This window comes from Columba livia, chromosome 2 (genome assembly GCF_036013475.1).
Source record: "Columba livia isolate bColLiv1 breed racing homer chromosome 2, bColLiv1.pat.W.v2, whole genome shotgun sequence".
Classification (NCBI taxonomy): domain Eukaryota; kingdom Metazoa; phylum Chordata; class Aves; order Columbiformes; family Columbidae; genus Columba; species Columba livia.
Window position 1 is genome coordinate 30099800 of NC_088603.1, and position 144179 is coordinate 30243978.

At 38.7% G+C, this 144179-nt stretch overlaps 2 long non-coding RNA genes across 2 annotated transcripts; both read left to right on the plus strand.

Moving 5' to 3' along the window:
• Positions 1 to 694: 694 nt before the first annotated feature.
• On the plus strand, positions 695 to 28080 carry LOC135578446 (uncharacterized). Its single transcript, XR_010470051.1, has 3 exons — positions 695 to 1399; positions 22126 to 22210; positions 27911 to 28080. It is a non-coding gene; the product is annotated as an uncharacterized LOC135578446 (long non-coding RNA).
• Positions 28081 to 28177: 97 nt separating this feature from the next.
• LOC135578447 (uncharacterized) lies at positions 28178 to 82528 on the plus strand. Its single transcript, XR_010470052.1, has 6 exons — positions 28178 to 28341; positions 36345 to 36699; positions 36966 to 37113; positions 50861 to 50997; positions 51686 to 51846; positions 52618 to 82528. It is a non-coding gene; the product is annotated as an uncharacterized LOC135578447 (long non-coding RNA).
• Positions 82529 to 144179: the final 61651 nt, after the last annotated feature.

Below are 144179 nucleotides of genomic sequence, written 5' to 3' on the forward strand. Positions count from 1 at the left end.
GCAATGTTTTATCTTCCCTTTGCATTAATTTTAGCTGCACGAACATGCCTGCACAAAGCAGCTCTTGCACTTCCTTACCAGGGAGTGTTAATCTACTCAGAAGGCTACACATGCTCTTCACTCTTACTTTGACCAGACAATTTTACACAGAGTACAAACCTTATGTAGTCCAAAAAAAAAAAACAAACCCAAAAAGTTCATTTGTTCCTTCCTTCTTCTCCCACTTTCAGTGCAATGGCCACAATTATCTATTTTATGTTGGAAAATCTTTACTCACTTCAAGCGCTTTGGGTCAAGTTTAGAGTACCCTTCCACCCAACCTGATTTCCTTCTCTTATTTACCTCCCCTAAAGAAAGTTTACCATGTCTATAATGCCCTCCCAGGAGCAGTACTGTGAGCTCTCAGTATAATACAGGCATAACAGTCAGGATTTATTTTACCTAATAATAGATCTCTAAAAACTAAGCATTCTACTCTGATGTAGATCTTTTTACACTTCACGAAAAGACATGCATTTGTCTAGGCCATGACTCATCTTAGTTCAGGAGTGTTATCTAAGACAGGTCAGATAAATTGCCCTGTGGTGTGGCTTGTTTCTTTTAGCTCTGCAGAAAACATAAGCTGATTAACTCAAATATAGACACCTGCCTTTTGCACCAACTGCCTGTACTTATATCCTAAATGATAGGCCAATGTCTGTGCCAGCTACTCTGCTGGAAAATGCAGGTGTCTGGCATTGGAAATCTGTGTCAATCTACAGCAGCTGGGAGCCTCTTGCAGTGTTTTTGCTTAGCAAAGCCACCCCAGTGCTTCTGGGTGCTGGCCAATGACTACGCTGCTCGTAGAAGGAAAATATAAAGTATATTAAATAATATATATTAAGAAAAAAGGAAGTGTAAGCTTTTACTTAGAGTAAACACTACATTACACAGTCCAGATATTCTTGATGGAGAAATCAGTAAACCAAATTACTTCCTCTTATAGTGTTTTATGGCTCACACTGCTTGTGTATGCAAAGGTAGTTTTTTCATTGACTTCAGTGAGAGCAAGATAAGGCTGGAGAATTGTGCAACAAAACTGTCATCTATAAAAGCTTTTACATAGTAAACTTTTATGTTTCTTCTTTGACAACACAAGTAAATCCCCACTTATTTGTTGATACTGTAATTGAGTCTAGCAACACCTGTGCCTGCTTCTACATGTGTTGGGAGTTGCAATCACTTTCCTGTGACTACAGAAAGGCTACCAGGAAGCAGGCTGTAATTGTTAGAAGATGAACAAGATTTGTTAAAAGAAAGTTTGTTAGCTGGTATTTAGGGGTGAACTGAGTGTAGAAACAAGATGTGACTGAGGAACTCTACAAGCAATGGAAATGATGAACTGCTCTGGTATCCCCAGGTATTCTATCTAACAAAGTATGAATAACTGATAGTCTTTCTAATAAGAAAACGCAAACTTAGAAGGGGGTATGGGAAGAGGTATATTGTGTCTGTGTGTTGTGGAAATTGTAATAATTTCATACTTTCTTAAACCTACTACAATTAATGCTCTGAAATTGTGTGTAGTTTATTTTCTTAGGAAACCAAATTGCAATGCTGGGAGGTGTAGATGAGGAAGAAAGAGACCTAGCAACTAGAGGCTTTGGGGTATGGTGATATGAGCTTTGGTGTTTGGTGAATGTCTAAACTGAGCATATCACACACTTCTGCAGTCTTGTGGAAAATTGTTGGACTTTGTTTTGTTGAGGTATTGTTTGATCTTAAAAAGAAAGCTGATGTGCAGACTTACTGAGAGATCTACGTCCCTGAAATCACCATATCATCATATGAAAGCACAGCAAGGGTGTATCTCCTGAAGGCTTGTTATCTCTGATGAGAGACCAGGTGCTATGATGTCCTATCAGTTATCTCTGGTGAGAAAATAACTGTACATAGATTCCAAAGCAGATATTATCTGCTTCTGTAAACATCCTGTTCACTCTGTGTGTTGTGTGGATTAAACCTGGGTTGTGAAGATATCAAAGCTGGAACTGAAACTGCAGCTGAAAAGCTGCACTGTGCATATTAGCTTGCTTTCTCTCTTCCACTGCAGTTATGCGTAGAAAGCATTTACCTGTTGCTTCTCAGGCCTGTGGCAGTGAATTAATAATGCATAACATAATGCAGCCACTCACTAGTGTTGAATTTGTTGGGATTCTGAGAATTTTTAGTTCTGAAGGAGAGTGGTGCAGGGGTATGCTCCTGCAGAGGACTGGAGTACCAGCAGAGCTACATTTGGATGTTTGGGAAAGAATGATTAAGAGTTTGTGTTCCTTTGACAGGAACCTGGCAAGTTTTCATCTCCTTTTTAAAATGTGTAGTAATGTTGTTTGTTGGGCCTTTTTTTTTTGTTTTCTGAGCCTGCTGTGATTGTTATTACTCATTAAAATGCGGAGATGTATCAACCAAGACTTAAACAAAAAACTGTCCTGGTTTCATCTGGGATAGAGTAATTTTCTTCCTAGTAGCTGGTATAGTGCCGTGTTTTGGATTTAGGATGAGAAGAATGCTGATAGTGCACTGATGTTTTAGTTGTTGTTAAGTAGCCAAGGACTTTGCAGTTTCTCACGCTGTGCCAGGTGCACAAGAAGCTGAGAGGGACAGAGCCAGGAGAGCTGACCCACACTGGCCAAAGGGATATTCCATACCATAGGATGTCTTGCTCAGTATATGAACCTGGGAGCAGAAGGAGGAAGGGGAGCATGTTCAGAGCGATGGCATTTGTCTTCCTAAGTAACCATTACATGTGATGGAGCCCTGTGTTCCTGGAGATGGCTGAGCACCTGCCTGCTGAGGGGAATGAGTGATTGAATTCCTCGGTTTGCTTTGCTTGTGTGTTTGGCTTTTGCTTCAGTTATTAAATTGTCTTTATCTCAACTCATGAGTTTTCTCACTTTTGCTCTTCTGATTCTGTCCTGTAGCTCACTGAAGGGGACTGAGTGAGCATCTGTGTGGGGCTTAGTTGCTGTCTGTGCCCCTTCCCAGCAGTCTGCAAGAAAATCCAGCAGCGTGGAAGATAATAAAAAAGAAAAAAAGCGCTATTGAATATAGTTGTAAACACTAGTTGAAAAGTGAACTGCATGGGTACTCCTCCTTTCAAGCTGTTCAGTTCAGTTGCCTGCAGCAGTAAGCCCCTGGGATGCCTTCTGGAGCAGGGCTGGTGAACTAGGCAGCAAACATGGAAGAGCTCCTTTTATCTAGTGTGCTGAGTGGGTGTAGGTGTTGCATTACTTTTGCCACGAAGCCAGGGTTTATGTGCTAGCAGCTGAGAACCCTCCTTTCAATAATCTTTAGTAGCTCTAAGCTTACTTGGGCTCTGGTAGTCCTGCCTTACCCAGCTCAGCAGTGGAAATCCCCCAAACTGTTTTTTCTGGCCACTAAAGAGACCCTACAGTGTCAATAGTAGTTCAGTGTGAATAAGCATCCAGTTTGTGTATTTATTACTTATACTCTGGACCCCTGTCCCTGCAGCAATGGTGTTGGACTCAAGCATGCTTCTGCCTGTGTACTCTACTGTAATTCTGAAAAGCTTCTTTTAAATCCTGATGCAGCTCAAATAATCCTGTATCTAAGCAGACTGCTGGATTTTCTCCCTATTTCTTGCTTTTAGAAGAGCTCAAAGAGGACACTGAGGCTATTGCAATAACCTTGCTTTTCTTCCATAAGAAATGTGAAAACAGGGTAGGATCTCTGCAGAAATATTTTGATAGGGAGACTAATGGCTAGTTTGTTGTTACTGTGTTTGAAGAGCCCTTTGCTGCATTTTTTTGGTCAGTTGTCAGTGGTGTCTAGATCTAGAAACTGTCACTGTTGGCATCTGGGCCTGCAGAGCAATGCCATCCACATCACCCTCCTCTGTATGACCAGCCAGAGGCTTTGTCTGACCTCTGCGGGCTCTGAAATGCACTGTGCTGCTTGTAACATCTCTCCTGGGGAAAGCAATTGAAGTCACTCTGACCTAGGCTATTGCATTATGGTAAGAATTGAATGGAGCAATATTTTGTCTTTCCAAAGGAGTGGTGGTGAGCTGGTTATTGTTGCCAGTGGTAGGTGCAGATGCTTACCTTTCTGTGCACCCATGGTGCTCTGTTCCAGTTTGTGCTGGTTTGGTGAAATGACCTCTCTTTAGCTGAAGCTGGCATGGGAAAAAACAGTGAACATTTCTTATATTTTCTATTTGAGTACTTTCATTGGTGACTCACGGGCAGCTACATGTTTGGAGAGGCTCTTGATTACAGGTGGGCGTATGCTCTCCTCCAGGGAAAAGGAGTTCAGAGTGTGGTGAGAAGGGACCCTCAGGAAGGCCCTGCCTCTGGGTGACTGGACTGGAGATGCAGCCCAGAGTATATCCCAGTAACAACAGTGTCACTAAGCTCTTCTGCCTTCTCTCTCCTCAGCAGGGCCTCAGTTCTCCTGGCAGTCCCATGCCAACACACCCAGCATTAGGTCTCTGTACACTGTGACAGGCAACTGCAGCCTGGGGAGGTGACCCTGCTGTTCAAAGTTCTTGGCTCCTGCAGAGCAGTTATGTCATGGGAGGGCTGGGAGAGGCCAGCCTGTGTACTCAGCCCTCAGCAGTTTTATCTCGAGAGCCTGATAAGTGTGAGGGGCTGCACCAAGCTGGGGATGAGTCAGATGTCTTGGTAGGCAGAGCTGGAGACCAGCTCCATGCCAGTCTTACTCTGGGGATATTTGCGAACTAGAATAAATTGTTTTCACTTTGGTAAGCATTCAGATGGAGATACCAGGCAGGGGCCATCAGTTTTTTATTTTCCTTCTGATAATCAATAGGGAGTACAACACTTTCTTCTGTGGAAGTGCAGATATGGGCCAGGCCTGAGCCTGACTCTGAAGAGTGGGGTCCCACTTCAGCTCATGGCTGCATAACATTTCCATGGTGCAGCCCCATGGGGGGCTGTTGCCTCCTCTTATGCAAACCCTAGACACCCATAGCTGATGTGTTGTTGCCTCAGGATCTTCTGGAAGAAAGAGTGAGATGGGTCTGCTTTTCCTCACCACTGATCCAGGATGTTGTGGGGAGGATCTGGCCCAGGCAGCATGCACCAACACTGCAAATATAGCGCTATTTCTCTGGTTTGTGATATGTGCCTGGTCTTGCTATGACAAACTCCTTCAGTGTCTCCTCTTAGAAACTTTTCCATGGTGTCCAGCTATTAGCAACTTCTAAATTTCTTCACTGTGATGAAGTGAAAGGGATATACTCCAGTGGAGTGCTGCTTCTCCCAGGGGGATGTTGTCTGTATAAAGGCTTTCCTGTAGGCAGAATTTGCACTCTTTAAAGAATGTTATATCCAGTATTAACATTTCTTTACAAGTGTGTGTGTGGGGTTTGTTTGTTTGTTTGTTTTTTCCTCTCCAATTATCTTCAAAAGTATCTTGGGGTTTTTATTCAACCTTTTGGATTATGGTCTATTTATCAAGCTCTCAAGGCTGGAATTTTTTGTTAAAGTGGAATCTCAAACTCTCAAATATTCCTAGGATGTGGCAGAAGACTTTAAAAAAAATACAATTAAAAAGAAATTAAAGTGCAAGATTCTTTGTCTGTATTTTTATGGTACAAAATATTCAGTAAAAATGTTGCCCTGCATTCTGTACTCTGCTGGCAGACTTGCTTGTGCAGCTGTATTATGGTCCCTACAGTGAGCTGGTCTGGCTTCACTGAAACTTCTCGGTTATCTTCCAGCATATCAGTTCTGACTGCAGCTGTCTGGATTTATATGCCAGCACAACTGGAGGGGGCTGTCCAGAGATTGAAAAGATGGGGCTGAATGGTGGTAATACTTTCAGCTAGTGCTGTTGCTGATGATGGATTCTGGATTGTGAAATCAGAGCCATGGCATTTGCTGAGTGCTAAAATCATACACAAAACATGATAAAATGGTACTTTTTTGGTCTGTTTTGAAAAGTTGAAAAAAAAAATTAGATTGGGGAAGATTCCTAGATAAGTGTCGTTGGTCTCACTGGCCACCATCACCAAAGTAAAGAGCTGAAATTGCTTTAAGCAGACAAGCTGAGATTCATCTCTTAATAGTGTCTGCCTTAATCTGCAAAGGTTTCTTAAATTGCTGTTTTGGTATTTTCCTAATACACTTGCATTTGTTACATCGATATGGAGTGTACTGATGGCATCTTTTGCTCTCTCAAAGCAAGGCATCTTAGTTTCTGATAATTTTTAAGTGTGCAGTTGCTGTACTTATTTATGGTGATTCACTCTCTGCTTCATTGATCCAACTACAAGCTTGTTTCTACAGAACAGTGAAATGTTGTGGGCTATGTTATGAGCCTGCTTTAAGCTTCAAAACAGCTGTTTTAAGAGCAAAAAGAATGAAATCAGAGGATGAAACCCCTTGTTGCATTTGATTATTTCTTGGACGCCAAGTTTTTTCCTAACTTACAAGGGCAGAAGGATGAAAAAACTCAATTGTCCCCTGAAGGCTGGTGAATAAAGCCTGGAGACCTCACGGTGGCTGAGGACAAAAAATTGTCTGTTCTGAGGGTACTTGACTATTTCTTGATGTGGTGCGTAAGAATGGCAGGCCTTGAACTCAACAGTATGTACACCTTCTTCCTTTCCCTCTTATTGTTCCTCTGACCAATGTGGTAGGGGAAAAAATGATGCCTCAGAAATGTCATGCTTGCCAAAGTAATTGCTTATCTTTAACCTTTGTTTCCTCAATTAATGTGGGCTTGTTCAACATGTGCAATGCCTGGCTTAAGTATTAAGCAATATTGTGTCTTAAATTCTGATGTGGAGTTCTTTGTCTTTAAATTTCATATTCAGATTCTCGAGTGTTATTGTCTGCTGACAGCTTCTCAAATCACCTTGGTCAACTCAGTTCTTGGCTAAAGAATTTTAGACATTTATGAAAGCTTGTGATGATAATGAAGCAAATGCCACTTTTACTTCCAATTCCATTATGTTTTTGAATTGAATGTCTGAAGTGAGACATTATTTGGTTGGCTCAGACAGTGTTTATTTTCCTTTCAGAAGGAGGTGAGCTATGGCTTCTGTTGAGATGGATATAAATAACTCTTTAAAAGATGCAATAATGTCTGAGTTGGCTATTATCAGTCTGTTAGATTCTTAGATTAGTAATTAGATTACCCAATAGCACTAGGGAGGAGGATGCAATTGATCTCTCTGGGATCACCAGCCTTGCCATTCCCTCTGTAACCCTGCCTGCCAAGCAGCCCTTGAGGCAAGGGGCAGCAGCGGCTGCTCCTGGGGCTGGGAAATACCTGTGCACTGGAAGGCTGCTGCTTCTGGACAAGCCAAATAGCTGCCTGTCAGGTGCTGCACACTGCAGGGTGTCTTGAAAGGCTTGGGTGCCCTCCCTGCAGCATGAGGAGGTGCTCTGGCCAAGAGCATCTGTCTGTCTTGTTGGTCACCTCTGACCCATGGGAACTGATGACTTGCTGCTGAGGAATCTCCAACTCTGGTGACTGTGTAAACTGGAGCTTAAGTAAATGAGCTACCTCTTTCATGGTAAACCATCCTCTCACTTCCTGTGTGTGGATTTATTATGGTCTAAAGGGTGGTGTGTGGGTACTTAAGGAAGTTTCAGCCTCCTCTTCACTCCCTTCTAAATTAATAACTTGTTGCGACAGCACTAGGATCTTGGGTTGTCCCTGCCAGATGCTGCAGGTTCTCCAGCCTCTCTGGCAGTGCTGCCAGCCAGGGGAGCTGACTGTGGCACACAGCATCTGCCTTGGCCCTGCCCAGCCAGACCCTAGTCTGGGGCTCACCCCCTTGCATCCTGTGGCACTGCTCATATCAGGCTGGAAACCTGCGCTTATATGGAAAATATAAGAATGTATTTGTTGTTTAAGAAATTGAAACAATCACAATTCATGTTTGGTCCCCCACAGCCTCTTGTCCAGCCTTGCTTTTAGTGTATTTATATTGTCAAAAATAGATAATTAGGACGTTCTGCTGCATTATCTAAAGTGAAAGGAGTTTGACTTACCTTTAGATCTGGCCAGCTTTACTGTGTTCTCTGTGTCTCTTTGGGTAGTGAAATGACAAAAGATCTTGAAACGACTGAAAACAAGCCTGTTGAGACTTAAATTATGATAATAAAAACTGGTATGTTTCTCTTTATTATCCTAATTGCCTATCTTGTGATGTATAGGCAAGTATCTTACAGTTCAGTTGAGCTACATTCTGCTTAGTCTGCTATTATATTAGGTGGTAGTTTTTTTTTTTTTCTGTCACACTTTATAAATTGGGAATTTATCCTCAATAGAATTGATTAATAGATGCTGTAGTCTTGTTACACATGTGAGTACTATGCCTCAAGCCCATCAATAGAAGGCTTTACCATCTTTATTTACGCCATTATAAAAAATTGAACCTATCATAGTGTAACACTGTCTGTTAATTATTTGGTAACTCCTTAGCATAAAGAGATGTCCATATATACTGTGTGAAACATAACCATTTTTTCAAAGCACTCAACTTTCTAAAGCAAAATTTACTAAAGGTAAAACACACATAAATAGGATTTCTAGGAACATTCCAGTTGCTGACAATTATATTCAGGTTTATCGTGCTTAGGTACTTTCTTGGTGCCTACTCAGACCATATTCAGAAATAAAAAAGATGTAGTACCTGCTTTAGGGTTTACAGACTGCTTTACTAGACTTGAAATTAGTGGGAGGGCATTGAGGAAAAACTGGGATAGCTGGAAGAAAGAACAAAGGCTACACTTGCGTGGTTGAGTGCCTTACGTCACTTCGTTAAGCAAACAGGGTGGTTCTGCTAAGCTTTCTGACTTTGTAATTGTAAGGATACGTGCCTCTTGTACCATGCCAAACCGTCCCACTGATAGAGAAGTTAACTTGTTCTCCATCTACCTGTCATCTTGCCAAAAAACGACGTGTAGATTGTGATGGGGGGGATAAGATCAAATGTAAGGGATCAGTACTGCCTTTGGGAATATTTCCCTCACTCCTTCTCGTGGGAGACTTCTCTATTTGCTGTCCCCAGCTGTTAGTCTTACTGTTGCACTGTTAATATTTCATACAGCTGCTCTTTCTGTGATCTTTTCTGCAGCAATCATTCTTTGGCGAGGGATAGAGGGTGTTAAAAAGGTAGATCCAACAAGGATGTAGTTGTATTTTTGTATCTATTGTTTTTACTCCTTATGTGCTGGGCTTTGTGCTTATGTCTTAGAAACTTTTCATAGCAAACCATTGATTCAGGATAACACTTTGGCAATGTTTTTACACGTACTGATGTTGTGGACTTGATCACAACAGAATAAGTGCTTGTGCTAGTATAATTATGCTGGTGAGGTAAGTGAAGTTAAAGCATTATACCACAACAAATGCTTTTGCTCATAATGTGAAGTTGCAGATAAGGAAGGACCTTCCAGTTTTACTGGTCTATCTTGGGTATGTCTGTGATCTCAGTGGGTCTTTTTCATCCTACCTAATCCGAATCTCATATAAACTAATGGTGATAAACAGTTAGAAAAGATTAATTTCAAAGGAAAGATTGCCACTTCTGCTTGAAATAAAATGCTTATCTGGAAGTCTCTTTCCTTCTACAGTTTGTGAAGGCATATAGGACCAATGCTGGTGTATCTGTTAGCACAGCTATAGCCACTAGCATGTATGGAGAAGTCTTTGTCACTGCCTAAGCAGTTGGCTCTTTTCCTTCCAACAACCTTAACCTGTCACCTGCCATGGTGACTACAATGATTTTCTCCCTTGAGCTGTTGCTGTCTTGATATTACTGCTCAGCTGTGACCACTTGCCTCCCCATCTGTGTGTGGTAGACTTGAGTCTTGTCTCCAAGCCTCATTTGTTGGCCAAGTCTGTTATCACCCCCTAGAATGCTCTTGAGGTGACTCTGGCACACATGGGAGCAAAGGGTGGCCGCCTCCCTTCATACCATATACTTCATGACACACGTCACGGTACTATAGAGGCAAAGTTCTTCCAGCAATATCCGGAACCAGGTCAGGCAGCTGTAACAGCCCAGCTCTTCTCTATAAAAGCCAAGTATTGCATGTTTCAAAGACAAGTGGGGCCAGTAAGGAGCCTGAATTAAACTAGGTAATGCAGCTGAATTTTAGAAAAACTTTGGGCTTTGCACTCTTCCTTGGTCAGTGTACTCTAAAATATTAATTTTTTTTTTACTGTATTCTCCAAATGGACAGGTGAAAGTGTGTCATCTATTTGCTGCTGAACTTGATTGACTTCTGAGACAGTCTGTCTTTTCTCTACATCTCAAAGGGCAATAGGCTCTGGACTGATGCCTTAGACTCTTACATGCTCTTCCTGATGCAAGTGTCCAGCACTGTGTGCATGGGCAGCTTTACACTGAGGAAATTATTCTGCAGTGGCTTAGCTGGATAAACCTGATGCTGAATTATATGAATCAGCATTCCTTGCTTAATGAAAACTGAAGTGAGTTATTGAAATATCAGTCACACTACCTGATGCCACCTCAGCTGATCTGACTACTTCTCTTTGGATGTGATTTGAGGACTTTGCTTCAGCACCTGCCTGACAGTCAGCCTCTGCTTTTTTTTTTTCTTAGCTGTGATGAAGTACACACTACTGTTACTCCAGTAACATTGTAACTGAATGTTCTTGTAAGAATGTGTTTATCTTAAACTATATTTATCTCTTTGTGAACAGTCTCAATTTAGCTTTAAAAGTGAAAGTTTTAATTTACTGCACTGGAAGAAGTTTTCTTGCAACAAACTGGAAAATATATTATGAACAAATTGTGTGTGTAGGGGGGTGTTTGAAGAATGGTTTTTAAAAATTAACTGTGTGCCTGAAATATCGTCATACAGCAGGGAATAAAAGCTACTAAATTCCTTGTTGTCTTGCTCTGATGGGGAAAACAAGATGAACTAAACTGAATAAGCCAAAACTGAAGTTCTCTGTCTGATTCAATGCATGCACCAAAAGCAAAATATGTCTTTAGTTATTTGCATACTCTTGGATCAAGCCTTGAATTTGAAAGGGGAGGAGGAAGTGGGTAGAAGAAGATGGGAGACTTTCCATTGATTTCAGTGGATGTTGACTCAGATTCTTGTTCTCTTCCCTCTTAGCAGAAAGACTCTAATGTAAGCTAAGGAGGACCAGATCCTATCTTCTTCCTTTCCACCAGTACAATCTGGGGCCTGCTACAGCATGAGCAGAAATAAGTAATCCCACTGTAGCCTTTGGGATATCTCCTTGTTAAGTAAATGCTACCTATCACAGATGGAGCTCTAGGCTATTGACCAAACTTGCCAAGCACTGGGAATACTTAATGAGCAACCATGGGTGACACCGTTGGAGACAGTTAAAAAGCAGGACTCTCAGGTTAGCAAAGGCTAATGTTAGCTCTCTTTGGAAGGGATTTTTGAGTCTGGTTGCCTGCTGACTTAATTGCCTTTTTTTTTTTTTTTTAAAGTCTCCAAGCCAGCCTGTTTACTATTTACCTCTTCTGGTGAGAGGAGTTTGGCTGTAGAGTGTGGGAATATTGTTTATTGCAAATTCATTTTTTATTGCTAGTGACTTTATTCTTAGAATTGGGACAGCACTTGGTTTAGCCTTTCTATACAATAAGTTAGAGTGACTGAAGCACCGAGGAAAGTATGTTAGAACTTGGAACAGAAATAGTGCTCCCCTGCTTAGTAGATCTAACTGATCTAATTTGTATGAATGTTGTGTTTTAGACCTACTTCTGGACCTGCACATCATGCAAAGGGCTGTGCAAACATAGACCTAAATGTCAATACTCAGCTGTATAATTTAAATGAGATAAATGGGAAAGAGAAGAATTGAGGATGATGGAAAGTTGGAGGAGCCTAAGAGTAGTGGCCAGATGCTAGTGTGTTATGTGGCCTTGTGTAAGACCAGCATCCTTCAGAACTGGTATGTGACTATAGGATACTGGCAATGAAACAAAACATGGGAGCAACTCTGGCTTCTGAGGCTTCCTTGTGCTATCATCGAAATTAGACCTATTCTAATAGGAATACTGTGCTTTCAATATTATAGTGATTTATTTTTTTAAACTATAAAATTATAATGCTTAGAAAAACATGATGTGGTCTCTCTTAGTTTTTTGTCTGAGACTGGAATGGGTAATACAGTTTCAGAGGACATACTGGAAGGAAGTAGGGGATTATTCTCACTTCTATTAGCTGAATGCTAGTGCCGCTGACTTTGGAAAGAGGTGTTAGTAGACTGTGAGAATTAACGCAGGTGCGATAGCTGCACTGTCTCTCCTGGGAGATGATTTATCATCAGCTTAAAACAATAGCTAACTACAGCAGCCACCTGCCTTGTGGCACAGCAGTTGGTAATAATGTTACTGTGTGAAGATTGCTATAGCCATGGTTTCTTTCTGTCCTAAGCAGGGAAGAACTGCTTTGAAAGCAGAAAGTCTGTTTACCGCTCCTTGAAACTTTTTTTTTTTTTTTTTTCCTTAAGTTGAGGGTTTGTTTGACTGGCCGGCTTGCATGTAAATTGTTTGGAGACCATTGCGAGGTGTTCTTATTGAAATGACAGGGCAGGAGGGCTCTTACCTCTTCTGCTATTATTGTTTAGGTGTGTAGGTATTTCCTGCAAAGCTGGCTCAACAGAGCTAATAGAGCCTGGCCATACAGACATCTGTAATGCAGGAAAGCTAAAAGTTCAAGCTGTTCTGCAGTTCACATAGTTTACTCTTTTAAACTTGGCAGTTTACAATATCTTCTGCCTGTTTGTGGATTCTGCTCAGAATTTCCAGGAGACTGGAATTTTCCATCTTAAAAATAAATGGAAAGCAGGGGGAAATAAGTGCATCTGAAAATCCTACTTCAGTCTATTTCTTCACTCTTTTAGGTGAAAGGAACTTTATGTGAGGCTGTACTTGAGCATCTTCTTGTTCCCTGGACAAGAGCAGCATGGGTCTTGGCACTCAAGATTGTTGAATTGAAGCCTTGCAGGATGCCTGGTCCAACTGTCTCCTCAAAGCAGGGCTAGCTCTGAAGTTGGGTGCAGTTGTTCAGAGCCTTGCTCAGTTGAATTTTGAGTATCTTAAAGGATGAGGATTCTGCAACTTCCATGGGCAGCCTGGTCTAGTATTTGGTCATCCTTATTTTGATCCCCCTCCTCCAAGGGAGCCCAAGGGCTTTTGATGATTGACCCTTCCAGCCTAATGGTCTAGACGGTTCTTACTTCTCTTATAAGCCACCCATGTAGCCCATATCTTTGTGACTTGGTTGATCTGGGTGCTGAGGGAGACTGTTGAAATCTTTGCTAGAGTCAAGGTAAATTATATGCGCCTCTCTTCCTTTGGTCAAAGACATCCTTCTCCTCATAGAAGAAGGTCAGGTCAGTCAAGCACTATTTCCTTTTGGTAACTCCCTGTTGCCAGTTCCCTATGACCTTCTCATCTTTACTGTGCTTAAGAATGGCTTTGAAGACTTGCTCCACAGTCTTTCCAGTGACTGTGATTAAGGCTGTGGCTTCCCAAGATCATCCTTCTTGAAGATGAATGTGACATTTTTGCCTTTCTATAGTTATTGAGGCCCTCCTGAAATTGCCATGACCTTTTTAAGTAATTGAGAGTGGTGTCTCAATGGTGCTGACCAGCAGTGTCTTGCCCTCATTTGTCACATGAGCCAATAGGACCAGGCAGATATTCACTCTGCTCCCGCAGACTCTGACATTAGGCAGAGGAACCAAAAGGTCCCAAGAACAAACCCTATCAGTGAAGATCTTCTCTGCTTCTGTTACCACCAAATTCCCCAATCTGTTCAGCAGCAGAAACATGTTTTCTTTTAAATTGCTGTTGCTGATTCTGTATTAGGAGAAGCCTTTGCTGCCTCTTGCATTTTTTATTAATTTTGGTTCCAGGGGAGCTTTAACCTCCCTAAGACCATACCTATATATACATTAGCAATGTCCATGTTTCCCTTCATCCTTCTATTTTCTGCATGCTTCCATGTGACCTCATCAACTCACTCAGGACCATCATGTCTTTTTTTTTTTTTTTTAAAAAAAAAAAAAAATCAAAGTAAAATTCCCAAGCAAAATCCAATTGGAAGTAAGGCAGTATTTTCAAGACTTAAAAAAAAAAATACCTTACTAACATATATGAATACCCACAGTTGAGGTAACATGCAGAGCTTGAGACTGAAGTCTTGTGTGGGCTGATAAAGTACTTGCAAATATGAAAAGGAACTACTAAAGGTGATCTTAATTTTGATGAGAACTTATAAATATTCACTCACTTCCTTCTCAATTTTAGTAGCTCCTTCCCATTGCAGCCTGTTGTGTATTGAATTCTTGGGGACATATTCTACTCCCACTCTTCAGGCGTTGCCAATTCTCACAAGCGATCTCATTCTGATTAAAGGAATTGCCTGGCTACATGACCTGAATTCTTTTCGCCTTATTCATACTAGCCTGAAGAAGGGAAAAGAAAAAAAAACGTAAACTTCAAGTGCTCCAAGAGAAAAGCCACAGCACAGGCAGCTCATACCAGTGTGGTACAGGACAGGTAGGTGTTCTAGCCAAGCTCTGGGTGACCATTTACAAGTCCAGTCACTTACTGCTCATGCTTCCCCCAGCACTCATGAGGAGGGTTTTAGCCTGTGCACTCCTTAACCAAATAACTTAATTTCAGTCTCTGTATAGCTTGCTGAAACACTTGTGGGTGCAGAATCTCCCACGAGTAGGATATGACAGAAATTTAAAATTTCTCTGAGCCAGAATGAACATCAAACTAAGCTGTGTGTTACTTGACAGCCCTGGTGGAGTTGAAAGGCTGAATGAGAGTTTGGAACTGTAATGAGGCTCCTAATGTCTTGACATGTTTCACTGGCACTGATGACTTTTGCTTTATTTAGCTTGGGAAAAGACTACTCTGTGATGTCCATTTCATAAAGCTATTACTAAAACTATGATTATTTTTTCAGCTGCTACTGCCTTCAAGGCTGCTAGAAATCCACAGGATGAAGCCCAAAAGAACGTAATCTGTTAAGTGTGATGCTGAAGCAGATTTGCAAACATCAGAAGTGAAGAACATATTCTGCTTATAAAACATAAATCATTGCAATCTCTGAAATAACCTGCTATGATAAAATGGCAATGATTTTTTCATGAAGTACAGCAATAGCACCAGATGGCTACTGGGCCTGTGGGAGAATCTTCCCATTTCACATTAATTCTGAAAAACAATGAACTATATATTGCATTTAATAATGAATGGGTCACCCACAATGTAGTGACCACTGTTAGTTTGGACTTTAAATAAGTGTATGGAGTCAAACTTGTTCTAAACTGGCACATTTTCCTGGACTTCTCTCTGAGGTTTGACTCCATGAGTTCTTGTCTACACAGGTCTCTGCAATGTGTAGGTGGGTGGTGTTTGGCTTAAGTTGCTTTGTGCTCACACAGTTGTCTTCTGTCCTTTGTTTACCTTGTCACATCCTCCTATAATTAATCTACCTTGAAAGTGATATTGCTCCAATGTGGAATGGATAAGACCACTGTAAAGTTTCATGTGAACTTTACCTGTGCTATATGAGCCAGGCTCTATGCTATGCGTGGCTTTGCTTGTTGTTAGGAAGTCCTGTTTAGCTTTGTACTTTCCACTGTTGAAATAATACCTTTGTTGAATGCTGGTGTGTGCCCAGCTGTACTTATTACTTCAATTAGTAAACTGAAGCTGGGACTGTACTATGTCTAACATACTCTGTGCTGCTTTTAGTCATGGCTGGTGACCTGGTTTGTCATGCCTAGTTGGGATGATAAACTAGAAACTCTAGAGTAAGAGTACAAATTTCTGTTGGTGCGATAAACAGGAAGGGAGTAATTCAAGGCTTAACCTTGTGAACTGTCAAAACTGAAGAGGAATGCTTGGTTAAAGATTCTTCAAACAGAAAAATTAATTTACCAGTACTTTTTTTTTTTTTTTGCAAACTTTGTTTTTTGTTTATTCCTTTTTTACCTTTTCATAGTGTCATCTAAGCTAGTTTAGCAAAGCCGAAACATGATCTCCTCTATCATTGTAGTTTTGAATAGTGGGAAATGTGTTTGAATAAGAGGCTGGGGGTTTTGTGGGTGTGTATGTACAAACCCTGCCTTAAGGCACTGCAGATTAAGATTTAATGCGCACTAATCCATCTGAGTACATATGTGGTTCAAGTTTGGGTGTTGGTTTTTTTTTTTTAAGTAATTTTTATTTTACTTGTTTTATTAAGTACCCTGTACAATTTACAACGCTGGTGGAAAAGCTTGTTGGATTCCAAAGCCTTTCTGTAGTGAATTTAACTACCTGCATGTACTTTGCCCTCATCAATCTGCAAACAGCAATTCTGTGCAAACCTATGGGTGTATCCACTCTTTGGAGTGAAGCTCAGAGTCTTATTTGGCTTTGAGGTGACTGATATATCCACATGGCACAGAACAAGCCATGTTGGCTTCAGTGAGAAACAACAGAGCTACACTAGCCTGGTGTGATCCCTCAACTAATGTGCCTTGTCTCCCTGCAAATCTAACTGGGCTGACCATGGTGAAGTTGGCTAACATAGCTCTCTACCTAGCAGTGCTCTAATTAATCAAGATATATATTCTTGAATATGTATTTCAAACATTGTAGACATCCATGAGTACAAAGATATAATGGCAAGGCAGAGCTTATACTCTTGTTCTTCAAAGGGGCACTATCTTGGAAAGTTAAGTGCATGTATATATCATGTGTGTATATATGTGGGGTTTGTTTGTTGGTTGGTTGGTTTTGCTTTCCTCCCCCTCTTCTGTCTTGGTGGAACCCCTCTGAATTAGATGGCTTGAAGGCACTGTGTCTAAACATCAATTTATAGTTTTGGAGCTAATCTGAAGCATTATGTTAGTCAGATGACACTGTACTTTGCTGGAGTAGGAAATCAGTATGTGTGGCTTGGTGGGTGAAAGGGAAGGGGGGTAGAGGGCACCTGATCTCCTAGACTGAATCTGTAGCACGTGCCTGGGGCTGGGCAGGAGGTTTGCAAAGCCTGTGAGCTCAACTAATGCCCTGTGGGGTACAGGGGCATGGCACTGGAGAGCAGATACTATCTTGCAACACCAGCAGCTGAGAGGGGGAATTATTGCACTGTATTTCATTATGGGCTGTTTCTGGCCACAGAATTCTTGTTAGCTTCATGTCAGGGGGGTTGGTAGTGTGTTTCATGCCTTTTCCTAGAGTATTGTACTACAATATTATCACAAATGTTCTTTATAGGCCACTAAATATGCCACATGCAGCAGAGTTAGCAAGGCTGAATCTCTAAGCTGGGACTATGGTGAGAAGCGCTGAAGTTTAAGCGAGAGCACTGCCCATCCCCTTCCTTTTGGAAAGGTGGAACAGTTCATGTGGTGACACACACTGTTAGCTGAACTGTAACTCCTTGCTGCTGACTTTGTGAAGTCTTATCTGAGTACAACTGACCTGTAACTGCTGGGTTTTCTTTTCTTTAAATTAAACTGCAGCAAATATGAACCTGAAACAAAGTGAACCAGAAGATTTAGAAGTGGGCTTGACAAACTCTATTTCGTGTCCCCCCAAAAAAAAAATAAAAAAAAGAGAGAGAATGGGGAGGAGAATTGAAACTGTGCCAAGCAGTTGTGGATGGGTAAATGGATGAAAACAAGCGAGCAGTTTGGAGGAGAGGAAGCGGGGTGCTATGCAGAAGCAGACTTCTGAAGTAGGTAATGTTGCTGTAGTGCAAATACGTGCAACATGCAGCTCCAACCCAGCTCTGCAAGATTCTTGCATGAATACAAGGTTCAGAGTACTACTGTACAGTGGTGTGCCCCTGCAAAAACAAATAATTAAAAGCCTTTTGTCACACTCGCTCTGAGTCTTTCTACATTTGTGCTGAAGACTACATATACAAGCCCTTTCTCAGATAGCTTTAAGTCATGTTGTAACTGTTTGAAATGTACACTTAAGATTCTATTGTTGTGTTTAGCTCTACAAAAATTAGTAACAATGGAACTGTTCTAAGCCAATGTTGTTCCACCTTAAACAAAAGAAACCATTACCTTCCTCTGTGTACATTCTCTGGGTATAAACACAGGACTGCCTTTACTGGCCAGAGAACCTTTCTGACTATTCATAGCATTACAAAAATCTTTCCAGATTCTCTAGATACCTATTAACAGGCCTTTCTTTTTGATATGGGACAAAAGGACCACAAACATCTAGAATGATACAGATAGGGAAAGACTAGAGGCTCCTGAGAGATGTAGCATTTCTATAGTCCTTTCAGTTTTTCAACAATCACTCTGAAGTCGTGCTGCTGATCTACAAGATACTCATGAAGAATCCTCTTGTCTTGTGAAAATACCCACTGAAAAGCTTCACGATTCAGAGAAGAGGAAGATAAATACCTCTAGGGCTCTTGCTGCTCCCTGATATCTTGTTTTGCTGATGAATGCTGATTAGCTAGGCCTGAGAAGTGGTGTTCTGCTGAGCAAAATGAACGCAAGCAGAAGGAAATGTGTGGTTTCATTGCTCTGTTTCATTGCTCTCTTATTTTGTGATCCTGTTCTTTTTTTTTTTCATCCTCTGCAAAATCATGCCTCTGTGTCTACTTGCATAACATATATCATAAATTCTATTTCAGTGCAGCGAAAACATAGCTGAACATCTGAAAATGTCTAAAACTGAAATGATGCTTCCTAGAATAACATGAGAGTGCAAAAATTTTGACCTCATATTCCTGAACTCTGACAACAGTTTCAACCCTACTGCAGGAAGGAGCCCATCGTGCTGGAGGCTCAGAGCTCTTCAAAAGCAGTTTTCTAATGGTGGTGTGTATACATGCACATGCAAATACACACATGCGTATTTGGTTTTTGATCTGTGTTAGGAGGCTGCTCCTCACCCCCCTTAAACTTTAGTGTCCTACAGCTCTCAAGAGCACCAAAGCAGTGCAGTTGCTGGTGCCAGCACTGGGTTGCTGTGGCCCTGATGAGGGAAGGTATGTAGCTCTGTTCACGCCTCCTGAATTGTACCGGACAAACGTCAGCATGAGGTCAAAGAGAAAGAGTCAAGTGTGTTGATGCCATACAGTTTTTTTTCTTCCAAGTGGCTTTTTTGTCCTCAATCTTGTCTAAACTTTTTTTTTTTCCTCTTTTTTACTGGTGGAGCCCCTTTCCTCTTTTGCTATGACAGCATCAAGGAGGGGAGAGCATTGCTTTGGTGGGGTTTGGCAATCTAAGAATGCGTTTCCTTTCCCACTGCTTTCCGCTGACTCAGAGCAGTGGAGGGGTGTTCCTGGCAGCTGCCCTCTCTGCCGTACATCGTGCCCGGACCGCACCCGCCTGCCAGATAAACAGAACACTCTGTCTGCTTATGAATTCTGTACTTTGGCCAGTTCGGGGAGGCCTTTTTCAAAGCTGTGCTATTGTCACTTTTCCTTTGATGTGCAAAGCTGAGCGGGAGTAGGACCTGACTGTTTCTACAGCCAAGAGCCGGGGAGATAATGTTATCAGAGCTTGAGATGAATATCCATGTAATGTTGTTAATATTCAGATAGCGCTGACTTTCAAGAGATAATGGAAGATGTTCAGCCAGGCACTCCTGTTTATAACACGTAGGCTGGGCTAACCCACTGAGAAAAAGGGGTATATGTGAAATTTCTGATATTTATTCAGGATACTTAACAAACAAAAAGCCCAGACCCAGCTGTAGCTGCAGGAATTGTTGTGTGTAGCAGCAGGAATTTAGCCAGTGCTCTCCTGAGAAGATTTATTCCTCGTTAACTGAGAAGCTGAGGAAACTGTGACAAAGTAAAAAAGCTTTAGAAGAGTAAATGGCAATAACGTTATTTTTGTTACAGAGAGGGCAAGAAGGTATTTGCAGGCTTTTTTTTGACCAACAGGATTGGGGTGGGTGTGCAAGCACATTCCTAGGTGGGAATAGGAGCAGCTTACTAAACTTTAAGAATAAAATACACAGCCTCTTGTTTCTTGGGTGGACCCAGCCGTTGAGAGGGTCATGCTTAAAGCCAGTGGGAGGTAGGGGCGAAAATCAGATTATATGTTCAGAGAAAGTTCTTTCTTGGTACAAAGAATGTAAAGCTTTACAGCTGTATGCAGTCTGTGCTGCTGGAAACCACCAACTGTTCTGGAGGGAATCTTCAGACTGATCTATTGCTTTATTTAGTTATTTATTTGTTGTACCTAGCCAACTTGTGTCCAATACACTGAAGGCTGCCTCCCATGTAGTCTCCTTTACGGTCTATTAATGTTACTCTTCAGTTCTGTATACAATTTGAGAGCTAGGCAAACACTTTCTGGGTGTTCTACATATAAAAGATTTTTCTCTACAACCTGCAAGGCAACTGTAGGGCAAACTGAAGCAATAGACTTGCATTGAGTGTACATACTAGATGATTTATAAGGCCACTGGTGCCTTTGTTCCCATGTTTTTTGGCTCGTAGAGCAGAGGAGTGAACTGGAGACCTGAACTACACTTTCCTGTGCAGACACAAGTAAATGCTGAGACACTTGAGTCTATTGTGAGTCTTTTGTGATCCTGAAAAACCTAATGTAAACCTGCAGGATATTATTGTGTTAAATGCACATAACAGTCTTGGTTAGATTTCTGATAGGAAAAGGAGGTGTTAGAACTATGCAGTCAGTCTGTAACAGCCATTATCATTAATAATGTATAAAAAAAAAAAAAAAAAAAAAGGTTTATAGCCTTGAGGCTATCATCTCAATGATGCATAATCTCAGAAATGTCAAGGTGACTCAGGGTGACGTGACGGACCATGGCACCTCTGAACTGCTCCGAAATGTGCCATTCCAAATAGCACATGTCCTGAAATGTGCTTGGTGTTCAGACATGAAGGCTTTGTTACCCTCTGAATCACAACTACTCTCCTTGTTAGGGATACAGAGCAGCAGTAGCATGCATTGTCTTTACCCCCTAAAAATGTGGGTTTGTTTTTACAGTCTGTAGCTAATTTGGGGGATGAAGGATTCTGTAGGTAAAAAAAACTAATTCCCCCCTTTATTGTGATAGAAATACTTGTTGCTCATGTTTGTAATGGGGGAAGCTAAGTGTGACTCAAAAATATTGTGGATCCAGCAAAGACATATTTGTCATGTTGCTGCAGTTTAGCTGGAAGTTCTTGCACTTAACAGTGTGTGCCTGTGTGTGTTTTGTGCTGTGTCACCACACTTGTCTCTCTGAGATAACATTGTTCTTTTTATGAGCTCAACCTCTTTTTACACAGCAGGCTAACCAGCACCGTAGTCTTGTTTACAAATTGCTTTAGGGCAGCTTTGAGCTCTTCTGTGGGGTCAGTACAAATCAAAGTCAAGCACTGATGCCAAAACCTTATGTACAGCTACTCTTTGACCAGTTGTTTGTTGATTTTTATTTTATTTTATATACTTTTTTTAAATAATGGGCTGGGATTCCTGACCAGCAGAACATCTACCTCCCTTGATAATTACCCAGGAGCTTCTCTTAGGAAGCTTTTCTCTTCGAGTATGTTCTGTTTACTCGAACTTGCTCTGAACTTGGCATACTGAGTGGGTTTTCCTATTTTAGCACCAATTGTCTTTCTAAATTAAAATTGCCTATCTGGTATGACAGTACAGGTGCAAATTAGTTGGGTCTTGAACAAAACTGAGATGGACCATTGCCACTTCAAATTTTTTATGCCAGAGGCCTGACAAGTTACTCTTGGGCTCTGGTACACTGGGAAATTTGCCTCTGTCTGTTGCACCCTATACCACAAAGTGACATTGGGTAATGCTAAAGAAATTGAGAGCTCTGTCATAAACACCTGGCTTTAGTTGAGTTAGTAGCCAAGCTCTCGTTAATTTCTATAGAGTCAGGTTTGTAAATCTTTTTTTTTCTTTTTTTTTTCTGTCTAATCTCTGACACAGAGGCAGATACAAGCACATATCTGCCTATACATTTTGCTTTAAAACAAGGTGACTGTGATAGCTGAGGTAGTGCCATGCCTGAGGCTACCAAGTCATCATGAAAGGCTTTCTCTGAAGCAGGGCTTGGTGCTGTCCTAACACGTGCTCACACAGACACTTTTTTTTTTCCAGCATGGCACATGAATTGGAAAAACTTTCATCTGCTTGGCAGAAGCCCGCAGCATGCAGTGCAAACAGATCCCTGTCTGACATCCCAGTGAGTTATACCAAGTGTGCATTCCTCAGTCCTTTTCTTTAAAATGAGGGTAATTATTTCTTCCTTTTGTAAGATGCTTTGGATAAAAGGCGTTTAATTGATGTAAAGTGTTATTGTCAGGAATGTACCTTGTCGTTTCCAGCTGCTCATGCTGCTGACATACAACCCAATTCTTTTCCTCTTGGGCATTATTCCAGTGAGAGAGAACAAGTCTTGACTGGTCTTCATACAATGATATCCCTGAGTTCATGGTATTGTTGCCGTTCTGCTATCCGAATGATCGACCTTGATTGTACTAGTGCTTCTCCTAGTCCTGGAAAGAAAAGTAACTTTTGGTTCTGTCCAGCAACTCTAAACATGTTTGACTAACTTCCTATAAAACTAAGACTTTGCCTTTAGTTTAGGAGGTTTACTTAGGAAGGAGCAGAACTGTTTGTTGTATCTGAAACATTGTCAGGTTTCTCTGCCTGGGGACTTTATCTCATTGAGGCAGTGCTCACTAAGGTTGAGATTGGCATCTTGTTCTAAAGGCCATCGTAGTCCTTTTTTCCTTGTTAGTATGTTGAGAGGGTATGAATGCAGTTTTAAGTGTCTATCAGGTTTAATTAGCTACTTTTACTGTGTGGCACAGATAGCTTGAAGATTCTATTTCCTACACATTCCTTTTTCATAAAGGCATTGATGGTAAAGTTGGAGGTCTTGGGAGTGGTAAGGAGTTCGGAGTGTTACATTCTTCTGGAGAAGGCAGAGAGGAAAACAAAACAAAACCAAACACCCAAAGCATAACCAAACCCAACCAAAACACTTAATAAATAGTCCTTTCTAGTTCTGTTTTCCTTTCTTCCCTAGTCCTGGGGCTGTATCCTGCTGTTGTGAGGGGCCTGTTAGGATTGCAAAGGTAGCAGTTCACTCTTGGCACGTCCTAGAAGAGTCTGAGGAGTTTTATCTAGTATCTGCCAGCAGCTCTGGGAAGAAAGAAATGGAATTTAGGTCTCCCTGAAGGTGTCTGAATTAAGAGAAATGCAGCCTTCAGGTGCTTATTATATATGATTGTATAGTTAATTAGGAAAGCCCCTGTGTTATTTCAAATGTTTGAGGATCTCTTAAAGTTGAGAAAACCAGATTTTGGGATGGACACTGAAGTCTTAACAAGTAGTCCCGTGGGACTTTCGCAACTCTGTGTGACTCTCACTTTCTCTGGGTCAGCTTGGTATTTTACAAGCTGTGACGCAGATGTTAAAGCAAGAATAAGGAAGTATTAACGCCTGATAAGCACTGCAGCAATTTGCAAAGTCGTCAAGTAATTGAATTTGAAGTTGACTAGCATATTCATGGTCTGAATGCTAGAACATATACTGGCACATACACAATCTTGTATAAATAACCACGATAGTAGCTAATTTCCTACATATTCAGCAGAGGATGTGTATTGTTTCCTCACCAATGCAAACTGCAGGGTAGCTCTAACAGCATAGGGTGTGTTTAAAAAAATGGCTGAGGCTATGAAAGTTAGAGATATGAAAAGTTTAGGTACCAATATCACAACTGCTCTCCTTGTTAGGGATACAGAGCAGCAGTAGCATGCATTGTCTTTACCACCTAAAATATGATATGGTTTGTGTGTGGTTTTTGTTTTTTTTTTTTTTTTTTTGAGCAACGGGTTGATAGACTCACAAATCTCAACTACATCCTTGAAAGCAGCTGTGAAAGAATAAAATCTATATAAAAAGAAATAGTCCATTTTGTAGGAGTATACTTCATCCAGTTGTGGAACTACCAAGGAAAGAAACTGCAAGGCTCTTGCAGAAAAGTAGTTAGGTGATGGTGTGTGGTTGTGGTGCAATTTTGGTGCTGGTTGTGTGGTGTGTGTTTCCTCCCCCTCACACCTTCTCTTCAGATAATATTTCCAGAAAGTCCTTTGTTCATTTGTCTAATAACATAATTGAAACAGCACCAGGCACTTTGCTTATTCCTGCCTCACCTCTAGCTGCTATTCCAGGAGGGTACAGGTCCCATGAAGTCTGTTTAAATATGCAGCCTTAGGCAGGTGTCTTGGGTGATGAAATGAACTGAGTCCAAAGACTTCTAAAAAAAATCTATGGCATTTGGGAACCAATTTCCTGTATTAATACACTACTGTGGAAAATTATAGATTAAACCCCACAATTTTAGTTTCCTAAAATACAAGTTTTTCTAACCTCTGATCTGCTTGAACAGCTGACAATTATATTCACTAATAGCATAATGGCTCCAAAGTTGGGAAATGCTTTGCTTGGTGTTGTGTTTTTTTTTTTTTTTTTTTCTTCAATATCTGATACTTTCCAGCACCTCCAATTATTAATTTCAAACTGTCTAGTATCTGATATTTAAACCAACCAAACAACGAAACCCCAAACCTAATAATTTAGTTTGATCTCATAATTTGTTTTCTAAGTTCTATTCAGTAACCAAACCAGTTCATTTTGTTTCAGTCAATTCTTGTTTCAGATCTGTGTGTTGATAAAACTCTACATCAAGTTGCAGCACTGGCCCCCTTCCAGCAGTATGTTATGCAAGACAGCAGCAGTAAGTCGTGCTCTGGAAAGCCTGTCTGAGAGCACGTAGTTGGAAGCAAGGGGTTGTGCTTCCTTCTGCATTTCACTGCTCTGCAGATCACAGCAAGACTCCAGCATCTCCAGCAACTGCAAATCTGGGCAGATGTTCTTTAACAACTGTTTTGATGTGTAGTGTTTATGACAAGAAAACTTATTTAAGCTTGTGTTTAAAGTCAGTTGAACTTAGATTATATATTTAAACCCCCACCATGCTCTGGTTAGTCTCCTTACTGTCTTTGTAGTAGGAACTATTTCTGAAGTGACTGGTATAAGCAAGGGTCTTCCCCATGACTTTAAGGTCTGGACAAGACACCATTATTTATATGATCTGTTAGTGCAGAGGCAAGATTATCTTCAGAACTGTATCAGTTTTGACCAAGTAAGGATCTAACTTTTATCTCTTTATGTTGAATACAATAAAGTTACATCCAGGTTGCCACAAAAGCAAAATATATCTGTTTGAGGTGTAGGCACAAAAATTGAAGTGTTAATCCCTATTTTGGCTATTTTGTCATAAACATACTTTGCTCTTGAACCAGTCCCTGGCAGCTACTAATATGCAGGGAAGTTGTGCAGCCAAATACTCAAACCTGTCCTTGCTGGGGCACGATGAGGAAGAGAAGGGTGGAAAGGAAAGACTGGAGTTCAAACTGAGCAAATTTTTCCATCTTTAAAAAGTGAATTGTGGAGATGGACTGATACATATTTTTAGATTAAATTTTTCATCAAGACAAAATCAAGGAATAGCTATTTACAGTCAGATGCCTATGAGCAGGATTTAGTTCAAGAGAAATGATTCTTAGTCAGTGTAACTCTGCTTTCCTGCAGCTGTTACGATGTTCCAGTTCAGTTACTTATCCTCACAAATTTGAAACTACAGCCAGTTATACTGTCATAAATCCAACAGGAACTTCTTGTTGCTTGGTGCACTGTAAACAGCACAGTATACAACAGGAGTGTGATATCCATCTTTTTTTCTTAAAAAAAAAACCAACAAACAAACAAAAAACAAACAACAAAAAAACAAACCACAAAAAAACCCAAAAACCTAAAATGACGAAATAAGTGGGTATGAAGAGCATAGGTCTAACTCTGTATCTGTCTGTTGTGACAACATACTGTTGTCAGTTATTCCAACATACTTTAGCAACAGAATATATGTGTCCAGTGGTGGGAAGTCTGCCCCAAAGGGAGGTCACAGCATTGCAAAAGAAGTGGCCCATGGAGTTATGGATATAGCAAAAAAAAAAAAAATCTCAATTTCATTGCAGTGAAGAGTAAAGATAGAGCCAAAAAAATGGTGATGAGGTTCCATAAAGCAGGCAGTGAGTATTTTTGAAGAAAGTGATGCATGCTTTTCTCCCAAAGACTGTGTGTGGTCTAGTGCCACAGGTTGAGGGTGATGATCAAGCCAAAGCTCTTCCCAATGGAAACTGTTGCCATCAAACCTTTCTGTTTTGATAATGACTTGCAAGCAGAGAAGGGACTCCAAACATCTCCATCAGTGTGCAAGTACGTGGTCACATCTCATATCCACTGGCTCAGGGAGCACTTGTCACTCTTGGGGAGAGCTCAAGGTCCCCTGAACGCCTTTAGAAACCATTGGCTGATGTTTAATGCTATTGAATAATTATCAGATATTTTCTTCCTTCTAAAGCTGCTGCCTCCAAAAGATGTGACCCTCAGCCCTTCCACCCTACGCACCATCTGTTTTTCCCTGTGTTTGATCCCTGCTGCCAAGGTGTGCCTCTGTTTTGGGTGAGGACTTACAAGGATATGTGTGCTTGCCTTTCTCTTAGATGTTTTCAAGATGAAGAGTAGCTCATGGCAGATAACTAAAGCAAAAATGAAAATACTATTGTAATGCTCCCTGCAGTTCTGGAAGAAAAAAATCATTGCTCTTAATGTAGACCTCTGCTCATTAGTTCCTTTTTCACCTTCCCCTGTGGCCCAGTTTGCTCTCCCAAGGGCACTGCCTCCCACTGGATGCAGGTGTGAGGCAGGTGTTCCTTATGACTGAGGATGCTTTATTTGGGGTAAGCACGGGGTAAGCACGTGTCAGCCAAAGTCCCCACCTGCTTGCAGAGTGTTCTTCAATGTCAGATTCAAAGGATGGCTTCAAGGTCAAAGGAGCTTTCGTGTCTGTGCTGTTTTGTTTTGTTACATGTCTGCCTCCTTGGTATAGTAACTATCAAATTAGGGGAAGTACAGATAGCTGAATTCTTGGCAGTTGATATAATGTTAATGTTGACTACCTTTGTGCATTTATATATACGTGCAGGTGAAGGCAGTTTAATGAAAAATGAAAGAATTAGTCTATGAGGTGAGATATATAGAAATTGCCCTTGAGACCCAGCTGTAGCTGTATTAGTTAATATTGGATAGCTGGATCTAGTGGTTTCACATTTGCTTATAGTGGATACCTTTTATTCAACAGGCCTGGATTTTCCTAAATGTTGGGGGGCGGTTGTTTGGTGTTTTGTTTACTTTTTTTTTTTTTTTGGGGGGGGAGGGGGTGTAATTTCTTTTTGTGAATGCCAATGACAGGGTTTGTAGCCTCTGAAAGATTAGCTTGGGGAGATATTTCAGTGAGAAAAATGAGCAGACATAGCAATTTAGAGAGTGTATAAAATTGTACTGTAGCAAACTTCTTATCCTGCCACTCTGTTTGTCTCACACTAACTGCAACACAGAAACACAGAGATCCTCTCGACTTTTTCTAAACTCATTGGTTCCTACTTTTTTCAGGATCTCAGCATGATTTCACATATATATAAGTGTGTGTATATATATATATATATATATATATATATGTATGTATAAATGTGCTACCAATGTATGAATGCGCAGCACCTCATGCTTAATTTTTGATGGAAAGTCAAGGTCTCTGAAGATAATTTATTAATAGAGCTGAATGGAATTAGAAGCTGAAATGCAGCAGTACTACAATGAGGATAAATTTATACCAAGGGCAGCTCCAGAATGATTTGCGTAGCTTCAGTAGTTTTCCACTATCTGAAAACCTCAAGAGGCTGAATAATATTCTTACCTACTTGCAATTTATAATGGCTATAGATATCTCTAATCCACAGTTTTCTCTTCATAGAGCTACATTTTCTATTTCTGAGTTCGGCTTCCTGCAATATTTGTAGAGGTAAGTAGGGTTTGTCTGCAGTGTCTTCGGGCGTGCCTGAAAAATGTTTTCTTTTGATAAAGAATTCATTTTTTTCAGAGTAGTCCTCACCATAGAAACTTGTTTTCAATTTATACTGATAGGAGGCTGCTTATTTAAAAAAAAAAAAAAATGTTACAAACATGTGGTACTTTTTTTTTTTTTTTTTTTTTTTGAGAGCAAGCCACAATCTTTATGTGGCTAATTTGTACAAGTAAGACCGTAGGGTCAGGGTGGAAGTACTGAAAGTTTAGAGGTCATCGTGCTCCCTTTGTGTGGCCCTTGCTGATAGTGTCACTCCAGGGGGACTTTTGCTGAAAGCCTGTCCCTGTGTTTTGGCAGATATCTTAGTGGTGTTGTTGGTGGTAAGTGCTGGTGTGACTGAGGTGTTCTGTGGATGGCACCTCTTGGGCAGTGAGGTTGTGTGAGATTCCTGATGTGGCTCTGGTATCTTGTCCGTTTTCTGTCTGCCCTGTGCTGCAGCTGCCAATGGTGTGCTGCCTCTTGTAGCCATCCCTGCAGTGAGGAGACAGTTCACTTGCCTAATTCTCCCTTCTGTTTCTTATGCAGCAAAAGGACATGGGAAGGGATATACAGATAAAAATCCTGGCTGGAAGATCTCAGTAGGGTTGGGCTGCAGCAGTTTTTCAATTTCTTTCTTGTGTCTTTCTTGTCTGGTCCTTAAAAGTGTTCCTGTGGGTGGCCCAGCCCCAGACAACAGTAACCATTGCTTCCAAGAGTCCTGTTGGTGTTACTGGTTTTGATCTGCTTCTGGCTCCATAGAGCCCTGGCTGTAAGCCTCAAAGTGTGGGCTTCCTTTTTTCAGATAGCTCCCTGAGCAACTTTGCAGAAAAAGATCATCTATTCTCAAAGGTATTTTCTCTGACTTTATAGAAAAGGTCTTGGTCTGCTGCCGCTTCACTAGGAATGAGCAGAAAGCCTTTGATATTTGAAAGCTGAGCTGTTATCATCAGATACATTAATCACATGGTAGCTGGTCAAAAGTGTCCGGTGTTAGATAATATCGCTGAAAAATGCTTCACTTTCTTGCATTGTCCTTTCCAGCAGGGCTGTTTGTGCAGTCTGTGCCTTCAGTTTTGGATTAGGTAACTATAAGAAATCCTAGACACATATTAGGTTTACTGTATCAAAATGTGTTTCTCATGAATGATTTTCAGTGTTTACTTTTAATTTACTCCACATTGGTAAACTTATTCTGCCAACTATTTATAAAATATGAATGCAAACAAACCCCTGAGGTTCAAACTGAAAAGTTTTTACAGACTTCATTATGTTTACTTTCTATTAGTCTTATACTCATTTATTCCTTTTTATTAAGGTGCTGTGGCAGTAGCTTGAAGCGTGTTGGTTTTTTTTCCTTGCTCCTCTGCAGCTCAAGAACATGAGGAAAACATAGAACTGTGACCAAAGAAATAAATTTCATTTTTCTTGTGTCCAAAGAAACCAAGTTGTAGATTTCATGAAAACATGCAGTCTGAGTTGCCCTGTGCTTTCACCCATTCCAAGTATTGATATGGGATCTATGGACTCTGTACCTGACCATGCTGTCCAGGTTGCTGTCTTGAGATACTTGATACTTAACTAATTAAGACCTCAAGATCTTTTATGAAAAGAAGATCAAGACAGGTGTAATAACTAGAAAGCTGCAAACAAATAACCTCACTTCTTAGTCTCTATGGTTGAATAATTCTGTATGCATTAGCAAAATAAATTACAAAGCAAGTGTGCTTAGGCACTACATCCAGAGGGACTCCATTTTGCAGCTAATTTATTACTTGGTTTCATGTTAGTTGGCCTGTCAGAGGAGCTACTTGTCTCCTGTGTGAGGTGTTATTCTTACTAGATGCTGTTCTCTGCTAACAGAAATAAAGTTTTCCAAGTTTAACAATGAGGTACTGTAAAGCCCATAGAAGTGAACAGCCTAGCATGGGGCAAACATCATTTGTGTAGCAAAAAAAAATGTGCCTTTTCATTTTTGTGTTACTGGCTTAGGTTAAGTTTTCCTCTTATGGTTCATGGAAGGACTGGAACAACCAAAGCACAGAGTGCTAACAAATGCTGGCTTTTGCACTGGGCAGGAGGCAGATACTTGTGCTGCTGAGTCATGGGCAGTTTGGGTTTTGTCCTTAAAGCTCCAGCTTCCTGGGTCAGGTGAACATATAATTAGTACAAGGCTTGGCTTTTGTCTTGTAATTGTACTGTTGGAGTCCCAAGAGCTTTGCATTGTTTCAGTGTACGTCCCCAACCTGAACTCTGGGCAGTAAAACTGAAATATGGTGTCAGAGGGTTGGTTGGTGGGGTTTTTTGCCTGCCGTGTGTAGCAGCTGGGGCTTAAAGGAAAATACTGTACATTCCTCAACTTGCTGCAAAATCATCAAAGCTGGCATGCTGGGTGTAAACAACCCCGCACAAAATGCAGCAGGGTGTGCTGGGAGCTGCCTGGTGCACCCAGCCTCGCGGCGGCACCACAGCTGGGACCAAAGCAGAAGCCCATGGCTTGTTGCCGTTCCTGATGCCAGAAATGCAATAGAGCTTTATGTCAGAGACAGGGTTTAAGCTTTGCCCTTGGCAGCTCTGTTCAAAAGGCACTTTCTTTTAAATGATCAGGAGCAATGTTTTGGCCACACTAGCTCATTCAGGCATCTGAATTGCTGCTAGAAGTGTCAAGCGTGAGGGGCTGTGGAGCTGAGGTCTCATGTCAGACCCATGTGTGAAATTGAGTGTAGTTTGCATTGCGACTGGGTGAAACTCTGCCAAATAATTCAAAATGTAGTAACTGGCAGCAGTTCAGACACAGATCATCATCTAACTGTTATTCTGTGTGGTGTGGTGTTTGTTGGGTGTTTTCGGTGTGTGTGTGTGTTTTTTTGTTTGGTTGTTTTTTTTTTTTTTTTTGGTCTTTATTTGTAATAATTGCTGGCACAGTAGAGGAATGTGGATTCTTTTATTTTTGCTGTGTAGCCTTGCAAGCCTTGTTGCATAAAGAGGGCCTGCTGATTTCAAGTGAAGCAGTGTTCACTGAAGTGGTAATCTTTTATTTGCTTCCAGAGAGGTGTAGATGTAAATAAATTAATCCTGAATTGCCAGCTCACTGTTGGCAACCCTCTGTTCGAGTTCAGGCACGCTCTTCACAGTCATACCTGTGTGCCGAGTTGCTCCTGGCTAATACTTGTCTACCGAAAACCTTGCTCAGTGCAGGCATTGTGAGTTACCAGTTCCTAGATTGGCTCAGATGGAAGAAATAGTCTTCCACCTATTTTACCTATTAATTACAGGGCCAGGTACTGAATGATCCAGAGCCCTGTTAGGAGAGGTGGATGCTCCCCTAAGAATGGAATGCTGTTTGCCCATCGCTCTGAACACATCCCTCACCACCTCAGGTTTGTGGTTAAAAACAAAACCCTTATACATCCTGAGTATTGACAACAGAGAGAGACGAGAGAGAGATGTGCAGAAATAAAACGAAGTAATCTTTTCTCTATTTCTAATGGGTAATTTTTTGTTTGGTTGTTTTTTATTTTACTCTCTCCTCTCTCCCCTTTAATTGAGCCACAAATTTTTTGAGGATACTTGTGAGAAGTACAAATAATTCATCCTGAAACTTGTCTTTGTTAAACGATGCTCTTGATTAAGAGGTTGCATGTCCTCATTCTCATGGAAACTGGATATTTTAAGTGTCTGGTCAACATTTTTCATTCCCCTGCTGTAAATTTATTGATCAATTAATTTTTCATGACATTTGTTTTAGCACTCTTTCTACCAGGCCTACTACTTTTTAAAGCTAGAAGAGCTGATGCCATTTTGGTCAAGGTAGAGCTGGCCCTGTCAGAGTGATGGCATCCCTGGTGCTTATCAAACTGCAAACAAATCACAGAGTGTATCTTCTGCCTAGCAGGGCTGTGTTTACATCAGTATAGAAGTCTATTTTGCTACAGAAGCTGGTTTACCATGTAAACCTATAAAACAAATGTTTCAGTATTATAGTACGTTTAGGTGATTTAACTCAGCTATGAAACATCTCCAATGTTAATAAATTTCTTCAGACAGAAAAACTGGAAGTCAGGAATCTTGGAGGTGGATGTTTTTTTTGTGGTGTGGTGTTTTTGTTGGTTTGTTTGTGTTTTTAAAACAAACCAACCCCTCTTATTGCAGAGGGGATTCTAAAAATATTACTTAAATGACTAGAAACCAAGGAAAATAAGTTAAACTGTAAAATTCACTTTTTTTTTCAGTGCTTGTAAATGAGACAGGCCTTACTTAAGACAAACTGCTTGGTGCCTTTTCAGGGTTTCTCTGCCAGGTTTTGTGGAAGAAGAATTGAAGTTTACAGTATAAGTGTGCGCTGAACCTCGTACTTAGATTATTTAGAAGTGTCTGGTAGAGAATATTATTTCAAATCATAGCAGAAATTTCCATTCCATTATTCAGCAACAATGTTGGAAATAGTAATAGTTTGGTGACTGTTTTTAAAAGATATCTTGACTGCAGAGACAGATATATTGTGTTTCCTTTGAAAAAAGGGAAGAACAGAAACTTGTTTTCTTTTTCAGATAAGACAGTTTCTATTGTCTGTCCTTGTACAAAGCCTGGAGCTGTGAGCTGGGAGGAATCCCAGGGACCAGTTAATCTGTGCCTATGTGCTGATGTGAGGTCAAGTGTATTCAGCCCTCCCTAACAAATGTTCTGCTAGTGTCTGCTCTTAAAAACCTTCAGGGATGATTTTCCAGTCTCTCCAGCTACTCTAACTTGATGTTTCATCTGTTTCTCAGTGCCTTTAGAATTTCCTAGAGTATTTGAGTGTAAATTATTGCAAACTAGGCTAAAGTTCTTGTTTTCCTGTTCCTAGCAGGCATGAAAAATAATTGCTTGCAGTCACCTTTTAGTTTGAAAACTGATATTATATCTGCCTTTGACTTACTGCAGTTGGAGCTTTCCATCACTTCTGTTACTCTATTCTGAATTTCCTATGTGAAATTTTGATGCAGTAGAAATGGGGTCTAACTGATAAGACAGAGTTTTGATGAAGCTTTATTAGAGCTGTAAACTGGAGATGCACACTTAGAGTGTAATTACAATATACTTACGGGTTCCATTCTGGATATCCAAATGCTATTTAATTTCACTCTGTCCTTTCCAGAGCCCTCTTGCATACTTCTCACTGGGTTTTTCTGCACCCCTTCCAAAGCTGAATTTACTGTAGTGTTACTCTGGTTTAACATGAGCAGCTGCTCAATCAAGAAGGCAGAGGGAGAGGCTGCAAAATGATTAAGGGAAACTAAATTCCTTACAGCTTTTAACTTTTGCATAAAGATAAACAAGAGTACACTAGACTTTCTTATGGGGATGCAGGAGAGGCTTGGAGGTGTGAACACTACTCAGACCATTATGATAATCTAGAAAATGTCACCCTGAATTTCCTGCAGTCATCTTTGTTCTCCTGGCTGAGATAAGGCAGGAATGTTTTACTTAACACTAGATGATATTATCAAACATTTGAAGTCTTTAGAAAGAGACGTGTTACCTGTGCGGATTATTTAATCAAATACTGCTGTGAAAAAAAGTGCGAATGTTATCTCTAATTTAAGATCCCCCACCAGTCCTTGCCTTTTATTCAGCTACTTTACCCACTCTTTCCATCCAATGTCCTGTGCTCCTTATGGGCATTTGGCAGCAAACTAGTTTGCTTTTTCCCACCACAGGTATTCATTAAATCGGCCAAAAGGCCAGGAAATCCCCCACCACATCTGTGATCAAGGGTTATCACAGAGTTTTAGCATTTGTTAACAGTACACCTCAACAGATTCCAAGAGATGTCTGTTGTAAGCAAATTGACTGAATTAATGTTCTTTAAGTGGCTGTCTCTTCAAAATATAATTTCTTGCTTGTTCATCCTTGTGTCACTGTAGCTGCGAACAGCAGCTGTAGTGAGAGTAGAATAATTTAAGAATTTAGGCTGAACTCCTAAGTGTTGAAATGAAGCAAATATTTCATTTATGCTGTGTGAGTGGAACAGCCAGTTTCTCTCCCAAGGAGAATAAGCACAAAGCTGAACTGAAATTACTCATTGTTTGTTGCATTTGCATTCAGCAGGAGAGCCTGTGCATAGAGAGCCAGCATTGCTGAATCACTGATTGTGATTTGCTTTCCTACAATAGTGAGAGGTGATGGGTATGAATAATGCTGAGGTCTAAATGTGTATAATTCTTATGCTGCCTTTATTCTCATGGATATGTGGGATCTTGCCATGTCAACAGCAATTCCTCCCTCCCCCTTCATCTTCATCAGTCATTTCTAAAGCTATTTGCATGTGAATCCCTATGGGCACCCCTTGCAACACTGTAACTGACCTGCTAAAAGTAGGTCTCCTAGGCTTTCAATCATCTTGCTGCACATAATAGCTAAATAATCCTGCTTGCCTGCAAGAAAATGACCTGTACATTGAAGGAAAGGGCAGATGAAGGTTTTTATACTAACTGCCTCAGATAGGCACTATAGTGTGGAGCAAATATCACAGAAAAGCTCTGAAAGTGCTCCCAGCTTCTTGATGTGCAGACACCACCCAGTAAAGTGCTCAAGGTATTGACTGCACTCATTGTGTTAGGAAAGGGTCCACAGTGTCTGCTCCTCTGGAGACTCCTCTGGGTTGTCCTGCTTCCTGACATGTATCTCTGCTGGCAGGCACAACTGGTTACTAATTAAGATAATTAATCATATTAAGTTAGATGTGTTCCTAGGTCTTGGACATTAGATAACAGCACCTGACACCTATTGTAAAGTATGACTGCTGAAACCTTGTCCGAAGGCTCAGTTGGCAGCACAGCGTACTGTAGTACAGAAGATGCAGTTCTCAGATGGGTAACATCTGACAGTGTCATGCTAAACACTGCCAGGGATTTGGAGCTCTTATTTCTGCAGAAAGTGGAGCTTTGCCCTTAGTCTATCAGGAGAAAGCAGCATTGAGGTTTTGTAAAGCTGCTTTTGCTTGGAGGATGGTGCTGTGGGTGCAGCTGTTGCTGGTAACTGGAATGGTTTGGCATTACATTAGGCAAAATGGCATCACATAGGTAGTAGGGAGAAAAAACTTATGAAAAGCAGTTGTAGGAAATACTGTTTGGAAAAGCATATTCTTAGTCATTAACATACAACATAATTAATACTCTCCTGAAGAATTTACTTGTGGTGTTGTAATAAATATAGGCTTACTTGAACAATATGTAGAGCTATCTCAGCAAAATGATAACTCTTAATATGGAGCGAAGAAGTGGAGAATGAGCTGATAGTTTTACATACTGCCAATACCAAACATTCTAGGCACTGCACAGGGCAACCCACTAAATAGCATAAGAAGTTAAGAGCCATATCAATTGTATTTTTTCATTTTCCTTTTAATTATAGGGTTAATGACTTCTTAAAAGTTTTAGTCAGTGCGATATACTCCTGATCATTTTCCAGTTGAGCAGTGACAGTCAACAAAGCTTCTTTTTCAAGGTGTTCACACAAATAAATCCTTGGTATTGTTTGAAATATCAAGAGAGGGTGCTCCTGAACATCACCTGGATGAAAATGATCATATGATGCATAGATAAAAAGAAGGGGGAAAATAACCCACCTTTTTCTAGACACATTTACTCTTTCTCTTCTCATGAAGGAGCTTGTACAATTACAAAACTGTCTGTGTGGGGAAAGGGCAAGTACCTAATCTTTGAGGTTATTGAACCTGCTATCACCACACCTCCTGATATTAAGTTTTCCCATATCCTGAATGTTGACCCCTTCCTTCTGACACTCTCTTTACTTGTGGGACTTCCAGAGATTTTTCTTTTCGTGTCACAATTTTGGTCAGATCTACTTACTGAAATAATTGAGGATAGGTTTTTCATCTTGTTCTCCCAGCTCACCTACCCATTTTAAAATATTTTCAGAGAATCTTAACTGTGTTAGAAACCAGAGAATTTTTTCTAAAGAATCCTTATGCTGGTTGTAGAGATCATTTTGCTTCTGTAATTTGAGAGTTATTTGATGAATTGCTTATTCATGTCAGCTTAGGCTCTGGAAGCGTTCTTATGATGTTTTTGGCTTCAGCACTAAAAACGTTGTTGCTTTCTTGTAAATGAATATTTTCTTCCTGAAACAATTTCCTCAGTATTTTTGAGTGTATTTTCCCTGTGTTTTATTTTTTTTCCGTTATCACTGGGGGATAAAGCTAGCTGTTCTGCTCTTCTTGAAAGTGGGACTCGTGAAAAAATAAAGTAAAATAAATAGGAATTATTAATAAAAAAGTTGTTGATTTTTTTTTTTTTTTTCCCTCTCCTCTTCTGCTAAAACAAATTATAAAATATAATGTAAGTACATGGTCACAATTTTGTTTTGTGGTGTGGTGGTGATTTTTTTGTGTGTGTGTTGTGTTTTTGTTTTGTTTTTGTTTTTTTTTTTTTTGTGTTTGAAGTAATTTTGACTGCTGATTTTCTATTTTTCCTGCTTTGAGTGTGGCTTGGGAGAAAGGAGACTGACTTAAGGTTACTTAAACTTTCATGTGCAAATGTCCTCATTTACTTCAAAGAAAGTAATAACGTGTGAAAGTTATAGATCTGTTTAAGTCTCCACAGAGTCATTGTTTTTGTTTGTGTTCTTTCAGAGCTTGGAGGATATAAATTCCATATCCTTTCTGGGCAAACTATTCTGAAGCTGTTCTATACTTGCAGGTAGATGTCAAAGCTTGTGTGTTTTGTTTTGTTGTGGTTGGTTGGTTTATTTTTTGCAGCCATGTTAGTCCCTTCTTTTTCTATTCGCATCAGAAATAGCAAATGGATTGCAGTGAACAATATACATCAAAAAGATGGACGTAGTTTCAAAGCAAAGTGATTTCAAATGGATCTTTTTGAAACATTCTGTATTTTAAGACTGTTACATTTTTTTTTTTTCCCAGTTCTCCATTCACCTCCTTGTTTTCTGCTGTTCAATCCCACAGCCTTTTTTAAAATAAAAAAATAGGTGTCTGCCAGGCCTCATGAGCTTTATCCTACTTGGGACAGGAAGACGCGCTGGGTGTTAGCTGGTGTCTATTAGCATCTCTTTCATGGTGGTCAGAAACAGTAAACTTCATTTCTCAGATTCAGGTATGGGTTTTGTTGGTTTTGTTTGTATGTTTAGAAGCTATTTTTTAGCCAACAGGGAACAGAACAGAGTATAATTGTTAATTATTTCTAGGAGTAGCTGATAAAAATGAGAATGAACTAACAATGTATTCCAACAACCAAGACTCAGTCCTCAGAGTATCCTTATTAAAATACTTCTGAGGACTTAAATCTATGGAGGAAAATAATGGGAGAGTTATATGTATTATAAATAATTTTATAAACAAGAAAACAGTTCCTAAATTGTACTTGTTATGGTAAAAGTGGAAAAAAAACAGTCTGAGAGAGAAAGAATAAGTAATGAATGGTAAAACCTGATATTCTTTAACAGCCACAAAATAATTTTCCTTCTTGTCTTTAAGGAAGACAACGTTGCTCTAAATATACTGGAAAGGTGCTCCACCATTGTTTGTCCTGTTAAAGGAGGTTATGGAAAAAGGATAAATAAAAGAAGCTTGTTTCTGTTTCATGGATATTCTACCACTTAACATATAATGTCAATCTGCAAGAAAATGCCTAGACAGTATGAAAAGACTATTAGAAAGCATGAAGGACCCTTTAAGCTTGCCTGCTTTGAGAATCTTTAACAAAATAAGATAAAAATTGATGGATTGTTCTTTATTTCCTGGTGGGGAAAAGAAGTTTTTATAACATCAAAGACAACAGGAAAAAAAAAAAAAATCTACTGTTCCAGTAATAGTGTTTGTGGCCCAAAGGAACTACATTGAGTATAGTGTCTCTTGTGGGCTGTGATTTTCTTTGTATATAGTGCCTGAAATCTGTTCTACAGAGGTAGAATTCATTCTTCAGGTTGTATGGTAGAAATGGTGCACACATTTTTACAGTCTAAGCCTGGATGTATGTTTTTGCAAATATGGTATAATTGTGTAGATGCTTTTCATTACATAAATTATCCCAATAAATTACTGAACAAAAGGAAACCTAGTGAGAACTTTCCAGGCTTTGCATTTCTTTGGCCAATAACTAATTTCCTTTCACCAGAAAGACCTGATCTGTGCAAAGATCCTGTGAGGACTCTGTGCTTTCTTCCAGAAGAAATGGGTCTGAGTGTTGGGAGAGACTGGGGAGACAGTGCAACACAGGATCTCCTCTGGGAGAAAGCACAACCTCCCTTTGTGATTAAAGGAAGTGGTTCTGGTCTCTTTCATGATTTGATGTACTGTGATAAGATTACTTGAGGTTTTGTTACATAGTGAAAGCTTGAGTTCTGCAGATGTAATTTGCCTCTAGTAGAGGAGTGGTATTCTTTAAAAAACAAGCATGTGGTACGTTCATGTAGCATGGGATTGAAACTGTTGGAGGGTGGACATAGCTGGTCTGTTATTGCTAAAGAGCAATGGAAAGCTCATGCTTTCACTCCTCATACACTTGATGAGAAAATAAAGGAATTTGAAATTGTGAAATGAATTTAAAAAATGTGTAAATTATATTTCTAAAATCAGCTCAGGCAGCAAATTAGATATACGGAAAACTGGTTTCTAGAGTAGTCTCTCCAAAAGAAGAATAAATCACAGCTTAGGAAACCTGTAGAAGCTTGCATTGCTGCCATCCATGTTGAAGTTGTTCTTCAGTTAAAGAAAATGCTCTACTATGCATAGATTTTTTTTTTATATTTTTTTTTTAACTCAAAGCCTTTTGCCAGAACAAAAATAGAATTACTTGCAAAACTAAAAATACAAGCATAGCTTTATTTTTCACATAATTTATTGCTGTTTTTTTCTGAAGATCTCTCTAGTTCATTCAGTATGTACATACCTTATCTCCTCCATTGACAAGATGTTACTTTTTTTTGCCTTTCAAGAGCATAATTATATCTGACATACAGTAAATGCAGAAAAAATATTAAATTAGGCTAAGTGATTTGAAAGAAAATGCCAATGAGGCATTATATTTAGCATTTGAAAGCATCTATCCAGAGCTTTTGGATGCAGATGTTAATATATGTGGAAACTTACATACCTCAAGACTCCTCTTGAAATCTTTTCTCAGATTTTACTTGTAAAAGGCCTTATTGTTGATAAAGATATTAATTTGTTGTACTTGAGACTAAAGAGTGAGAACACTGTTATCAACCAGGCCGTGCTCTCTGGAAGTCCAATAAAAAACTTCTTAACTTTTTTTTTTAAAGAAGTGGAATGTTTGTTTGATTTTAAGACCGTGTGTACTCAGTCTTAGGATGCTTTTGTTTTTCTGAAAAATCTACCCTTGCCAGTAAATGTTCTCATTTTGCTAAGCGTTATCTTTAACTGTTTCCTAGCTTTCAATTATGTGTAAGTTGTCAGGAGTGATACAAGTTGAAATGATGTCCAAATTAGGATTTATTTGGTAAATGTGGACATTTAGAATCTAGGTAGAAACTGGTACTCTACATTCTTTATAATGCAGGAGATGAGACTGCCACTGTTTCCCTTTTTCTCCATAGAGCTAGTTGGTGTTTGTCATCTTCTAGAAGAGTCTTTTAAGTTCTCTTTTATTTCTACTGAATTTTCTGATCCTTAAAGTGATAGTAAGTTACAGAAATGTTTAAAGCATTATCCTCTTTATGAATGAAATACCATTTATGCAGACTGTCCTTGAAAATTTGTGGACTAAAATAACATGTTCTTTGTCTATTTATCTCTGACTTTGAACATGCTTTGCCACTATTGAACTTGTATTCACAACCACAAAGTAATAAAGCTAGAAGTGATTATTTTTAAATCAAAGCTAAAAAGGAAGCTGAAATGTTCTTGTAGATATTCTGAAAATAAATTTTCCCTCCCCAACAAACTCCCAGATATCATAGGATTCATAATAAAATGTTATCAAGATGACATTTAAGAAGTAATTCAAGGGACTGTTCATGAGTTGGCTTCCAACAGAAGTTACTCTAGAGCATTCCTCTGATGGATTTCTATAATAAATATACTGCAAATACAGTGGATAACCCTAACTTATTTTAAGATAATATTTGATCTGTCTATATGGTGTGTATGTCTCTGACAATAAGAGACAGGGTGACAGGGCTCAATGACCTAGTCTTACTTTTTTTTAAAATTATTGCCAGCAGTATTCTTTCAGCACCTCTTGTATGGTTCCACTGCAAACCCCTGGTGCTTCATGTAAGTGTATAGCTCAGTAGCAACTTTGGCCATATCCTAGAGGACTGTTTTATCTCAGTAATGCTTTGGAACCATGGTAAAGATGGATCCTTTTGAAAAGCAACACCTGAAAGGGAAATGCCTAGCATATTTCTTATAGTTAGACTATCTATCATAGGTAATGTATGCTAAGTATTGTAAATTCTAGGCAAAAGCTTCATGCCAGAGGACCATGCTTATAGGGAGGAGTAAGGGATCAGATCTTAGAAGGAGAATGAGTAGAAGAATAATAATTTGCTATTGTTGTTGAAAACTTTTTTTTATCTTCCTTTGAATTATTAGAATCTCTTCAATATCAGTGTTTTGCATCTGAAGCCCAACTCCAGCCTTGCATGCCCTTTCCCAAGCCTGCTGGAGGACAAGGATGTTTGTTTTGAAATACAATAATCTTGCCCCTAGTTGAAAAATCATTTTCATTCAACTTGAGCTGCTGAGGTTATGTGCAGTTTTTATCTACCTTACTATAATGACATCTCATCAGTCTCTTGATGCAGGAAAATTGGAGGTCAGGCTAGGTCTCTCTCTTACTTGGTGTTCAATCATCTAGTTGATACGGATTCATTATTAAATTGCTTTATGTAAGAAAAGTTGAAACCAAATACATAAAATATGATTAAAACTATTACCCCTAAGACAGTGTGTGTGCATTTTCCCCTCCACCTTCATATTGTAATGTGAAAGTATGCTTGGAAACCACAGTGATGGGACGCGACAATAAACAAACAAAAAAACCCCACAAACAAACAAAAATTCACCACAACTCAGGGTAACAAAAATCAGTTCTCCTATTCCAAACTAACAAAAACAGAGAAAAGTCTGCTAAAGCAAATATCTTAGATTGTGGCAACAGAACTTAAAAGACTGGATCTGCCTAAAGACAGTCTGCAAGTCCTTGCTGAATGAATTTGTACAAAGAGCTAATGAAGACAAACAGGTCTATTTAGCATTGCTGGAAAGCTCCCATTCAGTTTGCAGCTGGCATGAATGTTGTCAGTCAGAAGACATAAGCAAATGACAAATAACTGAACATGTGGAAAAAATGAGATGACAATGAGCTGATTTCTCATTAGCACTTCTTTTCTTCTTCTTTAGGTATTATAAACATATTATTCAGGGTTGGTTGTTCTGACCTCAGCCAGTCATGTCAGTAAGTCACACTGAAGCAGTGTGCAGATTGGAAGCTGCTGCCAGGGTGGGAGGGCAGACCCCCTCCATGGAACCTGGGCACTTTGCATCCTGAGGTATTTGCAATTCTCTGTGCTCCCAAAACAACTTCCATGGGGCACAAGAAAAGAAAATCCTCTGAAGGGGGTTTCTGTGAAGTGCTAAAACAGTTTTCTTGATCTGATTACAAAGCAAGCCATTTTTATGAAAACTAGAGGAAGGATTACTGTCAACAGTAGGGCTTGACAATAGTTTAAAGTGTATTATCAAACCTATTTATTTTTCTTTTTTTCAGCATTCACACATTTTTCTGTTTTTTTTCTTCAGATAATTGAAGTTATTAAATAACTCTCAATTAGAAGCAATTACAAATGTTAAAGGATTGCCTAGAGAGGCCTTCTGCTGTAGACCAGATCTCTCAGCGGTATAAAAGGCCATGGACTACAGTGCTTCAGATTTGGCTTCACATCCAGTATGAAAAATGGGACTATTTGGGTACAATGGATAATTTTGCATTCTAGAAACTGGAATTCAACAGAAATGGGATATTTTCAGCCAATCTGTGATATCTTCAAACATCTGAAAGCTGTCTAAGATTTGGTGTCTGGTTCTGTTGTCCTACCTTGCTTCTTCCCCCTGATCAGATCAAAGCAAGAAATTGGATTGGGCTACACATGCCTGTGATATCCATATATGATGTTTCATTTTAATGAGAGTTTAAATCCTAAAGCTGGAAAATGGAAGTTTTTGTTTTCTAAACCCAAGTGGTCAGTCCAGCTGAATGTGCCATCTTTTTCAATTTTTAGTAATTAAATATTTGTGGGTTCGTTTGGGTCTTCTGTTTCTCTTCCACTCTCCCAAATCACTGGACAACTAGTTTCAAAGTGTTTTTCATGTTATATTGTAGGTTGTCCAGTTTAATACTACTGAAAGGTGTGTATTTGTCTGTTTATATGTATAGAAAGATACTGATATGATCAAAATGTTGCTTCTGCTCCCTGAGGAGAAGATTACAATGGTCAGCTGGTAGATCTGTTTCTTCCACATGCTTCAGGTCCACCACAAACTATTCTAATTATTAGTCATCCAGAATTTATAGTGCTATTTTCTTTTCTTGCTTCCCCTTTCCACATAATCATCAGTAATCTTAAGTACCTACAGGCATTTGGAAATCCCACTTGGTGTTATTTACTTTTTTGAAATCATGTTGAAAATATATCCCTTAGCCTTTCTACATATGTGAAGGATGATACTTCCTTACCTTTAACAGATGAATTTTGCATATTTGGGGGAACCTGGGCTGCCCCAGTAATACCCAACATGTGGTTAAAAACCAACCAAACAAAAGATCTGTTTACTGGGGCTCCTTTTAGTGCACTCAGCTGTGCTTGGGGGATAAATCTTTTCCTCCATGGGATGGGAGGCACCTGCTTTTGCTGTCTAGTCATGCTGTGGAGGTGTTAATATTTCTCTGACTCTAAAGATAAATTCAAATTTTACAATACAATAGAGATTGTGTAACTTCAGGCTGCTGCCAAAAGGCTCCTTTTGTGTGTCTTCTTCCCAGTCTTTGTGGTGTGGCTTGTTTGTTTGTCTGTTGATTGTTTTTGTTGTTTGTTTGTTTGTTTGTTTGTTTTTCCTCTGAGCCAACTGTGCTTTGGCTGTGGCTTGGGACTCTACTCCCAGGGGCTGCCTTTCTTCTGCCCCTCTCTGCACTCCCACCACTGCTTGTCCTATTTCCACCTACCTGCACAGAAGCTAGTGATGGCAGAGAGGAATTCAGGAATACCTATCTTCACTACCTCATTGGCAGGGTCCTCTGCCAGGCTCCTCTTCCATTAGGATGAGTGTTGGTGCTGCCAGACCTGGTCGTTGCAACTTCCCTTTCTTCTTTTCAAGTTTATTTTTGTGGCCTTAGGGAGACCCTGGATGGTCAGTGATATATAAGGAAAAAAAAAAAAAAAAAGTTGCTCAAAACCCCCAAAACATCCTCAGAGATAATGGTCTTTTTGTGCTAATAAGGCCAGTGTTCCTGAGAGATACTCTCTGTGCTATTATGTGCTGGATTATGTGTGAATTTGGGTCTCTGCATATTTTAGCAGCGTATGTATCCATGAAAGCACAGTGAATCAGTCCCTTTCTCCTCTGAGTCAAAATACATGGTCATAGTCTGTGGGGAAAAAAAAAATCTGCCAACAAGAAGTACGCTGGGCAGGAAAAGAAGAGCTACACTGAAAGCACTGACCTGGGTCTGCTCGAGCCTTTTGGTGCTTTCCAGTGTGGCATGGAATCATATAGGCTTTTGTACAGTGGATGTGTAACATACATTCAGAATTAGTAATGGCAGTTGCAGTGTTACCTTTCTTAAGGTTTCCAAGGCTAGTTGTGTGTAATTTTTAATAAAACAGATGCATATCTTTACAACCTGTGTTGTTTAACACACCTCACTTTGCCTTTGTTACTTTTTTATTGATCATAAAAATTAATTATTGTTCAGTATTTGAGTACCTTAATCAAAGCCATACGGGCACTGTAAAAACTAAGTTTGAAGTTATATCCCATCCTCAGATAACTTGTACCCCATTCTGCAAAGATTGTAGGCTTCTTCTACTTAAGTGATCACATTCCCATTGATTTAGTGTTACTTTTAACAGGAATTAGGTGGTTAAATAAGTATATTGGAATGAGTCTTCTGATATTAATCAAGAAAATAAACAAATGACAGAAATAACAAGCGAAGAGGGATAAAGATAGCAAAGGATGCATAGGGTTAAATTCCTGCTTAGGATCAGCTTTCTTTGCTTCCTGACCCTGCCATAGACTGCTTGTGTGTCCACCTTTTTAGCAAAATGAATGGATAAAGTAGGGATTTCCTCCCCTGCCCCCATGTGTGTGGTGTGTGTTTGTGAGGAGTGTTGTGTGTTTTCTGTTTTGCTTGTTTGTGTGTTGTGTTTTTTTTTTATTTTCCTCATTTAGATTAAAATGTTCTTCAGCTACAGTATTTTACTATTAGTATATATGCCAGGCAGTACATCCTGGGGTCCTAATTTGGTTACAGACTCAAAATAGCACTGTAATAGTGTTTAATGATGATCATGATGGGAAGATACATGTTTAACACTACACATCTCAGATAAATTTTGGGAATGTTTCTTCTTTTGTGGTGTGGGTGATGTCGATGGGATCCCATTATTCTGGCTGACCATAGCCACTTTTGTTGTCATTTTGTTTTGAGGCATGCTTTTTACATTCAGTTTTCACTGCAGGAAATCTGATTGTGTAGTCTTGGAGAATTACACTGAGGGGAAACGGTCTGAGGCTGGTCTTACCTGAAACATGCCTGCAGCATCTTGAATTCTGTAGACTGTGTCAATGCGTGGTTGAGACTACTAGGAACTTCCCAGGTTAAAGTTGTGATTTGCAAGCAGCTTGAGTGATGATCCAGAAGATTTAAATATTGCTAGGGTACGAGCACTGGAATACTATAAAATTATTGCTATAAGTGTGAGGGTGAAAAGAGTACATGAAAAGAAGACAAAAAGAGAATCTATGAAGTGACTGATTTTTGGGGTAGAGGAATAGAAAACATGCACATAAGCCTTTTATTGTAAATAAAACAGAAGCAGCAAACTTGAATTATCAAGTTATAAACTCATATACCCTATCAACAGGTTAGTGCAGTAGAGAATTTAAAAAAAAGTTCTACTGCAAGAACTCTGTCTTTCTGTGGTGCATGCTGTGTGATAAAGGATTTTCTTTTCTCTGTGTGGTCCCATTTGATTACAATGCTAGGAGTGCCTGGCCACATTCCATATATAATTAATTGCAGCTTTGGTTTCGTGTTGCATCGGGGCCAGGTTGCCTCTGCCCCGGCACTTGTTCACATCTTCAGACAGCTTTCCACCACGCCAGCTGGGGAGTGAATGGAGCCTTTCACAGCAAGCCTAATAAGCATGAATGGTTGAGTCATTGTCCTTGTTGGCTCTCTAGTTAATCTAGTGACAAACAAGGTTGGAACTGCTGCAGTTGACATTCTCTTTATTGCCTGTGTTTTCAGCGTAAACACTGTGTGTAAAGGGATTTCATCTTTTTGCCAGCTCATTTCTATTTCTTGCTGGTTTTGGAAGGAGTGTACTCTTTATGAAGAGGTACCGGTAAAAGCTGCTGTGTGTTATGTTCATTTGTTTACTTTTAGTTTCCAGCAAAGCAGACAGTTTAATACCTCAGGTTGTGTGTTCAGATTCCAAGTGTTATAATTTTTTCATTCCTTCTGAGGTTTAGTTCTCTCCGCTCACATAAATGACTTCTGCATTGCATGGGAAGTTAAGTTACACTTTAGTTCTTGATTGCTTATATAGGGATGTGTTTCTGAACATTTTTTTTCTTTTTTTTTTTTTTTAAAGGAGGTCTCTTTCCTTACAGGGAAAATGTCATAGATGTGAAAAGAAATATTTATTTTCAGTACTTTTTGGTAGATGCAAAAAGTAGCAGAAAAAATATTCAAACACAGAAATTCTATAACAATAGATAATGACCCTTCTATGAGTAATTTTCAATTCCATATGTATAAAACAGTTTTTTTTGCAGAAATGCAAATAAGTTCAGTGTAGTGTTTGAAAACCATATGTGTTTTCATAAATACTCTTGTTCAGTGATGGTATCTTAAAAGGGTTTTTTCAAGCCTTTTTTGAGCTCAAAAGGAAGAACAGGTGCTAACTTTTCATTTCCTTATTTTCCAGTTCTTTCAAAATAAAAAAAAGGAAAAGTGAGGCTAAAGGGCAAAAACAACATCCAGCAAAACTCCTCACTGACAATCTCGTCATTTATGGAGCCAGGATAAACGCAATTCTGGCAGTTGCTTTTCTTCTATAGTGAATCATGTGTAGTACAAAATAAAGTACAACTCAATGACCACTTCCCAGTCTTCCTACAGCAGAAAACTCTTTTACCATGAGACATGTGGGTATTGTGGTCACCTCCTTCTACATAAGGCTGGTGTGACAGAGACATGCTGTGGTGAGCCCTGGGCTCTAATGAAGGGCTCTAATGTCCTCGAGTTAATCGGTGCCACCACCGGTGTTGCTGGAGGGTGATTTCACGCTCTGCCTGGAGGAGCTCTGGAGGGAGCGGGTGCCCTGGGTAGCAGCACAGTGATGTCTGGTCTCCCAGGGGGGCAGAATGACCTTGCTGAGACCTTCAGATGGGAACCCATGCTGTTTGTATATCTGTGCTTTATTCTGGGCCATCCTGCTCATCTGGCAATTGTAAAGTTTTGTAGAAGAAGAAATTACTTTTTAACATCGAAATAATGTTCTTCCGTATACCAAAGAAAAATGATAATAACTTCAATAGCAGCTCATGTACACTGTCTGCTTCCTTGTTTTCACAATAAAACATTTTTCTGGAATCTCCCTGGGCCTCTGCCCATGTCCGCAGTTATAAATGAGCAATCTGAACATTTCACAGTGCTTAACAGCCTCAACCTAAACTTGCATGAAGAAATGTTGGAGGCTGTAGGGGTTGGCTGGAGCAGGGGCTGTTGTAACTGTAACACAGAGGAACTGGAAGCAAAGCTCTTGTTAATGCTAAAGGAGAAGTTTGCCTAATTCCCTGTTAACCATGCTGAAAATCTTTTCCAAGAGACACAGTTTAATAGTCATAACTTGATTTCTGCTACTGTTCTTTACCTAATTAAACGTGTGTAAAAAAGCAGAAGACAGGGAGAAAATAACTATTAAACTCTTCAGTATTTGGGGTCACTGTGATATTTCACCAGTGCGGTAAGAGCAGGAAGAAAACAGCCTCATCCTTTTGTATTTCTGACACGTCTTGGGACACTTGCCTGACTACAGTGGTGATTGACGGACACCCAGTGCTGACTTTCCTATTTGTTAAACTGAACAATATACTACTTGTTTGCAAGGGTAGTAAGAGAAAAAAAATCTAACTACAGCACAGGTATAAAGCTTACTCAAATTAGAGTAAACTAATTATTTTCTTCCCTTATTTCTAGATATTGTTTATGGTTACCTTTAAATGGAAATATTTTCTTACCGTAATAACTCACAATGAAATTCTCTCTTTCTCTCCTTTATTCTCTTCTAGTATGTAAGTTTGTTCTGTAGTCTTACTTACCTAAATAATCCTACAGATTAGGTTTATTAAAGGGAGCAAACACAGACACATTTGACCAATTCATTATGGCCTTCAGACTTTTCACCTTTTCTGCATAGCGCTTTCCAAATTTAGAACAAATTAAAATATTGTGTCTGATGATCCTTTATGTGTGTTTGGTGTTTTAGAGGGTTGGTTGGTTTCTTTGTTTTAAAAAAGGGTTTATTTGAAGTTTGGTGTTTCAGAGTAAAAAAAAAAAAAAAAAGGGTGGTGGGTGGAATTTGTTCATTGCTTCATTGTGTGTGTGGGAGCTTCCTCGAGAGCTGCACAAGTGAGGTAGTCAGTGTGCTTCAATCTTGCTGTGCAACACTGATATTATGCTGACTGTTCCAGGAGTCCCTGTGGCTGAAGGTCACAGGCTAAATGTGACTTCGTTTTGTATTGGGAAAATACAATTTGGAAAATACAAACTAAAAGAAAAAAATGAAATGCAAAATTGAATGATGCTTATAGAGATTACGCAAAGAGATGATAAAAATCTCATTGTATGAAAGAAGCAAATTTTTTGTCTTTTTTTTTCAGTTCTGCGTTTTCTGTGATAAATAGCTACTTGAACAGGCAGTGAGTTCTGCATAGGAGTTTCTTACAGAGGGTTCTCTGCAGATTTGTTAGCTTTAAGGAATACCTTGGAAGGATTAGGGTAAGACTCTTAGCAGACTAAGTCTCTGGAGAACATTCTTGATAACATGTGACTGGCTTCTGACTTTTGACCTTCCCCTTTAAGATGTTGGTATCAGAATAATTATCACAAGGTACTATAGAAAATTAATTTTTTAAATTATTGCCTCCAATTAAGAAGGTTTTTTTAATGTGCAAATGAAATGCTATGTATGTAGAAGTCCTTATTGGTGGTGGCTCTTCATGATAAAGACATAAAACCAGTCTTTTTCAAATCTGACAAACTGATTTGATTCTCACTAAAAAGGGAATCTAAAACATGGTTGCCTTGCCTTCATGCTGCAAGACATCCTTTTTCCTTCATTGTCAGCACTAATGCATCGCCACTATTGCTAGCATAGCATCTTACTGCCATTTTGTGAAGATGAGCCAAGAAGGTTTACACAAGGTTTGAGGTTAAAGTCTTGCAGACACTTGACATTCTCCCACTTTTTTCACTCCTTGAGCTGTTCCTGAGGTAGCAACACAGGAGACCATTTCAGGATAAAGAAAATGCTGGTCACACTGCAAGTACCCTTATAAATAGATCTTCAGAAGTGAACGCAGAGCACTTCTACATTTAGTGTTCCCACTGCTGTTTCAAAAAGAACTAATAAGTTTTTGCTTGACTTCAATCTTTTTATTATCTTTCCTCCCTCCCCTGCCCTATGGAAAACAATAATATTTGTTCTGCCTAAAGAGAAGGTTTTTATTAAATCCTCTTGCAAATGGTCTCTGATCTCTGTTTGTATTTCCAAATCTTTCTTTCTTCCTTCCCAGCAGTGTCAGTTTGAAGGAGGAGCAAAATCTCTATGGCAGCAGGTTGCTTCCCAGATGTGTCAAAGAAACCTGCCAAGTTTTGTAGGTTTATTGTGTGTGATGCTGAGATTCTCTTTTGTGTTTGTCACATAATCAGTTGAAAATAGCAGTATTGGAACTAGGATTTCACACTCCTTTATTCTGTCCCTGGCAGGGTCACTGTGTGTTTCCTCGTCCATGTCAGTCTTGCGCTTGTTCCTGAGAGGGAGGAAACAGTGGGGTAAAAGCTGCCTCAATTTGCTTTTGAAGACAAAGGTCTCATTATGCCTATTGTACTGGAGCACTGGTACAAATCAAAAAAAGCAGCCCCCTGAGAGTGCTCAAATGAGGTTTTCTGGGGCTGTGTTGCATTTGTTTTCTCACTGGAAGGTCAGAAAGGCTCAGTAAAGTCAGTAACAGCAGATCAGTCTCATCTACACTGCAAAACAGAGCCATTTATTTTAATTGTGTCAAGGGGCAGGTTTCTCAGCAGAACAGCTATCAAGGTTCAGCCAGCCAGTCCTGCTGGGAGCACAGAAACTCCAAGTGATAGATGCTCCTCTTGTAGGATGTGTTATTGCCGTTGGGAAGACACTTCCACAGCTTTGGCATGTGCTTACTTCAATCTGCCAAATTAATTTCCTAGCTCTGATTTGGACTCAGTTCTTTCAAATAGCATCTGAGAGATGCTGGGATGCCATACCTGGCTGCAGTTTGGTTATGTACTCTTCAGTGCTGAGTGCTGCAGGAGTCTGATAACGCTGTTGAAATACCTGCACCGCACATCCCTAAGGAGAGCACCCTTGTCTGACTTTTGTGACGTACCCACAGTTGCTCAGTTGTGCAGTGCAGAAAAGCCCTGAGCTCCAGCTGTGTCAGCTGCTTGTTGTGATAATGACATCAGGTGAACAGGATGACCTAGCATCTTTTCTCATAAGCATGTTGCGCTTCTTTTCTTGGGACATCCGTTGGAGAATATAGGTGGTCCTCTGTGTCTATAGACTGGGTTTTGATGTGTTCCCGTGTTTTGATTACTTAATATAAGTTACAGGCTACTCTATTGATTCCCTATCAAATATCCTAGTTTAATTTCACTTGTGTTTGGAGCCAAAGCTGCATCAGTTAAATGCTTAGAACTGTTCTTCAGAAACATCCATTTCTTTCTATTGACTGTAGGGGAAACAGAAATTCCTAGCTTAAGTTCTTTGAGTCACTCTGTTGGTCTGTTTACCTTTGCAGTGCTGAAATAAGTTATGTGAATCCAGCCCATACCCTTTGAAGTGCCTGATTTAGAGCCTTTTGTTGCATTGCTCTTTTGTTACTGGCTGGTTTTCTCCCTTTTGCATCAACAGCAACAAAAAAAACCTTATTTCAGTGAAATTCCATCAGTCATGTATAGAAATAGAGGAAATACCTAAGAAATCAGAATGGATCCCAGAAGGGCCTCATGGCAATTTCTGTTCCAACTTCAAAAGGCACCATTTACATAATGCAACATCTTCTCTAGAGTGAATAAAATGAGATTTGCAAGAGCTTTTGTCTTTTATACCTTACATTTCAATGATAGACTCATAAAAATACCTGATTACATTTCAATGATAGACTCATAAAAATACCTGAAAGAGAGATGTTTGGTTAATGAAGCTGTGAAATTAAAGTTTGTTTCTGATGCACGGTAACAAAAAGGGCTTTCACTCTTATTTTAGCAAGCAGTAAGAGGCAGGTTCATAATAGCTGATCTAATCCAGTCCGACTTTGTTTTGTCTTAATCTCAGCTGCTCCCCATGCTCAGTTTCAATTTATTTATTACTGGGCTTCCTCTGGTCTCCTCTCATGCTTCCCTCTGGCTGTTCAAGATTGTAGACAGATCAGAAAGAATCACTCTCTTCTAGGACAAACATGGATACGCAAGGTAAGTGTCTGTTCATCCTTGACTTAGACTGGTACCCCTGTCTTGTAAGGACCTCTTTAACATCTCTACCTCTTACAAGAAAACAGTACTTTATTCCCATTAAAGAGTGCTTTCCATACTTGGGTAATTCTATGGAAGTGCAGAGTGCTCTAACCAAAGACTTTAACCACACTGCAGGTGCTTTTCTACATAGAATTTCTAAAGCTTGCAACCACCTTCAGGCTCCTCTCTTTATATAGGTTTCCCATTGAGTTATTCTTGCTTTTATTCATGGCTGTGGGGTTGTTGGTTTCCCACCCTTCCCCCCTCCCCCGAAGCTTTTACGACAACTACTTGCATTAGCTTCAACCCCTGGATCCCCCTGTTCTCAGTTCCCTCTTAAGCCTTCCACAGTGGCAGTGTTTTCTTTATGAGCTCTGAGAAGCCCAGAAAGGCACCCTTGCAGCTTTTACTCACTACAACTGCTGCACATACCTCCATGAGCAGCTAGCTTAAAGGAAACCAATTTTCAAAATGCTAAATGTTAGCAAGGATCACCCAGCACAAGCTTGATATGCCATCTGTTACAAGCAGGAACGAGGCTGCAGTGAAGAAAGAACACACTGAGAAGGAGAATAAATCCTTTTTCTTCATTTCTGTCACTCTGTGCTCTGCATATACTACCACATAATTTTTTTAACTACTTCAGGTTCCCTTTGCAGATTTGACTTTCAACCATTTCCTAACACATGTGAACAGACTTTAAAGTTGCTTCTATACTGCAAGTCGTCTATACTGGCCATCTATAGCACCCTTCTAACTGGAAGCATGATGCTAAGCAAATCCCAGCTGCTCTTGGAACAGATGATGGTAAGACTGCCATAAGAAGCAGCATATAAATCTCTTCTACCTTTCCAATGCTCATTGTATCCTGGCCTTCAGATATGTCTTTCCAGTTCTGAACTGGTCCCCTAGTTATTTTCTTTTGGTCTTATTTTTCTTATTCAGATGATGGAGGACAGCCAAGGCTTGCCACTAATGCTACTTACTATATCTTATGTGCCCCAATTGCAAGCAATCTCAGGCTACGTTTTTCTTTGGCAGCTAAGCGTATTGTGTTGATGCTATGAAAAAGGCCAAAAAAACCCCGTAAGAAGTCTAAACCAGTTCCTTCCAGGACATTCAGTTGCTATCAAATGGGTAGCTGCAGTCTGAACTCCTGTTTTCAGGGGTTCTTTTTTTAGGTGTTGTTTTTGGGCTTGTGGTGTTTTGTCTGTGTTTTGTTTGTTTGTTTGTTTGTTTGTTTGTTTGTTTGTTTGCTTTGTTTGTGTGTGTTTGTTTGTTTTTGTGAGCGCATGCATAACAGAGGTGAATATGGCCAGCTTTCACACAGGAAGCAGATTCTGGATGCTGTTCCAGCCCATGTTTGTCTCTTAAAACACAGCATCCCAAAGACTAAGCTGTAAGCTTGAATGGGACAGGATCCTGCTCCCCTACTTTTAAGGTTGGGAATGGTGGAGAACAATTGATACAACATTCTCTAGGACCAGTGATTATTTATTTAATTATTTATTTATTTTCTCAGCTACCCCACAAGTGTCAAGGTGAGGATTTTCAATACGTTCCTTTTCTTTGTTACAGACTGTATTTTACATCCTTTAAAGATACTTGCCACAAAGTAAGCACTTCACAAGAAAAGCCCTTTCAATCAAGGACTCTTCCCATCTCTCTGTGCCCCCTGCTCCATAAGCATGAGGAATGGTAACTAAAGGAATGGTCACAAAAAGACCAACTACACTATGTATGACATCACTAAATCCTGATAGTGCAGGCCCACTTCACACAGAGAGCCTGTGCTCTGCATTAGCAGTAACCCAAGAACTTTGCTATGGCTAAATGGCTTTCAGAGAGGTTAGACACACTTTTAAAAGTTGTAAATGTGGAATAAAATATTTGGTTTTGGGGAGTGTGGTTTTTTGTTTATTTATTTATTTATTTTGGGTGTGTGTATGGGTGTTGTGTGTAGGGATGTGGATTTTTTTCAGGTCAGCTACTTAGGATGTGTGCTGAAAATGAAGAGGCTACTGAAGCATGATAGCAGTGTTTATGATGACATCAAACCCTGATAATAGACAGCCTTCAGACTGGTTCAGCTCTCAGAAATACCATATATTCATATGAAATGAATACAAATATTTGTGACTAGAACACAAGTACTTGCCATTTCCATATTTATATAATAAGAGATTTATGGTAATTCTTGGTAGTGAATCTGCCTTTCTTTGGATTCAGAATTATACTTTGCTGTAGTTTGGGGAGCCTGTAGGCATGCTCTCACAAAAGCATTACCCTAGTTTTACCAAGTTTACCGCAATGAACAAGTGAGATGTAAATGAGATCAGAATCCAGGTCGTGGTATATACTGCACATTACTGTGTACATATGGGAAATTATTCTTCTTTCCGGTCTGGTTACAGTAAAAGTAGTACGTCATTAGGAATTTTGCCAGGGGAAATCCTTCTATCCAACACTTGAGAGATCAGGGCTACGTTAGAAACTCTTCAGTGACTAAAATGTTTTTGAATCTTATTGACGCAAATATAGGCAGAAAAGATTTTGATAGCACAACTGCATGTACTTCTGAAGGTTAGAAATGTGCAGCGCTGCAGTTCAATACACCTGCAGAATCCCTGGAGCTTTCAACCCTTCAGAGTTTTCCGTAAGAAATAAATTACAGAGCACCTCCAAATAAGGGAGAACTGCAAGAATCTTGTTTCCTTTGTTCAGAACAGTGTCAAAGCAGACTGTAAAAGGGAAGAATAGTTCATACCTCTTATTCTGAATTCACAGCTCTCTTGTCTCTTTCTACTATGTAGTGGAAGATGAAGGATTAAGTTGTTTTTAACTGGCCTTATTCTTTTTTAATATTTCTTATAAATGTAGATTGTCTATCTTGGAAGGGAATACTGCAGAACTGGAGAGTATGTTCCAGAGGACAAAAATTCAGCAAGGAAAAAGGATATTTCATCATGATGTTAAAATATTATAATGAATTAATTGGTCATTTACTTGGCAGGTAAAAGGCTTGGAGAAGGTGAGAGATGCTGGGTCAGCAACAAATCAAAAACAAAACAAACAAAAAAGAATTATGGGAAGGAGAACTGTATCAATTTGGCTCTTTTCTGTATGATTGCTGCTCCCAAGTGGATTAGAGGAATTCTGCTGGAGGGTAGGGAGAGACGGAATCACCCACTGGAGAGATTTTCAATCTTGTTTATAAACTGGATTGATAACAAAGCCATCCTGAACCAGGGAAATGCTGAAGTGTGTGGGGTTGGTTTTTTTGTTTGTTTGTTTTGTTCTGGCCTTCTCATCTTCTTATCTGCTGTTTGGATACTCACATATTTCACTTTAATGTTTAAAATAATGCTTACTTCACTATTTCAGTGAAACTTCAAACTTGGTTACTGGAAAGGGCTGGTGGAAAAAAAAAATGTGTTTGCACCTCTTAAAGGGATCAGACGTGGCAGCCAAAGTACCATCACTGTTTCAATATTAAAAGACTACCAACGTCTTGTCCCTGGCTTTGGAAGTTCAGATGTGATGTGGCTGGTACTGTGATAATAAAGAATAATGAAAAATGTGAAGAAAGTGACACATTTTCACACAGCACTTGAAACTGTTGTAGGGAGCAATTATTACTTGTGTTAACGTTTGGTTTTGATAAAAATGACAGGCATATCTAGACAGATGTGTTGAGTGAGTCACAAAATGGCAGATTCTGATGTAACGGTTCTGAAAGTGAATGCTTCACAAATACCTGAAGAGACCATGTATGGTATTTCTACTTTTACAAGAGGTTAAGCAGCACACCACTATGCAGTCCTTCCTAAAGCTGGAAAATCCTTTCTGTAAGGAGGGAAAAAAAACAACCAACCAACAAAACCCCCCACAAACAAACAAAAAAAACCCAACACAACCAAACAAAATGAAACTGTTGTTAAGCCAAGTAGTTCTGTTGGACAAAGAACCTGGCCGTTGAAAAATGGCTTCCTAAGGTTTGTGTCTCTTGATGGATTTTCTTGAAGTGGTTTGAGTTCAAAGGGAATCTTTTTCTGTCTTTCGGATGTCTGTTGTCCTCCTATGAGGGTTTCTGGGTTGTACTTGTACAGCCCCCTACATTTAAGGGCTAATCAGTTTTTCCTTTTTTTTTTTTTTTTCTTCAAACGTGTAGGAACTAAATGCCTTTCTCCCCTTCTGGCATGTTTGGTTGAAACTGGCCAACGTGTCCCGAGACTTGAACATACATGGAAAACAAGACAGGCTGGAAATATGTAAATCTTCCAGGCCAGGGACATAGAACAGGAACACTTGCTTTGCATTTCATTTTGCCAGGCTAGGAAAAAACATTGTCAAGATTAGCTAGTAGTTTTAGCACTCCTTGAGGCAGCTGAGCCTCTATGTCTGAACCAATTACTATGGTTTTAGTAGGCAAAAAGGCACAGCGATTTTGGCATGACTAGAGTTGCAAGCCTTGCCAAAAGGCATGGCGCCCCTAGGGATTTGGAGATTCAACGTGTCAAAATGAGTTTGGTCTTAAAATAAGTGCCAGTCAATATTTTATTCCACAATGATTAGCACTGGAGAAGTTTTTGATCTCTGTTCCTACTCTTAGAGGTTTGGACAAATGGTCTTGGTAATGTCTGTGTAACACTGCGTCAACTATGCAGATGAGGAATAAGGGAAAGCTTGATTATTTTCATCTAAAAACTGTCAAGGGCTCAACAATAAGACTCTTTCCAGTATCTAGAGAGAGTATAGAAAACAGAATTCAGCTTTAGGACACAAAGCACAAATTTCCCAACAAGATCTAAAACTGAAAGAAAGGTGAAGTCCTTGCAAACAGTCTGTTAATTTGCAAGTAATTGCTGTAATAGAAAAGTGCTCAGCTGAGATCTTTGGTTACTATTTAGAATGACAATGCAAAGAGTTAAATCCTATTTTCTTTCAATCCAATATTAAAACAACATCAAACAATGCCCCGGAAAATGTATGTAAATTATAAACAGGCTGTTTTGTACTTCTCAGTCTAGTGCTGTGTACTGCAAAATGTTAAGCTGATAAAGAGTAAAGGGCTGCACTATTTTAAGCTCTCTTATCCAGTTAGCTGACTAAAACTGTTTTATAGCTAGAACAGAGCATCTGGGCTGGTACACATAGCATTCATCAGTGACTGTAAATCTGTGAAAAAGAGCAGAGAAACAAGCAGCTTGGAATTGATTCTGTCAAGCCCACAACATCTGAACAATTTGTAGCTAGAAAACCCCACTGATGCTCAGAAATCACAAGTATCTGCCAGTCCTTCATGATTTTTCTCTGCGAGCATGTGCTGTTTTTCTGAAGTTCCTATGTGCCTTCTAAAAAAAAAAAAAAGTGGAAGATGGAACATACTGTACTAAACAGCAAAGGAACGAAGCCAGGTTTGAAAGGAGAAAAACAATTCAGACTGGGACACTCACTCTATCTCCCAATTTATCGTAGTTTGCATATTAAAAGGTTGCTAAATTCGCTTGTTTTCTTCCTTTGTCTTGCAAGTCAATACCAGGTGACTGATTAGTGCCCTATTTCTCCCACCTAAAACCTCCAAAGAGGTCATGGAGTTTATAAAGGATTGTCTGCCCTAGGCAGGTCATCTACTAACAGATGTCGCTCTCAATCTTGTTCGTGACTTTTAACCTGACCTATGCCTTTCAGTCACTGTAAGAGGCTCAGTAGTGCAATAACATGTGCCTCAGCTTCCAGATTATTAATTGAGAAAGTAAAAATCCAGCCATTTACCACTTCAACATACTTTCTTGCGAAGAGCCCTTATGTAGCATTTAAATTGCTGCTTTTGGTCTTAACAGAGGAATTTTGACTACATTGGATTGAGTAATCCTGAAACCAGATCTGCATTCACAGAGTAGGAAGCTGAGTTATAACAGACCTAATATTAACTAAAAATACTTTTTTTTTTTTAACCCCGTAAGTGCAATAAAATAAAATAAAATCCTTTTTCATTTTCAACAGGAAAATTTATTCTGAACTGTTTAGTTATATTCATTAGAAAAGTTAAGAAAAGTATCAAGAAAGAAATATTAATCTCTGTTTTGGGGTGGCTGTGTGACTTTGGATCCTAACTGTATGGGTTTTATTTTCATATTTTAAGTACTTTTGCAACTGAACTTGAATAGAATATATATATATATATATACTCTTGAGGCAGTATAGATTTTCAGAGAAAGCACTATCCACTGGAGGATGTTGAAATAAAAAGGTGCTGTAAGGGATAATGCTGTGGGCTGATGGCACTGTGAAATTTCTGCTTTTGGTCTCGAAAGCAATAGCACTTAAGTGGAGGTTAAACACAGTGATAGAAAGTGTTAAAGCCACCTTTGTTTTGTGTGGGGTTTTTTGTTTGTTTTGTTTTTTACCTCATTTGTAGATGCCTCCATGTAGATATTTGTTCTAGCCTCTGCATTCAGTGTATGAAACTTTTGTGAAAACTCTTGGTTTAAGGAAATACCAGTGTTCCACTCATCAGGTCTCTTCCCATGGCCTTGCTGCGGTAGTGGGATGGGGAGAGGCTGCAGAGCTTTGGTTTTGCATAACTCTGAGCTCATGATCAGGTTTGACCAGATGCTATATCTCGACTGGACTAGTGCATTTCCACGAACTTCTGTAACTTGTGGCTGGGGCTGACCCAGCTCCTCAGAGCAGCCTGCCTGTCAGAGGTACATCTAACCCTGACTCTCCAGGGAACATGGCTGAGGGCTGCTCCTCTGAAGGTTTGCTGCCTCTGTTTCCTAATCTGTCCCCAGTCAGAGCTGACCTCTGAGTTGTTCCTCACGTGCATGTGAATATAAACACGTTAGATTGTCTCCCACTCACCGCCCTGCATGTGTTGTGTAGGTTGGACAGTGAACTGTTGTGAAAGGGTGACTGTTTTCTTCCAAACATACACCATGTACCAAGTTCCTAGCAGTTTCCAGGTCTACTTTTTGTTAGTAAGAATACCACCAACAGCAAGATCAGGCTGCGGAAGATCACCTTGATCTCTGTGGAGAAGGGTGCAGAAAGTCCATCACTCTGGATGCTGAGCCTGTCAGGAATGGTATAATGGTGGTAGAAGATGTCCCCTTGGACATGGCAGTGGTGATTCTACCTCAGCTTAATGAGCTACTGAGACAGGTATTCTCTGTATCTGGGAGTATTTCTGATTTTGCTGCTTTCTGCTGTGACAATTCAGCTCTGCTGCTTTTCCTGGTGCAGGCTGGTACCAAGTGATCCATCCAGGCTCTGCTTCTCCTCCATTTCCAACAGTGATGCTGCTGTCAGATGGGTGCCCTGCTGCACTCCCACCCATACTGGCTGCAGCAGGGAGGCACCTGCGGCTGAGTCTTAGATGTGAGAGCACTAGGGTGACCTTAAAACTGAGTGTCCCACAGCCCATGTGGGATGGTGGCTCTGAGCTGTCAGCTGTTAGTGTGCATGGGCTGGCTTTCCAGCTTGGTGTGGGGGGGGGGAAGGTATAGCAACAAAACTTCTCTCAGGCCTGAGAACTCAGCTCTAGCATGAGGCTTTCCCCTCTCCTATTATCTGTATGCATGCTCTGGGTCTGGAGAGATAATTAGTCTTTTTTGGGAAATTTTCTTCTTATCTAAGTGCTATGATAAGGAGTTACAGGCAGTGCCCTTCATAAAAATGTGGCTGGTGTAGCAATGCACCACTAAGCAATGTGTTTTAGCCAGCTGTAGCTGGAAGGTGTCCCTCAGCACTGTCAACACAGCACTACCAGCATGAGAGAGAGAGAGGAGGTGCAGGCAAATGGAGATGGGCGGAAGGAGCTGGCTGTCCTGCTGGGATGAAAATCGGTGGCTAAGCAAAATGAAAAGAGGCTCCTTATCTGAATAGTTACCTTTTCCCCACTCTATTGTGGGCAGTCACTCCTATCTTTGCGCTGCTGTGGAGTGGGAGCACAGACTCCCACTGTGTCTGATCTGGCTAGTTGCCAATCCTGCCTCTTGCCTGATCCCTGCTTGTTACACAAGTATCAGAGGCTGGGAGACCTTTTATAGAAATGGCTTTTAATTCTTTTTGAATGTGAGACTAAGTATTGCAAGTGAGGCAACTGCAGGTGCATGGGAGAGATTGAGGATGGGTTTTATTAGGCAAAAGGGAAACTATTTATGGAATTGAGTTATGTATGAAACACTTTGCTCTTATGGCTGAAACAGGGGTGCGTGACCTCACCCTGTTCCTGCCAGCTAGGGAGTTTGCTCTTCATGTATAATCCTGTTCAGATTTCATATCTGCCCTGTTGTGGACCTGAAAAAGGCTATTCTTTGCTCACTTTATACAGATTCGCAGGCTTGTTTAATGTTGGACATGGGAAGAATTTTTACTTTCTGCAGCTCTCCAGGAGCTTTTCTTACACAACCATCCCCAACCTCTGGTCATTGTCTAAAGTGGGATGGAAAAATGAACTTGGGAACTGTGGGTTGAATGTAAACTGCAAGCTGGGCTGGAGAGTCTTGGGGGATATCTTTTCCATTAAAGCTTCAAGCTGATGCTGTTGTATGGGCCTTATCATGAACATCAGATGCAAAACACAGAGTGCTACTTTTGTTTTTTTCTTGTTTGTGCATGATGAGTAGGAATAAGACAGAGGGAATTATAAGAAGACTGAACCAATAGTTACTTGGTCAAGGGATGTACTTGGGTATTTTTGGTTTTGCTTTCTGCTCTAACACACCATGCATTGTAGCATTGTTGTCCAGAATAACATGCCATGGGATGAGATCAACTTGCCTTTGCTATGTGGAAATCATGATGTGACTTCTATTTTGTTTGCAGGAAGGAGAATAAGCTGCTTGTGACATGGCTGTTAAATTTTATTTTTGCCACTTGTGTCCTTTTCTTATGCTTTAATTGCACCTGGCATCAACACAGCTTGCTGAGGGTTATGGAAAGCTGAGATTTTATAACTGGAAATATCCAAAGATATTTTATTAAAGCAAGTCTTGGCAGCCAAAGTCCATGTGAACTTGGCTTTGTGTAGTTTTGTTCTTAAATAACTGAGACCTTGGAGTCAATGTAATTCATTGTGCTCTATGTAAATGAGGCTGTACTAAATGTCTAACGCATGTTATTCCCCCCAGATCGTAGATGAGGTGTCTGGGGGAAAATGACAGTACCCGACTGATAACAGCTACCCACCAGGGAAGTTCCTGGCCTTCAATTGTATAAAGATATGAGCACAAACGTATTATTACACTACTAGAGAGCCAGAGGAAGGAATTCTTCCTGTCCTTTTTAGGGGGCACGCAGGTCTTTATCCTTCCAGCCAAGAGCAATTTTTGCAACAATCTGTCTTCTTGAGGGATTAAGCCAGTGTCAAAGACAGGGAGGCAGAACTGTTAATTGCAGGCAAATCAGTTGGGGTAAAAATGCAATTAGAAAAGACATTGTGGAAACTGGCAAATCCCAGGCACAGTTTCTTCATACCAAGATTTTCTATGCTTTACTTCATGTGTTTAGACTTGCCAAGCTACCCCCTTGGTAAAGCCTGTAACAAAAGGGAATTTATCAGCAATTTATGACGAAGACCTCTATGGAAGACCTCTCGGGCATCTCATGTCAAATTGCACATTTTTCATCTGCTAGTGCACTTGTTTAAGGTTGTGTAGGCCTACCTATGCCTGGATTATTTTTAAAGGTATACACTTTCAAGCAGTCGACAAGAGCTGCTGTCTGAAAAAGATTACATGAAAACAAACTTTCAGCTAAAGATACTTCAGGAAACACAGATGACTAAATGGGATTAATCACTTATTCCCCTATAAGAAAATATAAAGCCTGAAAAGTGTTTTGTAAGCAACGTTCCTGCACAAAGAACTTGATGCAGGAAGCTTTCTATGTAACTCCGTTTGAATTAGGCTTTGTGTAGTTTCTGTGAGTTGCAGTAGTTTCTGCATAGTTCGTGTGAGTTTCTCCTCAGATCTGGACTGGTGCTTCTCATTACTATGGACATCTTCTAGAAATCATCTAATGCAAAATTAAAAAAGACAAACTAACAAAAAAACCAAAGCCATTAACATTTGTAGAGACAGAACTCTGTGAAATAAAATGTATGTAAAGAAAGATCTCTTAGATAGACAAAAATTAACTTACACAGATGTAGTGAATCTCCCTTGTATCTTAGACCCTTTGTCTCCCTTTCCAGTATTCACAAAGGTATTAACTTTTTTTTTTTTTTTTTTTCCCACCTTGATGTGGAGGTTGAATACAGGATTTTTGTTATGAAGAAAATAATGAAAGAAAAATTGCCTGTACAGAGACTCCTTTCCAAGCTCTTGGAAATCTGGCTCCTGGAAATTCAAATACCTTAGAATTCAAGCTGCGTTACATGAAGTTTTGATGTTGAGTATCTATGTGATTAGAGCTCTAGGTCTGGTCTGAAGAGATGCTAAAGTGTTCACGAGCTGTTCGTACTTTGTTAATGCTTCCTGGGATAAAACAGGTAAATGCCATGGCATTTTCAATCCATCTACCAGCTCCAGGCATTCTGTTTAGGACTGTAAAAAAACCCCAGACAAACCTGGGGAGGGGAGAATAGTTGAGAGCTGATCTCTGACTGAAGATGAAAAATGTAATTTGGCTAGAATGCAATTAATATCATGTTATGTGGAGAAGATTCACCAAACAGGAGTGTCATTTCTGATTTCCACTCCCTGTCTGATTCCTGGTAAAGCCTGAACAGAGCACTAATATGATGTCTGTCTTCTTCTGTACTAAATGGCAGAGTATAATGAGGAGATTTGTAAAGAAAAAACAAAACCTAAACAAAACACAAACCCCCAGCAACCCACAGCAACAACAAAGAACCACCAAAACCACGAAACCCAACCAAACAAAAAACAACCAATGAAAAAAGCCACACAACAACAACAAACTACCACCAATAAAAAAAACCCACCAATCAATCCTTGGGAATGAAAATGACTTCTGAACTGTACCTGCCCCGAACTCTAGAAGAGGGATTGGTGTTTTTTGTTGTTGTTTTTGGTTGGTTTGGTTGGTTGATTGTTTGTGTGTGTGTTGTGTTGCTGTTGTGTGTTTTTTTTTTTTTTTTTTTTTTGCTTTTATACCCTAGATATTATTGCAGGTGGTGTAGCATCTCTAACCTGGGTTGTGGCACTTGAACTCCATCTAGTCCACCATGCCTTTTTCTCACACTTTTGCAACCCATACTGTAGTCAGAAGAGTGGTTGCAGCTTGTTCAGGAACACGTAAGCTAATCTAGAAGTAGCCAAACTAGCTTCAAAAATGGGGTTGTGGCAACACAAAGTAACTTTATCTTCCATAAAGATTTTTATCCAGGTTTCTACATGTATGTTTCTATAGCTGAAACCTTGCTGGTGCTGCTTGGTATGATTCTGTGCTTGGCTAACACTGATGGAAGTCAGTACTTCTGGGCATCAGAAGTCCATTCTGCTGCCAGGGAGAATTTAAGCCAGACTCATCCTTTGTTTTTTTTTTTTTTTTTGAGCCAGTAGTGGTGATTGGACAGATGACTGCTGGGTGGTTTGCTCCTTCTCACAGTGATGTGGTCTTAAAGCATCAATGCAACAGTGCCCTGAGCTGGTTTCAAGCTGACTCAGGCAAGCCGACACAGGGAGGAGGGTGTAGTAACAACTTTGGTCTCTGAGTGTGCAAACCTGAAATGTTATGGGTGTCATGGCACAGCACACAGCAAGAATAACAGTCCAACTCCAGTAGTATTGATGGTGCTAGATCCTGGACTGTGTTGCTTCCACAATCAGCTTGGCTTAAGTTGAAAATAAAAAATGTGTTTCTGTGCTGCTATAGTAATTGAATTTTAGATGTGTCTTCTCCTGAATGCAATCCAGAGCATTATGTATCATGTGACTATGGTTGATATATGGGAGACAAAGGATGGTACAGAAGAACGTGCTGCAGCAGTTTAAGAAGTTATTACCTGCAACTCTCCGTTCCACCCTTCTTCAGGAGTTTCTAGTCTCCTTATCAGAGCTGGCAAAGACAATGTGTACCAACAGCAAAGTTAGCTCAGATCATAACCTGGTGTAACTTAGATTCATAATGACTCTGGCACATGTTTTCAGAGAGGTTTAGCTGCTGCTTCTGAACAGTGTCTCCCCTGTCCCTATACAAAAAGTTGGAAGAGAGCGCTGGACAGGACATTTAGTTGCTTCTGAACTCTCCCAGTGCACACTGATAACATCTGCAAACTCTGGCAGCTGAGGTGTGGATACACACCCTGTGCAGCTGCCCTTGTTACAGGGCAACAGCTGCAGGAGAGGGAAGTGCTGGGCAATGGGAGACGATGTCCCTGTTATCAGGCCCAGTGAAACCTGCCCAGTAAAGGAGCTGGAACCATGCTGTGTCAGACCATGAAGTGTTGTGCTATGGTGCTGGCACACATTTCTGTTTGTCATTGTTGCTTTGGGAAGGCCACCTTTTGGCAGAGGTATAGAATAAACAGGGTGTGTATGTGGAAATGCAAGAGGCAAATTATTTAACTGTGACAACAAGGTTCAGCAAGGGTCTGATTGTGGCATCTCTAGATGTCTCAGAAGGCCACAAGTAACTGGTGTGTACAGCAAGCAGTTGTTTAAAGTTGCCAGTGTTGAACTACTTAAAACTCATCAACTTGTAATGCTGAGGAAGATGGAATTCTGAATGCAGCCAGTCACGTCTGCTCAGACTAAGTGATTTGAAGGTGACAGTCTGGGACCCTACAATTTTGGTTCTGCCCAGGTCCTTCAATATGGAGTTGTTCTTTTCCTTCGAGGCCTCAGAAATAGATTAGCTGCTTGAGTAATCCACTTGGATGCTCATGAATAATGTGATTAGACTCTTAGGATCACACCAAAGCAACAGGGGTTGGTTCTGTCTGGCAAAATGTGTGTGGAAAACTTGATACTTCGCTTTATTCTCATTGTCATGGTACTCAAAAGTCTACTAACTCTTTGCATTTGTTCACACTGTTTATGTTGGGATATGTGGTGTATAGACTCTTATTAAGCAACAACAGAAAAATCTTTGGTTTGCATGTGTGAGAATGAAAGGGTTTCTGTGGTCAAGATTAAGAAATACAGTGGCAGTATTTCTATACCTTTCTGTTTTAATGGTATGGTTCTTTTGGTTAGTACTTATTTTTGCATCAAAACCTGACAAAATTTATTTCATGATTTAAAAAAGGACCAAGAAAGATTTTATATTTGGAAAAACCCTCTGAGCTGAAGGTCTAACAAATGGCTTAGGATGAATTCTTAACCCTGTGGTCTTATATCTACCAGTGGAATTAAGTCCCAAATGTAGGTTTTGCAGGAAAAAGAAAGTACTAAATCGAATTTGTTTTAGAAGTAACTATAAAGATCACACTGTTCTGAAGAGAAACCACTTTGACAAAAATAACTTCTACTTTTCCCAGCATGCATAAATATTTTAATTTTCTTACATGAAAGATTAACAATAGGAGGAAAAAAATATACTGTCTCAGTTTTGGTTTATTTGGCATAAATATGAAGCAAAAAAGAGACCTAAAATAATTCAAGTCATTCTATTAAAACAATTACAACTGTGTCTTTGTGCCTAATAAATATTGTATGTATCCTTGTGTATCATACGTTAGGAATAAGGACTGTAAACTGAGCAGGCTTCATTCTACCTTGTTGGAAATATTTATGATCAAGGATTGCTGAACAGCTTGGCAAGGGTCACTACATGACTGATTGCTAGATCTGAGAGTCCTTAGAGATATGTTATGTATTGGTTTCGGTTTAATATTTTTCCATTAGCATTCCTTATACAACGATTGGATGATGATGACTGTGTCAGGTTGATGGGAATAAATGCCCAGAAACTGAAGGACACTACAGTCCCCTTAGTCTCTCCTCCCTGGTAATCCAAAAGAGGAACACATTTCTGGCTGATCTTGACCTGAAAAGTAAGAAATTAATTTTTCAGGGATGGCTCAGACATTTTATCCAATGACTGAAAAAAGCATATAAAATTCATATGCTTTTTAGGTAAAAAGGTTGGCTAGAAGCCTTCCTTATTCTGAATGAGTGTCTTATGACAATTTATAGAATTGTTCTGCTCCTCTTGCTCCCATGAACCTTGAACTTTTTTTTTTTTCTTTTTTTTTTTTTTTTCCCCTTGAATGAGAGGATAGCTTCACCAGGCCTGTTAGAAAATGGTCTTTTTTATCTGAGTAATACATACATGGGTGTTAGCTCCTGTCATTTTCTTTCAGTTAACATGCTAGATCCCGACTTACGGTGTCAAAAAAAACCAGAACCTCAAGATTCCCTAAATAAAACATTCACAACTTTATTTTTTTGAGGGAAACTTGAATCTGTTAAAAAGAGGTAAATGTGCTTTCAGAGTTACCTACTAGGCGAAGTGGTTTCAGAGGTTATGGGAAGGAGTTGTAGACCCCTGTGCAGCCTGGGTAGTAGCCTGGGACTTGGAGGCTCAGCCCAGAACTGTCCTGCACCTGGTCAGGAGCTGCATGTGGTGCCACCCGGTGAGGTCAGGTAGTGACCAGGTGGGGTTATGGTCTGGTGTTTACAGCTTTGGATTTTAGGGGTTTCCTTTCCACCTGGATTCTTTACTCTATTTAGCCAAATAACTCTAAAGGCCTTTTTAGAAGTATTTTGCAAATCAAGGAGACAGATGTATATCTAGCTTAGTTTAAACAAATTTATTTATTAATTTGGTATGCTACAAGTCTTTCTCACATATTTCAGTTCAAAATTCAGACTGGTGTTTCTAAAATCTTTATTCTTATTTTCTTAATATGTTTACTTGAACCTTCTAAACCACTGAAATTCCTTTTTTCTTTGTTCCCTTGATAATACACCTAGAATTGTACTTTTTCCAAATTTCCTGTAGAAATCCTGTACTTACACAGATGAATTTTAGAAGTTCCCCAAGATAAGGTTTGTTTTTTTTTTTTTAAATATAATATTCTTTTTATAAACTAGATTTATTTTCTTCCTCAAGTAATTTCATGCTTCTGTTCCCTATCTGCTAAAGACTACAGCTAGCTAGAGGGAAATCAGACACAGTTTTAAATCCCTTCACAAATTATTTTGTCACGTCAGTGACAAGAATAACCTGATAAATAGTGTCAGTTTGTTTGTCAATTGAAATCCAGAATGAGACTTCCTAAATAAACACAATGAACACTTGAAGACTGAATACTTGACGATAAAGATCCTCTGTTTTTACAATATACAGGTCTAATATCAATCCCTAAGCTTTTCAATGCGGTGTGTGCTGAGACAGACTTTTAGCAGGGTCTGTTGTGATAGGACAAGGGGTAGTAGTTTTAAACTAAAGGAGGGGAGATTCAGGCTAGACATGAGAAATAAATTTTTTACAATGAAGGTGATAAAACACAGGCACAGGTTGCCCAGAGAAGTGGAAGGTGCTCCATTCCTGGAGACATGGGGGAAGAACTATAATATTAAACCCTATCTATAAACTTTAAATAATGCAGACAATTGTTTTCCTCATTATAAGGAGGGAGAACCAGGGATTGTGTTATAAGAAAGTACTTCAGACTGCATTGTTATGAAGTGCTTAAGAACAGATCTCTCCTGATGTGATCAGAGCTAAGGAATTTGTTTGTGGTACTCTCAGGATGAATTGTAGCTCTATTTAACTGGAGCAGGGTGGAGTTATTTTAATGAAACCGGGAGCAATCTATAGTGGTGTAATACCCAGGGACTACGTGCTGTGCCTCAGATGCTCTCAGGCTCCACGTGTGCTAGAGGAAAAAACTCCAAGTGTAATCTCACCGGAAAACATTGAAGTTGACCTCTCCTACCAGCCCCTGGAGAAGACCAGAATCCATTTAGGAAAGAAACTCTGGCTGGCACTTCATTATCATGGGAGCTCCATGGGAAACACTGCCAGATCAATAAGATTAAAAAGAATAAGAAAGCCAAATTTTCCCTAAAATATTTCACCCATGTCTTACAGGTGTAAAAATGAAGATGCAAATATTTGAAAAGAAATCTGATTTTTTTGTTCTGAAAAATATGTCCTCTGAGACACTTTTTGTGAGATCATCTGGAAGTTTTGTGAAATGCTTTTGTGAGAAAGCAGAAGAAAATTTAAAACTTATTGCACACCAGGGCCATTCTCATGTTGGTTGTAACAGTAACATATTACAACAGCTTTGTGCAAGCCTAAGACATTAAAAAAGGTTTATGCCAGTAGAGATTGACATCCTCTGTGTAGGCTACGATTTCATGTAACAGCTTAGATGACAAAAATAGTTTAAGCAAGTTCCTGGCTAATTCTGCCTGTCAGAGAAATGCGGTTTGGGGTTAGGAAACGATCAGTTGCACCAATACAATTGGTTGTGAATCAATAAACATCAGCCGGTGTATAGCCTCACAAGTGGTTCTGCCAGAGGTTCAAGGTGGGGAAGCACTGTGGAATGTTCTGGGGAGGAGCAGAAGGGGCATCTGTGTTCTCAGCTGGACCACTGACCCTGACATTGCATGTAAAACTGTTGCTGTGTGGACCAGCAAAATTTGAATCTCAGCTGAGGTAAATCACATGGTGAAGCCAAAAATGGCAAAGCTATGTAGACTTGGGTTGTTGAGAGTTTGTCTCATTGATTCCTCTCCTCTCATTTGACTCCTTTGGCTGTTTATCTTCTATAGAAATAGTGCATGCTGGACTTACATGAGTGGCTTGTACCCCTCTTTTAAGTGATTTACTGCTTCACAGGGCAAATTTAAGAAGAAAAAAAAAAGTCATCTGCTTTTCTGTCTTCTACCCTTCCACGCTGCACTCAATCTGCTCCTCAGTTTTGTGCCCTCTGGACAATTTGAGCACTGAGGATTTTTATATCAAAAGGCTTTTCAGGTGCAACAGAGTGATTCTAAGTAAATGTGACTCTGAGTGAAGGGAGCCTAGTTTTGCTCTGCTTGAAAACAAGAAAAGCAATGTTGCTTTGACAAATGTTTCTCTTGGCTGTTAAAGCAGGGAAATGTGAAAAATACTTGGCTAGTTTAGGTAACATGCCTGTATTATAGCTGTTGATGTATAGAGGGATCTTGCATATACTCATATACTAAAGTGGCTGTAGAAACATTGAAGCATAACTAATTTTAACTGAAAGAGGAAGTCTTATTTCCAGTATAATTTGTACTCTAGTAGATTACATTCCCACCTGTCATGCGAACAGGACACCATACTACAAGCTTTTGTTGGATGAGAAGCATGGGTGCCTCTCTAAATATTTTAGAAGTATCTCTCCTGGAAACATCTTGTAAATGAGCAGCTATTTAATATTTGCTAGGGAGACTATGCTGCAGGTGCATGCACCACAGCTCCTGATGGTGTATGCGTAACCAAAAAGACTAAACTCCTTTCTAACAGAATGAGGGGAGATAATATGCATGTCAAGCCATTCAGTGGCTGTCACTAAAAGGTTTTCCTTGCATCTTCCCCTTTTTTCTGCCTGTCCACTACTCCCAGTCTCAAGGACCTGTCTTCTTGCTCTGGGGCTCACCAGACTGGTTGGTGCTTAAAGTCAGTATCCCAACAAAAAGCCATCCATGTGGCTTTTAAAATGATTTTTTTTTTTTTTTTTTCCCATTCCCCCCCAACCCCTCATCGCCCCAGACTAGTGAATTGAAACAGTTTGTTATTTGGCTAGGCGTATTTATTCCAGAGCAGGCACAAAGGAGACCACAGGAATATGTATCTGGAAGTGAGGGGAAGGTGGTGTGGAGGGAGGACATTCTCCCTCCTGCAGCCTCGAGACAGCATTGTGTAATTGCCATATGATGCCCTAGGACAAAAATAACTGACTAATGCAGAATAAAATATCATAGAAGGATCACTTATTATCTCTTGCTTCATGAGTTTTATTTCTTTCCTGCCTATAATTCAGACTCTCTCTTATAAATAGCATCTGGTAGTTTCTGCAGAAAGTATTAGCAAATATGTTTCATGTAAATTGAATTTGTTCCAGGAGTAATCACAGTGATCAGATTAGCTTTCAGTAGATTTTTTTTTTTATTTAATAAAGCTTTGTGAATAAAAATTGTTGTGAAAATTCTTGTCAATATACCTCAGCATGCAAGTGTTCGCAGAAACCTAAACATGCACAACTGCTTGGACTAAAATTGTTCACGTCACATTCCTGAAAGCTTTTTGAACTTGAAAGACATCTCACTGGGAAACAGAACAAAACTGCTTCTCTCTTGTGGTCATTCAGTAGCTAACATGTAAAATAATATAAATGGTGATTATTTAGTGAATAATCTACCAGTTGAAACATGTTTGTAATTATTAAGAGACTGGCTTAAGGAAAAAGATAGAAACAGCAGAATGCTTGTAAATAAGTCTGAACTCTACAAAGATTCCTGGCTTGGATAAAAGTGTCACTTCATGTGTTTGAAGGGAGCTAAGCCAGTTTTCATCAAGTGAATGTCTTCCGTTTTCACTGAGGAGTAATATTTGACCAGCTGTAGCTCTAATAATTGTATAACTCATTAACATTTTCCAAAATGATGTGTTCAGATGGTGTCTGACCAGTTTGGTAAATAGCAAATTAATGTCAGCAATTCAAAGTGTGTTTGCAGAATTCACATACATTAAGGAAAAAGAAGGCACTTTCTACTGAGTTTGGGTTTTAAGTCTTACTTGGCAATATTACGTAGTCTGCTTTTTACTGACCTGTACAAACTTGCTTAGCCTTCAGGTTTAACTGTTCAAATGCAGTCTTTGGGGTTTCCCAGTGAATTACTGCAATATTTTCTCCCCTTATCCCCTGTCTCAGTCTTGTCAGAGATTGCTTACAGGTTCTTTAGCTGTCCCTTGTTCCCATTGCAAAAGTAAAAGCCGGTTAAAGTTTTGGCCAGATGATGGCTATGAAAACATTTAGACTGACATGGAGCTTTGTTAGTTGACATGTGTGAGGAAAGTCACTCTTAGGTAGTGGAGGGTGGGGAGGGAGTTTCCTTGATCAGCTTGGTTTCATCTGAAGTCTACGGAGAAGTAATAAACAGTGGTTAGTCCTAACTTAATCTCTGATAGTTTCAGCCTTTGCATCAGTTGCTTCATAACATGACATGATTATCTTAGTAGGAGTCTCTGAGCCTCTGTCTCTGATGGGTTTACCTGTAGCAGTGGAAGATGTTACTCCTGCCTCCAGGAAGGATTAACAGAGGGGGAAGAAGAACATGTGCATGGCTTCTGCAGTGCCAGAGGTGACAGCCTGGCTGAGATTTGTGGACTGCCAGTGAAGATGGCATTGCAGCAAGTGACAAATTGTAAACACAGATCCAAGCACGTGTCCTTTTTTGCCTACTCCCCCAGCAAGTGATACACTCTGGAGAAAGTCCCAGGTCACTCTTCACCACATTTATCTTCCCCTCTAGTTGCTTCTTCAGGTTACAATTATCAACTTGAGTTCTAACAGAATGGAGCTTAAGCAGCATTTGATAACTCTGGGCATCCCAAATTTAACACAAAATAAAAATGAAACGTAACTTGAGATGTACTCTCACCAAGTAGTGTTATATTAGACAACCCTCAGGCAAAACCCTACTATTTCTTCTTGGCATATTTTTTTCTTTTCCTTCACTGGCAGCATTCTTGCAGGTTCTGTGGTGGAGAGGATTTAAAATATAGTTCATGTGTGATTAAAGGTTTATTGGTTTTGAGTTTTATTGTTGTTGTTGTTGTGTGGTTTTTTTTTTGTTGTTTTTTTTTTTTTCCCTCAGTTAATCCTCTTCCTTTCCATGGAGAAGAAAGAGCTAGAAAGTTTCAAATACTGTTTAAATTCAAGCACTGAATTATTTTTGTTGTCTGAATGTGTAGTGTAAATTTTGTGGGTGTTTGAGAAGATCAGTGCATAACTCACCTAGGCCTTTTTTTGCTACAAGAATATATTGCAAGCAGAGTGTATATACATTTATACATATTTATTTTTTTTAAAAAAACAACACTTTAATGTAAAATACAAGTATGTGCTCTTATAGCCATTGGGCAAAATGAAAAAGGCTGTGAACTCAGCTTTGGAGGCAGAAAGTTTCTAGTGAGATTTGAAGTAAGTTTAATGCTGTTGATGAGGCACTTGAATGTACTTGGCCCTTTGAGGCAGTTAAATTAAGTAGTGCTGGTACAGGAGAGCATCTTAAACTGGCTCTTCCTCATGCTTCGTTTCCTCCAGTTCCTCGTCAGCAGCACAGCCTGATTTGCAGTCCTGGCTGGTTTCTCATACCGTACTCATGTGTTCGCTGTGCCTGTTCCTCTGGCTATCAGTACTTCAGTGCTGCTGGAGGCATACTAATCTCTCCCTACCAATAATAACTCTGCTTGTAAGATTGCATTCTAGTGGAAATAGTAGCCCTTGGGTTTCTGCGGAAGAAATCTTACGATGTACTTCATTGGATTCTGTTAATTATTGTGGCTTAGGAGAAAAAAAAAAGCCCCAAACATTTCAGTAATAAAAATGAATGATGCACTGCTGTGAGGGCTGGGACTGATAAGGATATGATTGGTGTGTTTGCTCTGCATTTCCACTGGTACAAATGGCTTTGAGCTGGAAAGGCTGAGTTCAGGAGCAGCTGGCTGTGTGTAAACCCAGACCTTCTGAAGTTAAGAGAATGCATTAAACCCTCTGGTAAGCTAGTTGTGTGTGTGAAATAGGCACCCTTAGAAAAAGCTTAGAAAAACCCAACCAACCTTGTCTTCCTCCCCACTGGAGCATATCCACAGATAAGAACCTCACTTTTCTCAAAAAGCAGGGTTAATAGCCAGTCTGAGGGATGGGTAATATTCTAAATTGTCTGTTTTCCTGAAAACAAAAGCATATAATGTACTTAGAATCATAGAATCATTTTGGTTGGAAGAGACTTTAGGATCATCAAGTCCAACCATAACCTAAATCTAGCACTTAGCCATGTGCCCAAGAACCTTGTCTATATACCTTTTAAACACCTTCAGGGATGGTAACTCCACCACTTCCTTGGGCAGCCTGTTCCATGAAGAATTTTTTCCTAATATCCAATCTGAACCTTCCCTGGTGCAACTTGGGGCTATTTCCTCTTGTCCTGTCACTTGCCTTGTGGTTTAGTCTCTGTGAATACTCAAGTTCAACCTGTTTTTCAGGAAAAGTACATTATTTTCAACATGTGCTTTTGAGTAGTGGAGTCACAAGTTATGCCTTATGTGTTGTGAAAGCACTTGATGAAGTAGAAAGGTTCGTTGGAAATATTTTCTAGACATTCAATAAAAATCTTTTAAATGATCCAAAAAATTTATATCTCCACTAAGGCTGGCCATGGGAAGAAGCTTATTTAAACTTTGCACTTGGATGGTGGACTTTCCAGAAAAATAAACTTCCTAGAATTCTCTTTTCCCATCATGTTGTCCTACTACTTTCCTTTAGCTGATCTTGCCTAATCTCTAAGGAGCAGCTACAGCCTGTGAATGTAAACAGAGAAAAGAACTACATGAGTTATTGTTTTATGTGTTTTTTTAGTGAAATGAGTGACATCTGTGCAATATAAATGAATTGCCATTCATATTGAACATTCTTTGCTACTCTGTTTCAGGACAAATGTCTAAATGGGTATAAAATGTCAACCCTGTCTAATCAAACTCTTGCTATCACCTTCAGAATGATTACTTAGGTCCTGCACCTGGGTCAGGGTAACCCCTCATATCAATACAGGCTGGTGGATGAAGGGATTGAGAGCAGCCCTGCCAAGAAGAACGTGGGGTACTGACGGACAGAAGATTGGACATGAGCTGGTGATATGTACTTGCAGCCCAGAAGGCTAGTTGTATCTTGGGCTGCATCAAAAAGCGTGGCCAGCAGGGTCAGAGAGGTGTTTCTGCCCCTCTACTGTGCTCTGTTAAGGCCTTAGTTGGAGTACTACATCCAGCTCTGGAGTCCTTAGTACAGAAAAGACATGGACCTCTGTTGGAGTGGGGCCGGAGGAGGCTACCAAGATGATCAGAGGGCTGGAACACTTCTCCTATGAGGAAAGGCTGAGAGAATTGTGGTTGTTCAGCCTAGAGAAGAGAAGGCTTCAGGGAGACCTTATTGCAACCTTTCAGGACTTAAAAGGGGCCAATAAGAAAGGTGGGGACAGACCTTTTACCAGGGCCTGTTACCACAGGACAAGGGGTAATGGTTTTAAACAAAAAGCGGAGAGATTCAGGCAAGACATGAGGAAGAAATTTTTTACAATGAGAGTGATAAGATACTGGAAGAGGTTGTTCAGAAAGGCGGTAGATGCCTCATCCCTGGAAAAATTCAAGGCCAGGCTGGACAGGGCTCTGAGCAACCTGGTCTAGTTGAAGATGTCCCTGCTTATTGCAGGGGGATTGGACTACATGACCTTTGAAGGCCCCTTTCAATCCAAAGTATTCTATGGCTCTACTTGGGGAACAATTGCAGTTCTTCCCCTTTCCTTTCTTCTTCTGCCTATTTCCCTCTGAGTTTTAGGTGAAGTATTGATAAAAATGAAGGACTAAACCACCCGCGGGTTAAAGGTGGTTTTGAGGGGCTTAGGGATGGATTGCCCAAACTCATGGTGGTGCTGGTCTGGAAGCTACAATGAATTTGGCTCCTACTGTGCTATGGAACATGAATCATTAAGTGGAGAGCTGATGCAGTCTGCTCAGTGACTGTGGGAGACCAAGCTACACTTGCCCTGCTGAAATATCCTTTCCTTAGACTAAGAGATTAATCTACCTCCACTTAATCATTTTGTGAGACAACCCCAAATGTTTTAGCAGTGATGGTTTTTAGTGACACTTTTTTCCTACAGCTGCATTCAGGTTGCAGCAGCCCTGCTCTTGCATGAAGTTGGGTGTTCTGAACTTTAATTGACATTAGCAGTGATTTCAAGTGTCTGCAGGCATTTGGTGAGATAAACTTACCAATTCCTATCAGCTTTTCTAAAAGTGATCAGACTGTGCTTGAAGCTATGAATATTCACTAGTGAAGCACTGAGTATATTCTAAAAAATGCACATCTCTTCTTTGCAAGAAAAAGCAATAACATCACTTTGTGAAATGTCCTGAGTTATCTGAAAAAATATTTCTATTATTTCTGTCTTTGTAAAGATGTTTTTAACCAGAGGAAAGAAAACCAAACCAAAAAACCAAAACAAAACCAAACAAACAAACACAAACAAAACCAAAAAACCCCACCAAAATGTAACCAAATCCAAGAGTGAGTTTCCAAATGTGGCTCATTGTATGGCTGCGTGAATACTGGTGCTGGCAGGAGGGTGAAGCAAAGGTGTGAACAGCCAAGACAGCAAGGGTGAGACCACTGTTTTTGACATCAACCTACAAACCCCCACAACCCGCTCATTTAAAATAGTTATGAAACTTGAAGATACAGCTTTAGGATAGCACTAAGGAGACATAACCACAGGCTGAAAGAGGCAGTTCTGCTTTGCTGCTCATTCCTGCAATGCCATGTGCTCTACTGCATCCTGTGTTCCAACATGAGCACTTAGATGACCCCACTGGGCACCTGTTCAGGCACCTCACTCAGCAAGGACACAGAACACCTACAAGAAAATGAATAATCTGCTTTGATTTCCTGAGGCAGAGTGTTATGGGTGCAGAGCAAAGCAAGGGAGTATGAACATGCAGCATGGAACACATGAATTAATTTATGGACAGCGGAAAACTGTGACAGATTTAGCTGTAGAGTAAAATGCAGGCTGACGGGCTATCTCTGGATTTGAATTAAAGAAAGAGATTGAATTTGTGTGTCCCACTTGCCATTAATAAATGCAGTTACCTAATTATTGGCTAATCTGAAGAACTAATTGGTATGCATGTGAGTGACAACTAGGAAAAAAACAGTTTGGTTTTAACTGTGCTATATTTTTGACAGATTGAATGTCATAGTTAAGTGGTTGTGGTTTTTTATTGTTCATATCCCTCCTTCTTGAATACATATATTCTTTTTATGGACTTGCATTTATGCACACCACATGTGTGGGACTTGGAAGATGCTCACATGCGTTATTTCAGTACACACTCTAGTTTTAGGTTGACTTATATTTTTAAGAGTTTCCTACTTATCCCTAGCTACTACAGTTAAAATGGAAAAGATGTTAGACTTGAGGACTAAATTCTGTAGTTCACAGTGGATCTGAACTATTTGTCTATTTTTATTGTTACTAAAGATGAAAACATGAGGGAATTCTTCATATTAGTGCTGTGCTAGAATTCCTTTGTACAGACTTATTGCTTGGGCTTTTTTTGTACAGGAGAGGCTTTTGCTGGACATTTGGTCTTCAGTGTGTAGTGTAAGGTTTTCTCTTTAGAGATTATTAGCACCTTTTTACACTCTGTCTATATAAACCATACAAGCAGATGGACAGTTTTGTCTGCTTTAATTGTCTTTAATTTAGCCTAAGTTTGATTGCTAGCCAAGTAGTCATCACCTGTGGATCAGACTTGGCAGCCCTTTTGTTTCTCAGCCAGATATTTTGTTCACAGGATTATTTCCTTTTGAAAGGCCACACCAAAGTACAGCTGAAAAGCAAATAAAACACACTACTGGATTTCAAATAATAAAGAACTGCTGAACATGTAATTTCTCCTGTTTTGGTCTTTTTAGGATTGTTATTCAGTGCTTTTATTGGCATAGCTGCCAAAGACTAGGACATAAACAATTAGCTGGAAATCATCCCTTTTTTTTTCCCCTTTCCCTGCGCACAGGAAGTTTAACACAGTACATCCCGTTCTGTTAGGATGAACCTCTGCCTTCCTTATTGTTCTTCATTTTCTTAAATAATAATAATTAGTGTGTCATAGGCTAGTAACAGTTATATGACACAAAAACATTGATGTAATAAAAAAAATAAGCTTGTAGTATCGACTGTAAAGTACCCTGGATTGGATCCAGCTCCTCTGTGACTTACAGCAGTCTAATTTTGTTGGAGTGACATGTCCTGTCACTTGTTTACAATCACTGAAGCTGAGTGAGAGGTCTCATATTTTCACTGTACAGTTGTCCCTGAGGGCGTTTTGCTCTCCCTGCCCATTGTAGGGCAGTTAGGAGTGTGTCTGAAAGAGATGGTCAGGAAATATGGACAACCTAATGAAGCATTCGCTCATCTAAATCAGAGCTATTCTGTCTGATGTGGCTGTTTTGTGTCATCAGAAGATCACTCAGTGTTGGACTGAATCTCAAAGGTCCTGTCACACTTGTGTTAGATCACTCAGTCTGGGTGACATAGTGTAAACTGATTGAAATAAAGAAAGGGATCTGGGCTTAACACTGAAACAGTGGGTTAAACGTGATATCTCCATGATATGCAGCAAGACAGGGACAGAGAACTAACCCCAAGAAGACCTGACTTCACTCAAGGAAATTACTATTTTAGATGCCTATCATTATTAATTTTATTGCTTGAAACAGGCCTTGTGTAGGAACAGCTTAAACAATAAAAGTTTTTCTCCTTTTTTTTTTTTTTTTTTTATATTCCTAGCTTATAACTTAGAATATTAAAAATAGAATAAGTCCCCCTGAATGTGACTCAAATCTACCATAGTGGTGGTATTGAACTCATAAAATATTTTACTTTTTTGTCTTGGGCAATCTTCACAGAATCACTGAATGTTAGGGATTGGAAGGGACCTCAAAAGATCATCTAGTCCAATCCTCCACTAAAGCCACAGCTCTGGAAAGCAAGATGTCATGTATAGCTGTTCTAGGCAACAGGTCCTACAGATAGTACTAAACAAATCTTCCATCCAGGAACAGATTTTATAAGGCAGCTTTTATACTGGTCAGTATGCTGTACCTCAGTAACAGCTTTGTGTGTTTCACTCCTTTTTCAAGTAGGCTTGTAAAGATTCATTATGATCCTTGTCTTACTAACCATAACCTTTTCTACCTGTGTTGGTCTTACATTTTGTTCCACTAGTCCAGATGTCACCATCCCTCTTTTATTACACTCCTGTGACCCACTGTAGCTCCCTGGAGTCCACCTTTCCTGGCCTGGCAGAAGCACTGCCATTGCCTGTCCGACTTGGGGATGACTTGCTCCTCCTTGCTTTGCCTCACTTTGACAGCAGGTTAATAAAGCTTCTTAACCGTCTCTCAACCAGGGTACTCAGAACTCTGTTTTCCTAGAATAACAGCAAAGGTGGTTAGAAGGGACCTCTTGAAGCCCAGCCTTTCCCTGAAAGGGGGATTATTACCACTACTAGATCTGATTTGTGAAAACTGTCAAGGATGAAGATTTCACAGTCCCTCTGAATACTATGGGTAACCTTCTCCATCACTTCATGGATCTCTTAGGAGTTTTGGTGTTTTTTCAAGTGGTGACTTTTTTTTTTTTTTTTTTTTTTTTTGAGGGGGGAAGCAGGGGTGGAGGGCTGGTTTCTGTGTGTGTGTTTTAAGTTTTCCTACCTTCTCAATGGGCAGCTTGTGGTTCTGGTCCATGTTTAGCTTGATTACCACTACTCAGAAGAGTTTCACTTTGTTGTCATATGTAACTGCCCATCAGGCAGTAGTAGAAGCTCAATATGGAGCCATTGACAATGGATCATCATGGAACATGCAAAGGTGTACCTAAATTAATTTATTTGGTTTATGTATTTTGGCTGAGACAAGTTTATGTTTCTACTCCAGGGTGTCTTGTCTATGTAGTACAAACAATTCTTAAAAATGTTTTATTTCTCTAGCTTACTTGCAGCCCGACGGTGCCCTTGAACCATTCAAACCCTGTTTCTGCTACAGAAAACAAAGATTTTTGGCTAAGGGAGTGTTAGTAAGGAATGTTTAAGAACAAAATCTCTGATAAATATGGTTTCTTCAGAGGAAAGAACCTGGTAAAACTATTTTGTCTAAACTATTGTTTTGTGGGTGTGGTTTCTTGCCCAGGAATGGAACTTTAAAAGGCAGAATTGGCTACAAGAACAACCTAAGGCAGGTGGAAGATTTCTGTTATTAGCTGCATTCACACTGAGATACTTGGACTTACACAACAATTTTAGAGTGTCTCTGCTATAGTTCTGGTCTCAAGGTTTATAAACCCTTCCTTTCACTAACTTGTGCATTTGCTCTTACCAACAAAGGGCCACTTCTTGGAAGAGTGTGCCTTGCTTTACTATAGTTCCTCTGCCAGCGGGGTCAATGAGTTAAATCATCTGGGAAAGAAGCAAAGATCTTTCAGTGCTGTCCTGAACTCCTTCCATTGCAGAAGCACCAATACATGGTAACTGTCATAAAAGCCCATTGTAACTTAAAAAGCTTCTCGAATTAGTCAGTCTTTTCTCCATTTATCCCAGAAGATGGAATTGGCCACAATGGAAGAGAAAGCCTTAAATGGGTCAGTTATTTACAGTGCATTTGGCTTTCTTTTGTGTCTGAAAAAAATTTGTATTTAGTTTTTATATGATTAAAATAAAAGACAGAAGAATCTGTCAGGGAAAAGAACCCAGGATTTTAGGTAACTGCTTTTAGCAACATAAAAATGGTATAGAAGCAAAGCTACCAGATATTTAAGTCTTGCTGGAACAAACACAATTTTAAAAGTAATTTCTAAGCTGTTTAGTGGTCTGTTCTTTCCCCAGATTCCTGTTTTCACACCTCGTTATTGACATAAGGATGTGGCTGGGGTCAGTAGCAATTTGGGAAAGAAAGCAGAACAAATTTCCTGATCGCCATGTGATAGTACATCTGTCACTTCAGTTTAAGCCAGCATCTAAAGCTACTGCATTTGTAGGCATTTGGCCAGATTCTGATATAACTGGCATCAGTTTTAGTCTTGTGTGACTATTCTGTAAATCAGGGTATTTCCAGTCTAGTCAGCCATGTAAGAGGAGAATAAGGCTTGTTTTTACTAGGTCAGCCTTTTTGTATAATGTTTGTAGAGCCTTGGCACTTCAGCTTAGTCTCATAGTTGCTTCTTATCTGTTGCAATTAACCTCCTTGAACTCTTTCTCTGTAGTGTCCCAGTTTGCTCAAATGTTGGGTGTAGTAGATGTGACTCTATCACTTGTGATCTGTATCTTGAGGCACCATCATAATCTGCTATTTTGAAGGTTGTCTTTATGGGCTTCAAGCAAAATTTTAATATAAGGAGGCTTTATTACAAGTGATTAAAAGTTATAGATAAAATGTTCATATGCAGTAAGAGAAGTGTTCTAATAAACAGCCTAATAATGAGTTTAATTCAAACAAGTAGTTACGGTGCATAATCCCCATAGGTTTGCCAACTGTCTGTGAACCAGGATGTCTGTCCTGACTAGGACTGAATTTGTTGGGGAGTTGTGGGCAGATAGCAAAAAAAAAAAATCACTGTTGTGATATCTGTTAACACGAAACTGTGTGTTGTAACATACTTTAACTGGGTACAACCCCATCAGGAAACCAAGTCCAAGAATCAGGTTTTCCATATTGGAAATCAAGTCAGTCTAATTGGACAGGTGAAATCTACATGCCAGAAATAAACTAGATTATCTCTGAAAAACCCAGGTGGGATAATTCAACTAATTCCAAACAATTTGGTTCAATAGATTTGATTAATGCAATAAATTAGAAAGTATAACTCCTTTGGAAGTGAAATAGTTGAGAATAAACAGAGTTATAATGCCATAAAATATCCCAAAGTGGTTAGTGCTCCTGTTAATTAGATTTCCAGGGGAAAATTTGGACCAATAGCCCTTGTAGAGCTACTGGCCAAGTCAGTAACATTGCTTGTGCTGATCAATAAAGTATGAACATTTATAACAGTCAGTCCTTATGTGGCATAGCTGTCTGAATTTTAAATATTAAATGATAAAGAATGGCAAAATGTGATGATAGGAATGTTTCTAAAGGCGTAAAACTGCACATGACAGAAACTGTCATGTCAGAAGGCAATAAATCACAGAGTGGTCTGTTGTCACCTTTCAGTGTGATGTCCTTTTAGTTCAATCATAAATTAGGTCATTTTTATTTTTTCTCAATGTATGTTTTTACTTATTCTGTAGCTAAAATAGACCAATGCAAATCTCTGAGAGTTTTGCTATGGCTCTGTGCAGGTGCAGCTGTTTTTCATGTGTTGCAGTGAGAGACAGAGATAACAGCAACTATTTCACTGATCATCATGTTATCTTCGCACTGTGTATTTCATACTTACTTGTTTTATCATTCCTAAGAAGTAATTTTATAGGTTCTTAGGGTAAGCAACATAGCTATTGAGACATTCAGTTAATTCAGAGATTTTTCTTCCAAGTTATTTTGTGTGCTATTCTATGTGTTATTAGTGCTATGATACTGTATGTATTTTGCATAGTCTTCTATATGGAGATAACCATAGCCCTACTTGTAGTTTTTTGGTGAACAGGAAAGCCACATGATCATCTTCATTCTCATTGATACTACATATTAAAAAGTCTTGAGATCGTTGCCAAAGGGTGAAGCTACTTGTTTCTCTCTTTTGTTTTTTGTTTTGTTTTGTTTTGTTACTGCTGGTTTCAGATTTCTTATTCAATTTCTATATTCTGAGCAATTAATGGTTCAAATCCTTAGTCTTTTCACTGCAATCAAGTAACTGTGTATCTCTTACAAACAAAAGCTAAGCTTTTTGTATCCCCTCATCTGTTCAGGAGCCGGCACTCTAAGGAAAAGTGCAGTCAAAAGTCTCAATATTTGACATTCATATTTGTTTGTAGCCAGTATCACCTTTTTTTTTTTTTCTTAAAGTATGTATTGATTTTCATTTAAACATGAACACATTAAGTCTACTCACAGGAAAACTATGTTTTATTTAGAATGTAATTTTGACAATTGAAAATGCTTTGAGTGCTGTATTCAGGACTCAAACTGTTCTCTGTCCATTTAAAGTATATTTTTTCTCTGCCTGTTGTCTTTCAACTTTCCCATCAGCAATCACTGTTGGTAGCTGTGGGCCAAATGGTCCAAAGCTAATCCTGTAAGGAATCAGAGGCTGAATCTCTATCAAATATTAATCTGGATGTGCTTTCCCCATATGCAGTGTCCTAGGTACATTGCATGCAGATCAATTTGGAATTCAGGGCATTTCAGCAGGTTTTCTAAGTGTCTTTAGGGTGCAGCTAACTTGTGACATCTTTGGACACCTACAACGGGAGGATGGAAATTTTTGGATGGATTCTAGGAGGTGAGTTTACTGTCTTGGCAGAGCAAGATCAAAGGGATGAGAACTGATATGCCCTTGTCCTTCTGGTGACTCTGAGGATGACAATAAGACTACACATCCAGGGTTTAGTACAGATCTGAAGAGGAAGGAAGAGGAAATCACCAGGGAGCATAACAAATATAGTTCATTTTCACATGATCAGGAAAGCTTTTTCATGTGATTACTACCATCACTTGGAGTCTGGGCTATCTGCCATCAAAAAACATAATTTGTACTCCAGTAATCTTATTTTTTTATATATATGCAAGGAACCCTGGCAGGTTTCCCATAGAGTAGTTCTGAGGAAATATGAAGGAATTTGAGTTAGAACAACTGAACTTGGATAAGCTCACAGCTTTTCCAGAGGAAAAAGAAAGGGGGAGAAAAACTTGCTAAAACAAATGAAAAAATGGTGCAAAGTCATAGATAAACAGTGAAAACAGGTATTTAAGGAGCAATGAGGTTGTAAGCCTCAGTAAACAATTATAGAACCCTGATTTTGTCTTTTTGTGTTCAGAGGAAAAGAATTTGTAGTAGCAGGAAGATTATAAATGAAAAGATCACTGAAATAGGAAAAAAAAAAGTTTAAATTTTTGTTCATGGCATTCACAAAAAAAATTATTTCAGCTAGCCTCACAGAAATATTTTGGTGCCCTCATTTTCCAGCTCTGTGATGTGTGACTGAGACATAAAACTTCATTAAAACTACAAAAAAAAAAAGATGAAACACAAAACCTGCTACTTGTGATTGGAAAAGTATTTGTCTCAACATGTGAAGTTGATAGTGGAAGACTATTTTTGGTAAAAATCAGTGGAGAACAAGCAATTTTTCCTCCTCTAGTTCTTCGATATCTTTCTTTTTGCCAACTTAAAATTAATTTTTCTTTAATGTTCTTGATCAAATCACTTCTATATGAACAGTAGTGAAAATGGTTTAGGTTTGCTAAGTTGAGAAAGTTAACAGTACCTCAGCCTATAGCATATATACATAATTTGTTATTTTAGGATTCTGGCTAAAGTGATTGTGAGGTTCAGTGCCTTCTTTTTATAAATGTACTCAATAGTCATAATGCAACTTAAAGGAGAGGAGTCTTTCATCAGTGCGTCAATAATTCCTCATGGTCCTGCACATTTATGAGTTTGTCCATATATCTGGATTCCACACAGATACAACCCAAAGACTTTTGAAGTGAGTAGAAGTCTTGTTAGTGGCGAAATCGCAATCCCAGTCTTGGAAAAGGTTGAATGAATGAAGAACATTGTTAAATGTTTAACTTGGTGTATAAAGATTTAGTCTCAGGGAGGATATTACCATTTCAGTTCTTATTGAGAATGAACACTGAAAATAACAAGAAATATTCTTTCAAATATTTTAGTATTTCAAAAAGTTTCAAAGGAATGACAGATATTTTGTCTTGCTTAAAATGATTTTCTGTTTTTACAAATTGGTTTCAGGAGAAACTAGACTGGACGTTAAGGTTTCCATTCTTTGGAAAATGTCAGCTTTGGTCCAAATCAGAACTGAATTCTGAAGTTTCAGATTTGCATTAGAAGGAAGAAATACTAATTTAGAACAATTAAAAAATCCTTTCAAGAAGTAGAAAGTTTTATCTTTATCATGTTCATAGATAAAACCTAATCTTAAAATATTTAGGTGTTGTATACAGAAGTCACAGTAAAAGCTAATTGTAAACACAACCCAAACTCATTTTATAGATATCAAAGCTGATAATGTGTTTTTTTTTTTTTTTTTTTTTTTTTTGCTAAGCTGTTAGTTTTAAGACTAACCATGTGTTTGTTTTACTAACCTGATTAGGCCCAATCAATCCCATTCTCTCTATTATTTTTCCTGAAACAGGTATTGTCTTAGACTACTTTTGTAACATCTCATTTAACTGGCAATAGGCTGATTTTCCATTATCTGAGTATTTCCATCCTCTGAACTCGTCCTCTTGATTATTCACAACTTACTTGCCTTCATTAGTGATCAAAAACTAACCAACCAGACAAACAAAAACTAGTCTCCCTTATTTACATTTGTGCTCTGGTTTCAACTAACCTTAGTTTTCAAATATATTTTGTAACCCTATTATCCTCTGGAGAACAAATAGATGTTTTACATGGAACTTTGATTTGTCACTTCTTTTTTTTCTCCTGCATGTCCCGATTCTTGCTCAAGACTTCATGGTTTTGTTATTGTTAGGACCCCTTGTGCATCTGCTTAAGCACAGAATGAAACCCACCTCTATTAGACAAAATAATTTACTCCACTGCATTTGTCAAGTCCCAATACTAAATTACTCATAATCACATATTATGTGTTTCTTATAGGGTTAGAACTTATTGGTGTGTCTGATTTTTGCATGAAGCACATTGCATTCCTTGTGTTTAGGCATTTAAATTGTTTTTTGATACCTGTGTTTTTAGAAGACAGACAGAAAGCAACTCATCTCCAGTTATGTCTAGCTGTGGAGAAGTGCAATTCTTTCAGGATTTTTCCATGCTTTTTGTAGTCACTTATTCAGGCTGTGAATGAAGGCATGTGAAGTACAAAGTTAAAAGAAAAGTGCTATATGGCAGTATACTGACACTTTACAGAGAACAGATAAAATATAGTAATTTCTGAGCACTTGCCCAAAGGTAAAACTCACAGCTCAGAGAAATATGAGGTGAGGTTTTCCTTTTAAGTATTGTGAATACTAGAATAAAATACAGTGGGAAGAAAGATTCTCAGGCTATCTCTGCTTAGTAAATGTAAACAGCATTTTATCTGTATATGGAAATTTTTGGAAAGTGCACTTTTAAACAGAATAAAACTTAATTTCTGACATTTTCAGTTACTGAAAGTACATCTCAGACTTAGGAAAACAGAGAAAATACTAACGAATTGTGTAAAATTATACAGGGGGTTATCCAGGAGCTATCCAGGGATACCGTCTGGAGACCCAGAATTATCCAGAATTTCCCTCTGAGAGATGTAGTGCTGTATTTGGATATAAGTTTTACAGTCAGGTTTTGATTGTGGCCTTGTCCCATTTCCTGGTACTTAACTAAATGAATCTGGAAGTGTTTTGAATATTTAAGTTCTTCTGGATTTGCAGTCAAAACCTTAGGAATTGCTGAGTTTTATGTTTTCCACTTAGATATTGTACATAACCAAGGCTCATGTGCAAGTCCAGATGCAGGTAATGGCTATTTCAAAAACCTAGCTGAGCTATAAGGAAGCGAAACCTCCAAGAAATCATTATACTGATTTTAGTAATTATGAACGTTTTCATCCCAGTTATGCATCACTTGAAATAGTACCATAAGACTCATATACCTCCACTTTTTCCGTGAAAAAGGTAGTAGAGAATATTTTATTTAAAGCTTTTAGCTAATTTTTCAGAGATTTCCCATTACATGACATTCCTTCCATTCTTCTCCCTAATTCTCAGCTCTGTTGATACCACTAATTTGTCTCCCCAAAGATTTCCACATACTTCTTTGGTCTGCTTTAACTCAGCAAAAGAGCATAAAAATTCCCAGTCATTTGGTGGATTTTTTTTGACTTTTTTTGCCCTTGTTTGTTTGGGTTTTTTTTGCCTATGGGGTTTTCTATGTTTTTAACAAAGGCAGCAAACAACCTGGTTCTCAATGGTTGCCTGATGAGCTGATACAAAGCAAGCAGTGGAGGAGAGAAAAGGTGAGAAGAGGCAGGAGGAACTGTACCTTTCAACAGTGGTGTCGAGCTCTTGCACCATAGTGTGACCACAGACTTCTGCTTCCTTTACATTAGGGGCATATTTATGGCAGCAAAAGCATTGCTGTGTGCTATGCAGGGCCACCAGGACCCTGGCTATGAATGCAAACAATGCACAGTGAAGTCTGTGGTCTAGTACTGGTTCTAGTCAAACTAAACTCTCTATCTTTTTGCTCCAGTCACACTTGGGGCTAAAGTGAAACACATAATTTTTGTTTGGTGTTCTGCAAAGACTTCTTAAACGATGGTGTGTATGTGCAGCTGCTGATCTAAGATAAGCATATAGGAATGCATTTGTTACAGTATGCACCTCTATGCAATAGTATCTAAAGAGAGGTTAATAACAAAGCTGGAATTTGGCTGAAGGGTTTTGATAATATTAAAAACATTGAGAGGAATATGCACAGTAAGATATCTTTAGATCGTAGTATGACTGAATTGCAGCATTAGTGATCAATCATTCTTGCAGCCTAGTCAGACCTATATCCATTAGTAGCTGGAAAAGCAAGGAGAGTGCCTGCATCCTGAGAAGTACTCCCAGGGCCTTTGTTTAAAAGAAAAGAAAAAAAGGAAATCTGACAAGAAAGGGAAAATATGTAAATACAAATATTTTTGAGTATGCAAATGATGTCATGTTGATTCTAATAGGGATGTTTTTCTTCGTTATCTCTTAAAATATCTTATTTTCCATATCTGATAATTAAAGGGACTGTTTTATTTTCCGGTGAATTTTCTGGTATGTTGCAATGTCATCTTGCAAAAATCAACCATAACTCTAATGAATTTATTTTAATTAGTGCTTTAATATAAATATTTTTACAGGAAAACTGCAGACCTTTCTCAGCTCCTGCTCCAAAGAACCAATGTTAGGTCTAAGGTTTATTCTCAGACCAGGCTGGATTATTTTCCATGTATTCATTTTACCACTGACGTTGTATGCAAGCACATTGGCTAGCCCTTGACTTCATAATTTTAACCAGAACAGTGTAGAAACAAAGCAAATATATTATTATGAATTGTTGTTTGTAAAGTACATTGGCATATGCTATATTTGGATAGAAGCCAAGCACGTGTCTATTGATAGGAGGAGATTAAATATCTTCATCTTTTTCTGCTTTCAGCTAGAGAAATAATTTGAAGAGAATCTCAAAAGATACCGCATATTATTGTTCAGATAAGCAAAAAAATGTTTGGATTGCTATCCACAGCTTAGATGAACTAACCAAAGTTAGTTGAAAATTGGCTACAAAACTCACAGGAGTTGGAATCCCATTGTGGCTTCTGGTATTCTATCTTGGCGGGAAGATGAAAATAATAATAATAAAAAAAGGCTTACCCAAAAATGTCTGTCTTCCGAAATATTTCTGTTTGGTTCTGCAAACTGTTCTTGATTTTGAACATGCAAATTTCTGTCAATCATAGTCTTGCCTAACAAGACCATTGCTGGACTATGAGTTGTCACACTGATTTTTAATAGGTAGACTCCCCAGCAAGGGGAGGCTGATAAAATAACATCTATTTTCTAAAGGTAACTTGCCAAGAATTCCAGATCATGACGTATCCTGCAATACTGTTGGCTTATTGAAACCACAGCATTGAGTGAGAAGGGTAACTATGCCTATTGTGTGATACGGCATTTACACCACATTGGGTTTTGCCAGTAAAGGAGAGGTTCGGTAGAGCCATTTATAAATTAGATAAGTTATTTTGTAACATTAGCATCTTCTTCTCTAGCTCAGAAGTAGTCCACATATTGATTCTAATTGGTTTTAGGCTTCAAACAGTTTTCCTTTTCTTTGTAGATGAGAAACTCTTAAAAATTATTTTGAAAGATTTGACACTAGTGAGGCTAATCTTCTTGCCAAGATGTACCAGAAACTTTATTTGAATAATTTCAAAATTGAAAACAAAAGAAGCAGATGAGAGTGCATTTTAATTTATTTACCTCAAAAAATAAATCCGAAAATGGTAAAACACCAATGTTTAGACAGGATTTTATTTTCTAAGGCCACAGGTTATTAGAGTGAAGCACATCTAAAGCACATGATGTCCTCTCAGAGGTGCCAGCATCCTTTGGCTCCACTTTTGATGAAGATCTTCTGTTGCCTAAGAGAACTCCTGAAGTGATGCTTTGTTTATTGTCCTTACAACAAGAGGGCAGACATTGGTGAATCAGGACCATCTTCTGTTTATGCCTTAGTGCTCATGAAATTGTGTGTATTTAACAGTGTTTTTATTACCTGTGTATAATGCCAAGACATCATTCAGCAGGCAGTAGTCTAGGGAATCATTGTGTTATATCACTGCCCTAATTTATATAGGTCAAGATCTTGTGCTATCTGTCCCCAGAACAAGTAATTGTCACACAAACTGGCACAGATTGAGTGAGCTGAACTTCAGACAGCATCATTAATTTAGGTAAGCAGTACTCATCAAATTAATTAAGTATAATTGCCTTTTCTTTTTTTCTTCCTTTGAGCATGGAACACTGGCCATTATTCCTATACTAACCTTTAAAGAGTCTTTATTCTTTATAGAAATATGCAAGCTATTTTTTCAAATAAATTTTTATCATACTGCTGATGAAGGACTGGTCAAAATATAATTTTGTACCTTTCTCAGTTGGAAATAAAGATTATTATGGCCAAATGTATCAAAAAAATAATGACAGCTCATTTTGTACATCATGAAAGGCACTTCTTAACTTGATGGCTCCTTAGTGAGGCTGCTTGACCTTATAAAAATAATCAGGTAGTTAATGTACCAGCACTGTCTCAATTTCAGGACATGAAGCTATTACTGTCAATACTGCTTGAAACAGGACATCTTCACTTGGAGCTTCTAACTAATACTGGAGACTCAAGCCTGGAAACTAGATTTCTTTAGGGTTAAGAGTATATCTAGGTAATGTGAAGCACCATTTGACCAAAAACCCCACTCCTGAGGTCTGCATCCCAGTCCTTTTTTACACTAGAGGCCAGAAGGCAAGATATGCATAGTTTATCATATCCCTTGTGTCAGTTGTTTGCATAGACATTCACACTGACAGCAAATTACTTGATATAGTGTACAGGATTTCTTTAAGGATTCTTAAAAGAAGAATTCTTAAGGATGGAGTGTTTCAGCTCAAATTTAGAGACAATACTAAAATATGCTGAGTTTTCTACAAGGATGTTACTTCATTCACAAATGGTTTTGTTTCCCCAGATTCCTAAGTTCAAAACACATTCCATGAAGCAAAACAAAGCTTAGACACTGATCTTATTACAGAATTTTCCTCGAGAATGTAGTACAGCATTCACAAGATCTTCTTCATTTCTCACATATCCCTACATCTTTACAGCAACCTAACATGATGTCAACTGCCTTGGGCTGCAGATGGAAATATCGCTTAAAATTTATATGAAATCACGTTTGTCTGAATTTGGCCTGGGATTCAATGCCTGAAGAGCTGGGGATTGGTGTATAATGGAACTGAGAGGGGGAAAAAAAGGGAAACAAAGTGTCTGATAGCTTATAATTTTTTACTCGCTTTGTTCTTTTGAAACCTCGAATTAACAGCCTGGAGGTCATGTGATCTTTTTTGTTTCATAGAGATGCTTCTCCAGCACAGAAAAAAAATATTGTGCCAAAGTAGTGAGGAAATCATAAATTATTAATTTTCTGTCCTCGGTGGATAAGTGGAACATGCAGGTTATCAAATCTTCACTCTAAGAGTATTTAATTTATTTAAAATTTAGAGATGATTAAAAAAAAATACTAAATGAACTTTAAAGGTCCCTTCCAACCCCAAACTATTCTATGATTCTAATTATAAAAAGGTATCTCTTTAGCAATTGGGAAAAGTTTGTAGTTGTAGCAATTGGACACGGTTTGTAGTGTTTTCTGGGTGTAATCTTGTATTTCAACTGTTTGGTGCACTGAGATTCTCCTATATGTATACTGACAACAGTGGGTGAAAAAGTAACGTTTTACTGAAAACTGATGTTTTCAATAGCTTTTGCAAATTGTTGCCTTAGAATATATGAACATGTATGGATGTGGACAGGAATGGACTATCCCAAGTCTGGAAACCCTCTGCCTGTGTTAGTGCACAAATGGTATACCCTGAGGTGTTAAACCCTGACTCTTGGAGGTTATCAGCCTGTCTCAGGGGTTGCTGGTTTGATCAGAGCTGTCCTAACAGCTTCTGTAGCAGGTTGGCTGGTGTCCATCCGGCATTGAGCATCAGAACGAGTCTATATCTGTTTGTGATGGTCCTTGTAAATATACTCAGATTTTCTTAGGCTTTGGGTTTTCTGAAAGGCATGGCAATTTCTAGCCCTACTATATCAGATTATGTCAAATAAACATATATGTAAATATATACATTTATGAAACCATAAAAATATGCATGTGTGACAGGATGTGATAAATTGCAAGGTTAGAATATTGGTTTGTTGAATTACATATATGATATATGGAAAACTTGCTATTTTGAAAAAGAGTAGCTGTAGTGTTTTTTGTTAACAGATGCACACCATGCTAGTAGGAGTTTTTTCATCAGAATAATCAGTAAGAAGGAAGAAATACTACCTGTACTAGCAGTTTTTTCCTAATTCTGTTTATTATGATTTAATTGAATAAGGACAGAAAAGCAACTTAAAGCACTGTATGCTTGAGGGTAGTTTGTTCCTCAGAAGAAATTTTAGGGATACATCTCTAGGTTTCTGCATGTATATCAGGTCTCTGGGTTCAAATTTAGTAGAAGTTAAACTGCCTTTGATCATGAGGACTTGATCAGCATGTTAGTGCTGCTACATAAACATATAGACTTTTTTGACTTTAGATTACAGTCAACACTCTTCTTTAGATTAAGTCCTCCAGAGCTGATTCTTTGTTTAAAATGCTTCTGAAGGGATTTAGGGGATATACAGCTGCCAGTGTGCCTATTACAGGCTATTTTCAGGAGTAATGTCCTACCATTTAGGTTACGTCTGTTCTGTGCTCATTTTACCGGTTACCTTTGTACAACACATGTGAATCTGTACAGCAAACCAGTTGGTTGTGAGGAACTCATGTCCACACAATGCATTTTTTTTAATGGTTTGCTTCTGGGTAGTTCTAGACTGGTCCCTTAGGCTGAACATCTGTACAGGATGGAGCATATTGGGTACCCTGCTGGAGAACATCTTCTAGCTTATTTTGTCAGAAAGAAATCCAATTCATGGGATGATTTTGCAGTACAAAAGAAAATGCAGGAAACAGGCATGATTGGAGATTTACTTCTATAGTAGAGTCCTGATTTGAATAACAAATGTGGATGTACCTGCAGCCCTACACAACTCTCTCTCCATGTTGCAAATGGGGATCTGTGTGATAATGGCTCTTTTCAGTGTTTGGTTTCTTTTTTTTTTTTAAATATATGTATATTTTCTCTATTCCAAATGCATCAGAGAAGCTCGGCAGGAAGTAGTTTCTGATCCCACAAAGTATTTTGTGATTGTAAATTTCCTTTTTCTACCACCCAGGATAAGGTTGGCATCTTTTAAATATCTTAATGAAAAACTAGGTTAAGGGAGAGAGACTCTCTGAAAACTGCTAGCAGTGTATTTTCTTCTGAGAAAGGCTGGTCTCCTGAGAAAACTTTCAGTTCCAGTGAGTGAATTTGGCAATTTCGACAAAAATGCTTTATCAGCTTAACTTTCCATTGCAGGTTAATTATGTTGATAAATGAACTTTGTGAAACAAACTTGAGTTTTTGTTACAATTCTGAGTCTTGCCCCACAAAAAAAAAAAAAAAAAAAAAAAAAAAAGAAAAAAAAAAAGGAAAAAAAATCCGAAGGAACACAAAGCAGCTGACATTATGAGAAAATTATCTCAGTAAATACGGACATAAAGATGCAAGCTGGTTGCCTACAGTTCTCTCTGCCTAGAATCATCTGGTGTTACAGGAAGACGCACAAGATGCGCATGAAATCCTACTGTGATTCCCACTCGCTTGAAATAAAACATGTTACTGAAATCTATTATCCCTTGAAATGGTGTTAGCACTGACCTAACTTGTAAACCATTTATTAAATATTTAATACATAATTATGATTAAGTATTTAATATATAGCCATATAGTATTATTCAGTGATGAGTATGGAGCCTTTCATTAGGAAAAACATGTCTCTAAAAAGAAATAAGTTTGTTTGTAAATTTTCTCCTAAAGAATGTATCATGTAATAGAACCAGAAGAGAACATCTATGCTATTAATATAATCTCTGAAAAGGGTTATGCCATTTTTGCTTGTCTTTGCCTAGATTTTTTCTTAATACATGCAGAGTGTTTTACATTTGATATGTAGAATGACTGGTAATTCTTTTGCTCATTGTATGTGAGAATCAATAAATGCAGAGCTGAACACATTCAATAAGGAAGTTAATTGTTAGATCTTGATGGTTATTTGCTTTTTCTTGTTCTGTTGGTGCTTTTTACCCCACTAAACTATTGGCATTAATAATATGCAACACTGAACACAATTTGTCTAGTCATTTGATTACTGAGGGCCTTTTCTATAAATAAAAGTGTTAATTCACAGGACTAGCTACTCCCTCATAAAGGAAAAGTGTTGAAGATTTTATAGTTGGAATTTTACTATTTCTCATTCTGGGCTATGTTGCTCCTGTCTGTGCTTACCATGGAGCTTACTGCTATTAAAGAATATTTCAAATGAAGCGGGAATACAAACGGAATGCTCCACGTATGTTTGAATTCAAATGGTTAAAACTAGAAGTGCACATTTTATGGACTGATCCTCCTCCATATATTTGACCTAACAATAAACAAAACAAAACCCAATTTCTGTTCTTTTGAGATGCTAATAAGTACTCTTGACCCTTTATTTCAGCAGGCACTTGTACTGCACAGATAGTGAAGAGATGATGCCTATACTCTTTTCTGTTACAAGGCCATGCATTTAAAAAAATATATGCAGTAATTAAATGGCATTGTCTAGATCTTTAATCAACAAATAGTTAAACCTTGACTTTGAATTGCTTTGCCACACCTTATTTGAGTATATGGCTTCTGTATCTGTGCTCTCTCCAGTATGGCACAATGGATTGTTGGTGCCTGCTGCTCATGAAGTGCAGACACTGATGAAGATCGCTACATGCCTAGAATAAGAGGCGTGCATGAACGTGCTGTCAACCAGGATTATTCTGAGTTGGATACCTTCTGATTCAAGAGCTGTTCAGCCTTTTCAGAGCAGATGACCAGGTGATGATCTGAAAGAATGTTCTAAATCATTGAGTTAGAGAATGGCAACTTCTGCTTTCCCAGTAGGTATGGGAAAGGCTGTGGATTTATGGAGGAGAAATGTCAATAGAAAAGTTTCAAAAGAGCCACAGGCTGCCAGGATGTTAAGATAGTATATGTTTGTGTTTTTCTCAGAAGTTTCTTCTCTTTGTTGCACTGAGGATAATGCATTGGCACAGAATGGAACTGAAAGCTTCTGGTTATACGGTTTATTTAAGACAGTTTTGTTGTATTGGCTTGGAATGAACTGAGAAGACACATATTAGAAATGGCAATGTTTTAGATGATTTGGAATAAGAATTCAGCTAAACTAAACAGAAAAGATCCAGCTGAGGAACTTGCACGTTTTCTTTTGCTAACGAGATCTGTGTACTCAGACAAGTCCACTGATGTGTTTGGAGCCTCAGGGCTTTCTTTGGCCAAGCTCTTTGTAGCAGTATAAACTGAAATCAATCTCCATACAGCAGGGAAAGTTGGCAGGAGTGTGATTAAGTAGGTTGTTGACTAAGCGAACATCTTTGTGGCATATTAAAATGACCACAGGAACCTCTGATTACTTGGTCACAGTCATCTTTAGGCAAACATTGTTTAGGGAAAAATATTCTGTCTTTTTCTTCCCTTGGTTTACATTGGTTCATCAGTGTATCTCTTATCCTTGCTGCCTTCATTAGCACCCATGCTGTGAAGTGATTACTGTAGGTGAGAAGATTAAAATCTTCCTTGTTAGGTTTCAAGTGCACCTTGAGAAATGTTTCTTGCACTTCAGAAATCTTTTTAATTAAAGCCTCTGAAACCTGTATTTACTCTTTAAATTCAACAATTAGCAGCTGTAGTGAGACGTAGGCCCTTTCACAGGAGAATGGCTGAACTAGGGGAGGGAGGACAGAGCTTTGAAAAGATTCCATATGCCCTAAGAGGGCAAGGGCTAATTTGCTACTGATGGAGATTTCTGAAGCAGTACAGGCCACTTAGCTGCATTAGTTTTAACAACCTTAATGCATCTAAATCTGCTGTAGCAATAACCAGACAATGCTTGTGACTTCCAATGTCCTTGTTATGGCACACTCAGTGGAGAAGATATTCAGTTCAGACATACAATGTGCTGTGGATCAGCTCTTGTAACAAGACGATTAGTTCCTGAAAGGCATAACAAATGACTCAAAAATGCGCTGGAAGGTCATGTTAAACCCTGCTTGAAGTTGATGCATTTAAGATACTGGCACATGATTGGTACCACCTACAGCCTTTTCATGAATAGATAAAATAGATGTCACCTGCAGCATCATGAGGGATGTTTTCTCTCTGTTCTGAGATAGATTGTATCAGTAGAGAAGACATTTCTTAGAAATCCTATATGCTTGCATGAGAGACTGCAAATTAGCTGTTAATTTGCACTATATTTACATCCTTGCCATAGAAAAGTCCTGGAGTATATCTAAATGAGGGCAGTTTGCTCCATGCTCTACTTCAGTATTACCTTAAGAGCAAGGATTGTACCACAGAGTGCCAGTGACCGACAGCAAGGAGAGGAAGGCAAGAGAGCGTTGTGGGTGCATCAGTACTCCTGCACCTCCTCTGCTTCTCTGTGTGTGGTGCAAAGACTTTTATACCCATAGTATCATGATTTTTGGTATTTCAGGAAATGGTGCTCTCTGTGAACTGTTTCTCAATGTATTGTGGAGAAATGCGTCTGTTTGCCTTTTGTGCAACTGTTGCCTGGTAGGTTTAGAATAACATGAAACTATGGGTAAAATTGGAGTGAAGAGACAGCTGGTGCAGTTTTTCATAGCTGAAGGAAACCTTCATTGTTTACCACTATGTATTGCATCTGTCATTTTCTTTTTTGATTCCGAAGAATAGAAAGATGCTGCAATGTGTCTCTAGCTACTCTACCATTTTATTTATAATAAACCAAATAACTTTGTGGTATTTCAGTGTATTAGACATGCAAATTAGCCTATTTACAATAATACATTTCAACCCTTCTCTTGCTGTAGTGGTCTATGCTTTACTGGTTGTAATCCATATTACATTCCCTTATAAATATGTATTTTGTGAAAATTGCTATAGTTTTAGGGGAAAAAAAATGGAGTTTCTTCTTGCTTCCTTAAAATATGTTACTCAGAAATTAAAACAAAGCGGTTCTCTGAATTATCATCTGACCTCACACAAGGAAAGGAAGAGTTTCCTTACATAAAGTGTACATCATTAGAACTGGCTGTCAGTGGCAGAAGTGAAACTATGATATATCTCTTCAACATGACATTCAGAGCAGCTTCTTTTGGCAGTTGCTACCTTACAACCACACAGTTTCATACCCTTGTTGACACATCATTAAATATCTATTGTTGTTAGTAATCTGTCTTTGTAGAAATCGACGGATAAGCTTTGCTGATGTTATGTTTATCCTGCAAAGCAAAAGCATGTAACAAAACAAGAACCTAAAAAATGTTGCATTGTGCAGTATAATTATTAATTCCAAAGCAGATTGCTGAAGCAAGAATTGCAAGTTAGAAATGGATCTGGTAGAATGTACAGTCTGAATTCTGAAATGCTCTTGTTTAAAACTGTCAGTACTGCATAATACAGGAAATTATTTTTATCTCTTTGAATAAAGTGATTGTTCTCGGTGCTCTCATTCAAACCAAAGTTATTCTAAGTACTACTTGTTGGGATGAAGATTCTTCTTAGCACACTGTTTGAAAACTATGGTTTGGAATGTTATTCTGCAAACTACTTTTGTTCTGTGGAAGAATAATCCTTACCTTTGCATAGAGTACTGGCTACATCATAATTTATTACACCTTCTGAAATGTAGCCACTTAAAAGATGTTTTCTACCCTAAATCTAGCCAGTATGATGGCAAAACAAGGGACAACATCAATATACAAATTTATAGGTATAAGCTACTGAAGACATAAGTAATAATATAGCAGAAATTAGCAGCAGTTATGCAGCTATCAAAAATTTATAGGAAGGACCTGCTTTTTCAGGTTGGATATTGGGAAAAATTTCTTCACAGAATGGGTTGTGAAGCACCGGAACAGGCTGCCCAGGGAAGTGGCAGAGTCACCATCCCTAGAGGTGTTTAAAAGACATGTAGATGAGGTTCCTAGAGGCATGGGTTAGTGACTGTGTTAGGACTTGATGGTCTTGAGGGTCACTTCTAACCAAAATGATTCTATGTTTCTATACAGTAGGTAATACCAAGAATAAAAGTAATCTCCTTGAAAAAAACATCCCAAGGCTTTTCCAGAGAAAAGAAGCTGGCTACTGGCTGTCTTTTCCTTACTATACTTAATCTCTAACGGTTCTTTATTATTATATGCTAGAAATCAGAAAGCTGTTAGTATCTGATTTAACGGCACTTAACCTGGGCTTTTCACTTGTTCTGCTACAAGAAATAGTGCTTCTTTCAATTCCAAACCAAAAACTGAGGGGCAAGGATTGAGCAGCAAGTCATAGGTAATATAATAAAGTCAATTTTTGTGAAATGGACTTTTTGTGAAAGGATGAAGTGCATCTCCGGTGAAGCTCTGCAACTGCAGAGCTCCCATGAAGGTAAGTGGGAAATCTGTTTGGGTTAGTTTCATTTGAGGGAAAGCAATAGGATCTATAGTATTTGGAAATCTAATGCAACTTCTTCTGGCCTTTAGACAGTCTTACTAGATAGAATCATTAGGTTGGAAAATACCCTTAAGATCATTGAGTGCCACTATTAACCTAACGCTACAAAGCCCACCACTAAATGATGTCCCCTATATGATGGTGACTAGTAACTGAGCTGATTTTGAGGCCAGTCCTTCAGCACTTTTAATATCAGTGCAAGAAATGCTGCACATATTGCTTTCCAGAGCCTTCCCTATTGAGGGCTAGATATTACTCAACTTCTGCAAGAATCCTACTCATAATTCCTTGCTGTAAGTACCACCCAGAAACCCATTAGCCTAGTGCAGGGCATAGGGTTGGGCACTCTTTTTTGATCAGGCACCGCATGGGAACAAATTAGACAATTCCTGCCCTAACCTCTGGAAACAGGCAATCCCAGATTTTCAAATGTCAGAAAAAAGTGCAGAGACTTTGCTACAGAGGGGGATGGTGCAGGTATCTCAAACTTATGGGGAAACTAAAAGTGTGGGTAGTTTCACTGATTGCAATGTTTTCTGCATCTACGTACTGCTGTCCTTAGTGCTTCCCTGTCAGGGGTGAGCACAGCCAGCTCACAGTTCCCCTGCAGTGGTGCAATTATGTCCTATATCAACTATGCCCAGCTTTGAGATGTGCTGAACCTGGGGCTTCTCCTTTAGCTGCAGATATAAGGCCTTAAGGCAGCAAGTGTCTTGGTGCAGATCTGACTGTCCAAAATGACTGCCCAAATTTGAAAATGTTGATTGTCCTTTATTATAATCATATCATAACCTAGTTTGACTTCCACTTTGATATTTAAAGGTGAGAAAAAGCTGCCACAAAAGTGTAACATTTTTAATTTCTTCTTGTTTATAGATTGACCTTAAAAATATAACAACTCAAAGCAACATTTTTTTATCAGAAAACAAATGGCAACAACTTAAAAAGAGGCATGAAGCTAGAAAGAAAACAAATATTTAGCTCTGTAACCAAATAAATTGACAGTGTATGTTAGCTGGACGTTAGCTGGATGTTTATTTCCATTTACTCATATATCTGTGTTGTTTTGTTTTTTTTCTCAAAATTATAGGAAATAACAATCTACTTATTCCTCAATAAAAGTACTCTGTCTCCTTAACAGATGTGGGACAGATGAACCGTCCCAATTGTCCAAATTGAAATTAGTAAAGGAAAGAAACATGAGAGAAATGTAGGGCTGGGAAAAAGAAGAAAATGCAGTAAACAACTAAAGAACACGCAATGTGAAAATAAAAAATTGACGAGGGTAGTGAGAAGAATAAAGAAGGGAAGGATAAGTGAGAATATTAATGAAAGTTGAAAAGGGCGATTTAAAGCAAATGGAGACATAAAAATGTCTAGACAAGTGAGAAAAGGCCAGGAAGTAAACAAAAAGTAAAAGCAGTTTGCCCTAAAGGTGAGATTTTCAAAGTGAAAATGTGTAATTAACTAGAATTAATAAAAGTTGGACTATTAGATCTTAACATCTCCGTCATCTTTTTAATGGTGGTTATTTCATCATAAGACAAAGAGCTCATTAGAAGTTCTCTGGTTAAAGTTGTGCTGGTTTTAGCACATGTTACTTGGTCAAAGACAAGTATTTCATAGTAAGAGACATAATGTGACAAAATATTGTTTAGAATTTGGGGTAGAAAAAAGAGAAGTGTGGAAAGCCCTTAGCTGAAAGACGAGGGTACAACCCACTGGTATGTTAGGACCTGTCTTGGAGATGGGGGATTTGAAATTATCTATCACAAACTGAACATGTCTCTTAACTGCTGGGCTGCTGGTTTTCCTATGAAATTGCCTTTCTGCTTGGTTTTGTTTTGTGCTATTTTGCCTTTCACACAAAACACATGGAAAGGTTAGATGCAAACAGAGTTTTAAAATATGTGGGGGTTTTTTTGTTTTGTTTTGTTTTGTTTTTGTGTATGTGTAGTGTGTTTTGAGTTTTGGTGGGGTTTTTTGTTTGTTGGTTTTGGTTTGGTTTTGTATCTTTGGGTTTTCTTCTGTGCAGATGAATGAGAATTCCCATTGTTTCTTCAGTTGTACATAAAGCACCATCAGGATATGTTTTTGGTATGTATTCTTTGCCACAATTTGAGTCTAGAGGTGCTTTGCTTATGTGCTCTATTTGAGAACCATGGAGTACTTCACACATTTACATCAGTGATTAGCACCTTAGCATGGGAAGCAGTGATTGGAAACCACTCTGGTTTTGGCCTCCCCTTAGATATTGAACTCTCTCTGTTTCTCATTATTCCCCTTTTCCAGTCCAAAGCTTTTTTTTTTTTTCCTACAACTAATTTTTTTTTTTTTTCTGTAGTCAACACCTTTTTTTATATATGCCTTTATTTTGAATTTAACAAACACTCTAGTTTAATTCTTTGCCTTTCACGGTTCCCTCAGGACAGGAGGCTGGGGAAATGAATGCTCCTTGTTATCCCTTTTGTGAGTTTGCCAACCGCTCTCTCTTTGGTCACAAACGTTTTGTCTCAGCCTTCTTTTTGTTGTATAAAAGAACCAGTTTTGCCTGTATGCATATGTGTGTGTGTGTTTATGTCTATATAGGTGAATACACACACAAATATGTATACAATATTTGTGAATTTAAATGTCTCTCATGGTAATTCTCCGTTAATAGTCTGCAGTATTTGTTTTTTTGGAGAGTGAAGTGAATGCTTTGAACTTGTTTTGCTTTCACTGGAGTTACTAGAAGGGACACATACAGATTTGGCTGACCTTCAAAACATTACCAAAACCCTTTTAATTACTATCATTCTGTCACCACCCATGGGGTGTTACCTTCTAGCAGAGAGGGTGCGTCGTGGTTAGCTTTTGTTTGAATGCTATTAATAGGGAAAGTACAGAAAGAGATGAGCATGTATGAACTCTTGAGTATGGTACACATACCTGGGAGTGCGCAAAGTTTCCCATTGTCAGACCCATTGTTTCCCAAGTAGAAACATTTGTTTATGATTGGAATAATAAGTATATTTGGGCAGTCCTCTGTCTGAGGAACATGTGTGAGACATAAGTGTCAAGCCAAATAGAAGTGTTATTTGAAGCCTCAAAATAGACTTGAATATGCATTTACAAAAGGGTGTTTTGAAACATCCTTTGTCCCAACAAAGTCTTTCAGTCTCAGTAGCTCAAAGAGCTAGCAGTCAGGGTTTTGCAGACTCTGACTTTATTGTATTATTTTTCTGTACATTTCGAGAGCATGTTATATTCTATGGCAGGAATCGCAACATACTACTTTGACAATGTGGTGATGAAAACTTCCTTTTTTTTGGAGTAAAACCCATAACTTTGTTCACTTGAGTAATGAACAAAATACTGGGTGTTTAGCTTGTTCTAGTTCAACATGGAGCTGCTTCATTTTCAAAGTTTCTAGTGGCTGAGTGGGAGGCTGCCAGGTGGAGAAGCCCAGCAAACCTTCTTCATTCTGAACTAGCTTGCAGAAGTCTTGCATCAAATCATAGTGCTCTTGCATTGCATTATTGAGTAATTAGGTGACCATGTTGCATAGTGAAATGGAGCTACATGTGCAAAGTAATATCCAGCTTCCAGGGAAATGGTCAGGAACTGCATGTCTGGTTTTTAGGTGGATTGCCTCCTCTTACCATCAGGCAGGGCGAGTCTGGGTTTACTCTGCTCTAAGCAGAATTTCTCAAAATCTTCCAAATGGTGTTTCTCTTGGTTGTAGTACCCCACAGAATGAAATAGTTTCTTAAGGATTGGTCCTGCTTGATTTAAGGTAGGTAAAAGCATCTGTGAAGAGAAAGCTGAGGACGAAAGGCTGATACATACAAAAGAAAAAGGCATGTGTATCAGAGCTCCTGAACCACTTAAAATCTTAGAATGCATAAAACAGCACCAGTTGCAAGGCAGTTTATAAATACTCTCACTGAAACTTATAATTAGAGGTTACACAAGGGCAGGTAACACTTCAGAAACAGGTAAGACATCAGACCCAACATGCCTGCTCACTGAAATGGAACGGCCTCAGGCTTTCCTGAGATCATTTCAGAGCAACTCCCCAGATTAAGTTAGAGGACTTTCCTTCACCTCTGTGCATGTTTGTCCTTTAAGAAAATGAAATGTTTTTCTCCCTCTTCAAACTTCTGATTTTCTAAAAGCACCAAATCTCTTCACATTATTTAAAATGTTTTTAAAATTGGCAAAATCACTTCCCAGACTTGGTGAAAAAAAGAAAAAAAAAAAATCTCCTTTCTGCATTTGGTCTTTACTAGTTGGTGTGCTTATTAGCATTCGTGTTCTCACACCATGTTCTCTCAGTGACAGCACTTGCCCTCACCTCAGCTGCGAAAATTTAGCTGCATGCTTTTTCTGTATGCTTTTTGACAGCTGCCATGGAGGCTTTAGAGTTAGAGGCATTTGAAATCACCTGCCAGCATTTTGCATTGATGGCTTGTAAATCAGTCTAATACTAAAATACTTGCACTTTTCACCCCTTTGATTGCTCTGAGGTCTCCCAGCACTGTGTACAAATGTGAATTTAGCATCATGATCCCATTGTTAAGGGGTAAACTACGTGACTCATCTGCCTAAGCTGATGCAGCATGTCACCTGCAGAATTGCTAATCTAATTTAAACTGATTGAAACAGATAAAAATGTCCTTCTCATTCACTTTTTATCTTTTCAGTCTATTAATCTCTTTTTGGGTAATTGGTGAACCCATCAGAACAGTTTGCTTGCCTGCTGTCACAATTTTTTTTTTTTTTTTTTCCTGGCATGAGTGAAACACAGAATTCCTTTAGCATGAGGAGGAGAGGAAGGTGGCTTCATCTAAGGAGGTCAGTTTGGGAGCGAGCTGCTCCTCTCCTCCCCAGTGGACAGAGAGGAGAGTAGGGCTTTGGCACCTGGTGGAGGGGCACGGATGATGAAGGGTGAAAACCCTGAGTAAAGCAGAGCCTGTTCCCTGGCTGTAACCTGTTTCATCAACTGCACACATTTGAAACTCAGTCATTGAATTTGATAGTGCAAGGTGAGGGACCTGTAATTCCACATAAACCTCTCGGAGATTAAGTGGAAGTGGGAATGCTGGGGTGGATAATCCCGTTTCTCCTTTGCTTTTTTTGAATAATACCTTCACCAACTAACAGATTTTGCAAGTGTATCAGAAATAGACTCTCAGGGTGAGATTTTACATGCCAGCTGCCCTAATCTGGCACAAATCTATAATTCTTCTTACTACTTAGTCTTTGGCCAGGTTAGTGAGCTAAACCCTGTCTGAGCTACTGGAAGCAGGGGGGCTGCACTGCCAGGGGTGGGAAGAGAGTAGGATCACCCCATATAGCTGGCAGCAAGACATTCAATCTGTGAAATGCCATTCTCATTCCTGAGCTGCAGAAAGGAGCAATAGGCAGTTTTCAAAGATGTATACAATCATTTTAATGATACAGCTTTTCTGAAGGAAACCCCACGTGCACTGAGAGTTCCCCTCACCCATAACCTCTAGCCACATGTTACCACCTGCATAGCATTCCTGAAGCTGTGTCAGTTCAACTCCTTATAAGGATGTGAAGTGAATGGACCGAAGAATCAACCAGGCTGGAAAATAATCCAATAAAAAATGTTATGCTTAACCCTAATCAGTTCCTGGTTAGAAATTAGGTTTCCTATTGTTACCTTCGTTATTTCTGCACAACAATATTTTATTTTTCTACCTTTCCTCCCATTCTTATAACTATTATGATCCAATTATTTTTCTTTCACTTGAATAATTGCAATTTTTTTTTAATATTTGTGTACCAGGAAATAACAGATTTAAATTCTTGTCATTCCCCCTTCCACATGTGTTCGTCTAGGGCTGTATGGGAGCAGACTGAGGCTATGCCTGCCTGTCAGTAACTGTGTGGGTGAAATTTTCTGTGTGGCATTTCTTTGTACCTATTTAGAGTGACTCCTTTCCTGGGAAGGCTCATTTTTCCCCACCATCTAATAGTTCCAGTCTGAAATGAGTGTCTTAAGTAGTTTGGGTGACAGGCCCAGAAATGTGGTTTTGATGTGAATAATCTAGTTGCTTTTTAATACCGATAATCTATAGGAAACATATATCAGTAACTACAGCGACTGGGAATGTGGTGGTGCTTAAATGAATAATAGTGCAGGATATCTACATCTACACAGGAGGTAATATGTTTCTTACTGTATTTTCTGGACTTATTTCACTATGAATGAGACCATTTGCATTTTTTCAGCACTACTTGATGGGTATATTTCAAAAGAAAACTGCGAATTTCGGAGAAATTCTGCCTTTTTTGTCAAAACATGTGATGTTTGACACATTGTTGTGACCTTGCACTAAAATTTTCTTTGATTTCACATCCATGTTTTTCATAGTATCATGTTTCATGCTAACACAGATTCGATAGCCTGTGAAAGGCAGGATTGTCTTAGTAGATGTGTTCACAGAAGTCTTTCTAGGTGGGCTTTTTATTTTACTCCCAGCATAAATGCAATCCTGTTCTTCTTTTATGCTTACTATACTATTCTAGAAGATGATCCCGTCCTCTTAAACCTACACTATCCCCAAAATGGTAAAATTTTGTAGCAGATTTGCTAAATGTGCTAATTTAATTCTCATTATGAATTTACTTTTAGATGCCAAGGCTGTTCCACATAACATACTGTTAATATGTAGAATACAACGCCATGAGCAGTACTGGAAATAAATATTTTTAAACATCAAAACCAAATAGTTTTGACTCTTTAAACCAGACCAAACCTTAGATCTTTATTCTATGAAGATATGTGTTCATACTCCTGCTGATGTAAGGATTCCTATATGCCATAGTTATCCTTGCTCTCTGCTCATTCTTTAGTGGGATTTTTTTCTCAAGCAGAGTTGGAATTTTGTACATTGGCTGGAATTTCTAAATACATGACAGGTCTACAGATTGGCAGAAATCCAAATGCAACCACTAAATGTGAAAAGGTAGGTTTATTGTATTCTTCTAACAAATTTGTGCTTCTGCTTTGCATCAAATCTGCTATGTGTACATAAGTTTATACGTGCCTCAGAGAGCTCAGCCTTGCAATCTTATACGGAGCATGCATGCATGTGTAAACCTGTGAAATCCTAAAGAAAGCCTATGACAACTCTATATCTACCTGAGCCTTCTTATATCGATTAAGGGAAACAGAAATTTAGCTTATGAGATAAAGATATGTTGACCACTTAATCCAGTCTTCTAAAGGCTGAAGAGTTATCCGAAATGGCAGCATTTTTTTAAATTTATTTTTTGTTATTTTTATTTGAAACAGATCTCTTTTGTTCCAGGATGCTGTATATTGAAGTGACTGATCCAACTCAGTTACTTTGAAATGAGTATGTAATTATCCACACCCATACTAAGAGTGGGTTGAGTCTTTGACAGCCTTGTATTTTTTTTTTTAACTGTGTAACAATACCTAATTATTTCTCAAGCAATCTACTTGCAGTCTAAATTTAGGACTTGTTTCTCAAGCCAGATGTTCTCAGTAAAACTGAGAAATAGAGCTGATTTAGTGGTTTGGTGAACAAGAATAAAGATTTCCTAAATGTTAAATTTTGCACTGTTTGAAAACCAAATTTAATCCCCAAACAGTCCAGCCTTGCTCAGAGATAAGAATGATAAAACATCTGTAGAGTGGAATGGCAAAAAAGGGGCCTCAAAAATCTGAGGTCAAAAGTAATTTATCACAGAAGAACAATCACAGTTAATTTCTGGAAATTTGTCTCTCCAAGTAATGCTTAGATTGGGTAGGAGTAGTATTCTGAATTATTATTATGAAAACTATACTCAATCACTGAAAGTGATTATCCTTTAAACAAACCACAGTCTTGTTTAAATGACATACGGCAATTCTGAAATGGGTTTTCATCCCAATACGGATTTCTATGGTTTACTTTTCCTGACAAGAACGGAATATGAACACATGCAGCATATAGTTTGTATACAATTGAGTTAAAGTGTATTTTCAAAAGACAAAGGCTTCTTCCAGCATCTAGCAAGTCGAATAGATATGCAAGCAGCGTTTGCTTTATTTTCCAGAGACTGCGTAGCATGTACAGCTATAACACAAAATCTTGAAGCAAGAGTTTTACAGCTTGGTTTGCTAGTGTACCCACCACCACAGAAATAGTAATCAGCTATTGAGACAGGTTTGTACAAGGGAGGAGCACCGGCTTCTCAGGAATCACTGTACATCAGTTTCAACTCCTTATGCCAGTTTTGTGACTAAGAGAAGGACACAAAACAGTGCTCAGGTTCTCAAACCACAAGTGTGCTCCTTGTAGCAGAAACTGAAATAGCTCAAGACTCCTGCAGAGATACTCCTGTGTAATGAGCTTGCAAAAACAATAACAAAAACAAGCAAACAAAAACCCCACAAACAAACAAAACCAAAACAAAAAATAAAACCCCACCACATGAGGATGCCATGAGGATGGAGCCAGGCTCTTCTCGGTGGCAAACAATGATAGGACAAGGGGTAATGGGATCAAGCTGGAACACAAGAGGTTCCACTTAAATTTGAGAAAAAACTACTTCTCAGTGAGGGTGCCAGAGCACAGGAACAGGCTGCCCAGGGAGGTTGTGGAGTCTCCTTCTCTGGAGACATTCAAAACCCACCTGGACATGTTCCTGTGCGACCTCACTTAGGCGTTCCTGCTCCAGCAGGGGGATTGGACTAGATGATCTTTTGAGGTCCCTTCCAATCCCAAACATACTGTGATACACACACAAAAACCTCTTTCAATTTCTGAATGAAGGCCATGAAATTAGTGGGGTAGACTTCGCACCACAGACACATTTCCTCAGAAAGGGAAAATCACCATCTGTGGAAGTCTAAGAAGTCTTACACCTTTGTATTTGTATGTAAGGATGAGAGTGGGGCAGAGTATCTAAACCTCTGACTTACAAAAGTGCTATTCTGAACCAATGTTGTGAGGTGAATTTGTTTTCCCAGAATCACAGAATGTTAGGGATTGGATGGGACCTCGAAAGATCATCTAGTCCAATTTTTTGTTTGTTTATTTTTAATTAGACCAGTTCTACAGCAATCTAAATACCTACACAGGCTGTCCTGATGCCTGATATTTTCAAGCTTGGATTTGCTTACAATGCAGTGAAATTGGAAAGACAAACAAAAGTATTTGTAGGTCTATTTTCAAAGGACTTGTGCTTAAGAATATGGAATCTGTCCTCATTACTTTAACAATATTCACAGGAAATTTAGTAAAAATGAATAGATTGTTGAGTTTTTATCTTCTTCTAAAGCTGTTTCCTACCCCTGTTTCTCTTTCAACCACAAAATCTTGCAAAATGAACCATATTGCATTATTGCATAGTTTTTCAGGAATGCTTAGCATCTTGCACCTCGCAACAATTTTTGCTTATTGAGGATAACACTACCCCAAGGAAAAGCTCTGTCTCTGCAAGGTATTTTTAGTCTTACAATGTTAATGAAGAGATGCTGAAATGATTAGAATCTATACAGCTGAAATACCTGATATATTGAGTTTGCTACTCCTGTCTCTGCTACTTACCAATACAATAAATACTGGAGATGTGGACTGTACAGCCAAGGACATGAGGATCCACAGCTATTTTGGAAATAATTTGAGATGGTAACTGCTGATAATCTGCAGATAAACAAAGAATCATTGGGAATGGGTGTGTAACGTGGTCATGATCCAATTCTTCTCATGCTCATAGTACATCCTATAGTAACAGCATACAATACTGCGAGGTACTCTAATCCCCTCTTAGGTCATATGGAGTCATGTTGCTCTGCATTGAGAGTATGGATCTAGCTTAGTGCCAAACATGGATGACCAGCTACACCACATTTCTCTAAAGTAGTAGTTCAGTAGTTAGTAGATGTGTCTTCTCTCAGGTTAGTTTGTGGGGGTTGGTTGGTTGGTTTTAATTTCATGTAGCCAGTCTGGAATTGCTTATTTAAGTTCTGAAGTATGTGAAAGAATAAGTTGAATTTTATTTTAAACTAATAGCACTGAATGAAAGCAATCCGCTAGATCATTACTGCGTTTCAAAGGCAAGTTTAAAGTCACTCTGCATGGCTTTCTTCTCTAAATTTTAGAAGACAACGCAGGAGATGTCTGCAGTTGAACTGACCATCTGATCTCTCTTAGCATCCCTGTGATATTTCTGTAAGCCTGTGCTCACATACAGGCTCAGGAGAAGCATTGGTGCACACCAGGACATAGTTGTGCAGCCTGAGCAGCCTATGTATCCTGTATGTCCTCCTCCTAAGGAGGATAGATGGTGTTGGCCTTGCCTGGCAGCATTGTCATCTTGCATGTTGAGAGGTCAGAAGGTGTCGCCTGGTGTTGCCTTCATACAGCAAGGGTGTTGTGTGTGGATCTGCAGGCTGCCTGTACCTCAGTTTTGTGACCAGGCAGAGCCACTATAGGCAAAGTGCTGGGCTTTGGATTGGTCCCCAGCCTGGTCACTGACAATGAAGTGTAAATGATAACTTTGAGTCTAGGTTGCAAAATTCCCCTTCCCGAGTCTTGACTGTCTGTAGATTTATTCTGTCAATGAAAGCCAGCAGAACATAAATTATACTAGCTGATCCCTGCACTGAAAGTTCACTAACTCTATCCTTTCGTTCTGATAGTTGTGAAGGACCTATTGTTCATTATTATACCTCCACTCTGCTGAACAGAATCCTTCTGTTCTAGTACCAGATATTCTGCCGGCTACACATCACCAAATAGCCGTGATATACTGAAGTTCTGGTTTATTTTATTTCCTGCTTCCATTTGAAGAATAACTAAATTGCTCTCTGTGAAATGTAAAATTTTGAGAAAGAAACCTTCCTTAGCTGCTGTTGTTGGGATACCATGGAATGGGGTTCTATAACTCAGCTACTTAGGTTGGAAAAAATGAAGTATTTTATTTTTCTTTATTGAATAGTCACTCTTTCTGTAACAGGCTCCTAGAAGTTTATGACTATGTATTGACAAAACATTATAATTTTTTTGTTATTGTTGTTAATTGCTATCTGAAGTTCATAAGCTTGTGAAATTAGTACTTTCCCTCTCCCTCCTTTTTCTTAGTCTCTGCTGCACAAGAATTTAAGCTCCTTCTCCTCTCTTCCTTTGATAGACATTTATGTTACTATGGTGAGGAAAGCATGAAATATTTAGATCTATAAACTAAATATATCATAATCCATTTTAAGTACTATGCCAATAATTTGCTGAAGTACTTCATACTACAGCAAGTGTGATCTGCTTGCCCTAAACATACTCATACATACTTCACAAACATCGTAGGAGCTCAAGAAGGGAAAACAGCCCTGGTGTTAAACCAGTACCCACTTCTGAATCCAGAACTGTCCAAGTCTAGAATAGCATCCTTTCCCATTCCAGAAGCGCTTTTCTGGTAAATGTAAAGAAGAGGAGAGATTTTTCTAGGCTCCCACAAATTCTTCCTTCTAGTCACTTTTTTTTTTTTTTTTCCCCCATAGTGATATTAAATCTGGAAAAACCCAGGAAATACAAAACAAAATTGGGACTCTGTAGAACACAGTGCTGAATTGTATATCATCGCAGTCTGACAACAATCACTTATTGAAGGTTAGTCACTCATGAAGCTTCAAAATAAAACTGGAAATAGGTTTTTCATTTTTCTGACTTAATGGCTTGGATTCTATTAAAAGATACAGCTGGTTTATTGTGCTAGACTTTTTTTCTAGTATGTGTTTATAAACACTGGACACAGCATACATACATTATTTGGATGGCTGATCCCTTTAAGTTACAACCATACTCATAAATAATCTAATAAATAACCTTCTCAGTTAATGACCACTGAACATCTTAATACACTAAATACAGTCTCAGAATAATTTAGCTTTTCCTTTATACTAGTATGGTTAATCAGTGTACTGTGAGCTCAGAAATGTTCTTTCCAAGAGAACAGTCAAGAATAGTTTCAGGAGCATTCAGCTGATCTATTTGCACGCTTGGTCCAAGTATATGGAGAGTGTCTGAGGGATCTGTGTCTTAAACGGTGTATAATATCACTTAGTAAAGGCTGGATTTATGACTGTGTTGCTGCCTTTTGTACAAAGGCTTCCTAAGAAATCATCCTGTCACAATCTGCAGCAGCCTGGCAGTGAATCAGACCTTCAGTTTCTGGACAATTCTGGTGCAAAAGACCCACCAGCGCTTAGTTTGGTGTCAGTGCCTGCTGAGGTGACAGGTGACCTACTCTCCATGGATCCGCAAATTTTGCAGATTGTTGTCTTCAGAGTGGGCCAGCTCACTGCATAATCAAAGAGAAGGCAGGAGTTTGTTTTTGTTTGTTTGTTCCCCTCCCCCCCATTTAATTTTCTTCTTAAATATCTTACTTTACGTATTCAGGGTCCCTTAATTTAGGGGAAGGGAAGTGACAGGAGGGTACATCCCACCAGAGAGGGAGAAGTAGACTGGCACTTTCAGCAGCACCTCCTTCATGCCAGCTCAGCCCTGGTGTCTGACCTTGAACCTTGGCTCTGACCAGAGTGCTCTGCAACCTTCTCATGTGTTCTGTGTTATGGATGCCTTTGCTAAACACTGAGAAAATAAATAGAGATGATGAGGCTGGATTTTGGGGACTTCCTTGTTAATCAGGAAAATTTGTGGTAAAGCTATGATGAGCTAAAATTGTGGTGCTCTAAAGGCAAAATTGTTTCCGTTCAGCATATTCCAACAGTCTGTGAGCAATAGTGTTTGCAGAATTCCACCCTATCTGAAGTTTTGATGGGCTGTTAAGTGTTGTTCATTTAATTTGATGTATTCTTTTTGAGAGATAGCTGAAATATTAAATATTATTTTCTTCTTTAACCTTCTGGTTGGGACTTCAGAAGTCTATCTTTCTAGTTTGCCAGTATTTAAACCCAGGAACATTGATGAATATTGTGCCTAGTGAAAGCCACTCAAACTAACAAAGCCAAGAAACAAGTACAGATTGTACTCTTGGGCAGCAGGCATGGCAGTGCTCTTCAGCGAGATAACCAAAGGGAAAAAGAAATAAAAATGACATGCTTTTTAAAATACAGACTTTTTTTTTTTCTGTTCTTGTCAGCATGACTTGGTTTACACCTGTGATTCTGGCAGTGTAAAAGGAAAGTATTGTTAAAGGTTGCTAAAAATCTCTAAATTTTATCAAGCTTTTCTAAAAGAAAAACAGTAGTCTGCTTGGCTTTACAGAGTGTATCAAAACTGTGGTTCTTCTAGTATTTTTATAACAGTCTTGTGACCATGACTTCCAGTGAGCTAAGAAAAAAAAAGGTAGCTGTTTTGCGAGCTCTGTGCACTTCTCATTACTAATTATTGACTGTTTGTAAATGTTGTATTGCAGCATTTACATTTTGTTTCCATGCTAGTTCATTTCTCTTAAATGTTTCATGACTGTATTGTATTTACTGATAATATAAATGCACCTATAAGTGAAAGTTTTATTTTGTTTTTCCCTTTCAGGAATATATAAGCCTGGTATCAAAACCAGGATGTTCTAATTCATTATTCTGTGGCTGTGCTGCATGCAAAACCAAGTGAATTGTTCTAGTGCAAGTGTCTTTATGATTTCATTTGGTCAAACCCACCAGGAAAAATGATTGAATCAAGAATAGCAAAAGAAATAAGAACATGCTAGCTATGTATATCAAAACAGCACTTTATTTGCATGAAGATATTTCTCTGTATCAGATACTGGCAGTATGTCTATGTTTGTAGGCATGCATCTAAGACTAAATAATTACAGTAGAATGCTAAGCTTCCAGACTTTGATCCTGATTTAACTGAAGTCAACTGAAGTTTTGCAAAGGGGTGTAACCCTTTAAGCCCATTAATTTTTGAGTAATTAGAAACTGCTAAATCAGATCTCTCATAAAAAAAAACAAAAAACCAACAACTAATATTTCCCAAACTTAGTGATCTAACAGCATATAATAAAAGTTTGTCTTGACCAACTAAATGTGAATCATGAGCAGGGGAAAAAATCTATTAGGATTAGGTTTAGGCTTAGGTTTAGGTTGCTGTTTCAGGAGCAAAGGAGCTAATCCAGTGTAGCATTTCTATTGTGAAGGGGATGTGTTGCTACACCTCTTCTCGTAACTTTTCCTGCAGGTTGATCCCTGTGCCCCGCTTCTTTGTGGCTCTGGCACTTGCGCTGTGCTTTGTGAAGCCGCTCAACCCAACAGCTCAAGGGTTTTTTTTTAAATATTTATTTTGTTTATTTGTTTGTTTGTTTGTTTTTCTGTGTTACTTTCCTGCCAGGTTAGCAAATTGATTTAATTCACAAAAGGGATCTGAGAAATAACAGAATGGATGTGAAGGAAGCAGAGAGACTGTGCAGACATGAGTGGGGGCAAAGCGCTTTTCCCACCAGCGGCGGCAAATTGTGAGGTTGCCCAAGCTGGCTGCTGTAAGCCCACTCCTCAGCCAGCACTTGCTGATTGAGACCTTGCTCAACCACTCTTCCCTGATCAGGGCAAATCCTTTGGGGTGGTTATTACTGAAATGTAGTTTGGGTAGCGGGAGGTGATAACTGAAAGGCAGCTCAGGAATAGGCTTTCACCACAAAGATTTTGATGCAGTTCCCAAAGTGCTGGAGCTGCCTGTCTGGGCAGTTGCTGTCTGAGAGTTTAAACACAGCTGCTGCCTACACTCCTGTGAGATAAAAACTTTGCAGCTGTGTTTTCTGTTGAGTATCAGTTCCTGCTTAAAGAGCTCTCAGCTCTGAAATCAGCTTTCATAGCCATGGAATTCTTAGATTTTTTTTTTTTTTTCTTTTTAATATTAACTAAAGAAAATCTGTGCTCTTATAAAGGCTTTTCTGGAGTGAAAACAAAAATGAAAGAGAGCCAGATCCTCTTATCAGAAACAAGATACTATTTTCACAGTTATCTGAATAACTAGATTTTACATATCATTTACATAAGACCCCTACAACTTCACTGATTTATTTGCAGCTATGAAACACCTTTCCAGTTTTCATGGTAACAAGGATTACTGTATTGTTCCCAGATAATTTATATATTTGTTTATTAATGTGTCTGAAGGGTTACACTGGGATGACCTTATGATTTTTGAACTAGAAACCCCCAGCCACAGTCTGGTTTTCATAATATTTTAATACAAACCTTCAAGTTCCTGAAAGACTTATAAACTTAAAGCACTTCAGATAAAATGTCATGGATATCAGATAGTTTTTGAAAAAAAACTTTTTCACTGAAAAGATTTACTGAAATGTAGTTAAGATGAGACATCTTCAGTCAACCCCATTCCTTGTGCCTTGAATTTCTGACATGTAAGTCAGGTCAGTACTGTCTCAAAGGTTTCTCTGTGTGACATGTGGGTGCTGGAGTTGTGTGACCCAAGGCCAGAGGCAGGAGATATAGTTCCTCATTTCAGACAGGAGAAATTTGGTAAGAAAACCAGCTATGTATGAAGCTCTCTCGAATTTAGAAGCATTCTCTTGCAGAGGAGATATGGCACCAAGGCCTGCAAATAGTTATGTGGAAGTCCATAGGACAGTCAAGAAGGAACAGAAGAGGAAATGACAAGGTTTGCAGTCATCAAACTGCACAATTTTGGCAGCTTGAGGAATCACTGGCTTTGCAGTGCAGAACCTCTGACTGCAACCTTGAATGAAAACATAGATGGGGTTCTTAAAAATCCAGGTGAGGGTCCTGGAAGGAGCTAAAAGCACTGAGCAGTGTGTTTTACCTGAATTGTGGGAAGTGCAGCCTATCACTTTGGTGAGGACATACAGCCCATTGTAATTAGGCAGAAAGACTTGGATCTTAGAACAAAGTTTTGGCTCAAGATTTTGTTCTTGTTTGGTTTTGTGTGTGTGGTTTGTTGTTGTTGTTTATTTATTTATTTTTTAATTTAATATCTACTGTAACAGTTTTACCTGGCCAAATGATTACATTTAGCATTTGGTATGGGGAAGAGCTAAGGAATTTAAAATATTCAGCTACCCATGAGCTGTCCCAGTAAGCTGCTTGGAAACCTTCCTCACGAAGCATGTTTTAAGGTGTAACAGAGTCTACCAGTTTCTTGAAGTGTTTGAAGATCTTAGGGAAGATAAGAAGTAAGAATGCTTAGATATAGTCATTCCTTCATCTTACTGTTTATTTTTACAATCAGAATTAGTCTTGTTAAAAACCCCCTTGTTTAGCTTCAAAGCACAGTTATATCTCTTCCTTACTATAAACTCTTTGACAGTAGGAAAGAAAAGACTGTAAGAACTTGCTGCCAGAAGCAAGACAAGTTGTTTCAACAAGACTATATTAATAATTATGATATTCCCCCTCAGTGACATTTAAGCATATCTCTCTAAGAGACAAAATGTTTTATAGGTTAATCAAAACCAAAGATGTCTCAATGTACACTTATGAAATGTTGAAATTGTTTGGAACAGAAGCTGGGATTCTCTTTGTTCCTCAGTCCCAGGAGTCCCCAGTTGTCCCTGTAACAGTAGCAGTAAGGGGACTGTGCAGATGTGGCCTGGACAGATATGAAGCATAAAATGGGTTACTTATACTGACACGTGAAGCGTCGTAATTTATTTAGTATCCTTAATCCATGCTCTTTGTGTGCTGACTTGTGCATCCTTTTCACACACAGTTAAACATTTATGACTTCTACTGGAGAGAGAAGTGAATATGCAAATATAGATGTTCTCATTAATTATCTGCATTTTTGTTTATGATTCAGTAGCCTCACAGCCAAGTATTGCAATTAATGTTTAATTAATATTGCTACATATTTCCTTTGGAAACAATAGCATAAAATAGCATTTGTTTTTTATAGAACTACTAATTTTACAGTTATTTCAGGAATGCATCTAATGACTGGAAGGACAAAGACTTGGCCTTTAAACTGTCTGCAGTGTCTCCAATTTAGAAATTTTTGTCTGTAGGAGGGCAGAGGGACTGGAAAATTGTGCAGAGTTTATAGCACATTTTGTTTTTGTTTTGACAGTGATGCTAGTACCATTTTTCTAGCTGTCACGTATATGCTAGACCCATGCAATATTAAAACACCAAATCTTACCTATAGCTGATAGCCACTTTAACTAGTATTTAAATGGAACATAAAGAAATCACATGAACAGTATGTATGAGGTGTAGAAATGAAATTGAAATCTCAGACATCTAACACTGAGTTCAAGGACACAAACAGTGCTGTGATGGAGCTTGGCCAATAAGAGTGAGAGAAATTATTGGGTGAATAATGTCTCATCAGTGATTCTGTCCTGAAAACAGTGAACTCCTCACATCCTGTCCAACAGAGTATATTATAGATCAGACAGCATTACTGATCTAAGCATTAACCCAGGATATGAAAGTTTGGTCTAGGTCTGACCACATATTACATAAACACGTTTTTAAAAGATATTAACAAAAAAAAAGTGATTTTTTTTTTCTCTCCTGACTTTTACTGATTTCTTTTGTACACTGGTTACAACACACCATGTAATGGCTATTGGAGGATTGTGAAAGTGGAAGTACAGTGTGTACAAACATGTGACTGAGAAAGAAAATGAAGGAGCAGCACCCTAATAAACTTCTTCCTGTATGGTTCATGAACTGGATAGTTGTAGAGTACAGTATCATCCTCATTGCAGTATTGTCACCACTGCTGTTGTGTACAGTCTGCCTTTTTTGTAAGTCTGCTTATACAATATGGAGCTTTGTCCCAAAAGAAGAAAAATGGAGAAGAGTCAAACACCAGTGATTATTTTCTGTCCTCGTTTTATCTCTGAACAGAGATGCTACAACTATTGCTGCTAGGTCAGCTCGTGCCTTCAGGTGTTTATGCATCTGTCTCATTGTGGACAACAGAAGTGACAAGACAGCCAAGGGAAAGTCACAATTTCTTTTGCATGGATCAAATACTGCTTTCCCAGGAGCCTGGTCTGTTTATGAGTCACAGCACCTTTAAGTCTGGCAGGTGGCCGTGCTGCCTGGTGGATGAAGGTATCATTCACATTGCCCCATTACCTTGTTATAACATGCCACCACAGCTCTATGCCTATGGCTAAAATTGCCATCTCACTGATTCCTTCCCCACTTTTGGGGAAACATTATGCCTTCCAGGACAAATGGTAGGAAATAATCTCTCTTGTTCTATCAGAAAGAAGATCTTTGCAGTCTCTCTGCCCCTTGGCCTCTCCTGTCCATGGACATGTCAGAACAGGAGACCTCTGCATCGCCCAGTTGGCAGCATGGCTCACTGCCTGGGAAGCAAAGAGAACATGAAGAGCAGCTCTGAAGTGCAGGTGTGAGTTTGTTTCAGAGCAAGAATTATGTTTTGGATGGTGGCCCCTGGCTATTAGCTTCAGTAGGGAAGTTTGTGCATGCATCAGGAGGAAAAAGGTAAAAAAGAATGGTATGAGAGACAGGGAGCAAAGGAGGAGTCATGGTACAACCTGGTACAGGCTGCTCTGGCCGTGCAGGCAGAGGTACTTCCAGGGGGTGATACTATGCTGGGCTGTGCTTGCCTGGGAGCCTGTCTTTCCTCCCACCTTGAAAAAAGCCAAAAGAGAAAGGTTTGGGACAAAGAACAGCCTAAAGAAGCCTTTGGAGATCACTGGTCATAAGTCTCTGTTGCCTGATCGTTCCCTTGCCTGTAGAAACAGGATTTCTTATGTTCTTTTCTGAGCACATCCACTTATTTGCATAGACACTATTATATCAGTTTGCTCTGCAGGTAGGACCACACTGAAAAGATTAATTCATTGGGTCAAAAGGGAAAGTGGTACTTCTTGATGAAGTTTATCTTGGAGTTTTACTGCCAGGAAAACATGAATTGGTTATGCCAGCTGGGGATAAGCAGTTCTCTTTCTCTTCAAGTGGTCTCTTAAAAAGAAGTAGCACATGTTTCAACAATCCTGCGTCTCTGAGGGCAGCAGATCTTCTACAAGAAGGGCTCTCAGAGGGAATGTCAGCATTACAGGAAAAAATATCAACACTCCTTGTATTTTGAAAGTGATGAGACGTCCTTTATTCCTTCAAGTGTATGTGTGTGTTTTATTTTGTGTCTATTCTTACGTACATGACTCTCCTCTGGATGCTGGTCCAGGCTTGTAAAATAGGTCTCTCAAATACTCTGAAAGGCTATTCAAAAACAGTGCTCTACCATGTGGCGTTTTACTAGTGGTGGTATCTGAATAGGGCCTATAAATAGCTAAATGCTGGGATATTTCAGTAATGACTATTTTGTTTCTATTCATATGGCATCTGGATTTTGGATAATATTATTCAGCCCTTACTCATTCTGCTGATGCAGAATCTTATTCTCACATGGGAAAAAGATGCAGAAATAAAAAGGCAACATTTTTATTACTGTCCTGACACAGGCAGAGAAAAATACTGTATGCAAAATTAAACGGTAAAACTTTGTTGTGGGTTTTGTGCATTAACTTTAGTTTAGTGATTTGGAACAATCTGAGTCATAGAGAAAAAAAAATCCTTTGAAGTAACTGGCAGCATTTTTTTTTTTCCTCTTGAACTTACATTTTGGGGTATGTGGTCTATTTATAGACAGATACAACCAAGTGAATAAGCAATAATTTTAATGAGCTAACCTTTTGGTTTTGCTTTGAGTACAATTCTCAAACTTCTTGATTGATTGCTTTGTTCTTCCTTGTACGAGAACACACATTACAGACATACTGGTATGGCTGTGTACTAACATGTGTGTGTGTGTGCTTCTGTTAAAGTATTGGACCCTAGAAACACCATATTTTAACTTTGCATAACAGTGACCATAGATTGTAGTAGAGAACCTTCAAAGTTGTAGATGAGATGAGTACTAGTATTAACAGCTCTGCAAAAAGTGTTGCATTGATGTTTGCCCATGAAATACAAAAAAAGTCCAAAAATAAGGCATCAGGAATGTGTCTAGCTTTGCACAGCTTTAAAATATTTATTGTGAAATATTTTGTGGAAATACAAATATAAAGTTATTAAATGCTGGCAAATGAAAAGCAAGCAAGATAATAATATTTTTTGTAGGTTTGAGCCAATGTTTGAATTCTTCCACAATATGGAAACCCGTTCCCCTTTCTGGGCTACACAATTGAATGTTGTCCAAATTAACTATTATACCTGTGTCCAAGTCTACAAGATGTTCCTTAGATGGAGGAAGTACAGTATATGCATATGAGAACCACTCTGCAAAGTAGAAAGAAGGATTTTCTGCTCACCTTTTATCTCTCAGAAATAAGTAGCAGAGATGTATTTAGCTGTAGTAAGTCTTCAGGGAAGACTAAAAAAAAAAAAAAGTAAAAAAAAAATAACCAAATTTAGTAAGCATCTCATTTGCAAATTGTCCCTGCAGTTTTTATCTGGTGCTGTGAATTCATAATGAATAGTTCTTATAACAAAATTATCTTTATTGTGCTGTATCAGAGCCCTTACAGTGTGCTGCAGACTGTGTGCTGATAAGCAGGTGCTTTTTAAAGACTATCTAAATCTGAAGGAAGGGTGAAATTTTGGAGACTACAAAAATCTGTGAGCTCTATGATGGAGCTTTCCTCATCTGCACTGCTGATTTATGTCGTGTTACTAAACTTGATCTGTCAAACATAGACACGTTATCTTTCTCTAAAAATATGCCTTTGAATATGAAGTAAATAATAAATCAATTCTGAGAAAAGTGCTGTTGCGTGCATATATTTGCACCTTGAGCACGTGGAAGGGGCCACCAGCCACAGTGTGTTACATGGTCACTCAGTGCTGAGTGAAGCTGTGGGTGATTGGTGTCACGCAAGACTTTCAAACTTATACAGATTTTGGACATTCACCAGAAGAACAGGCAAATGCTCTTTGATGAAGACTACCTGTGCTGTGGTTTACACATGACAATGGACCCAGTATACATAGACACGATCATAATTTATAACTATGAACTGAACTGCTGGCTGGATGTTGAGGTTTATTGTTTTTTGTTTGTGTGGTATGTGAGTGGTGGTGGTGGCGGCTTTTTTTATGGTTTTGTTTGTTTTAAACCTGAACTCATGTCATTTTAGTCAGGCAGCAAACTGTTTCTTTACAGATCTACAAGAGGATCCGAAAGAAACTGCTGGAAAGGCTTCATGCCATACACTGTTGATGAGAGTTGCATTTGTCTATATTTAGTTTGATGAAGTAAAAAGAATTTAGTAGACATTTCACTGATCTGAAGGAAAGTGAAACACTTCAGTAAAAGCAATGCTAGTATTTGCACTGCCTTGGTGGGGTTGCCATGACACCTGCACATGTACTTCTCCATCTTTAAATGGATTAATTTGGAAATCTCTTTCGATGACTACTGTAGTTTGAAAATCAAAGCCATGTTAAAACTAAAGCTTATTGTGAAACATTTTGTGCAAACAGGGAACATTTTCTGCAAAGTGGAACATTAGAAGCTCCCAAGTCACCGTAGTTACGATCAATGTTTTTGTCAGGCTGTGTTTGTAATGTAATCAGTTGTTTTTTAATCTAGAACTTGGTGCTGCATTGTTTCCAAGCTGCACCATTAAGCTGTAGGTTTTGAAAAGGAAATATTTTGATATATCAAGCTTGCAAAACTGATTTATTTTCATCCTCTTAACTCAAGCCGGACTTTCTAGCAGATAGTGGTGCAGTGTGCAGCAAATTTATTGCCTGGGGCAATTTTAGACTAACCATAATTTTGTCACTGAGAAAGAGACAGCTGTATTTTCCCTGCATATTAGCAGGACTCTGCAAGTTTTGACAGTTGTGCCTGTGTCTTACTTTCTCTCTTGCCTTCAGGCATGTAGATTCTCCTCGTGGATTAGAATGTTTAATGTGAAATTGAAGTAATTGTGAAATGCATTTCTTATGGAAAGTAACGGACAGAAGAAACACCTACGCACAACACCTATAATGCTAAGAATGGCATAGATGTTTCTAATACCTGTTGATTTATATTAATCTATAGCTGCCATCCCGTCTCCAGTTCACCTCCACTTACTCTTGAAGACTTGATGATGGACTTAATCAAGCTTTTTATAAAAAACACAGTCAGATTGGAGAGTTTTAAACCTGTTAACAATATCAACTAATTGAATGGGAAGATAGTTAAAGAGAAAAAAAAATACAGTTGTTTACCATTTACTTAAAACTCAACCAGACTTCAGGCAACTAAGTATTGCAGAAGCTGGCCACATCCCAGAACTAAACCAACATTTTGAACATAGTTTTTTGAGCTCCCTCTTGGGAACAGACGACCTGTATTGTTCTGGAGGCTGATACACCTGAATTTTCTGGCTTATTGACTCAACTGCATGGAATGAGCTGTTGTGATGGATGGACAGGGCTGGGGAGCCAAGCCTTTTGCCATGTGCTTCTATGGGACAGGAAAGTTTGGGTGGTGAACTTCTGCGATGATATGTTTATGCTTTTGAGTGCCTGTATTGGTCCTTTAAACCTCAAGCAGTTTTTGGGGTGTCTCAGTAGGACTGGCCCAGAAACCTCCATTCCCTGCTTCTGGTGGCACGCCAATGACAAGTTGGGCTGGTGCAAGAATTAAGTTCTGAAGTTACCTTATTCTACAGGATTGGGAGGAGTCTGAATGAATGTTCAGATGAAGTGGTGACAAACACATGTGAATGATTACCTGGAGTCTTGAATGAACCCTCTACTACAATGTCAGCTTGCACACAGCAGCACAGAGGCTTTCCAGAGTGGAACAGACATCACATGCAATGCTGCAAAGCTGAAAGAGGGGCAGACTTCTGAAAGTAGCTCAGCTCATGCTGTGTATTTTGCATACAGAAGAGCCTTCTGCTAATTCTGGCATCTCATTAGAAAACATTGCCCTACTTTTCTGTAACCTGAAGCTGAAAATGCTGTCAAACTGACAGGCTTTTTGCATAGAATCGGAGGGCAAGCAGAGATAGAAGTCAGAGATCCTGTGTTTTTGGAAACAAAACTGGAGCCCTACAATAGTATCCAAGGAAGTTTTTATGTCTGAAAACAGACTTGGGAAGTGGAAGTGCTGTGATTGATTCTGTGGGAGAAAGAAAAAAAATGAGAAAGGGATATATATGTATGATTCCAGAGTGAGTCCCTTGTAAGCATGTGATTCCAAATCTTGTTCCACAGCCAGACTTTTGTTGAATTTCACTGTTTTGTAGCTACCTATTTTTCTGTGGTTTTGGCAAACAATTGGGAAGATCAAATGAACAAAAATGATGGGCAGGTTTTATAATGATCGGGGTCCTGCAATTTCAGTGACATGCATGGACCCCAAGAGCTTAGTGGATTTTGGGTATGATTCATGCTAAACAAAGGAAAACTCCCCAAAACACGTACAGTTTTTAGACAGCTATACCTAAGATTCTTCTCTGGTCAGTGGGGAGTGGTAGCCTTCTTTAGTATTGGAAAGAGGGTGTTAAGCTTCATTTTACAGTGATCTTAAACAGGTACATTGAAATCACCTCCAGAAAATTATATTGTCTGTCACTGACAAAACAGGGAGATGAGGTACCTAGTGTAGACTAGATGTCAAGCTTTTATACAATGAGCATTAGGCAAGAGGAATACAATCCTTTGATTCAGTAGCTCTCTTTTTCTATTTCTCCAATGATGCTGCTGACACTGTTGAGAGGAATTAGTGTGCTTAAAATAATTTGCTCAGATGTATTTGTGGAAGATGGCATGCCAATCTTCTAAAAACTTAATATTCTCCAGGAGTTAGGTTAGGAGTGATGTTACTTCTTTGAAGTATTCCATGGAAGGAATTCTGGGTTTTTTGGGATATTTGTTTTAGCATACTGTATTAGAACTGCCTCTGTTTTTCTGCCATAAATCAGTCATAAGAAAGACTATAAAACGAAAGTAGTAGATTGAGCAGAATAAAATCAGAAGGCTTTTGTAGTTTTCTGACATAAATGCATTTTGTCATTGGAAAATGGGGGAAAAAAAAGAAGCTTGGATTTACTTCACTCAGCAGTCAAGCTTCAAAGGTTCACAAGGCAGAGAAAAATCTGCATGATGGGCTGTCTGGCATAGAGAGAAGATATTGCAGATTGGTGTAGTAAAAGTGCTTTGTATAGCATCTTAGTACGACTGTATGGCAAAAAGTTTATAAATGATTCAGACGTCTTCCTAGACTTCTGTAGTCATCTTCATATGTTGTGCAATATTTATTCTATCAGACACTATGTATTAATTTTTCTCTCTCATAATCAGTGTACATGTTTGGAAACACTTCAAAGTACCCCCAGTTACAGTAATTCTTCAAGACAATGAGACTAGCTCGATTGAAGGTTCATGTTTTTTCTTCTGTAGAAGGATGTTGAAAAGCATCTTTCCTGCTGTATTACTGATGTTAACCTGGAACCTTCTACTGGCCAGTATCTAAAGAATACTTGTCCCCTGGTTGGTCATATTTAATATTTTATCCTAGGTCCTTTGTACTCTGTATATTTGTAGTTGCTGAGTAGACGTGGTGGGTTGACCCTGACTGTCAATTAAGTCCCCACTCTGCAGCGGGACAGGAGAGAGAATCAGAAAAGTAAAAGAAAGAAAAGCTCATAGGTCAAGATAAAAGCAATTTAATAAGTGAAGGAAAAAATAAAACACCAAATGATTCAAAGGCAATGACCACCTCCTACCAGCTGAGTGATGCCCAACCAGTTCCCGAACTTTGGAAAAACTCCACTCCCCTCAGTTTTATTGCTGAGAATGACATTATACATCATGTAGTATCCCTTTGTTCGTTTGGGGTCAGCTGCTCTGGCTACCTGTATCCCAACCTGTTGCCCATCCCCAGCCTACTTGCTGAGGGGCAAAGTGGATAAACAGAGAAGGTCCTGACACTGCGCAAGAACCATTCAGCCACAGCTAAAATGTTGCTGTCTTGTCAACACTGCTTTTGTCACAAATCTCAAACACGGCACTGTGCAGGCTGCACTGAAGGAAATAATCCCAACCAGTTCCACTACAGTCTACCATATGAGGTAATGTTGCTATTGTTTTAGCTGCAGCCTGTTAGCAGTTAACAGTAATCATTTTTAGCAGTTAAGAAAATATATGGTTACTTAACATAACTTCACAATGCCTTGTGGAGCATTGTGAAGTTAAGTTGGGAAATTTAGAGTCACCTTGATATTAATTCTTGTCACTCTTCAATTATCAAATAGAAGTCTAGTAGAAAGTCAACTTCTCCCACATCCCCCAAGTCTGGTACTTTATTTTAGATCACACATACCCAAAGTATAAAATCTATAAGAGGAAACAATCCTGAGAAAATAAAGTTTTCATGTCAGTAAAAACCTTGATTTGTTAGGTTTCATTGGTTTGTGAGGAACAGCTGAAAATTCAGCATTGATTAAATTTGCTGCTTCACAAATAAATTTTATGAAAACTTGTTTCTTATTTGGTGGGAATCAGAAGGAAGACTTTTATCTGCAGTACCTGAGGTGACTTTTAAATATGTGACAAACAGTAAGTACATAACCACTCTGCAAAAGGCTGTAGCTGCTCCTTTTATTTATTTTTTTGTTCTTTGACAGGAACTACTGAAACAAATCACCAGTGTCCAAGTGGTAATTACGCTTAGAATTCTTTGTTCTTGGCTAAAAGTGATTTGTCATTAACCAGAATCAAAGGCTGCCATTTAGTTCAAGTACAGACAAAATGTGCTTGCATAATAAGCTGTACTCCCTCATATTTTATGTTGTCTTTAATCATGTTGTGAAATCTAGATTTATAAAGGCACACACATAATACAGAATTTGAGTATTAGCATTCTTCTTAAATGTCAATTATGTACTATTGTTTCCTTTCAATTCACTAGAAGAAATTAAGTCTATCATACTGGTGGTCAATCCCCAGACCCAGCTTGTGCTGCCACTTCAGAAATACATTTTACATCTGACTGTGGAGTATCCTACAAAACAAAATTTATTACAACAGAAAAATCTTGGCATAGGAGCATGAAGGGCTGAATTATGTTTACACAGGTGTACACCTTGATAACACTGTTTGTTGTGGTTGAATGAGCCTGTGTTTTCATTGGTGGAGCAAAAAGAAAAGGTTAACTTAGTGGCACAACTTGACAATGATCAAAGTTATTCTAGAGGTGTTCTGAGGAAACTAAAGAACACTGTTGAGAAGTGCAATTTGTATGCTTGAAGTAAATTCCTAACTCACATTAAATCAGAAGCCTAAGAATCCATAGCCTGTCTGCATAAACGTGCACGTACCTAACTAATATATATTTAATCTTGTAACCTTTGCAGTACTTTGTGCTTTGAACTCAAAACTTTCACACTCTCTCTGCTTCACTGTTATTTGAAAATAACAATTGAAACTTATGTTTCAGATTCTCAAATGTCGTAAACTGGTATAGGTTGTTTGACTTCAGAGGAACTAGAGAATTTACATAGGCACTTATTTAGATTTTGTGTCTTTTCTTGAAACAGTCATTGCTTTCTGTAGTTCTGGATCAGTAAGAAAACTATGGACAGAATGTTTTGTTTCCTCAGACATTTCATAAAAGTGAATTTACTGTGAATTCTCCCAAGAATGATTAACATAAGTCAGTATTTGGGAAAAACACTAATCAGCAAACATTTTGAAGAGTCATCATATGAGTAGTAGTACTGAGATGTAACAGTTGGAAAAGTTTTATTTGAAGGCAATGTAACCAATGGATGAACATATGTTGTTTGAAGTCTAAAGTTCACGGGGAAATAGGCTCAGCCTCAGTATTGTGTGACTGACAGACACCCCACCTTGACTGGGCTGCCTTTTAAACTCATTAGCTCATGTGTGTGACTAACTTAGGAGCATCTTTGTGGAAAAAATGCCTGACCATTCCTGAATTGCACAAAACTTTCAGACGAGTGATGAGGCACCAAATAAACATAAACAAAATCCCTCAAAAGCATAGCAGCCTGTAAATGTTATCTAGGCAACCAAGTCAGTGTGCTACTGATAATGTGGTAGATGTTTGCAAAATGCATAAACTCCTCTGTATTCTCTATCTGGTTAGTGTATGAGTAGAGGAAATCAGTACTAAGATGTCTTACAAAATGTAATTTGAGCTCTTGTGAAAATGTTATTATAATGATGTGAAAATGTAGGAAATAATTATTCAGGCTACACTGTCTTTTCTGTTTTGGCATTTATTTGGAACTGAGCTACAACAAAATAGTCATTTTCTGAAGCTTTAAAGTAACACTGATGTACTGTGATTGCATTCATCGAATTTTTCTTCATATTTAGACTTGGACTTTATAGTGTTTTGCAATATGCCCTTTGTCAAAATCATGGGGTAAACCTGATTTATATATGGTACATAATGCTAGAATGTGACAGTATTATGTTATTATTTTCCTACTAAAATTCTGTGGGAACAAATGACTAGCAAAATTCAGATATATATTAGACATAAAAATCAGCTGTCCTTCCTTCTTTCATCTGTCCTTTACATGTCTGGAAAATAAGCAGGGGTTTTGGGGAAGGGGTTCAAGTAGAATTTAGTGGTACTGTTTAGCTGAGAAGTGTCTGCTGCATCATGCCACAGTTTAAATAAGATAGTCATACAAAGAAGGTAATTTGTAGTTAAATTATAGTCTAGAACTATTGTAGCAAATACAAAGACTTTTACTTAATGATTTTAGACCAGCATGTCATGTAGTCTGTTAACCATCATGTGTTTAAAACACAAGCAAATCTTCCTGGAGCCTGGGCTGTTCTAGGGATAGGAGTGGTAGTAGCGGCAGGAGGATTTTGGGCAAGAAAATCAATTAAAGGCGCAACACACCTAGCATTCTTCCTTGATTTGCTCAGGCCTGTGAGAGAATGTCTGAGGACTGACCTTATTATTTTTGAAAACAAAGAATGGGGAAGAACTGACTCCTTTTATAACATCCCTGTGAGCTTAAGCTGGGACTGCTGCTAAAAAAGATGGTTCTGCTCTTTCCTCTTCCTGGTTGCTTATTTTCTCCTGCTTCCTTATGCCAGTACAGCAGTTTCTGTGGCACTGTAATTAACTAGACTGGGGAACTGGTTACTGCTGAAATGGTTAACACTCAAATACATTTTCCCAGAAGTGCTGGTTGAGTTCCCTGGCACAGCTCAGCATGGGTTGGGTTGGAGCGGGAGGGTGAGCCTGTGTCCTCTGAGCCAGGGCATCACTCACCCGGCCTTGAACTGCTCTGCAGACTGGGGTGCTGGAAGAGCACTTGGGATTTGTTTGGATCCATTCAAAAGGAGATTAGACAGAGGTGTTGAAGAGCACTTGAAAAGCTGTACTGCTCAGTCAAAGCCTGTTAAACCAGAAAGTCTTTGCAAAGCTTGGGTTGATGTCTTGCATTTAGTCATAAAGTAAACAGCTCTAATACAGTAAATGAGGACTGTGTTATATGCTTGCAGAGTTTTACCTCATGTGGAGAAGTATTTCTCAATATGTTTGTTTGTTTTTTTCTTCTACCGTCCCTTTACTTTAAGACCTCTCCTCTCCAGGAGGTGAAGCTTTGTGTCTCTCTTTGGGTTTTCCTTTCCCACTACTGGATTCTCCCTTCCCTTCAAGCTTTGAAAAGTATTAATTGTGGATGGACTGTCTGGCTGAAGTTCAGCTGTGAGCAATAGGAGAGACTGACAATCATTTTTCCTGACATCCATTTTTCAGAGCTGCAGTAGAAGGTTGCCAGATCCCCAGCTGCGGTTCCGTGGGCTTGGGAGCTGCATCAACATGTGCAAGCTGAAGAGCTGTCTGTAGGGATTGGTGCAAAGATATTTGACTATTGAAAAAATCTGTCTTTCTCTATGGTTTTGGTTTCAACATTTTTCTGGGAAATTAGTCTGCTTTTTAGTAATTATCTTTGGGAAGCGGTTTTTTTTTTTTTTGAGGAGAACTTAATCTTTAGTCATTTTGAAATCTAATAATTTCATAACAGTTACATTTTCTATCCAAATAAATTCATTTTTAAAAGATCAAAATGGTCAAAACAACCAATACAAGCCCTACCCATAAAAAGAAGGTTCTCTGGAGTTGAAGAAGCTCTTAACTTTAAGTAGTCTAGGTTATTTTCTTAGGACATTTCAAGCCATGTTTGCAGGGGAGATCGGCATGCTCTTCTAGAGAAATAAGCATTCACTGCTTCTATCAACACCTCATTTTTCACATTGCTAGCATATTTAGGATTCTGGTTTTTGATGACTACAGGGTAATGACTGTATTTGCAAATCAAAGCCGTGTATAAATTTTTAATAGCCACAGCTATGCATGGGGACCAGAACATACAGTTCAATAAAGAAAGAAATAAACCATTCTTAAGTACTTTAAGCATCATTAGATACTTCAGGATGGTTTTCATCAGCATTTTTTGAATGTAGTACATACCAAATATTGGTCCAAATTCAACGTTTGTATTTTTTGTTAATTAATAGTAATAAGATCAGGACTTTTAGTAGTTTCTGAAAAAACAACCAACCATTTCTCCCTCTCAAAGCTGTGGACATGGGATTATTTTACTGCTGGAGGATTTTCCTCCTGTGGTAACATTTCTCTGGGGATTCAGCAGGATGCTCTTGTACCCTGCACAGATACTTGAATTTTCTTATCATCAGAAAGTGCAGTATTGTTATTTTAATTTTGAGTTGTAACCACAGTTAGAAATAATGTCAAAGTTACTTCATATGGATAGTTTTATAGCCTTTGCATAATAGACTGACTTAATTTCAATATGTCTTTAATGAAGGAATTTAATTATGGATACAAAACAATTTATTCAACTTGAGTGCAATTAAATTCTTTGGGTAGGGGAAATGGCAAACTCAACAGTCCCTTTAAGCATCTACACACAGTTTCCAATATGTCACAGGATATAAGGATGCTGTGCATGCATTATGCTTAGACTTTCAGTAATTTAAATAGTGAATGCAATGTTAGGACTATTGTTTCTCATTAATTCTATGCACTATTATAAACAGCATAAATAAGTGTCCCTGAGCTGGTAATGGATCCATTCTGTGAGGAAATTGCACTGTTAAATGTATAAAATCCATTGTTTTATTATGGCATCAACTATGCTCCTGTTGAAGCAATTACACCATTTCCTAATGACCTAAAAGGGAGCAAAATAAAGTCTGTATTGTTCTGCTGATTTTCTCTTGCTTTGTCTTTCATACACTCCCACAGCCACCAGATAGGAAACTGGTCCAAAGAGAAAAGCTGTGTCTCAGCAGTGAGAGCTTTACCTTGAAAGGGCTGTCATCTGCAGCAGTGGGAATAAAGCCCAACTGCTTGTGTGAGCAACCCGGGACTCGGAAGCACAGCTGTGAAAAAAGCATGACTGGAATTCAGCAAACTTTTTACTAAAGACTGCTGCAGCTGCTAGTTGGTTCCTAAAGCTAAAGCACAAAAAAAAGGAGCACATGCCTAGGATCTAAATATACAAACAATATAACTTGTTCTAGTATTTGCCTTATAGAAAAAGCAGAATACCTATAAAATTCTTACCCTTACCAGTGCAGGGGGTTATAGTGGCAATTTTAATATTATAGCAGTGTTTCAAGTCTTTACATCGGATTAATAGGTTCTGAGTGCAGAGTAGTTGCCTGATTTCTCATTTAAATTGTCTTATTTTGCCTTGTGGTACAAGTATGGGACAGTACAATGTGAATAATGAGCTGTTGGTGTAGAACAGGCTCTGCATCAAAGCTGTGCTACCTGCAGTTCTATTTGGCCTTTGTGAAAAGACATGGGAAGTTGTTGTGCCTGTGTAGAGCTGAATCCTCCCTGCACAGTGAGTGCTTTGAGGACCTGTGCGTTTAAAGAAACTTCAGCTATGTCTATCTGTATTGGCCAAAGCTTCCAGCTTAATAAATAGCACCTGCACTGCTAGTGCGATTTACTTACTAAATTTATTAACTCAATGGTGTAGGAAAATCATGCTGTTTGCTACCACAGACAACCCAGAAGGTAACCAGTGCAGAAATGTTTCCGTGAAGGATGGTCTGCAGCTTAGATTTCAATCCTCTGAATATAAACCAGGTTTGTGATTCTTGCTTTATGCTGTCACAAGTGTAAAGTTGCTCAGAGGGATTTCTAGATATTCTTGTTTGTTCTCATATACGAAGTAATTTTCTCTGCAATCTCTTGGCTCATTTTCTTTTTTACTGGATTGACGTTCTGCTACTGAAATCATTGTTATAGAAGATAGAATGTAGAATGTGATTCCTTATGCTGATCAGAAGTACTTGTCAGTTCAGGTATTCTTGTCCTAAAGGATAAACTGCAATACTGTTCTTAATGTCTCTTTGCATAAGACCTGAAAACAGAGTATTTTGTCATTGCATGCATATGTGTGCACTTGTAAGTCCCTAGATCTATATATGTCTAGAGGAGGGAACATATCAGCATGTTTATGAAGCAGCCTTCTTTGAATATGTCATTCAAGGAGGCGGTCATGGAATGGATACAGGTTTTGTCAGGCATTAAGTTGTCGTTTGCACTTAACAAAATCCTCTGTTTAGCTCTGAAATAAACTTAGCTCTTGTAGAGTGTGCTTTCTGTTATATAGGTTTTGTCTCTAGTCCTAGTTAAAGCCACTAGGTGATTCTGGGGTGTAAGGTTACAGATCTGTTTATTAGGGCACCCTAGCAAATGCTGATGTGATAGTATCCAAGACTTCATAACAAATAGTTAAAGACTTCTCTCTCCACACAATTCAGGTAACTGATCATGGTGATTGGTGCTGCAGAATGGTATGGGCAGGGAGCAGAAACCTGATGTCCCATTTCCAGGCTGCCCTTGTGAAAAGTGATATCTGTCCTTAGATGTCTCCCTGATGATGTTAGGTCACTCATATCTAAAGTCAAAATGTCACTTACACATCTCAAAAAAGTGGATCCTGAATATTGAAAGCCATGAATTTATAAGCATATTGATTATTAATTGCAGACTGCTTTGGAAAATGTGTTTTAAAGCAATGTTCATGATGGCCACAATTAAGTACAAAAGTATGAAGGTTGTTTGGAGGCTTCTTTAAAAATTTGTTCCTTGCTGCCTTTATCTTGCTTATTCATAAGAGGTATTAGTTGTCCAGGACGTAGGAGGAACAAGCAACACCATGAAATAGGTAAAATGACAAGATGGAAATTTTCTCTCCCTCTGGCTAGTACAGGGGAAGAGTTTTAGTTTGGTCTCACTGTACTGCTGCTGTCAGAGAGACCAGTAACCACTGTGCTCTTGCCTTGAGAAATTTCTGTGTTTTCCTGTATAAGGACTGCAGATTTCCCCAGCCCTCATAAAGAGAATAAAGAGGCAAGGCATAAAGACATTATTGGCCAATACCATATTCATTGGGTTTTTGCCCAGGAACCATGCATCAGTGACTGTTAGATGCTCTTACTGATGTGTTTGTAGTGCTTTGTCTTTGAAGCCTCTAATCAACACATTTCTCCTGACATGAAATTGCCTGAGATCAGGAATATATCAGACTGTGCACCAGCCATTGATATCATGGCAAATGAAAACCGTGCCCAGCAAGACTTATTTTGTCTCTAGACATGAAGCAACTGGTACTTCATGACTGGGTGGAATTTGTAGGCTAAGTCATTATTTATGTGGATTTAAATATTTTAGATAAAAGCAGATTACAATACAGAGTATGCTACTTAAAAAAATCTGATAACTCTTCCAGTTAAACCAGACTCTTAAGTCTAACTTCCTATGGCTTCTATAAGACAATTTCATCTGACTCAGCCTATATCTCTCTTAGATTCGATATGAGGTTACTCTTCTCCCATGATGGATTTCAAACTGTCCACCACTTATTAAGTCCCTAAATTTCTAGATCTGGCAATTTAGGTAATCCATTTTAGTGTTTTGTTTGTTCATTTGTTTGGTTTTCGGGGGATCAGTGGAAACAGATAAGCTGAAGTTTTTGTTTTGTTTTGTTTTTCCACAGAATCCTTTTGAATTCAGAAATTAGTGGCTTTATACATTCAACAGCTTCAGTGGGAACATATTTATGCTCAATAAAGTTCTTTGTAAAGGCTGGGTAGTTTAGCCAGCTTGTGTTTAATTTCCTAATGTATATTTTCCTTCCATTATACTCCTTAAATCTAGCAACCTTTCCTACTCTCAAAATTCAGGTTCAGTCTTGGCTAAAGTGTAGGTAATTCCTGGTCTATGTTGATCATATGTCCTTGCAAATAATTTATTTGGTTGTCTTTCCAGGTTATTTTAAGGAAAAATGCAGAAATTCACCAGTAACTCAAGTTTTAAAGTTTCTTTTTGAAAAAAGATATTTTTTCTTTTAAATTTTTCAGTCACTGAAAATCAAAAATGGGTATGAAAAAGAAAAAAAAGACTTGGGGATTTTTCGACCCATGCTAATCAGGGCTGTGGCACTGAACTATCTGGCAGATGCAGAAACATGCAGGGACACGGCCAAACTAGTAGGAAGAGATTTGGAGGCATTTTGCCTGTGAGAGCCTTGCAATGGCAGCTGCTGCTGGAATATGTGGTATAGTTTGGAGTCTGCTGGCTGAGGGAACATTCCTTCTAGGTCAAAAAGTGGATGCTACATGATTCCCTGCAGTTTGAGAAAGCCTGGGTGCTTCCTAAATTAGCTGGCCATTGCCTGTGTGCTTGTTAATATTTTGGACTGCTTGTATGGCTGCAGAATTGCTCAGATGACAAAGATGACAAGTCTTACATATTTAGCATATTACTTTATAGTTAATAACTGTACCAAAGCCATCTGCTGCCACAGTGAGCTACAAAGTAAGAAAGAAATTAAGTGAATGCTTGGACATCACACATGTTCTACAGCCAATGATTATATACAGTTCAAGGGAGGAAATAATTATTTCTGGTCAATACACTGAGGCTGATTGCTACTTGCCTCTGTTGAGTGTAGACAAGATCTGAAAATGCAAGGAACTATTATTATAATTTTATATTGTGGTAGCACTAAAAAACTCATTCACGGACTTTGTCCTACTGAAATAAACACTGTACAGGTATAGAGAATAAAAGAAAGTGCCCAACTGAAATGTTTTCCAGTCTGAAGATAAAAAGACCAGAGCTGGATACAATAATGAGATGGCAGGCAGAGACAGGTGGCATGTTCATCCTTAATGTAATAGGCACAGGTCATACATGCCAGTTACCTTGACTTTCTCAAGTGTTAGATGCCATCTTGAATATCTAAAAGTTGAGTTTTTAGGAGGCAGTGAATAGAAGGCAGCACATGGGGGTCTGTCCAGAGAAGGGAGATGCGGGAAAGAGAATAAGAAACATAACAATGCTTGAAGAAATATTTTCTCTGGTGTGCAAAAGCATATAAGAGCTATGATATTCACTCAGATAAAAGGCTTGTCTGTCCCTCTGCAATGTTTGCCAGATTTCAGCAACCAGTAACTTGAGCAGTAATACCTCTAACACTAATTTAGCAGAAACATATGAGTATTCTTGAGCATGTATTAGATATGCTGCAGAGGGAAGAAAATCGAAGATGGTAGGATGGGACAGAAAAGGAAGGACAGACGGAAGAGAGTGACATGACTGCAGTTCATTGCTAATGTGCCAAAAATTGGACTCTCAAAATTGTGAGAAATCATAAAAAGAACAGTTCTTTTTAAATCCTCTTTCAAATTTTCACCTTAGCTAACATATTTTTGAGTGATTTTCTGCAGCCAGAAAATCTCAAGCCTTACCAAGGTCAAAGAAAGATGTGTTAAAAATTCATACTATGTGTGGGTGTGCTGAAGTCAGTTCTGAGTGTTGTTGATTTCAGCTGGTGTCAAAGAGGTGGTTGAGGCCTTCAATGTAATTTAGGTCCTTCAAAGTTTTAGAAAAGCATGTCTCTTGGAAGAACAGATAAATCCTATACCTCAGTCACAAGAAAAGCTTAATTGAGGCTTGCTTCTTCCTTCAATAGCTAAATCAGCCATCTGTGAGCTGCAAAGCCACAGGGAACCAGTCTTGCTTGTAACTAAGCTTCAGTCTGGTCTCAGAACTTTTCATTAAACCAGATGACCTTATTTATGGCTTCTGTGTTGGTTATGAGGATAAATCAACAATCATAATGGCAAGTATTCCTTTTATGTAGTCCCTCTGAGCTTGCAAAAGATGGACGATCTCATATTTTACTGAATACGTCAGGAAGAGTATAAGCCCATTTTTCTCACCATTCTTCCCCAGCCCACTTCTACTTTCCTCAGGGCTCAGACCATCAGCCTCCCCTGGGTGTCAAAGCTACTCTTACCACAATTCCCACATTTTTCCTCAAGCACATGCAGGACCATTAGCCAATATATTGTGCACACAATTTAAATGCCTGCTCAGTCTGCCTGTGCTTTGGGCCACTGTGGATTTTTGCTTGCTTTTTTCAAAAAAAGAGTTTAAGGCTTATTTAGTTTTATATTCACAAATGTTTGCAAGGCTTCCCCTAAGTAATTTTCAACTGATATGTTTATTAGGATAATAAGTTGTGCTTAACTTGTTGGAAGTGTATGAAAAAATTCCTATTGCTGACAAATCTGAGGTTGGAACTATTTGAGTAATGATGAAAAACTATTTTTTTTCCCCTGAATTGCTTTCTTAGTACTCCAATTTTAAGTAAGTATTAAAATCACAGTGTGTGTTCCATTATATTTAATTAGTAGTTATCATCTCACTTGATGGTTCCGTATTCTGAAAAATATTCTTAGACCCACAAGTTCTCTATGGTTCTCTTTTTCCCTCAATCTAGTGCAGTAAATAATACTTGTGCTGATAGATAATATTTTTCTTAAAGTATCCTTTGTTGAGGCATCAAGATAAAAAAAATGAGACTTGAAGAGATCTAGGAGAATAATCAATGTATATTATTGCCATGTATCTCTACCACATGTTCCCAATCAGCTCTGAATAGCTTACTATAAAAAGTTCACAGCAATTAATACAACAATAATACAGTTTTGAATTAAATACTGGTGAACAATAGATCTTCTGGTGTTTATTAATTTGAAATGTTTGTCAACTCTGCATTTGATTATGATACTCTGTAGAGCTTGTGCAACCATGTATTCATAAATAAGTGGAGATATACATATATCTTGATACACTCACCAAAAGACTTCTAAATCTGATATTCTGTATATTTATTTTATTTCTATTACATTAAAGTTCGGAAAGACCAGATCGTAAAGAGGACTTTATGGGTATTCTGCCAGATTTTGTAAGAAATCCATGCCCTTTCACAGGATAGTAGTGCTCCTCTTAAACTGGTCAAGTTTTCAATTTACCAGAAAGCCTTTAGAAGATGTTCTGCAGCTTCAGTGGAAAAATATGCCATCTTTGGACATGGGTTCTGTAGTTTATATACAGTATAGGAATGTACATGATATTCATGTCCTGAATGAAGAATGACAGAATTGCTCAGAAAAAATATCAGAAAGTAACCACAGACCCAAGGAAAATCCTAGCTAAATCTTCACCGACATGAAAAATGCTGTCTGTCTTCCATTTTGAATCATAAATAGAGAGATATGTGCTATGTCAAAGTGTTTCACTATTATTTCACCCATCTGCTTATGCTTTGGAGAATCCAGGGAGTTTATGTATTTCTCTAAGGACTGAAAAGTGTACTAAGAAAAACAGGTATTTCATGGATTGGGATCCCATACTGGAAATCTCATCCTTATTAGTGATTAATTAAGTTTTCAGTACTTTCCATTATACTTGCTGCATTATTTCTGATTATTAATTTCTGCCTTTTAAATAGATGAAGTGTTTGAATTATCTGAGATGTATTCATATATAGATGCTCCAATCAATAGATAGTTTATGCTTCTAACATTTATTTAGTTATTTAGAGTTTTTAGTGAAGAGTCAGAATCACATTTATAAAACAGGTATTATTAATGTCAATACTACGAAAAAATCTTCTGGAAAAAAAAAAAAGTCTGGATCCATAGTTCCCATTTGATCAGAGAAAGAGAAGCTCTGTTTCAAAGGAACACAGAAGACTGGAAGACCTGTGCTGTCAGGCAGCTGGACAGTGTAAGGTCAGGCAGCAGATGAATTTGACTTTGAAGAAAAATGGAGATTTTGTACCTGGCAAGTATAATAGTACTTCTTTTTAAAAATGTAGTCAAAATGCAGATCTGGAGAACAAACCTCAGATATTTCTGCACATATCTTTAAGTGCTGACAACCCTTTCTGCTGTCCCTTTATCTCCAAGAATACCCAGTGAGTTCAGCCTTGCCCTCACCTCCTTTGTCTTCCTTTTCTTCTTTGTTTTTAAGTGTTCAGAAATTATGTCAAATGTTCAGTTACTTCAGTGCTGGACTGAAGAGCCCCGCTTGTCATAACTACATTATCTGATCTTAAATGATATCCATGTCGGCACAGACCCAAGGGAATAACACAGATACAAAAGGCTAGAAGAGTGAATTTGAATGTTAGCAAGCAATTGTTCATACGGCTCAGAGCTTTTGGATCATGTGGTGTCATCTGGCCTTGAGTTTGGCCAGCAACACCTTCTATCTATGGAAGGAAAGTTACTTTAGACTGTCTAGGCTTTGTTTGTATACCTTGATAAAGCCCAAGAGAGCAGTATTCTTGGTCAGGCAGTTTGTGTAATGGATTTGTAATCGCAGCACTGTAATATTTCCACATTTTGGAATGTCACAATTGGAAAATTTTTACCTAGAAGACAAGTTGTGGACTTAGTCTTTGAAACAAGGGGCAATGGTTGGTTTGTGCGTGGAGAGCACTTACTCCTGGTGTGTGTCTGGGGCTGCTGGGTGTTGGTGCAGTGTGCATGACAAGCATGTAAAACATGAGAACAATGCAGACAGATGAGTGCACCAGGTTTACAAAATTTAAATCACACCCACACACTACTTTCCTTTGTGCACTACCTGACCCCCTGGCACATTCCAAAGCAAGAGTAAATGGGTATGCCTGAGTTTGACCTATCTTACTTAATAAATGCATGTTAGCTGTGCTAGGAAAAGAACAACACATATTGCATACTCTTATTCAAGCCTACATGATACTGAATGTTTTTTTTGTGTAGTGGAACAAAATCAGTGAGTGCTTGAATGTAAAAATAATTAGTAAAATTATTAGCAGGAGAAATAATTTTAGGCCTAATTTATGTTTAGCATCAAAGTGAAAGCATGCCCTGTACCCCTTTTTAATGGTATCTCAACACATGTTTTAGAAATATTGCTGTGATTTCCTACCAGACCCTGCACAATTCTGTCTTGTCATGGTGTGTAAAATTCCCAATACACAAATAAATACACAGTTTTCTGTAGTTGGCAGACCTATAAAATGTTTTGGCTGGATTTTGTTTTTTAACTTATGAGTAGAGGAAGACATAGGAAACAGAATTGTGGTGTTTTGGTTCAGTCTGTTGATTAATGAGAGTGAAAAAGGAAGTTTAAAAAAGTCTTAAAGGTATTGTCTTGTAATGCCTTCCCTTCTTAACAGGCAAACTATTTGTTCCCTGATGCACCAATGCTCATACTTTGCCTTAGGAACAATCAAACTAGACTCATTCACGACTACCAAATCATACACTTTCTAAAATAATCTGCCAGGTTGTCTTGGCTGGAGTAGGTGTGGTCTTCATAAGCCTCCAGCTCCCAAGCCCTGTGCAGTGAAGAAAAGAGCTGCTGTGATTTAAGCTGTTCTCTGTCTTGTGCTGGGTGTTACTGCTCTCCTTGCAGGATGTAACACGTGCCATGGATTAACCACCTTATTTCCACAGCCAGGCAGTGTTTTCTTCAGAGGGGTGAGATGTAGTAAAGGGGTAACAGAACACTCCTTAAATCTTCCCAGGGAGATTTTTCAGAGCTCATCTGTCCAGCAACCTAAGACTTATTGGAGCAAGGAGTTAAATAGTCATCTGGGAGCAAACTAAAATAAAAGACTGAAGTTTTGATATTATGGTTTCAATCCCTGCAATATAATTTAGGTGTATGCAATTTCTCAGATCTTCTTGTATATCTGATTTATCATAACATACTATACATATATTGATACCAGGAGAATCACTGCTAAAACCTCAGTATTTTTCAAAACAGCTAGGTATGGCTATGTACCCAGGTCTTGTCAGTATTTTATGCTCTATGGGCACTAATTCTCTTAAGTACTTTAGAGCTGCTGGGCTGTTTCTAGTGTTGTGATCCAGCTACTAGGTGGTTAACATAACATGATACAAACACAGATGTTTCCCTTTCTTTTGGGAAGAATAACACTCTTAATTGCAGCTGGAGAACCAGAAATATTGCCCATTATCAACAGCTCTCAGAGAGACAGAGAGATTAGAAAAAATAGAGATTGTTGCTAAATAATTCAGACTGGCAAGAAATAAAGAAAAAGTGTTTAATCCAGCTATACAAATTTTCTTACACAGTTATGCTTTTAAATGTCTTTTTTTTTTTTTAATTTGAAATATTGTTTTTTCAAACACTGGCCTAATAAAAAATAAGAGTTTTTATTTCTGAGATGGAAACATTGGTTTAAAAATAAGATCTCACAAAGAGTGCCAAACCTGCTTTGGTACACTGAAGCTGTAAATATCTCACCGTATGCTATTTTGTTTGCCATCAGTCAGCCATAGAAGCACTGATCTCTCAAGCTTTGTTTTTCTCCACCAGTCCCCAGGCTTGGACAGGTGTGCCTGTGGTCTGCATAACATTAAATAGTATTTTTTCTTAAGGACTCCAGTTGAATTCTCAATGAAGACTAGAGTCAAACATAAGATTATGATAACAGGGCTTTTTCTGTTGACTTTTTGATCTAGTAACTGAGAGCATAAACTACACAGGATGAGTTTCTGTTTGCACAGTGATCTCAGAGAAGGGAGTTCAAATGCAGCCTAAGATGCTTAAGCAAAGTTGTTGAGGCAGGTCTCTTGTTTCTCTGTATGGTACAGGACTGTGTGTGTTTGGGTTTGTGTCTTATTTATTTATCTACTTATTTATGTACTTATTTATAATTTCTATATTTTTTTATTTTAAACATTTTCTATAACTTTTTTTTTTTTTTTTAATTTAAGACCTTTAATTAAATGTTAACGACGTTAAATGTTAAATGTTTTTACTTCAGTTTGCCAGTGAGTCATCCCATGATGAGGTGCTTTAGCTGTGCTGTGAGAGACACTTGCTGAGGTCTATCCCAGGCAGACCTGCACGCTGCAATTTACCTTAAAGTAAGATGTCTTGTACTCATTATGCTTTAAAGTTAGGATGAGTGTGCACATTGTTCTCCCAACCTAGTTCTTACAGGACTCTTCTTTTGTAAGGTCAAACCTATATTAATACCAGGCATATAAAGCCTGGTGTCTTAATTCCACTGTGAAATAAAATGAGATGCACAGTGGACACTTATTATTTGTATTTCAAGGATGAGAAAGCTGCCCTTTAGGAAACAGCTGGTTTTAAATTTTCTTTTCAGATTAGTTAGCTATTGATAATAGCTGAGCAACTTGGTCTACTTTGCAGGTTGGATCTAACTTTACATTTGGCTCTGAGTGTGAGTCTGCTGCACAGGTTTTTTCCAGACTGAACTACTCCAGGAGCATATGAACAATCAAGCTGATTCAGTCATTTGATCAGTAACAATAATAAAAAAAATGAAAACTCATTTTTTGCCTTTGCAGGACTGGTATTTTGCATTTTTAACATTCCATTTGTCAAAGGGCTTTCCTTTAGCATAGTTCTTACTTAAGAAAGTGTTTGCTAGCTAGCCAGAAATGCTGCACATCTGTGGTGGTTTACATAAACAAAAGCTAGTAGCCACATTTGTTTCGTTCTATAAAAATTTGTTCCTTGTGAGGTTTAGTTCTGTGTGGAGTTCTGCCTTTTGCAGAACTTCCCCCCTTCTCAGAGTTCCTATTTTCTGTCTCTCAGATCTCTTTACAGAGGTTCCTGTACTTCATCCTTCACGCTGCTGCAAAGCTTTCAGCTACTGTCTCTGCTGATTTCCTTGCACATCTGCTCATGTTACACCCTTGAGCAACAGCAGCAGGATCATGCTCCGGTCTCTGCAGCTGCTGCAGTTCACACATGAGCTCAAACTACCTGCAAAGGTCAATTTGTGTGGAAACTCTGAAACAGAGAGGCTGAGCTGTGGACAGAAATTTTGCCTTTAGCAGTCTCAAGCAGCGAGATAGAGAGCAGTGGGTACAGTAATGTCTTCAGCCATGACAGCTGTGTGCATCAGTGGGTATGTCCCAGACTCTTGGAATGAAACCCGAGAAACAACTGCACTACTGCAAATTTTTAAGAATCTTTATTTCACTCTAGTCTAAATGCAAAAATGAGTTTTTAGCTTCTTATCTATAAACAACACTTCAGGGAAGGGACTGCATTTTGTAATAACTATAGCCATTGCTTTTTGCACTATAGACTATATTAAACCCATCTATAGTAAGAAATAAAACATAGTGGTTGTGTCTATGCATTTCCACAAGTGATGTAAATCATAAGGATTTTTGCAAGAAGTTATATTAACGTATTATTTAATATGGATGAAATTGTATCGGTTTCAGGTAGTCTTTTTCTAAAATTATTCTTCCTTCGAAGAGCATGTGGTACTAGATTCAGTAGAGATGCCATCATTGGATTTTTCTTGACGAGGCAGGGTTGTACAGCTAGATATTCCAAGACAGTAACTCCTGAGTCTGGGTGTGGATCGGCTTTATGGTGGAACAAGGCTTGAATTATCCACAATTGGTTGTTCTGTGCCCTGGTTTCTATGGAGAAAATTTAGATGTGTCAAGAGACATTTTTGACAGGCTCCAGAGATTCCACTGTTTCATCACATAAAGGATGTCTTTGAGATAGCAAGCCATAGGTATCCATCTTCCTGTTCTTCCTTTCTTCACAAGATTTGCAGTGCAAAACGTGGCGTGTTATTTACTTGTATTGCAGTACTACAGTGTTTCCAGGTAGGAACATGCTAGCATCTGCATGTCGTTATCTCTTGATAGTGGAAAAGTAGAAGAATTGCAAGCTCTGATTTTTCAGCAAATCTTGTCTTGACAAGAAAGATTTGATTCTGCAGAATGAATACAAGAGTTCTACACAACACACGTTGCCAGAGGTTTACTTTAAGCTTGAAGTACTCAGCAGATAAGGCAGATTCAGGCTAGATATTCACTGAAGTACAAAGCAAAACTCACAGTCACCCATAGGCATAAGTCAAAGAAAACAGTACTTTTCCATGCAGAGGACAAATAGAAGAGCTGATCTCCTTATCGGTTCTGCAATGGCTTTAAATCTGAAAGAGCTATGAGATAAATGTTTCTGCTCATTATGGAAAATGTGCCAGGGCAGAGCAGCAAAGAATAAGGGTCAGAAGTCATGTAGCAGGCAGTGTGATGAGAGTCCTGTTTGCAGCGTTACTGAGCAATTGCTCAGGTTGACCCAAGAAAGCAGGGCTTCTGTCTCATCCCTTTAACTAGAGTTGGCCAGTTGCTTTTGAATTCCTAGCTCTGAGAGGAACTCTGTAGGTGTTTGTATTTACAATAGATTGAACAAAATCCCCAGGCTGTGTTACACAGTTTGTTTAATTGATCTGGAAGTAGATTTTGGCCGAGAACCAACGTTTCTATCTCCTGTTCACTGCCAAACTGACTGCCAGATTCTTATTCAGAAAACCTCAAGTCTAGCAGAAATAAGGTCAGACTTCATCAGGGTGGATATCATAGATCCCCTGCACATATGATGTCGACCTACTGTCTGCTGGGCACCCTGCAGCAACTGTGACAGTGTCTCTAGAAACTCATGGGAAAAGAAAGTACTGACATGGTTTTTTGTTTGTTTGCTTTGGTTTTGGTTTGGCTTTTTTTTTTAATTTGTTTTGGATTTGTTTTTTTAATCATTAATGTTCAGAGTCCGGTAAATGACTATTTAGAAGATAACAAAGTATTTTAGAAAGTGCAAAAGCGAGAACTGTAGCAATCTCTGTGTAGAAAAAACAAAAACAAAAACCAAAAGAGACTTCTAACAAAACTTTGTTTGTTTTCCGTCACAGAGCTCACCTTCCTCTCTTCTGGCTTACTAGCTGTGGTTTTAGTCAATGCATGTACAAAGGGAGTGATGCCAAAGTATAAAGCTGCCTCTATCATTAGTGCACTGTACATATATGAAAAAACTTTATTAGATGCAGCCAAAGCATTCTGTGGGATTGAGCTTAAGTTGGTGGCCTGCAATTTTGAAAGGGAAATTTTGTCCTAATATCTAGATGGTTTTGAATCAGGTTTAACAGGTTAAAGGGACCAGTCTTTCGTGATCATATTTCTCTCTTCAAAATGGGAAACCCAGAGACACAATCAATATCTTTATAGACTTCACATTATGTATTAATTTCAATGAAAGACGAAAGAAAAGGCATATCTTACCACTGAGTTTGGAAGCCCCCCCTTCCCTCTTTCTTATACACTTCCTTTTTCAAAGCAATATTACTGAAGCCACTTAATTTCAGAGGACAGATAAATCATGAAGTTGAATCAAATATAGATGATGTAAAACTTTGTCAAGGTTACGGACCAGGCCTTCACAGTGCTTCCTTTGTATTTCACTTGAATCGTTGATTGTCTTCCTGTTCCAATGCCATTCTCTTTCCTTCTATTCAGGAGTTTTCTATTACCTTCCAGACTATTGTATAACTACGCAAGAAACACAAAGTCCTTTGTACGGTAGAAATCAAGCACAAAATAAACACACCTTTATCCTGCACTCTCAAAACCTTCCTTCTTTCTGCACGTAAATACAGTTCCTATTAAAAAAAAAAAAAAAAAAAATCAGAACTCTATGACCCTGACGTTTCAGTGTTAGCCAACTGGCAAACACTCAAAAGTGCTGGAAGCTTTCTTCCATGAAGTCCACTGCCCCCGTGACAAAGCTCTGGTGCTGCTAACAATTGCCCAGTAATGCGACTGTTCCAGTTTCCTATATTGACTGTCATGGTACTGACTTTAGCCTCTGTAGAAAAAGGAAACGATATACAGACACATGAGGTGGGGAGACTGGGCCTCTTAATGACACCAAGCTTTGGAATTTTATTCTTTGCATGTGTTTACTCAGCCCTTTCCTCTTCTCGTATCCTGCATAAAAAAATCATTTATTTAAGTGCTGTTTTTTGCCTTTCAGTTCTGCACAGCTATGCAAGGGAGAAAAAGGAGGAAAGAGCTTTTTCCTTTGTGCAGGTTGCAGTCCTTCCAGTCTGTCCTGCCTGTTGTCACCAGAGGTACTTCACAAGGAAAGTCAGGGGTCTCAGCAGCTCTCAGCAGCCAGTGAACATGTGAAGAAGCTGTGATTTTCACTGCTCATTCTGGTTCATTTCACTTAGTTTAGGGAGGAACTATGCATGCAAAACAGCTTAAAACAACAATCTGGCCTCAGACATTTGCAGCTGCTTGCTTTGTTCCTTGTCCTTTCTCTTGGAACAGGTATAACTTTTCTCTCTCCTCACTGTACCCCCCACTCCTTGCACCAATATCCCACAGATTTATGAACAACTTGTCCATGCCTGACATAATTTAACACACTAATGAGTCAGCAAGGAGGTAGACTGTGTTTTTATATAATTTTTCTCATGTTCTGTACTCACAAAGCTATTGGAATATCCAGCCTGATTGCCTTAAGAATTCCTGAGGGTGTCTTTCAACTGATTACATGATTTTGGTTGAGGGGTTTTCCGACTGCAGCTGCCAGAATTGTCTTGTGATTCTGAAGCAGCTTGAGTCAACTGTGCCTCTGGTAGGCAACCTCTGCCACCTCAAGAACCTTCTGCTTTTTTCTGTGTACTGTTTGGAGCTAAGGAGAAACATAGGAAGTGCTCATGATATGTGTGACACCAGCAAGAAGTTATCAGTTGGTTATATTACCCCTGCTCTCTTGTTGTGGGTCCCTGAAGGGGAAACATAGATTTTATTTTTTTTATAATGATTAAACATTGGCTTGGCAAAAGTCTTTTGTCTCTCTTGGGTTCATTGGTGATTTCAGTTTTGTAAATGGCATTTACTACTCAGGTGTTTTACTGGGAGTTATACAGTGCTGGATACTGAAGTATCCAGAAACAAGTGGTATTTAAGGTAATTGCTTTCCATGTGTTTTTAAAGATTTGCATACATTCCAAAGATGATATCAGCTTTGTTTTGCTAAGGAGAAGCTTCCTCTGGGTGAAATGACAGGATTTCAATGTAGAAGAGTTTAATAGAAGTGCTGTTGGAGTTGTGGAAAATTGTGAAATGATGACATGAATGGCAGGGGTATGTATTCGAGAAAAAAGTATTACTCTAAGAACAAAGTAAAATAGAAATTACTTATTTTTAAAAGTAACTGAAAAGAGTTACCCAAGCATACTCTTTAAAGTGTTTGGAGGGGTTATAACTCGAGGTAAAACCTTGAAGGTAAAAGAGAGTCCTGTGGAAAGGAATCCTGGTGGCTGAGTACATGCTCAGAGCCATAGTTTGGTATTGCTTTGATCCCCAATGCAGGAGAAAAATCTAGGTGTCATCTATTCCTAGTAACTATCTAATACAGTCCAGAACAAATAGCATTTATCTGGGATGTAGAATCATATCATAATTAACCTTTGCACCAGCACACACATTCCTTTCACTTGTTCAAATATAAATTAGTGTAGCTCAGGCTTGGATTTTCAAAGGAGCATTAGTGAATTAGCTATCCAAATCCCATAAAAATTAATTCTGAACAGTGTTTAGTTATTGTGCAGTTGTTTGAATTAATTTGTAAGTAAAATGCAATTTTAGTTACAGTTCATGCTACCTATTTAAAATTATTCAGCCAATTTATTAGGGCAGTAACAACCTCTAATTGTTTTCTATGGTTCCTTTTCTGTCTGTAGTTTTTCATTAAGATATATGTCAGCTTCACTTAACTGTGTTTTGTTGCTATATTTCTAAAATTAAAAATAGTTTCTTATCCCAAATATTCCACATGGACAACAGACAGAATCAGCAGAGGAAAAATGTATGTCATAATTTTTTATCAATAAAATAATCCAAGTAAGATTAAGGATAACAATTCGTAGGGGAAAAGTATCTTTTCTACTAATGCTTTTCAACAAATGAGATTCTAAAATATCTGTTTGTCACTGACAGACAGCGTAGAGTTTAGAATATTTTTTGAAGGTGTATGTATTAGGTTGGAGTCCCTTTAGAATGTAATAGATGGACATGATGAGAGTGTTTCAGTGGAGATATCAAGAGGAATGCTTGGTTAGGGGCTAAGTGCCTGTCAGAGGGCAGCAGGGAACTTTATGAAACAACATTACGTCAGCCATAAGATGGTTAATCATAAAAAGGAGAAGGTTTTCCAGTGGCTAGAGGACATGGCAAATGAGCCTTTGTCGACTTAGAAAAGGAGTATGAGATAGTTGTGATAACAGTGGTTTAAAAGTTTCTGAAAAAAAATCTGGATTTAAAGTTCAGAATTATACTTGAATTTTGGTGGAGTTCAGCAGGAAATATTGGTTCTTCCATACTAATGTCAATGTTATCTCTTTGTTGACATAACAGCAGATGTTTGGGATCTTTCAAAACAGCTTCATAACCAGAGAAAAAAAAAGTGTGGAACTATGATACATGTTAAGAATCACGTATTCAGTACACCTACTTGCACAAGACTTGGAACAGAGGAGGTCAGGCACATGCAGACATTCTTTTTTTTCCCCAATTTTTCTAGTTGCATTTCTGTGTTTATTTTCCAGAGAGCAACTCCAGATACTGTCTCTGAACCACAGACAAAGGAAAAAAAGCGAAGTCTCATTGTTGGCATTTGTGTGTGGATTTTTTTCTTTTTTTTATTTTTTTAAATTTTCAATTTTCTGTCCATAGATTCTCTCAATAGAAGCAATTAACAACAAAATATGTATTACCCAGATTCAACACTTTTTAATGTTAAAAATATGATAGAAAATGTTCTTGTAATACTGACATCAGCTCCAATATACTCTTTGTAACTGGCTGAATTGAGGCACTGAAAAGTTGGAAATAAATCACATACATTCAGCTACTGAGTCCTGAACTCTGGACTTCACAATTGGGTTTTAAATGTTTTGGAGAGATGGACTTGCTTAAAAGTAAGTCTCTGGAGTTTTGTTTTGACTCCACATATTTATCCAGACAGAACTTCTGAACTTTGGAAATTTTGCTAAACACACTTTAAAGACAGGAAAGTAGTGTTTTACTGTGCATAATATTTAGCACATTGTTATTTATTATTTGTTTAAAACTGATTGTGTGCTCAGTAGTGTGCAAGACACAGATGTCATGCTATCTAGTCTGAAGAATTTATAACATAGAGAACAGAATAAACAGCTCAAGGGATTTCTGGGCTTTAAATCATAATAAAAAAATAATGTTCTTCATGACACAAGAATTCATTTAAATTCACACATGAAGAGATATAACAACCACATTCTACCTTCATTTAGTTACAAATATCAGGTTGGAGAAATTAATGGATGAACAGTATTTGGCTTTTAATAAAAGCCTTCATTTCTGCACAACCCTCACATTCCTTCCTTCACTTCCCCCCCACACACAAGGTGAGAGAGTTTACTACAGTTCATCCCCTGTTATAAAATGACATACCTTCCTGCTGAGGGGAAAAAAGTACTGCAGAAACTATTTACAATGTTCTTAATTTATGGCAAATGTTTTAAACCATGCTGGGATACAAGGGCTAGCGGAGAAGGAAAAGAGTGCCTAATAAAAACTCTAACTAAGGAGACAATTTTACATGATTATGGTAGAAACAGAACAAAAGTGGGAAAATGTATTTAAACTGTGTGTGTTATGAAACCTTACGTAGTATAAAGGCTTCAGATTTCAAACATACATCCCTATAATCATATCAGCTTCTATATTCAAATCATGTTTACTGTCTTTTTACATCTCTAGCACAGTGGCAGGGAATAGAACAAGGTTTTGCAAAAATTACATACCCCACTATTTCTGTGATGGATATTTTCTTTCCTGGTGTATTGCTGCAAAATGAAAAGGGAATGGAATTTTTATTCAACAACTGGAACCCCCTGACCAGATGTGAATCAAATGGAAACCACAGTCCTTTCTCATATTCTGTTCAGCCTCTCAAAGAAATGCAGCACAGAAGAGGCTAATGCAGCTCACATCTTAATGCTTGGGCAGTGAGGGATGATTTTTGCTCTGAGTTTTACCTGCTTCATAAAGCAATTAAGAATCTAAGACCAAAGTAGAATT